The sequence below is a fragment of the Musca autumnalis genome, unplaced genomic scaffold, assembly GCF_047663935.1.
Source record: "Musca autumnalis isolate F117 unplaced genomic scaffold, ASM4766393v1 scaffold_5, whole genome shotgun sequence".
Taxonomy (NCBI): Eukaryota; Metazoa; Arthropoda; class Insecta; order Diptera; family Muscidae; genus Musca; species Musca autumnalis.
Window position 1 is genome coordinate 25,213,417 of NW_027412088.1, and position 144,179 is coordinate 25,357,595.

Here is a 144,179-nt window from a genome sequence, read left to right on the forward strand (position 1 = left end):
ATTGTTTATTTGAATATTATTCCTTTTCCGCATACGAAGTAGCGGGCATTTTGCTAGTCTTTCAATAAAATTGGTTAAAATTTGGCATCGATATTCCACAGTATTAGAAAACCTTCTTGCAAAAAAATTTAGGATTGGATCCCCATAGAACGGTACCGCCCGATTTTTCGAATTTTAAAAATTATATGTATATGTATGCACATTATTTATTCGAAATGACCGAAATGACACTTAATCTTTCCTGGAGGTAGGGCACCTCCAGAAATTTGTCGATATATGTATGTAGGTCCACACTTTGATCTTGTGCCCGTAGATCGGTACCGCCCAATATTCGCTATTTTTTAGGTTTCTAGCCGTAATATTTATTGATTTATTTTAATATGACAACTTTACACAAATCCAAGCCATCAGACCAAATATACTAGAATTAAATAATACAACTTATATGGCTCCTTAAGTCGCTGACCAGCAGCACTTGGGTTGCTGACAAAGAAACCTTGGCAATAGGCCGGTCTGTGGTAAGCTATGCGGCGTCAGCGTTGTATGAAAATGTTAGCGCTAAGCAGTGGAAGAATATTCAAATCTGTCAGAATGCCGCCCTGGAGACTGCAACAGGGTGCCTCCTCATGACACCAGTGGACCATCATCATGAGGAGACGAAGGTTTTACCGGTGCATCAGCACAACAGAATGTTGTCGATGTAGTACCTGCATGGGTGTTATCGCCGTGAACATCTATGCCACGATTTAAAAGACATGCTTCCCCCACCCAGTCACGCCAGGAGAGATCATCATGCTCCAGAGAGAGAGAGACCCAAAGGTATAAAAGAGATCCTCTAGACAAACGAGCCTATCAGGCAGGCTTGGATAGCATTCACATTGAGACGGTTGCGTATGCAGTACAAAGATACAATGAGAATGCCGTACTTGGTGCCACCTCATGACACCAGTGAGGAGACGGTGTTAGCGTCGTGAGCATCATTGCCACGATCAAGTGCAGGCTTCCCATATCCAGGTACGTCAGGAGAGATCTCCATGATCTGGAGAGAGAGACCATCAAAGGTATATGTGAGAACAGCTAGATCAACGACCGCAAATAGGCAGCCTTAAATAGCATTGACACTGATGCAGTCGTACTCAGAGACCACCTTCCTCCCATCGCAGCAGAAGAACGCCAGCTTCCACGCCAAACACGAGTGATTTTATCCCAGTTAAGACCAGGATGTTGCAGCCGCCTCTACTCGTATTGGGCCCGAATTGATGCCACGATACCCAACACATCCCCGGCATGTGGATTGGGAGCACACGGCACACTGCATTTGTTTAGCTGCCCAGCTAACCCCACTAACCTGTCTCCTGATCCTTTATGGACGCAAGCAGTCCAGTTTGCAGAATTTTTGAGTCAGGAACCAGAACCTCATAACTGAAATAACACTTAAACGATCATATGTATGTATATGCGTTGTTACAAGGTACATCCTCCGCAAAAGTTCAACATTTTGGCGCATTAATCCATTCTAAAGCCACTGGTCGGAACATTCTAGTCGTCGGAAATTTTAATATCGGGTAGTTGTGATGATCACGAGTACAACGTTGTGGAGGTTATTCTGAATTAAAACTCCCCGTGTGTTTTCTCACTTTTTCCTTTAAGTTGAAACGGCAAATAGAAAATACTCACGTAGATTTCTCATTCAGAATAACCACCTATCTGTTTGTGATAGGAAAGTCAATACTTGCTAAGATATGGGCTCCGAAATGTCCATTTAGGGAGACCCCTATCGCAATAAAATGTTAAGCTTGGTTTAGACTATACACTTAAACGATGATTAAGTGCATTATCTTGATTTATTTGACATACATATGTTGTATGCAATGATAGTTTAAACTACATATTAGTTGTCTTTGGATTGCCGAATGGGTTTTTATACCTTCAGCATTTATGCTAACGAGGGTATATACACTAGGGATATAACTTTTTGCACTTTTTTGCAAATATCAAAAATACCACCACATAGCCGTGTAGAGCATGAAAAACCATTATGAAATAAGGTGTAATTTTTTTTTGGCGAAAAAAGTTTCCGCACCAAATGCATTGAAGTTCAGCAATGCATTTTTTAATTTTATCTGTTATGACAACATATTTGCTTTTCATTAAAATTTTTATTTTTTTGTAATCTAATTTAAAATCATTATCAAACCGTTCTGGACCAATTTGTTCTCAAATCGCGCCATTTCGGAGCATATTAGGAATTTTGACACTATTGCAATTTTTGGTTTTTCTTTATAAACTCGTGAATTTTATGTTTATATATTTATTGTCCCTATCGGACAAGAGAATATGGTTTCATTTGCAACAAATTCGCGAAAGTTACAGACCGTTTTTAATGACTTTGCCTGTGAGAATTGTATTTATTTTTCTATAAATATTTACTCAAAGAAAGCAAATTTAAAATTTTAAGTAGAAAAAATATCAAAAGGGTTTTAGTAATCACAGCCGATGCGGAAATTTTTTTCACTGAACCGATCTTAGAAACGCGTTTTCATTATAAGGACAAAATTACCCACATGGTACTGGTGTTGTATTTTTGTAGAAAACAAATACGATTCTCACAGGCAAAGTCAACAAAAACAGCCTGTAACTTTCGCGAATTCGTTGCAAATGACCCCATATTCTCTTGTCCGATAGGTACAAAAAAATAAACATAAAATTAACGAGTGTATAAAGAAAAACCAAAAATTGCAAGAGTGTCAAAATTTCCTAATATGCTCCGAAATCGCGCGATTTGAGAACAAATTGGTCCAGAACGGTTTGATAATGATTTTAAATTAGATTACAAAAAAATAAAAATTTTAATGAAAAGCAAATATGTTGTCATAACAGATAAAATTAAAAAATGCATTGCTGAACTTCAATGCATTTGGTGCGGAAACTTTTTTCGCGATAGAGAAAAATTTACACCGTATTTCATAATAGTTTTCCATGCTCTACACGGCTATGTGGTGGTATTTTTTAGGTTATAGCCCTAATATACACTTTCATACGGGCAAAATGTGCCTCATCGAAATAATGGTTTTAGACCCCAAGTATGTTTGGACGAAATGTGTTTCAGACAATTTGGAATCGATTTAGCAATGCCCGTCCGTCCGTCTGTCTGGCTGGTGCGCACGATAACACTCGAACGGATGAATCGATATGGTCCAACATTTGGACCATAGATTGTCCAAACTTAGTTTAAGTTCGAAGATGGGCCATATAGGTCTACTCCTTCAGGTACCTCCTCGGAAAATTTTTGCGCACGATAACTCTTGAAGGGAGTAACCGATTTTGACCATACTTTGCACATCGTGAAATTTCTACCAGACATAGGTGAGGTTCCAATATGGACTCTCTCGATCCACTCCTTCGGGAACCTCCCACACAAAATTTCAAAAAGGTTCAGTTTAGGACCTGCTCTCCGATCGTTTTGATTTTTGTTGTAACAACTAACTAACGGTACAAGTTTCATCAGGGGCAAGTCCATACTTCCTGAGGAAATAGCCTTAAAGGTGTAAAAAAACCTAAGACGCCGGTGTAGTGGTTGGAGCGAAAGATAATTCTCGAACGGATCTGCCAATTCGCTCCAAAAGTAGGCCTTCGAAATATGTTGTTCAAACTTAGTTTAAGTTCGAAGAAAAGCCATCTTAGTCTACTCCTTCAGGTACCTCCGCCACAAAAGTTCAAAAATGTTCGGAAAAATTGTGCGCACAAGACTTCTTGAAGGGAGAGACCGATTTGGTCCATATTTTGCACATCCTAATTTGTGTACCAGATATAATATATCAGGTTCGAATATGGACTATATTTGTGCACTCCTTCGGGTAACTCCCACACAAAACTTCGGATAAGTTCACTTTAGGATCTGTTCTCGAATCACTTCAATTTTTGTTGAAGCAACTTGCATTCGCTGTCTCCATTACGAGGGTAAAACTTTTTTCAGGGGCAAATCCATACTTCTTGAGAAAACAGCCCAAAAGGTGTAAAACCCCTATGGCACCATGTATAGTCGCTGGAGAGCACTACTCGAAGATGGGCAACAACTTCCGGTACTTCCCTCCAATATTTAAAAATTTTCACTAAAATGGTATGCACGATATCTCTTGAACGGACAACCGTAGACGCCTTCATCTTTTCAATTCACATAGGCTGAGGGTATATCTCTGTCGGCAAAGTCGACTGATACTTTTTTACTTATTTATAGTACTGTTTATACCCTCCACCATAGAATGGGGGTATATTAAGTTTGTTTTTCCGCTTGTAACGCATTGAGGATAAAATTCCGAGTCGATATAGACATGTCCGTCTGTTGTAATCACTCTAGTGTCCACAATAATTGAGCTAGAGCGCTATATTTTTGCACCCGATTGTATTTTTTCCATAGGCAGTTCAAGTTAGAAGATGGGCTATATGGGCCCACGTTTTGGTATAGCCCGCAAATAACGGTACCTCCCGATTTTCGGTATTTTGGGGATTTTAGCTACATTTTTTTACCAAACAGCCGTAATAGATCCACGTTTTGGTACAGCCACCATATAACGATACCTCCCGAATTTTGGTATTTTGAGGATTTTAGCCACAATTTTTAACCGAACTACCCGTAATTTGACATTTGAGGTTCTCAGTGGTCACAAAATATCTCCACCAAAAACTGTCAACATCGATAGTTCCTCGTTTTGGTATAGCCCACATATAACAGTACCTCCCGGTTTTCGGTATTTTGAGGATTTAAGCTAACATTTTTAACCGAACTACCTGTAATTCCACAGATGACGTTACTAGTGATCAGAATGTTTCATGGTGAAGGGTATAATAATTAACACTTTTTACTTGTTTGTAGTCCAATTATTGTAGTCCATTATTTTTACATGAGCATGTCGCACTGAATTACTAATTATTCTATGACCACTGGAAGTTGAAAGCTATAAGATAAAAAAAATATTTTCTATTTTTAGAACACTTTATATTTTTATTTTATATCGCTCCTTAGAGTGAGCGTTGTGCCAAAGGAACTATATGGGCCAGTTCCAATGGCCCACATCATTTGTATGAACAAATTATTTAACTCTACAATAATCCATAGTCAAATAAAGTTAATCATGACATTTTATTTTATTCATTACATCTCATCCACCCTAATATCTATAAATTGATTAAAACACATTAAAATTGTTACTGTAAATCTGATAAGATGAAATATACTAAAAAAGTGCATAATATTTATTTTATTTAGACACTACTCTCCATATCTCCATACCAAGTAGCTGTGTAGCCCGTCGAGTATGAATTGTCTTATTTTTCCATAGAAAAGAATATGTCATCACAACAGACTGCTACTACTCTACTACCTTCGTTAGTTAGTCAACATCATTCCAAAACTATGTCTGTCCGACTGTCTGTTTGTACTATGAAACTCTATATGACACCTTTCCATTTCCTCTGATGGCGTTTGGAAGTGGGGAAACCAGCTCAACTGTGTAACTGGCTGGCGAAAAACAAAACAAACGCCGATCGTTGGGTTATTCAACCAAAAACTGAATGAATTTTTTATGTCAAATGAGTAGGAGTTTTGTTACCAGTCAGCCAGGTCGCCAATGACTGTGGAATATAGTTGTTCTAAGTAAATCGAATCATGTTTTTCTGTTTGTAGTAACAAAACGACAACAAAAACAAACAGAAAATGTATTACTTCATTTTTCAACACCTACGCATAAGCAGATTTGTTTTGTGAACAAAAAACAGAGAGCAATGACAAGTTAAAAGCCGTTTTTTTCAATTCCAATGCAAAAAGTGTTAACATTACTGCAGTAATGTTACGTTTACATCGATGTTATTTACATTTGCAATGTATAACATTTTAAGCAATACAACATCTCTTTAACGTAGATCGTCTATGAAGAGAAAATGTATAGAAGTTAGCTTTTTAAGGGAAATATGTATGTATGTATGTATGTATGCTTTTAAAATGTTAATTTGTTTATTTTAATTTTAAAAAATTTACAGATCTGGGGCTGGATTCTTGTTCCATGAAAATGTGAAAAGAAAAATATTTACTTTATAATTTTTTTCATTTGACAGTTTTTTCCTTTATAAAAGTTTTCATTCCACATTTTCATAGAAATAGAATTGATACCCTGGAGAGAGAGAGTTTTGAAGAAAATGCCCAAGTACCTACGATTTCTAGATCGATGCTATTGAGGATATACACACTAGAATTATGTCTTTTAACAACCTCATATCTCTGTATCATAGCGTGATGAGTTTCTACATAAGATTAAAAATTATCTTTATTATAAGGTGATTCGGTGAAAAAAACCCACGCACAAAATGATTTAAAAAATTTAAATTCACCGAATTATGGGCAATTTCTTGCAGTCACTGTAAGCAGATATATAAGAGAAAATAAACTTTAGAGCCACATGAGATAACGAAACTGCTTTGTTTTTTCAAAGATAATTAAAAAAAATCTAAATTTTTCAAAGTGGTTTGTGCATGACTTTTTTCAATATTTGAATGGAGTAAACGTTATTTTAATTATTAGTAGGACATTCATGCAACAGGAAATAATTATTGAGACATTTTTTTCTTTATTTCATAAATTTTTTCAATTTTTTTTTTTTTTTTTGAAATCGGTTTGTGTGTGAATTTTTTTCTATTTCAGTCGAATATACGTTATTTTACTGATAAATGGACAAAAAATTCATTCATCTGTGCTACAGGAAATCATTTTTGAGAAAAAATGTCAAAAAGTCATAACCCTAATATACACGTTGATACGATCCTTTCAGAAATTCTGAGAGGTTTGAATATTTTTTCCATCGTGTTGCACTTATATTCGCGGACCACACTGACCCTGCCTAACTTACCACAGACCAACTATAAGGGCACCCTTCCTTCCAGAAAGGGTCTATAGATGCACCCTTTCTTCCAGAAAGAGTCTATAGAAGCCTACTTTCATTCAGAAAGGGTCTATAGATGCACCCTTTTTTCCAGAGAGGGTCTATAGATGCAGCCTTTCTTTTAGAAAATGTATATAGAAGCACAATTTCTTTCAGAAAGTGTCTTTAGAAGCACCCTTTCGTTTCAGAAAGGATCTATAGAAGCACCCTTTCTTTGAGAAATGGTCTACTGAAGCTGCCTTTCTTTGAGAAATGGTCTATAGAAGCAGCATTTCTTTCAGATAGGTTCTACAGAAGTAGCCATTCTTTCAGAAAGGGTCTATAGAAGCAACCTTTCGTTCCAGAAAGGGTCTATAGAAGCACCCTTTGGTTTAAAAATTGTCTATAGAAACACCCTTTCTTTTAGAAAAGGTCTGTAGAAGCAGCCTTTCATTCAGAAAGGGCCTATAAAAGCACCTTTTCTTTCAGAAAGGTTCTATAGAAGCACCTTTTTGTTTCAGAAAAGGTCTATTGAAGCACCCTTTCGTTTTGGAAATTATCTATAGAAGCACCCCTTCGTTTTGGAAATTATCTATAGAAGCACCCTTTCTTTCAGAAAGGCTCTATAGAAGCACCCTTTCTATCAGAAAAGGTCTATAGAAGCATCTTTCTTTTAGAAAGGGTCTATATGAGCACCTTTATTTCAGATAGAGTCAACCGAAGCAGCATTTCTTTCAGATAGGTTCTAGAGAGGCAGCCTTTCTTTCAGAAAGTGTCTATAGAAGCACCCTTTCGTTTTGGAAATTATCTATAGAAGCACCCTTTCGTTTTGGAAATTATCTATAGAAGCACCCTTTTGTTTCAGAAAGGGTCTATAGAAGCACCTTTTCGTTTCAGAAATGGTCTATAGGAGCACCATTTCGTTTCAGAAAGGGTCTATAGAAGCACCCTTTTTGTTTCAGAAAGGGTCTTTAGAAGCACCCTTTCGTTTCAGAATGTGTCTTTAGAAGCACCCTTTCGTTTCAGAAAGGATCTATAGAAGCACCCTTTCTTTGAGAAATGGTCTACTGAAGCTGCCTTTCTTTGAGAAATGGTCTATAGAAGCTGCCTTTCTTTCAGAAAGGGTTATAAAAACACCATTTCCTTAAGAAAGCGTCTATAGAAGGACCCTTTCGTTTCAGTAATGGTCTGTAGAAGCACCCTTTCATTTCTGAAAGGATCTATAGAAGCACCCTTTCATTTCAGAAAGGATCTATAGAAGCACCCTTTCTTTGAGAAATGGTCTATAGAAGCAGCCTTTCTTTCAGAAAGGGTCTATAGAATTTACCTTTTTTCAGATAGGGTATATAGAAGCAGCATTTCTTTCAGAAAGGTTCTACAGAAGCAGCTTTTCTTTCAGAGAGGGTCTATAGAAGCACCCTTTCTTTCAGAAGAGGTCTATAGAAGCACCCTTTCATTCAGAAAAGGTCTATAGAAGCACCCTTTTTTAGAAAGGGTCTATAGAAGCACCCTTTTTTTAGAAAGGGTCCATAGAAACACCCTTTTTTTAGAAAGGGTCTATAGAAGCACCTTTTCTTTCAGAAAGGGTTATAGAAGCGTGGATTCACGCGTGGAAAAAGATTGTAAGATCGGTCAAATCGTAGTTCAGCTTTTCACAGATGACATCAGGGAAGGTACCTCACGCTAATATCGTGTCAATGCCATATTTTACGATCTCAGTGCAGTCTGGAGGGGGTGAAATACAGGAGAGATAGATGTTAAACAGTTCCGGAGATATCACCCAAACTTGGGGAACTCCCTATTTTACTAGGACTTATGGTTCCTGAATTTCACGTACGACTGGCGACCACACATATAATTGATTAGCCAACGTTTCAAACATGACCGGTGGGCAGTCTGCTCGATATCCTCTAACAGTGTAGAGTGCTTGACAGTATCAAAAGCTTTTAATAAGTCAAGCGCTACCATCACTGTTCTATCACACGGCTTTCTCTTGTTGAGTTCTCGACTAATATGTGTGGAGATGTCATGCACCGCTTTTGTCGTGCTATACTGCTTACGGAACCTATGCCGATTATCGACAACTGGATAGATATTTCTGAAGCTTCGGAGGACTAAAGCCTCAAGGGGTTTTTGCTATGGACGACAAAAGAGCATATGTCTGTACGATTCACCTTTTTCAGAATTTGCTATCGAAGTGGGTGCTTAGCAACAGGTTAAGGACCTTAGTGAGGTACTCGACTCCCGGCTCAACATTACCATGGATATTCCATAAGGATCCAACGCTTTGCATGATTTGCTCGACAAACTGTAGATTAAAATAACTTGCACAGCTCTTTGGATCAGTCAGCGTAACATCGCCAAACGTGACTGTGGTCATATCTTCCATCTTTCTAGGATTCGATAGTGACTTAATAGTTACCCACAATTCAATTATTCCCGTTCTTATTTTGCAACTCTTCAGATGATCTAACCACCTGTTCCGCTTATGCTCACCGACCAACCGAAAAACTTCCAGTGTCAGATCCCTGACTTTAGGGTCACTAGGGTTGGCACGACTAAGGTCATATCGCTCATTGGCGGAGAAGTTTGGTCTCGATTCGGGTATTCGAGTATTCGAGCAGGTATATGGCAAGCGTCTGCCGTAGTGATGACGTCTCGGAATGTCCTTTCTGCAACCCTAACATCTGAAGGGTTGGATATACATATCTCTGAAACGGTGATTAGTGAACTCTCTGAAACTAGACAAATTTTCTTTTCCATGATTGATGAAAATGCTTCATCCAGAAGTGATGAAATCGGGGGGTTTGCTGATGGAGACAATTATGGAGCTATGTTCTGACCCAAGAAAAACGACGGGTTGCCAGGTGACGTCATTTGTCAGACCAAGTGACACAATGGTTAAGTCTGACGAACTATGCACTTTCAGCTAATTCTGGTATAGGCGTCCTCATAGAACGTGCAAAACGTAGAGCTATCAATCTGCTCAGCCAGCACTATACTTCTCTGGCCGTTTCCGAGGACCGTATGCCACAACTCATGATGAACATTAAAGTAAAGACCAGACGGTTATGACCTTCCAAAAACGGCTTTAAACTTGGAGGTGGAGCAACTCCACCTCGGCATTTCCACACCAGACTACTACCCCCATACATTCCATGTACGGTTCAATGGGTTGAGGTCGATCTAATCTCGGAGTCCATTGCGATTAAATTGCAAAAAGCATGCATTAGTAGGTATTGGAAGAGCAACGGCTGGAGTTAAGTGCGGCTCCTGTTGAAGTGAATTCAAGGCAGTCGCGTATTCTGATGACGACGACTCATTGGGGGAGGTTTTCACAAGGCACACAGTGTACACATGTTTGAATTTGTAGCAAGGAGCGTGATAAGCTTTGCCGAACGAACCTTGAAGACACAAGAGTTAGGGAACACACTCTTGAAGGAAGCAGGCTAGTAGGTGAGGATAAGTGAAACAAGAGGCTAGATCACCTGATGTAATGCAACATTGGTACAGGTCTAAGTAAACTGTGGCCAACGGCTAAATTACTCTCGAATCCGGAAAAAAGGATGAATGGCTATTAAACGGCGTGACAGTCACTCATCAGAAGAGGTGAGTATGTTATTTTAACTGGAAATTTATAGAGCATCACGATAGTGATAGGGCGAAGAGTAAAGTGCTACGCCGTATAAGGGCTCTCTCAGCCGTGAACTTACCCCCACGATTTACGATAAACGATGATGCACACATCATCCGAAGGCGAAATCATCCAATGCATTAGGCTCACACGGAGTCTTAATGGTAATGCCTTAGAACCCGGAGCTGAATATTTCAAAAGTGTCCTCAATCTATCGTTATTCACTAATATTGTACTAGAAGCCTGGAAAGTTGGCAGGATGCTCCCACTACTGAAGAAAGACAAGGATGTCAGCAGAGGTGAAAAGTACGTATGATTCTAGAGGCATCGTGAGAAGATGTTTCCCAGTTATTCAAAATGAGCATGGATTCCGCACCACAACACCATTTCCCGCCATATCCACATATATCAGTAGAGGACCGTGCGATTGAACGGTTTTGGCGGTTCTTTACCTATCAAAGGCCTTTGGTACCGTCAACCATGCCAAACTGATCGAGGACTTAGAGTAGACGTCCCTCTATCCGTATTTGAAATGTTGTATAATCAACTATATGTGAAATAAGAAATCTATGGCCTGCAAAGTGAAACAGGGGTTAACCAAAGAACTGTTTATCCTAGATATGTCTAACTTTCTGAAATTCCACACCCTCCAGACGGTCATAAAGATTGAAATGTATGATGATGATTGTACGATCTTAACGCAGGGTCGCCATTGTCGATTACATATGTGATAGATTATAATCTACATAGCTGACTTAGTGCAGTTCTTCCATCTGAGGAATATATCCGCCGCTGATTTCACTGCCCCATTGTTCACCACCTGGACGGCTGAAATGAGGCTCCCCCTCAACATATAGGTCGATGGTATCCTGATTCCAAACAATAACTACACCAAGATATTTGTTTAAGTCACAGATATTTGCGACCAAATCAGAAGTAGGAACAAGGTTCTCAAGTCGCTGGTGGCAGCACTTGGGGTACTGACGATAAAACCTTGTTGACATATTATGAAGTAATAAAGTCCCTCTGTAAGAAGCTATGCAAATGTTAGCACTACGCACTGGAAGAAAGGTATGTTCGCAATTTTCGGTGGAGAAATTTTGTGACTACTGGGAACCTCAAATGTCAAATTATTGGTAGTTTGGTCAAAAAATGCACCTAAAATCCTCAAAATACCTAAAATCGGGAGGTACCGTCATATGGGCGCTATACCAAAACATAGACCTATATTGACAATTTTTGTTGGAGACATGACCACCTGAAAATTTCAAATGTCAAATTACAGGTAACTACCTTCGTCAAAAAATGTGGAAATTCGAGGTCCAACTATGTATCCATATGTATTTGCGTAAGATCATCTCATTGCCTGAGCAATGCTACCCTATGAGTGCAAATGACAAAAATGTTAATAATACGTTTTAATTTACCTGAAATTGTACAATTGTTGTTTAAGTAATTGGTCTATTGTTCTGGGATGTCGCCAGGCGGAACACAGGGGACTTCAAAGAGTGCATCCCGATTCATATTATCTCAATCTCCTATTTTTTTAACGCCGAGTCAGAATATTACGCTGACTAGTATTTCTGCCAACGTCGAAAATGTGATATTATCTGGCCTGTCCTGCCTTGTCATGCCTCCTGAGATAATGGCCCAAAAAGCGCCAAAAATGTGGTAGTACGTAAGATACCCTCGAAGGGAGAAACCGATTTGGTCCAAAAGTTGTATATCGTATTATTTCTAACAGGCTCGGATATTCACTACATCGGACTCGGATATTGACTACATTTCATTCAGTAATGTAACAAAAATACTACGAAGATTTTATGCGAGAAATGAGAAAGGGTCTATAGAAGAACACTTTCCTTTCAGAAAGGCTCTATAGATGGCCCTTTCTTTCAGATAGGGTCTACGGAAGCAGGATTTCTTTTATATAGGGTCTACAGAAGCAGCCTTCCTTTCAGATAGGGTCCATAGAATCAGCATTTCTTTCAGAAAGGGTCTTCAGAAGCAGTCTTTCTTTCAGAAAGGGTCTACAGAAGCAGCCTTTCTTTCAGATAGGGTCTATAGAAGTACCCTTTCCTTCAAAAGGGTCTATAGAAGCACCCTTTCTTATAGAAAGGGTCAATAGAAGTACCCTTTCCTTCAAAAGGGTCTATAGAAGCACCCTTTCTTATAGAAAGGGTCAATAGAAGCACCCTTTCTTTTAGAAAGGGTCAATAGAAGCACCCTTTCTTTTAGAAAGGGTCAATAGAAGCACCCTTTCTTTTAGAAAGGGTCAATAGAAGCACCCTTTCTTTTAGAAAGGGTCAATAGAAGCACCCTTTCTTTTAGAAAGGGTCAATAGAAGCACCCTTTCTTTTAGAAAGGGTCAATAGAAGCACCCTTTCTTTTAGAAAGGGTCAATAGAAGCACCCTTTCTTTTAGAAAGGGTCAATAGAAGCACCCCTTCTTTTAGAAAGGGTCAATAGAAGCACCCTTTCTTTTAGAAAGGGTCAATAGAAGCACCCTTTCTTTTAGAAAGGGTCAATAGAAGCACCCTTTCTTTTAGAAAGGGTCAATAGAAGCACCCTTTCTTTTAGAAAGGGTCAATAGAAGCACCCTTTCTTTTAGAAAGGGTCAATAGAAGCACCCTTTCTTTTAGAAAGGGTCAATAGAAGCACCCTTTCTTTTAGAAAGGGTCAATAGAAGCACCCTTTCTTTTAGAAAGGGTCAATAGAAGCACCCTTTCTTTTAGAAAGGGTCAATAGAAGCACCCTTTCTTTTAGAAAGGGTCAATAGAAGCACCCTTTCTTTTAGAAAGGGTCAATAGAAGCACCCTTTCTTTTAGAAAGGGTCAATAGAAGCACCCTTTCTTATAGAAAGGGTCAATAGAAGCACCCTTTCTTTTAGAAAGGGTCAATAGAAGCACCCTTTCTTTTACAAAGGGTCAATAGAAGCACCCTTTCTTTTAGAAAGGGTCAATAGAAGCACCCTTTCTTTTAGAAAGGGTCAATAGAAGCACCCTTTCTTTTAGAAAGGGTCAATAGAAGCACCCTTTCTTTTAGAAAGGGTCAATAGAAGCACCCTTTCTTTTAGAAAGGGTCAATAGAAGCACCCTTTCTTTTAGAAAGGGTCAATAGAAGCACCCTTTCTTTTAGAAAGGGTCAATAGAAGCACCCTTTCTTTTAGAAAGGGTCAATAGAAGCACCCTTTCTTTTAGAAAGGGTCAATAGAAGCACCCTTTCTTTTAGAAAGGGTCAATAGAAGCACCCTTTCTTTTAGAAAGGGTCAATAGAAGCACCCTTTCTTTTAGAAAGGGTCAATAGAAGCACCCTTTCTTTTAGAAAGGGTCAATAGAAGCACCCTTTCTTTTAGAAAGGGTCAATAGAAGCACCCTTTCTTTTAGAAAGGGTCAATAGAAGCACCCTTTCTTTTAGAAAGGGTCAATAGAAGCACCCTTTCTTTTAGAAAGGGTCAATAGAAGCACCCTTTCTTTTAGAAAGGGTCAATAGAAGCACCCTTTCTTTTAGAAAGGGTCAATAGAAGCACCCTTTCTTTTACAAAGGGTCTATAGAAGCACCCTTTCTTTTAGAAAGGGTCAATAGAAGCACCCTTTCTTTTAGAAAGGGTCAATAGAAGCACCCTTTCTTTTAGAAAGGGTCAATAGAAGCACCCTTTCTTTTAGAAAGGGTCAATAGAAGCACCCTTTCTTTTAGAAAGGGTCAATAGAAGCACCCTTTCTTTTAGAAAGGGTCAATAGAAGCACCCTTTCTTTTAGAAAGGGTCAATAGAAGCACCCTTTCTTTTAGAAAGGGTCAATAGAAGCACCCTTTCTTTTAGAAAGGGTCAATAGAAGCACCCTTTCTTTTAGAAAGGGTCAATAGAAGCACCCTTTCTTTTAGAAAGGGTCAATAGAAGCACCCTTTCTTTTAGAAAGGGTCAATAGAAGCACCCTTTCTTTTAGAAAGGGTCAATAGAAGCACCCTTTCTTTTAGAAAGGGTCAATAGAAGCACCCTTTCTTTTAGAAAGGGTCAATAGAAGCACCCTTTCTTTTAGAAAGGGTCAATAGAAGCACCCTTTCTTTTAGAAAGGGTCAATAGAAGCACCCTTTCTTTTAGAAAGGGTTAATAGAAGCACCCTTTCTTTTAGAAAGGGTCAATAGAAGCACCCTTTCTTTTAGAAAGGGTCAATAGAAGCACCCTTTCTTTTAGAAAGGGTCAATAGAAGCACCCTTTCTTTTAGAAAGGGTCAATAGAAGCACCCTTTCTTTTAGAAAGGGTCAATAGAAGCACCCTTTCTTTTAGAAAGGGTCAATAGAAGCACCCTTTCTTTTAGAAAGGGTCAATAGAAGCACCCTTTCTTTTAGAAAGGGTCAATAGAAGCACCCTTTCTTTTAGAAAGGGTCAATAGAAGCACCCTTTCTTTTAGAAAGGGTCAATAGAAGCACCCTTTCTTTTAGAAAGGGTCAATAGAAGCACCCTTTCTTTTAGAAAGGGTCAATAGAAGCACCCTTTCTTTTACAAAGGGTCTATAGAAGCACCCTTTCTTTTAGAAAGGGTCAATAGAAGCACCCTTTCTTTTAGAAAGGGTCAATAGAAGCACCCTTTCTTTTAGAAAGGGTCAATAGAAGCACCCTTTCTTTTAGAAAGGGTCAATAGAAGCACCCTTTCTTTTAGAAAGGGTCAATAGAAGCACCCTTTCTTTTAGAAAGGGTCAATAGAAGCACCCTTTCTTTTAGAAAGGGTCAATAGAAGCACCCTTTCTTTTAGAAAGGGTCAATAGAAGCACCCTTTCTTTTAGAAAGGGTCAATAGAAGCACCCTTTCTTTTAGAAAGGGTCAATAGAAGCACCCTTTCTTTTAGAAAGGGTCAATAGAAGCACCCTTTCTTTTAGAAAGGGTCAATAGAAGCACCCTTTCTTTTAGAAAGGGTCAATAGAAGCACCCTTTCTTTTAGAAAGGGTCAATAGAAGCACCCTTTCTTTTAGAAAGGGTCAATAGAAGCACCCTTTCTTTTAGAAAGGGTCAATAGAAGCACCCTTTCTTTTAGAAAGGGTCAATAGAAGCACCCTTTCTTTTAGAAAGGGTCAATAGAAGCACCCTTTCTTTTAGAAAGGGTCAATAGAAGCACCCTTTCTTTTAGAAAGGGTCAATAGAAGCACCCTTTCTTTTAGAAAGGGTCAATAGAAGCACCCTTTCTTTTAGAAAGGGTCAATAGAAGCACCCTTTCTTTTAGAAAGGGTCAATAGAAGCACCCTTTCTTTTAGAAAGGGTCAATAGAAGCACCCTTTCTTTTAGAAAGGGTCAATAGAAGCACCCTTTCTTTTAGAAAGGGTCAATAGAAGCACCCTTTCTTTTAGAAAGGGTCAATAGAAGCACCCTTTCTTTTAGAAAGGGTCAATAGAAGCACCCTTTCTTTTAGAAAGGGTCAATAGAAGCACCCTTTCTTTTAGAAAGGGTCAATAGAAGCACCCTTTCTTTTAGAAAGGGTCAATAGAAGCACCCTTTCTTTTAGAAAGGGTCAATAGAAGCACCCTTTCTTTTAGAAAGGGTCAATATTTATTTATTATTTATTTATTTATTTCATTTCATAAAGATATTTACATTTCATTATAATTCTAGGTCCCACGAAGCTGGAGTTAGCTTGTATGTGGGTGTGAGATCAATAATGTAGAAGCACCCTTTCTTTTAGAAAGGGTCAATAGAAGCACCCTTTCTTTTAGAAAGGGTCAATAGAAGCACCCTTTCTTTTAGAAAGGGTCAATAGAAGCACCCTTTCTTTTACAAAGGGTCTATAGACGCACCCTTTCTTTTAGAAAGGGTCAATAGAAGCACCCTTTCTTTTAGAAAGGGTCAATAGAAGCACCCTTTCTTTTAGAAAGGGTCAATAGAAGCACCCTTTCTTTTAGAAAGGGTCAATAGAAGCACCCTTTCTTTTAGAAAGGGTCAATAGAAGCACCCTTTCTTTTAGAAAGGGTCTATAGAAGCACCCTTTCTTTTAGAAAGGGTCAATAGAAGCACCCTTTCTTTTAGAAAGGGTCAATAGAAGCACCCTTTCTTTTAGAAAGGGTCAATAGAAGCACCCTTTCTTTTAGAAAGGGTCAATAGAAGCACCCTTTCTTTTAGAAAGGGTCTATAGAAGCACCCTTTCTTTTAGAAAGGGTCTATAGAAGCACCCTTTCTTTTAGAAAGGGTCTATAGAAGCACCCTTTCTTTTAGAAAGGGTCAATAAAAGCACCCTTTCTTTTAGAAAGGGTCAATAGAAGCACCCTTTCTTTTAGAAAGGGTCAATAGAAGCACCCTTTCTTTTAGAAAGGGTCAATAGAAGCACCCTTTCTTTTAGAAAGGGTCAATAGAAGCACCCTTTCTTTTAGAAAGGGTCAATAGAAGCACCCTTTCTTTTAGAAAGGGTCAATAGAAGCACCCTTTCTTTTAGAAAGGGTCTATAGAAGCACCCTTTCTTTTAGAAAGGGTCTATAGAAGCACCCTTTCTTTTAGAAAAGGTCTATAGAAGCACACTTTCTCTCAGAAAAGGTCTTTCGAAGCACCCTTTCTTTCAGAAGAGGTCTTTAGAAGCACCCTTTCGTTTCAGAAATGGTCTATAGAAGCACCCTTTTGTTTCAGAAATGGTCTATAGAAACACCCTTTCGTTTCAGGATGGATCTATAGAAGCACCCTCTCTTTTAGAAAGTGTTATAGAAGCACCCTTTCTTTCAGAAGTGGTCTATAGAAGCACCGTTTCTTTTAGAAGTGGTCTGTAGAAGCAGCCTTTCTCTTAGAAAGGGTCTGTAAAAGAACCATTTTGTTTCAGAAAGGGTCTATAGAAGCATTCTTTTGTTTCAGAAATGGTCTATAGAAGCACCCTTTCGTTTCAGGATGGGTCTATAGAAGCACCGTTTCTTTTAGAAGTGGTCTGTAGAAGCAGCCTTTCTTTCAGAAGTGGTCTATAGAAGCACCGTTTCTTTTAGAAGTGTTCTATAGAAGCGCCCTTTCTTTTCAGAATGGGTCTATAGAAGCACCCTTTCTTTTAGAAAGGGTCTGTAGAAGCACCCTTTCTCTCAGAAAAGGTCTTTCGAAGCACCCTTTCTTTCAGAAAAGGTCTTTAGAAGCACCCTTTCGTTTCAGAAAGGGTCTTTAGAAGCGCCCTTTCGTTTCAGAAAGGGTCTATAGAAGCACCCTTTCGTTTCAGGATGGATCTATAGAAGCACTCTTTTGTTTCAGAAATGGTCTATAGAAGCACCCTTTCGCTTCAGGATGGGTCTATAGAAGCACCGTTTCTTTTAGAAGTGGTCTATAGAAGCAGACTTTCTTTCAGAAAGGGTCTATAGAAGCAGCCTTTCTTTAGGAAAGGGTCTATAGAAGCAGCCTTTCTTTCAGAAAGGGTCTACAGAAGCAGCCATTCTTTCAGAAAGGGTCTACAGAAGCACCCTTTCGTTTCAGAAAGGGTCTATAGAGGCATCCTTTCGTTCCAGAAAGGGTCTATAGAAGCACCCTTTGGTTTAAGAATGTGTCTATAGAAACACTCTTTCTTTTAGAAAGTGTCTAAAGAAGCACGCTTTCTTTTAGAAAGGGTCTATAGAAGCACCATTTTTTTAGAAAGGGTCTATAGAAGCACCCTTTCTTCCAGAAAGCGTCTATAGAAGCTCCCTTTCTTCCAGAAATAGTCTATAGAAGAACTTTTTCTCTCAGTAAGGGTATATAGAAGCACGGTCTCTTTTAGAAAGGATCTATAGAAGCACACTTTCTTCCAGAAAGGATCTATAGATGTAGCCTTTCTTTTAGAAAAGGTCTATAGAAGCACAATTTCTTTCAGAAAGGGTCTATAAAAGCACACTTTTTCTCAGAACTTTGTGAAAGTTTATCCTTGCGTATGAGTGCTAAAGACAGAAATATTAATAATACGTCCTAACTATCTTAAATGTAGTTGTTATTTACAGAAAATTGTCTACTGTTCTATGCTGTGAAGAATACTGAAAGACTTTGGTATCTAGAGACCATAAATATCGAATATATGGTTCACCGGGCTAGCCTTTAAGGATCGTCTATGACATGTTTTTGAATAATTGTTGTGTTTTATTGCAATAGGTAAAGTTAAAAATTCCTCCCAATATTTCTGAATTTATTGGCGTTATTGACACTTTGGTCGGTTTTGAAGAAGCCAAATCTTTGGTTACAGATCACTTAATAAGAAGAGAAAAGGAATACTGTTATTTGTAAGAGAAATCAAGAGGAAAGATTTACTCTCTCTCATGTCTTTCTGCAGGTAAGCTTTTTTTGAGTGATCGTGTCTGTTGTTGAGAGACCCTCATCTTTGGCATCTCTCTTATCAATGTCGATGATGCTTTGGGGGCCAGTAGCAACAACAACATCAGACAACAGTGCGTTAGAAATTTTGCCATACAACATCTGAGTGTGTGTGTGCAAATGTGTTTGGCTTCGTGTATCTATGGAATGCGAATGCTGTCGGGGCTCTTTGCAAGTGTTTTCGGAGAAACGCAAAAGAGCAGAATAACATCTTGAAATTACAAAAGGAGATACCTAGTCTTCTGTGTTCGTGCATGTTCTCATTGTTGTTGGCTTTTTAGCTTAAATTGTTATTTTTTGCTATGCCAATATTTCTACACACCAGAAAGTTTGTTGTTTTATGAGCGCACAACGGGTAAGGCCAGCAGAGATGGTTTTGGGGCTTGGTGGTTTTGTGTGGTTGTGTGTAGCTCCCGATGATAGACACAAAAGTCGATGCTGCTGCTATGAATTTCTGGTTAAACAATTTTGTGGCCCAAGAGACAACGGTTAGTATTGATTTGACTTTTGGAGTGAAGTGTTCGCGAGGATCTCCTAGAAAATCTGAAACGGATTAACGTGAATTAACAAAAAACAAAAGAAAAAACGAATAAATTAAATAAAACGACAGTGTTGTTATTGGTGTACACTGAGAGCGGAGAGCTGTTTCCATCCAACGAAGAAATTCCGTGTTTATTGAGCAAAAAGAAAAAAGTATTAGAAAAAAAAGCACAAATAACAACAACAACAGCACAAGCACAGTAGCAAGCGATCTTTTACGAACACCTCAATAACGCATTTGGTTTAAAACAAAAAAGTATGTAAAATTTTTAACAAAAAACACAAAAAATGAAATGAAAAGAAAATAGAAAAATAAACAAAAGAAATTATATAAAAAATTCAAAATTCATATTTGTGTATAAAAAAATTAATGTGAAATATTGAAAACCTTGCCAAAAAAAGACCAGCGTCTACATTAGAAAATAGAAAAAAAAGAGAAAGACCACCGCCACCAACCATTTTGTTGATGTATTTCGCATTATGACAGGGTTCAAAGACGTTACAAGTTTTGATTTTTTGTTGTATGCCCCCCTCAACTGCCCATAGATGGAGAAGTAGTTGAAACCAAAAAAAAAAAAAGTTGAAAAAATATTGGCCTACAGAAACGTGTTTGCCATACAAAATTCAAGTACCAACGTACTCGGCGCTATTGGTAATGATCGTTAGATAGTTAACATTCATTACATTGTTTGTTTTTTGTTTTTGCAAAACAAATGGAGTACAGTCCAAGCAGGTTAAAGGCAATTTAGTAGAGTGAAAAATGAATAAAAAAATAATAAAAATATAAATATGTATATATCAATATAATATAAATAACAAATGTTTCACACTGATATAAAGGAAAAAATTGTATTGTCAAATTTCAAACAAAAAAAAAAATTAGAAAAAATAGTCATCATTCGAGTCCCACTAGCAAAAAGGACATACAATTTTTGTAGTTAATCCTAGTTTAATACAAAAAAAATTCAAGAAAATCGAAGCGCACAATCATTGATAAAAATTTGATTTTAAATATTAGATCGCGAAAGTTGCATTCATGCCCACTGTGCAAAATGCTTTCCTATTTTTTATTAGACAGCTGATAAAAAAGCAAATTGGATTAATATTAAAATATACTGACATGTTTTACCGAGGAGTAGCATCAACACAGCAAAAAATAATGAAAATCAAAACCAGTTTTTTTAAGAACTTTCCGATTTTAATCAGAAATCCCCATATAAAATATATTAATATATATTTAAATATTTAATATAGAATATATATAAATATAAAATATATGAGGATTTCTGAGTGAAATCGGACACATTTTCAAAATGAGGACTTTGATTTTCTTTATTTTTTGCTGTGGTGTTGCTGCTCATCAACAAAACATTTCAGTATATTTTCGATTTTTTTTCGACCAACGGCTCCAGAGATATCGCGCCTTGAAAAAGTCGAATTCTGTAAAAACTATATGCAAAGAAATACTCATTACTTCTTTAATATTGGTCCAATTTAAAAAATTTTTTTTTTTTGTATTTTTGTTGCTTTACCAGATATTTCAATAAAAATAGAAAAAAAAGTTTGCACAGTGGGCTTGGATGCAATTTTCCCGATTTAATATTAAAATCAATTTTTAACAATAATTGACGCCCTTCGATTTTCTTGAAAATTTTTTATATTAAACTACGATCGATTACAAAAATTTTAAGTCCTATTTGGTAGGGGGATTCAAATGATTACTATTTTTTCTTAATTTTTTTTTTAAATTTGTCAATTTTTCCTTTATTTTCACACTGGTATAAATTTGTTATTTTGCCAACAATTTACAAAATTACATTTTCAACATCTGTTTTGTTGTTTATAATTTTCGAATCCCACTACCAAATAGGACATACAATTTTGGCTTTTCTTTCCTTTACCGACCCACCTCAGAAAATTATGAAAAAATTACCACAGATAGTGTTTTTTATCCCGATTCCAACCATGTATTGCTTTTGTTGCGGAAATGTATACTTCCCATGATATGGGCCTCCAAAGTTCCACAAAGGCCCTAGTCTAACATTTTGGCAAACCACCGCAGAAAATTCTTAAAAAATTACCACAAATAGGGATGTTTATACTGATTTCAACGATGTATTATTTTGTTGAAGGGTATGTATACTTCCCGAGATATAGGCCTCCAAAAGTATTAAATTTAAAAGAAAATTTTGTCCCCGTTCCCGAGATTTGCACCTGGAGAAAGCCCTAAATCCCGGTTGAAGGCCAGCTATTTAGATAAAAATATTTAATTTAAAAGAAAATGTTGTTCCCGTTCCCGAGATTTGCACCTGTCCATAGCAGAAAGTCTTATTTAGAGAAAAATATGTAATTTAAATGAAAATTTTGTTCCCATTCCCGAGATTTGTACCTGTCCATAGGAGAAAGTCTTAAATCCCGGCCAAATGCCGGCTATTTAGGGAAAAATGTCTAATTTGCCAAAATTTTATACTAGGGCCATTGTGGAACTTTGGAGGCCCATAACTCGGGAAGTATACATTTCCGCAACAAAAGCAATACATGGTTGGAATCGGGATAAAAAGCACTGTCTGTGGTAATTTTTTCATAATTTTCTGCGGTGGGTCGGTAAAGGAAAGGAGTTCCAAAATTGTTGTAATTGATCGTAGTTTAATACAAAAAAAAAAAAAATTCAAGAAAATCGAAGGGGTCAATCGTTGTTAAAATTTGATTTTAAATATTAAATCGCGAAAAATTGCATCCAAGCCCACTGTGCAAATTTTTTTCTATTTTTTATTAAATAGCTGATAAGGCAACAAAACATACAAATAAGATTTTTTTCAAATTGGACCAATATAAAAGAAGTTATGAGTATTTCTTTGCATATAGTTTTTACAGAATTCGACTTTTTCAAGGCGCAAAATCTCTGGAGCCGTTGGTCGAAAAAAATCAGAAAATATGCTAAAATCACCACAGCAAAAAATAAAGGAAATCAAAAACCTCATTTTAAAAAAGTGTACGATTTCACTCAGAAATCCCCATATATAAAAAGGGAATTGAACAAAATAGGCTTAAATGTCGACTTTTCGGATCGGGTCGATATTTTTGTTGTAGGTTGTTCTGAGTACAACGCTATATAGTTTCCCGGGGAGAAGTCCTAAATTTTGCTGTTAACTTTCTGGGACTATTTTTTACTATGGATAAGGACAGCGTAATCCGATTCGATACGAGAGGTGCCCAAGACGACACTTGCTCCATACAATTTTTTTCTCTTCACCTCCCCTTAATTCCTTCAAATTTAATTATTCAACTTCAAAGGTGTTGATTGGCCTTTGGAGAATATTCCTCTGAAAACATTGTGAAATTTTCTGATATTAACTTTATGGCGAAGTAGTTCTTTTGACCCATGGGGAACGCATTTGACAAATTACAGCTAATTGTGTGAGAAAATGTAATTAAAAGTCTCAAATACCTATAATTTGGTGGTACAGATTTATTGAGGCTATACAAAACAAATGGACCAATGTTCACAAATGTTGGTGGAGAAGTTTTTTCACCACTGGGAACCCCAAATACCAAATTACAGCCAATTCATGGCGAAAATGTAGATTAAAATGTCAAAGTATCTAAAATCGGGCAGTAACGTTATATAGAGGTTATATCATATAAAGGATATATATGGGCCTGTGTCCAAAGTTTTTTGTGGAGATTTTTGTTGATTAATGGGTAACCTGAGTGTCAAATTACAGTCAATTTCGTCAGAAACTAAAAAATACGTTCAGCGTAATGTTGGCAATATGGAAAACCGGTAGGTACTGTTCGATGGAGGTTATACCAAAACGTGAATCTATAGCAACAGATGTCTCAGGGCAAGGAAGACCAAATTTCAGCCACTTCAGTGTGAAAATTAAGCTAAAACCTTCGAAATACCGTACATCGGGATGTACCGTTCTATGGGGGCTATATTAAAACGTGGACCTGTACAAATTTTGGGGACAAATTTTGTAGCCCCAAGAAATACTAAATACAAAAATCCAACCATTTCGTGGACCTGTAGGGACAAATTTGTAGTCCCAAAGAAGACTAAGTACCAAATTACAGTCATTTCGGCTTGATAATGGAGCTAAAAGAAGACAAAATATCAAATTTAAAATTTTTTCGGTCATTATCGAGGTAAATATGAAGAATAAATTAATAGCGTTGTAATTAAGACCAGCTGCAGTATAAACATAGATTCTTTATGAACGAAGTGCCACGAATATTGGGAAACTTCGTGGTTCATATCCCGGGATGCACATGCTTTCCCTAAAAAGTACTGTTGTTGTGATAATCACAAGGACTATTCGCTATTAAAATTTCAACACGAAACGAGAAGTGACGGTAAAAGTGGATAAGTTACATGAAGAACTGGGTCGACATAGTCCATCTTGGTAAATAATCCTTGAAAAACAATGAATAATTGTAAACAGGACTACATTGACTATCATCGATTAAAAAAAGTCAACATGATCCTAGAAGAAGGGTTGCATTACACTCGGTGAACAGCGGTCATTGTATTTATCCTGAAAAAAGACATGAAGAGGAAAAGAAAACGGGAAGGCGAAGGAGTGGCATAGAAAGAGGCGGTTCTCATTACTGAAGCGGTAAAAAACACTTCTCAAGCGGCCCTAAATGATGTCCCAAATATTAAAACCCCTGGATATGCAAGTTCCCTTTAATTCGTCCAGAGGCTCGAAGAAGTACATATGTACGAGTATGTGGCGATGCTTACATATAGTTAGCTAACTTAGGCTAAGTGACAGGAGAGGTAAAACCGACTACATTTCGCCGTCTTAAAACTTTAATAAAATTGACATAATCATTCCCGAATCATGAAAGTGGTTCAGAGACAGCTGCCACTTTCATTGATGGGGTCGAAGAGCTTCCGAGGAAGCATGGACTTGTCAACTAAAAACCTTATATCGTTGTAAACTGAACCACAAGAATTATCTTCGGTGAACATTTTGAATAGTCCTTAAACTGCACCTAATCAAAAATTTCGAAATTTTGTGCGTGAAGTATGAGCTTGTTGTTGTCTATCCAGAAATTCAGGAAGCTTGGTCAAAGTTTTGAATAAAAAAAATATTAATGTCATGAAGGGACAATGAAGACTTCTCTCCTATCCATGAGTGTACCCGATTTATATTAGCTCAATGATGTGGAAACTACTGTTTATCGCCGAGTCTTAACGGCATGTCTTAGGACACAGGGAAGTGTCTGAAATACTGAGGAAACATCGTCAAAATTATGCTGATGGGTATTTTTGCCACCATTTAAAATCGATGGAACCCTGGACTTACCCACGAAAACAATAATATCGTTGTAATCAGGATCACAAGGACTACCTTCGGTAAAAATTTCAAAAGGATCCTCCAATAGCCCTTAAAGTGCACTCAAGTGAACATTTTGAACTTTTGTGAGGAAAGGGTACCCCAAAGGAGTTGTTCGATAATTGTACGAAATTTTAGTATGTGCAAAGTTTTAACCAAATCATATACTCAATTTTAGCGGGAGCCGGCAGGGTTTTTAGAGCTTTTGGGTCATTATCTCAGGACGTATGAACATGTACAAGGGGCTGCGATGACAACCTACTGTAAATATTCAATAACCATTCGAGAGCTGGTCTTAAACTTCACTCTTGCCAAATTTTTTTTTTTATTTTTTTATGGGATGTGCCCACACCATATTTGACCTTAACCTATGTCTGAAATAAATTTTATGAAAACGTTTCACCAATCGATAACTTCCTTTCGAGAGTTATCGTGATCAACATATGATCTAAAATGACAAAACATTACGAGGCGCAAAGTTTGGTCCAAATCGTTCGACCCTTTCGAGAGTTCGGGTACCTCCCACACACAGTTTGAAAAGGGTGAAGTTTAAGGACTCATCTGGGATCGTTTTTAAATTTTTGGTAACATGTTGTGTATGCGGCCCTAGTTACGTTAGTTACTTAGATAGTGAACCAAAACCTCGAAAAAAAAAACAGAAAAACCCTGCCGGCACCAACTAAAATGGACAGTACCTAAGATAACCCTCGAAGGGAGAAACCGATTTGGTCTAAACGTTGCACATCGTATTATTTCTTCCAGACCTGGATTATGCCCGAATATTGACTACATCGGACCACTCTTTCGAGTACTTCCCACTCAAAATTTGGAAAGATTGTAGTTAAAGGACTAGGATCTTTTTATCAGAGTACGTAAAAATACTTTAAATAAAATTTCCAATCGTTTCGTTTCGTATTTTCCATAGGAACAATACAAAACGAAACATAACCCTCGTTGGCCGAGCTCGCTGTTTAGTTTTGTTTTGTTTATATTCGTGAGTGCGAACAAAACGAAAAGCGAAAAGTACTCAACTCCACAAGAGCAGATAGAAAACGGAATAGTACTAAACACATGTGAATAAATCAAAAACGTTTGGTGGTTGATAAAATTCACTGTGGTATGCTGATTGGTGGTTGATAAAATTCACTGTGGTATGCTGATGCTATCTTATAGGGTTGTTAAGCAATCACATGTGTGTGTGTGTCTGAGTGTGTCATTGACAATACGCACGGCAAACGTTTCCCAAAAATACTTCTTGTTTCGGTGGTGAATGAAACAACTCGGCAAAGCATAAACGAAGTTACATTTCCGCAATCGTACGGTTTCCATCTTTTTACATTGAAAAGTTTGTGTTTTTGTTTTGGTTGTGAGAATGAAACGATTCAGAGAAGCTGAATAGTTTGTGGCTTTGTGTGATTGGTACGGGAATCGTTTTGTTTCTTTCCGTTCATTGCTTTTTATACCCTCAGCCTTTAGGCTAAAGAGGGTATTTACACTTTGATACGACCAAAAATGTGCCTCATCGAAATAATGGTTTTAGACCCAAAGTATGTTTGTACGATATCCGTTTCAGACAATTTTGAGTAGATCTAGCAATGTCCGTCCGTCTGTCTGTCTGTCTGTCTGTCCGTCTGTCTGGCTGGTGCGCACGATAACTCTCGAACGGATCAATCGATTCGGTTCAAATTTTGGGTATCGAAATATTTTGTCCAGATTCGATTTAAGTTCGAAGATGGGCCATATAGGTCCACTCCTTCAGGTACCTCCCCCACAAATGTTCAAAAATTGTCGCGAAACTTGTGCGCACGATAACTCTCGAAGGGAGTAACCGATTTGATCCATACGTTGCTCGTCGTGAAATTTCTACCAGACTAAGATGAGGTTCCAATATGGACTCAATCGGTCCACTCCTTCGGGAACCTCCCACACAAAATTTCGGGAAAGTTCAGTTTAGGACCTAGTCTCGAATCGCTTTGATTTTTGTTTACGCAAGTTGTGTTCGCTGTCCTCTATACGACGCTCTAAGTTTCATTAGGGGCAAGTCCATACTTCCTGAGAAAATAGCCTGAAAGTTACAAAAAACCCTATGACACCGTGTGTAGTGGTTGGAGCGCAAGATAACTCTCGAACGGATCTGCCGATTCGGTCCAAAATTTGGCTTTCGTAATATTTTGTCCAAACTTAGTTCAAGTTCAAAGATGGATTATTTCGGTCCACTCCTTCCGGTACCTCCCCCACAAAAGTTCGAAAATGTTCGGAAAATTTGTGCAGGGAGTAACCGAAGGGAGTAACCGATTTGGTCCATACTTTGCACATTATGAAATTTCTACCAGACTTAGATGAGGTTCCAATATGGACTAAATCGGTAAACTACTTCGAGTACCTCCCACAAAAAATTTCGGAAAAGTTCAGTTTAGGACCTGCTCTCCTTGGTTTTTGTTGTAACATCTTGTATTCACTGTCCCCTATACGAAGGTACAAGTTCTCTCAGGTCAATACTTCCTGAAAAAATAGACTGAAAGTTGAAAAACAAACCCTATGACACAAAGTTTATGGGTGGAAGCGCAAGATAATTCTCGAACGGAAATGCCGATTTCAGCCAAAATTTGGCCTTCGTAATATTGTTTCTAAACATAGTTTAAGTTCGTAGATAAGCCATATCGGCCCACTCCGTCAGGTACCTACCCCACATAAGTTCAAAAATATTCGGAAAAATTGTGCGCACGATAACTCTTGATGGGAGTAACCGATTTGGTCCATACTTTACACATTCTCATAATATCTACCAGATATAGACCAGGTTCGAATATGGACTATATTTGTGCACTTCATCCCGTACCTCCCACACAAAATGTTGGATAAGTTCAATTTAAGACCTGCTATTGAATCACTTTGATTTTTGTTGAAGCAACTTACATTCGCTGTCTCAATTACGATGGTAAAAGTTGATTCAGGGGCAAGTCCATACTTCTTGAGAAAACAGCCCGAAGGGTGTAAAAACCCCCTATGGCACCCCCAAGGTCCATGTAGGTCCATTCCTTTAAGTACATTTTTCGCAAAATTTTTGAACTTTAATACTAATCAACATTTTTGTCGGTTCATACGACCAAAATTTTGAAACCCCCTAATACATAAGTTTTTCGTGAAAAAGTGTTTCAATTTGCACAGGCTGAGGGTATATCTCTGTCGGCAAAGCCGACTGATACTTTTTTACTTGTTTAATTTTGTCTTAACATCTTGGGTATGTGACCCTAGTTAAGATGGTACAATTTTTTTCGAGCGCAAGTCCACACTTTGTGAGAAATTGCTCAAAAACTGTTTGTTATTTACTTGTTTCCTTTACGTCCGAGGCTGAGGCTATATCTCTGTCGCTACAACTGACTGATAGTTTCTTACTTTTTGCATAGCTGGCTGTTACCACTGTTGGATGTTGATGTGGTCTGCTCTTTTGTGTGTAGTGTACAATTTTCTGTAGTCTTTTGGCAAGAGTAACCGTTATGATCCTAACATGGAACATGGTAATATTTCAAACTACAGTAGACCTTCTATATAAAAGCCTACTTTATTGAAGAAAAGTTTGCGTGCTCAAACGCGCCTACAAAATAATAGGGAATGTGAAAGGCTATGGTAGCCATAAATTCCAATTCAACGACTTTTTTCCGGAGATTTCGCTTTACTTTCAGAAGTGAATATAACAATTATGGGGAATCAACTGTTCCCACAACATTGTTTTGTACGACAAATATACATATGTACATATTTACCTACCCAGTGCTAGATTTGTAAATGAGCAACGAATGAACGAATGATAGACAGTTTTGCCCTAAATGAAAAGTAAATGTAGTGAAAATCAACAACAAATGACAAACTAGAAATAAAAAGTGATATGCAAAATACATACAAAGCGGCAAAAGAAAAAACCCAAAACACAAAACACAAAACCCAAAACCCCATTCAAAATCAGTGAAAGCTAACAAAGTGTTTGCGAAAACTAATAACAAACTTATTTTCTTCGAGTGTAATAGATCTTTCGAAAAAAAAGACGATCAATAAAAAATAATAAAAAATGTCTCAATATTACGTCACTCCCAAAGAGATTTAAAATTGAAAAATAAAAGAGACACAATGGAGAGAAACACATTTCTCGAGATACGGAGAAACCAACTGACCATTAATTTAAACTAATTTTTTTTATTTTCAACATTTGAGTGTAAAATTAGAAAAAAATATAAAATAAACAAAAAAAAAAAATACAACAAAAATAAAAAAAAAAATTAAAATTACACACAATGAAAAAGAAACCTAATTTGCGTAGCTAAATGAATCATTTTTCTATTCTAATGGCCAACAGCAATGAAATGAAAACAACAACAACAAGAAGAACAACAAAAAATCAAAAGTTTAACAAAACAACAACTGAACATAAATTAGAATACAAAAACTGAAAATCATTAGCAAGGAACCCAATGAAGAATATCATCACCGACGAATAAAAAGACAACTGAACGAATGAACAACTGGCGCGCGGTACGCCGCCATACGGGTACAAGTGGCAGTGAACTAATTTTAAATTTTACGTTTTTGGCAAAACTAAACAAAAAAAAAAACTAATAATTTTCCCATGTGAAACAAAAAAAAAAACTTTATGAATTTTAATAACACCCCAGAGAAGTATAAAAAATCATACATACATTTATAATTATTATATTTTTATTTTTGTTTTGCCACCACTTGAAAAAGAGACATAACTTTGGTGTCGTTTGTTTTTTTTTTTTTTTTTTTTATTCTGTTTGGCGGATTATTTGAAGTGAGTTTTTTTTAGCAAAATGTTTTTTTTTTGTTATAAAATTAGCCAAAAAAATCACGTCGACCAACAACTAAACAAGTTATAGCCGTGAAATAAAAAAAAAACGTTTTAAAAATCATTCAAAAAAGCAACACATATGTTATTTGGTGTTTTTTGTTTTAAACCCAGTCGGTTAGCTATGACATCATAATTCTTACAAATTAAAATTTCAGGTTTTTTTTTGTTTCTTTTTTACAGACAAAAGAAATTTTAGAATTTTTTACATTCATAGAAAGGTTTCTTCTTAAAAATGTTTGAATAATTGAAATATTTTTTATAAGTTGTAAATTGAAGGTTAATTGTAAAGAAATAAATACAAAAAAAATGAATAAGGACCATTATTACTTGTGTTCTTTTACTATCTGATGGATTTGAAAATGCAAAATATACCGATTTGGAGGCATTAAAAATACAAGTTTTACATTGAAAGTTAATCCCAAGAAGCTCGATCATCACTTTTAACTTTAAGTTAAACAGAACGCTATAAATCTGTTCGGTAAATCCAAACTATAACAAAATAATACTCATGAGGGTATGTTTTTTTTGTTTTTTTTTTTTTTAATACGGTCGAGTGTTTATTTAACAAACAACTCTATAGCGAATTGTTTTCAAAACTAAATTTCAAATTTATTTTCGCAAAATGTCTGTATTTATTCTGAACGTTTAGAATCGTCTTAACGTTTGAAGACGTTCCGAATAAATACGGACTTTTTATACCCTCCACCATAATAATTAAATTTGTCATACCATACCAAGATCCTATTAGACTGACTTAAAAAAATACTTTGGAACTCCTCAGCATTTAGGCTAACGTGGGCATATACACTTCTATTTGTGCCTCATCGAAATAATGGTTTTAGACCCCAAATTCTATAAGGAGTCAGCAATGTCCGTCCGTCTGTCTGGCTGGCTGGTGCCCACGATAACTCTCGAGCGGATCAATTGATTCGAACCACATTTTGCACTGAATAATATTTTGCCCAAATCTTAGTTTAAGTTTGAAGATTCACTCCTTCTGCTAACCCCCTGACCCCACAAAATTTAAAAACTTGTTTATAAAATGCTGTGAGCGTTAACTCCCAAAGGACCAATCGATTTGGTCCAAACTTTCAACGTCATATTATTCCTTCCAAATATAGATCGGGTACCTCCAACACAAAATTGGGAAAAAGTGAAGTTTAAGAGCTCATTTCGGATCGTTTTGAATATTTTTTTAACAGGTTGTCCTGGCGGCGCTCCTCTGCGGCGGTATATTTTTTTCGGGGGCTAATCCATACTTCATGAGCTAATGGCCCAAAATCCTTTACAAAAGCCAATCCCACGGCAGTGGGTTCTTTCGTACCGGATTGACCCGAAACCATAGTGTTTCGGCCAGTGGCTGTCAACCGAGCATCAAAACTGTGCTTCTAAGTAGGTTACATGCTGCTCCAACAACAACAACAAAAGCCTGCTACAACAACAACAACAACAAAAGCCTACCGGCAACAACAAAACTGGGTAGTACGTGAGATAACCCTCGAACTCCAAACGTTGTACATCATATTATTTCTTACAGACTCGAATTATGTCCACTTTCCACCTGAAATTTTCAACGTCTTCATATAGCCCCCATAGAACGGTAACTCCGCATTTTCGATATTTTAAAGGTTCTGGTCTCAACATTCCACAGAAATGCTTGAAATTTGGTATTTAGTCTTCGCTGGAGGTAAAAAAACTCTCCTCTATGAAATTTTTCGGTATTGAACTAGGTCATTATATAGATAGCACCCATAGAATTGTAACTCCCGATTTTTGGTATTTTGAAGTTTGTGGCCTCAATATCAAACCGAAATGGCATTTATTCTTCGTAGGGATAATAAAAAACACTCCGAAAGAGAATTATTGATATAGGTCAACCTTTTCATATAGCCCCCCATAAAACAGTAGCTCCCGATTTTCGGTATTTTGAAGGTTTTAGCGTCATTATCACACCGAAATGGCTGAAATTTGGCATTTAGTCTTCGAAAAGGGTTATAAAATAATCCGGAAGAAAACTATCAGAATAGGTCCACGTTTTCATATAGCCCTCATAAAAGGGTACTTCCTGATTTTCAGTATTTTGAAGAGTGCGGCCTCAATATCCAATCAAAATGGTTGAAATTTGGCATTTAGTTGGAGGTATTTAACTTTCCACCTGAAATTTGTCGTAATCCACGTTTTGTTTTTCTTCACTTTTGTATTTTCATAGTTAGCTGCTTTTTTCTAGGGGAGGGTTACTAGCCCGGCGCCCAAACACAAGTTTTTGACGTTCTTATAGGTGAACGCGCGGCACATTTTAGCTCACTTCCTTTCACGGGTATTAAAGGCAGGTATCCCAGGTGACACCATGGGGAGGTCAGTGTCCACATGAGATGAGAGGGGAACCAAGATAAATCCTGGACCTTGCCATGTTAAAGCCCGTCAGGGCCGTTCCTTGGTATCTTTCATCCCCTACGTCACCTACCTACTACGTTGCATCGCGATGCAACGATTGCGTTGGCTTGGCCATGAATGAGCGATGATGAAAGGCGTATAAGCACGTCCCACAGGCAGGCCAAGGCTTCGATGGAGCAAACAAGTGGAAGAAGAGATGACAAGGCGCGGTATTCCAAAAAGTGAAGCAACTAATAGAGAGAATTGGGGATCTTGTCTTAGTTCTGCTTATGGAACAAATATTCTGTAATGGGCCAGCTAAGTTTAAGTAAGGTCCACGTTTTGATATAGCCCCTATACAACGGTACCTCCCGATTTACGGTGTTTTTAAGGTTTTAGGCACATTATCTTCCAGAAATGGCTGAAATTTGGTATTTAGCCTTATTTGGGGTTAAAAAACTTTCCGACAGAAATTTATCAGTATAGGTCTCATACCTCCCGATTTTCGGCCACATAATATGACCGAGATTACTGAAATTAGGCAATTAAATTTTGTTTTTAGTCTTCGATGGGGGTATACATTTTTCCACTTGAAATTAGTCGTTATAGGACCACGTCTTCATAAAGGCCCCATAGAACGGTCCCTCCCGATTTTCGGTACATATTTTTTCACGTTTTTTTCCAACAGCTGGTTTTCAACTTCAGGATCGATTTACCGTTAGTCACTGTCGCTTTATTGGCAGATATATATATATATATATATATATATATATATATATATATATATATATATATATATATATTCTATACAATGGACTTTAAAAAGATTTCCACACATAAAGCGAACTTGTTCTTAAAGATATTATGGAAATTTCCATCTGTATGCAAAAAAGGGTTAAGGGTTACCCCTGCCTATCATTTTCAAAAAATCGAAAAAAATGTTAGCTTATTTTGAAGTACAGTTTCGAAATTAGATCGACCTTCTTTATTCCTTTAAGAGAAATGAAGCTGATCAAAAAGTCAAATTACATAAGCGGCTGATTTTCTTGCCCAGCTTCATTTCTGATAAAGGCCGATAAATATAGAAGGCCGATCCAATTTCAAACTTTACTTTTTTATTAAAAATACTGACCCAAAAGCTCTAAAAAATTTAACTAATTCAACCAAGCTAAGGCTTATTCCCTGGAGGAGTAGAATATCCTAACTAATGAAAATCATTTTACATTGATAATTTTTTGCGTGGAGATTTTCTACCCATTATTATTATTATTTATTGCTTTCGCTCCGGTTAGGAGGCGCATATTGCCGTACAAAATTCTTTAAATTTATTACGATATTTAGCAATTGCTTTTACTTGAGACCAGCTAAGGTTCTCGTTAACAGATTTTATTTCAGTATTTAAACTTCTACGCCAAGAGCCTCTGGGCCGTCCTCTACATCGGGCCCCTTGTGGGTTCTAGTCTAAGGCTTGTCGATTTACGCAGCGTGTGTCCTACCCAACTCCATTTTTTATGAGCAATTTCTTTTTCGATTGGGATTTGGTCCCTCTGGTGCATACTAGCCATGTTTCACATCCGTATAAAAGTATGGATTTCACGTTCGAGTTGAAGATACGAATTTTTGTCGAAATTGATAACTGTCGGGACCGCCATATTTTCCGCAGTTTAGCAAAGGCACCTTTAGCTTTAGCTAATCGGGCTTGGATGTCTGCCTGGGTGCCACCATCTGGTGGCTTCCAAGGTATGTAAAGTTGGCTACATCTTCAATTGGCTTGCCATCAAGATGGAAGTTGCCGGGGATCACATAATTTAACTTCATCGATTTTGTCTTATTAACATTGATCCGTAGTTGATATTTCTCTGCCTTGGTTTGCAAGTCATTTAGTTTGCTTTGCATATGACGTTCGGAAGAGGAGATCAATGCAATGTCGTCAGCGTTGAACATTGAAATTCAGTGTATTGTGCTTTTAATAAATGTACAATTTTGTTGGGTACACCTTTACGGAGAAGAGCTTCCCATATTTTTTTTTCGAAGTCGACGAAGACTAGATGTAGGGGCTGTTTGAATTCGTTCATTTGTTCAATAATTATACGGAGCGACGCAATATGGTCAACACATGAGTATTGTGATCTGAACCCGGCTTGTTGCTTGCGAAGTGTGGGTTCGATTTTATTCTACCAATTGAGGGTCCAAAATTCCAAATTAAATCCACTTCAGAAGGGAAATGTATCAAAACCCTTTTAAAGAGCTGACATGGTCTCGTCATCATTGTTCTTACCAAAACATGGTACAATATCTTCCGAATTAAGCCGTTGTATCCTCTGGCAATACCAAATTACAGCAATCTCGGTTTGAAAATTTGGAAAAAACACTAAATACATACAATTGGGCATTACCGGTTCATGTGACTCGACTTAGATCTGGATAAATATGATTTTTGCGAGCAAAATTCCAATTAACAACCAATGCGGTAGAAAAATGTGTCTGAAATCTTCACAAAAAGTTTAAATCCGATGATACCCTTATATGGGGGCTATACAAAAACCGAAAATCGGTAGTACTGTTCTATTGGGGCTGTATCAAAAAACATGGATCTGTACCGAGAAATTTCTGCAGGAAATTTTTGTGACTCCAAAGAAGACTAAATTCCAAATTTCAGTCATTTCTGTTGTATTATTGTGGCTTATTTTATATTTTTGTGTTATTTTATAGTTTCTATTGTTTTTTTATAAAAGATTCTAGAGATAGATAATCATAGTGATAATGAGTTAAAATATCATCATTAAAGAGGGTTTCTGATTTTTTTTTTTAAATAATACTTGAAAAAAATTCAGAAAGTGTAGAATATATTACATGACGAAATATTTGCTCAGTTTATACTAAAAATATATAATCAAATTGTTTTAACATTTTTTATAGTAAGAAAGAGCTCGATATCTATCACCTTCTTTAATTTCGTAAAGAAAGAAAAAAATCATGCAAAAAGGGTTAATACTGTTTCTAACTTTGTACATTGTAATATTTATTTCAAACTTAAATCATGTTCAAAGATGGACGATGGACGGGCAACTCCGTCGATTATCACCTCCACAAAACTTCAAATTTTTCGCTTAAGAGCAGTTTAAGGTTTTGAAATATTCACGAACGGTTGTCTTTGTGCTCCTGATAACAACGGCATAATGTTTTGTATGGGCCAGTCAATACTTATTGTCATAATGACCTGATAGCTTTAATATTGCAACTGATTTATATATTGGGTACATATATGTATGTACTTCTCCTAACAATTATACATAGTTAGGTAGCAGAAATACCTACTTCATCAGATTCCCTGTTATTTATGAAAAGTCTCGTGGTGTCGTGTGATGCAAGGCAATATCGCAAAAAGCTGCTTCTTAGCTGCATACTTTTATCTGCAATATCAACAACTAGATAGGTATTTACTTATATATTGATGTTGTTGTTGTGATTCTTGTTCTGATTCCTCATTTTGGATTACAGATAAGATAGTTACGTATAACAAACAACAACAATCGTGCAACATAACAGGTTTCAATTATTTAATAAATTCTGCAAAAAGTGAGATAATAATAAAAAAAAACATTAAAATTTCATAGGAAAAAACTATACTGTGTTTATACAATGAAATAATGTATTTCAAAATTGTTAACTTTAGTACAGGGTGTTGATCTTACAAAATTATCATAAATGTGGTGTTTATGGGATTTTTTTTTTGTTTGAGAAAACTACGGGATTGTCTCCTATTCTGACGACGAAAATGGAGACATACTGTAGTTGGAAGACACATCGTAGTAGTCCTGAACACGCCTACATCCATTACATCTCACCGATGTTGACATGACAGGACACCGTATGATTTTGTGTAATTCCCCTAAGGAAACGAATCCTCTCTGTGATTATAAATAGACGAATATTATATTATTTTATTTATTTGTTTTTTTTTTGTTTTGACTGATAATTTTTTTAGTATCGTGTTAACATTGTTCGCTTATTTTTCCATAAAAAGATTGAAATATTTTCTATTTTACTCTTTTGGAATGTCATCCATTTTTTACCGCAATAACACGTCGTAGATTGTTCAACTATCCACAGAGATAACACTTCAAGAAAACATAGTTTTAATTAAAAAAAAACTGTGAAAAAATAAATGACGATGCTTTCTTTGTGCGAAACAGCAGTAAAAAGCACAACATTAAACTTAGGTAAACGATAATGATAACATCTAACCGTAAGTGTAGACAAGCCCTTTAATAAACTAAAACGACCGTTAAGCTGTTTGGCCCCAAAATAAAACGAAAAAATTGGGTTATTATTAAACTGTAAAAAAATTAATTTATTTGTCAAAACAATGTTGTGGAGTACACACAAACTCGTATATAAATACATATGTGAGAAGAGATTTAACTGCTCAGTGTTTAGGTTTCCGTTTTAATTCTCTTTTGCAAAAATACTGTTAAAAAGTAAACATACAATAATTCCCATTAAAAAGTTGCAAATAATCAATTGATTTTTTTCAAACACTACTTGGCAGTATTGTGGGTACTTTGCGGGGTTTGACTTCCCAAGTTTCACATGAAAAAAAAATATGTAAAATTTCATGTGAATAAAATTTTGCTTATGTGTAATTAGGGAACAGATAATGAAATATGTCACACTTTCTCCGATTCTCACACAAAACAATTGAAAACAATGCGAATGTATATATGTATCTCCGGGCATTTTATTTGATTATTAAAACCTCTATCAATAATTCAACCTCTATCAATAAGGCTATAAAAATTAATAGATACAACAACTGGAACCAAAATGTATTTAAAAATATTCTGATCAGATAAAAATTATAAATGGTTTATTAATATTAAACCGCTTAAAGTTTTCTTAATTTAAATTCATTCCAAACCACAAAAGAAAAACAACGACACATATAAAAAACAACATTAAATGTTTTTAAATAGATAATAATAAATATTATTAATATAGTTACACATTGTTCTCTAAAGAATTTTTCTAAACCTGCAAAAATGCGTTGTTTTTATTTTCAATACCAAACAAAATTTCGCAAAGCTTTTAAAATTCCTCTTAAATAACATCACGACACAAAAAAAAAAATAGTTTCCGGCCATAGAATTAACATTTGCAAAAGTTGGAAAACGGGTTTAGAACATTTTATTGAATAAAATTTATTAACCACTCAATAGATAGATTCTGGTAGCCGTCTCAATCAGCTCTCCATGGCCAAGCATCTGTTTGTATGCGTTTTTTCTTACTTTTGTTATTGTTTTCATGGCACCCACGCTACCCACACTGCAAAATACATTAATTTTGATTTTATCATCACTTCGACATACATACATATATTTTTTTGCCATAAATATCCCTAAAATACAAACAACAACAATAGCAACAACTATAAAAACAAACATGTTTGCATTCGACCAGGCCATAGATGAGAGGCTAATTTAACGCCGCCATTCATTCAAAACTGTTACACTAGAATTTTGAATATCGCCTACATTGATTTCACAAAAAAAAAAAAAAAATATATAAAAATTGGAATATGATCATAAAAGAGAGATGTGGTGTATAGAATTTTGAGAATTGAAAAGGAAAATCAGAACAACAACAAAATTGAGAATATTCAAATAATTTAAATGATAGTGATTTTGCCAAATAATAAAAAGACCTTCACAATTGAGATACAACATAAATACTGAAGTCCACATTAGAAAGGGTTCATCTTCTCTTTGTTAGGGGATCCTCGGATTAATCTTTTCTCGTCTACTTAATAGTGGATGAACCTTGGTTTCACCTACTCTATAGCAGATGACCCCTAGGGTTCATATTTTCTATAAGATCAGATCAGATGATCGTTGAACTCATCTACTCTTTGGTAGATGACCATTTGGTTTATCTACCCTATGGCAGATAACCCCGGGTTCATCTAATCTATGGTAGATGGCCCTTGCGATCTATTGTAGATAAACCTTGGGCTCATCTACTATTATGTAGATGACCCTTGGGCTCATCTACAGTATTCTAGATGACCCTTGGGCTCATCTACAGTATTGTAGATGACCCTTGGGCTTATCTACTGTATTGTAGATGACCCTTGGGCTCATCTACAGTATTGTAAATGACCCTTGGGCTCATCTACGGTATTCTAGATGACACTTGGGCTCATCTACAGTATTGTAGATGACCCTGGGGCTCATATACGGTATTCTAGATGACAATTGGGCTCATATACAGTATTGTAGATGACCCTTGGGCTCATCTACGGTATTGTAGATGACCCTTGGGCTCATCTACAGTATTGTAGATGACCCTCGGGCTCATCTACAGTATTGTAGATGACCCTCGGGCTCATCTACTGTATTGTAGATAATCATTGGGCTCATCTACTCTACAGTAGATGACCCTTGGGCTCATCTACAGTATTGTAGATGACCCTTGCGCTCATCTTCAGTATTGTAGATGACCCTTTGGCTCATCTACGGTATTATAGATGGCCCTTGGGCTCATCTACAGTATTGTAGATGACCCTTGGGCTCATCTACAGTATTGTAGATGACCCTTGGGCACATCTACAGTATTGTAGATGACCCTTGGGCTCATCTACGGTATTCTAGATGACCCTTGGGCTAATATACAGTATTGTAGATGACACTTGGGCTCATCTACGGTATTCTAGATGACCCTTGGGCTCATCTACAGTATTGTAGATGACCCTTGGGCTCATCTACGGTATTCTAGATGACCCTTTGGCTCATCTACAGTATTGTAGATGACCCTTGGGCTCATCTACGGTATTGTAGATGACCCTTGGGCTCATCTACAGTATTGTAGATGACCCTTGGGCTCATCTACGGTATTCTAGATGACCCTTGGGCTCATCTACAGTATTGTAGATGACCCTTGGGCTCATCTACAGTATTCTAGATGATCCTTGGGCTCATCTACTGTATTCTAGATGACCCTTGGGCTCATCTACAGTATTGTAGATGACCCTTGGGCTCATCTACAGTATTGTAGATGACCCTTGGGCTCATCTACAGTATTGTAGATAGTCATTGGGCTCATCTACTCTACAGTAGATGACCCTTGGGCTCATCTACAATATTGTAGATGACCCTTGGGCTCATCTTCAGTATTGTAGATGACCCTTTGGCTCATCTTCAGTATTGTAGATGACCCTTTGGCTCATCTACGGTATTATAGATGACCCTTGGGCTCATCTACAGCATTGTAGATGACCCTTGGGCTCATCTACGGTATTGTAGATGACCCTTGGGCTCATCTACAGTATTGTAGATGACCCTCGGGCTCATCTACTGTATTGTAGATAATCATTGGGCTCATCTACTCTACAGTAGATGACCCTTGGGCTCATCTACAGTATTGTAGATGACCCTTGCGCTCATCTTCAGTATTGTAGATGACCCTTTGGCTCATCTACGGTATTATAGATGACCCTTGGGCTCATCTACAGTATTGTAGATGACCCTTGGGCTCATCTACTGTATTCTAGATGACCCTTGGGCACATCTACAGTATTGTAGATGACCCTTGGGCTCATCTACGGTATTCTAGATGACCCTTGGACTAATATACAGTATTGTAGATGACACTTGGGCTCATCTACGGTATTCTAGATGACCCTTGGGCTCATCTACAGTATTGTAGATGACCCTTGGGCTCATCTACGGTATTGTAGATGACCCTTGGGCTCATCTACAGTATTGTAGATGACCCTTGGGCTCATCTACGGTATTGTAGATGACCCTTGGGCTCATCTACAGTATTGTAGATGACCCTTGGGCTCATCTACGGTATTCTAGATGACCCTTGGGCTCATCTACAGTATTGTAGATGACCCTTGGGCTCATCTACAGTATTCTAGATGATCCTTGGGCTCATCTACTGTATTCTAGATGACCCTTGGGCTCATCTACAGTATTGTAGATGACCCTTGGGCTCATCTACAGTATTGTAGATGACCCTTGGGCTCATCTACAGTATTGTAGATAGTCATTGGGCTCATCTACTCTACAGTAGATGACCCTTGGGCTCATCTTCAGTATTGTAGATGACCCTTTGGCTCATCTACGGTATTATAGATGACCCTTGGGCTCATCTACAGTATTGTAGATGACCCTTGGGCTCATCTACTGTATTCTAGATGACCCTTGGGCACATCTACAGTATTGTAGATGACCCTTGGGCTCATCTACGGTATTCTAGATGACCCTTGGGCTAATATACAGTATTGTAGATGACACTTGGGCTCATCTACGGTATTCTAGATGACCCTTGGGCTCATCTACAGTATTGTAGATGACCCTTGGGCTCATCTACGGTATTCTAGATGACCCTTGGGCTCATCTACAGTATTGTAGATGACCCTTGGGCTCATCTACGGTATTGTAGATGACCCTTGGGCTCATCTACAGTATTGTAGATGACCCTTGGGCTCATCTACGGTATTCTAGATGACCCTTGGGCTCATCTACAGTATTGTAGATGACCCTTGGGCTCATCTTCAGTATTGTAGATGACCCTTTGGCTCATCTTCAGTATTGTAGATGACCCTTTGGCTCATCTACGGTATTATAGATGACCCTTGGGCTCATCTACAGCATTGTAGATGACCCTTGGGCTCATCTACGGTATTCTAGATGACCCTTGGGCTCATCTACAGTATTGTAGATGACCTTTGGGCTCATCTACGGTATTCTAGATGACCCTTGGGCTAATATACAGTATTGTAGATGACACTTGGGCTCATCTACGGTATTCTAGATGACCCTTGGGCTCATCTACAGTATTGTAGATGACCCTTGGGCTCATCTACAGTATTGTAGATGACCCTTGGGCTCATCTTCAGTATTGTAGATGACCCTTGGGCTCATCTACGGTCTTATAGATGACCCTTGGGCTCATCTACAGTATTGTAGATTACCCTTGGGCTCATCTACGGTATTCTAGATGACCCTTGGGCTCATCTACAGTATTGTAGATGACCCTTGGGCTCATCTACGGTATTCTAGATGACCCTTGGGATCATCTACAGTATTGTAGATGACCCTTTGGCTCATCTACGGTATTCTAGATGACCCTTAGGCTCATCTACAGTATTGTAGATGACCCTTGGGCTCATCTACGGTATTCTAGATGACCCTTGGGCTCATCTACAGTATTGTAGATGACCCTTGGGCTCATCTACAGTATTGTAGATGACCCTCGGGCTCATCTACTGTATTGTAGATGACCATTGGGCTCATCTACGGTATTCTAGATGACCCTTGGGCTCATCTACAGTATTGTAGATGACCCTTGGGCTCATCTTCAGTATTGTAGATGACCCTCGGGCTCATCTACTGTATTGTAGATAATCATTGGGCTCATCTTCAGTATTGTAGATGACCCTTGGGCTCATCTACGGTATTATAGATGACCCTTGGGCTCATCTACAGTATTGTAGATGACCCTTGGGCTCATCCACAGTATTGTAGGTGACCCTTGGGCTCATCTGCGGTATTCTAGATGACCCTTGGGCTCATCTACAGTATTGTAGATGACCCTTGGGCTCATCTACGGTATTCTAGATGACCCTTGGGCTCATCTACAGTATTGTAGATAACCCTTGGGCTCATCTACGGTATTCTAGATGACCCTTGGGCTCATCTACAGTATTGTAGATGACCCTCGGGCTCATCTATAGTATTGTAGATGATCATTGGGCTCGTCTTCTGTACAGTAGATGACCGTTGGGCCCATCTACTCTTCTATAGATGACCCTTGGGCTCATTTACTCTACAGTAGATGATTCTTGGGCTCATCTACTCTTCAGTAGATAACCCTAGGGCTCGTCTACTTTAAAGAAGATGAGCCCTTGGTTCATATCGTGGGCTCATCTACTCTGTCGTAGACGACCAATGAGTTCATCTACTCCATCGTAGGTGATACCCTTGCTTCGAGATACCCTTTCTAAAAGAAATTGTGTTCCTAGAGTAAGCTTGTAAATCAATTCTGGCAGCGAATTGAGTTAACTTTGAGCCAAACAAAAAAAAAATTTTTACAGTTGCGGGTTATAAATATTGACTTTGAACGAAAAATTGTAATTTTGACCCCTAGAGTTATCATCTATCTCACTCACTCTCTCCCTCTCTTTCACATTCTGTTCAACTTGTTCACATTGGTGACCGACCAACCAGCTACTCCATACCCACAAATCTGTAAATCTGTTTATAATTATAAACAATTATTTAGATTTCAGCGAAATTTGTTATGGTTTTGTTGTTGTTACCCATTCATTTATGCACGATATTCGTTTTGTTTTGCTTGCTAATTCTAATGTGGCTGTCGTCCGTATCCGAATGTTATTAATTTTGTTGTTGTTATTGCTTTATTTTGCTGTCTCAAATGGATATTCTGAAAATTCTCTAAATGCGTGAAAGTGTGTCTGTGTGTGTTTGTGATTTTAAACAGATTGTTTGTAGCGTGTGAGCTTTTGATCTTGGCTAGTAGTTTGGCTACTGGCGTTTTTTTCTGATGACGATGATGAGATCATTGCTGTTTGACTTTGGGAGGGAGGTATGCAAAAAGAAAAAGGAGAAGGAAGGAAAGACGATTCGCTTGGAACTGATGTACACAGTCGAACATGTTAAAGAGTGTTTGTGTGATGTGTCGATGTGTGCAAATAACGCAAGTTTTATAAACAATAATATAGAACACATTCAATGGAAATTATACGACCAACAAAGCCAAGAATCACAAGAACAACAAAACAACATGACCAAAAGACTCTGACAACAAACCAGAGCATAGCAATACCCAGTATTGATGGAAAGAATATGCCTGTAGCTCCAAGTATTTTTGCTGCTATTTCCTTTGCGAGCAAATTCCTGTTGTTTCAATATCCCAAAGAAACTACTTGGCTCTCCCACAACAATACGCTCACTTGCTGGACTGGATGAGAGAAACAGCAAACATTTGTTTACAGTAACATTTGCCAAACAATGATCGTCTGAGGCTAAACAAAAACCACAAAAACCAGTTGTCTGTTATTGTTTAGCCGATTAACGTCGTTGTTGTCAGTCAGTCATTGTTGCCGCCGCCGTCGCATTGTTGTCGAGTCGGGTCTCGTTGTCAATTTCAATCAAACATTACCGTTTGATGTCGTATCAATTACAAGTCGGCTGTTTTTGCGACGCGTCACAAACGAACTACGCTTCTTTGGCTTGTCTTCGTTGTCACCCTACCCAGTAAACATTCCTAGGCAGGCTTTGCACGTGAGTGGGGGCTAAATGCCAGACAGACACACACACACATGTACAACCGTGTGTGTGTAAAACTAATGAAGATCAAATTATTAGCCGATTAAGAAGATAACTTAATTAATTCTAGAAAAATATAATGATTTCATTTAACAAAAACAAAGAAGAAAAAACAAAACAAAAACAATCTTCGTGGACCACAGGAAATTTAAAGACGATAAATATCTTTGTTTTTAGTTTCAAAATTACCATAAAAGTGCATGTGGTGTGTGTTCAGTGGCAATCATGGTTAAAATGATGATGTGATTGATATACATTGTGTTGCTGGTGCTGTCTATTTCGTTTCGTGTCCAGAATTCTTGATCACGTCATACTTTTGTCGGTTTGAATTCCTCGGTTTCTGTGGTCATTTTAATAAAAATCAATAAAATAACTTTAGATTTGCACATCATTTGTTTAGCATTCTCACTAAATTCGTATGGAAGATGACAACAGCAGCAACAACAACAACAACAACAATGTTGTAGCAAATATTTTTGTTATTGAGCGTAGAAAAACGTAGCGACGAAGCAAAGTGAATACCACCACCTACTTTAAGAATGTTTTGACTTTGGGTTCAAAGTTTTTTGTTGTCATAATTGAATGTCACGTCTGTAGCAGCAAATAAATGAGCAGCATCTCATTCGTGACAATTATGAAAAATAAATCAGAATATAGAACTATTTTTAATATAGTTTATAAATACTGTATTTATTGGATTATATAAATATCTATTACAATTTCAAAATAGAGTTGAATACCTCTGATTTAGAAAATGAGTTTAAAATGCAATTAAGTGAAAGCCTAGAACTTTTATGAGGGAGATTATCGCAGGAGTTTACCAATATAGTCAATTTTAGAAATATATTTAATTTTTAGAGAAATCACTTCTTTCCATATTTATCGGGCTTACCTTCGGTAAAAATGTTAGAACAATCCTCGAACAGAACTTAAACTGCAGTCAAGTGCTTTTTAAATTTTCAACGTTTATGTAATCTGAATATTCCAAATGTCAATATGAAAAAAAGGTAAAAAGGTCCACTGTGTACTCTTAAGAACTGCACTGCGTATAAGTAGTGACAGCAATCATACGCTCTAGAGTTCCATACAATTGGCTATTTGAAAAGTTTTTTGTATTTTTAAAAACTATGACTGTTTAATTGTTTCTAGTACATAATTTTTTGAAATTTTTAAGGCCCTTTCTGAAAGAAAGGGTGCTTCTATAGACCAATTCTAAAAGAAAGGTTGCTTCTATAGACCCTTTCTTAAACAAAGGATGCTTCTATTGACTCTTTCTGAAACAAAGGATGCTTCCAAAGACCCTTTCTGAAAGAATGGCTGCTTCTGTAGACGTTTTGTGAAAGAAAGGGCGTGTCTTTAAGACATTTCTAAAAGAAAGTATGCTTCTAGAGACCCTTTCTTATAGAAAGGGTGCTTCTATTGATCCTTTCCGAAAGAAAGGGTGCCTAAGAACTGCACTGCGTATAAGTAGTGACAGCAATCATACGCTCTAGAGTTCCATACAATTGGATATTTGTAAAGCTATTGAAAATTTTAAACACATGGCTGTTTTATTGTTTCCAGTACATAATTTCTTGAAATCTTTAAGACCCTTTCTAAAAGAAAGGGTGCTTCTATAGACCAATTCTGAAAGAAAGGGTGCTTCTATAGACCCTTTCTGAAACAAAGGGTGCTTCTATTGACTCTTTCTGAAACAAAGGATGTTTCCAAACAGCCTCTCTGAAAGAAAGGGCGATTCCATAGACCCTTTCTGTATAAAAAGGTGTGTAAAAAAGGGTGTGTCTTTAAGGCATTTCTAAAAGAAAGTATGCTTCTAGAGACCCTTTCTTATAGAAAGGGTGCTTCTATTGATCCTTTCGGAAAGAAAGGATGCTTAAGAACTGCACTGCATATAAGTAATGACAGCAGTCATACTCTTAAGAACTGCACTGCGTATAAGTAGTGACAGCAGTCATACGCTCTAGAGTTCCATACAATTGGATATTTGGAAAGTTATTGGAATTTTTAAACACATGGCTGTTTTATTGTTTCCAGTACATAATTTCTTGAAATCTTTAAGACCCTTTCTGAAAGATAGGGTGCTTCTATAGACCAATTCTGCTTATATAGACCCTTTCCGAAAGAAAGGGTGCTTTTATAGACCCTTTCCGAAAGAAAGGGTGCTTCTATAGACCCTTTCCAAAAGAACGGCTGCTTCTATAGACCCTTTCCGAAAGAAAGGGTGCTTCTATAGACCCTTTCCGAAAGAAAGGGTGCTTCTATAGACCCTTTCCGCAAGAAAGGGTGCTTCTATAGACCCTTTCCGAAAGAAAGGGTGCTTCTATAAACCCTTTCCGAAAGAAAGGGTGCTTCTATAGACCCTTTCCGAAAGAAGGGTTGCTTCTATAGACCCTTTGCGAAAGAAGGGTTGCTTCTATAGACCCTTTCCGAAAGAAAGTCTGCTTCTATTGATCTTTTCCGAAAGAAAGGGTGCTTCTATATACCCTTTCCGAAAGAAAGGGTGCTTCTATAGACCCTTTCCGATAGAAAGGGTGCTTCTATAGACCCTTTCCGAAAGAAAGGGTGCTTCTATAGACCCTTTCCGAAAGAAAGGGTGCTTCTATAGACCCTTTCCGAAAGAAAGGGTGCTTCTATAGACCCTTTCCGAAAGAAAGGGTGCTTCTATAGACCCTTTCCGAAAGAAAGGGTGCTTCTATAGACCCTTTCCGAAAGAAAGGGTGCTTCTATAGACCTTTCCGAAAGAAAGGGTGCTTCTATAGACCCTTTCCGAAAGAAAGGGTGCTTCTATAGACCCTTTCCGAAAGAAAGGGTGCTTCTATAGACCCTTTCCGAAAGAAAGGGTGCTTCTATAGACCCTTTCCGAAAGAAAGGGTGCTTCTATAGACCCTTTCCGAAAGAAAGGGTGCTCCTATAGACCCTTTCCGAAAGAAAGGGTGCTTCTATAGACCCTTTCCGAAAGAAAGGGTGCTCCTATAGACCCTTTCCGAAAGAAAGGGTGCTTCTATAGACCCTTTCCGAAAGAAAGGGTGCTTCTATGGACCCTTTCCGAAAGAAAGGGTGCTTCTGTAGACCCTTTCCGAAAGAAAGGGTACTTCTATAGACCCTTTCCGAAAGAAAGGGTGCTTCTATGGACCCTTTCCGAAAGAAAGGGTGCTTCTGTAGACCCTTTCCGAAAGAAAGGGTACTTCTATAGACCCTTTCCGAAAGAAAGGGTGCTTCTATAGACCCTTTCCGAAAGAAAGGGTGCTTCTGTAGACCCTTTCCGAAAGAAAGGGTGCTTCTATAGACCCTTTCCGAAAGAAAGGGTGCTTCTATGGACCCTTTCCGAAAGAAAGGGTGCTTCTATAGTCCCTTTCAGAAAGAAAGGGTGCTTCTATTGATTCTTTCCGAAAGGAAGGGTGCTTCTATTGACCCTTTCCGAAAGAAAGGGTGCTTCTATTGATCTTTTCCGAAAGAAAGGGTGCTTCTATTGATCCTTTCCGAAAGAAAGGGTGCTTCTATCGACCCTTTCCGAAAGAAAGGGTTCTTCTATAGACCCTTTCCGAAAGAAAGTGTGCTTCTATAGACCCTTTCCGAAAGAAAGGGTGCTTCTATAGACCCTTTCCGAAAGAAAGGGTGCTTATATAGACCCTTTCCGAAAGAAATGGTGCTTCTATAGACCCTTCCGAAAGAAAGGGTGCTTCTATAGACCATTTCCGAAAGAAAGGGTGCTTCTATAGACCATTTCCGAAAGAAAGGGTGCTTCTATAGACCATTTCCGAAAGAAGGGGTGCTTCTATAGACCATTTCCGAAAGAAAGGGTGCTTCTATAGACCCTTTCCGAAAGAAAGGGTGCTTCTATAGACCCTTTCCGAAAGAAAGGGTGCTTCTATAGACCCTTTCCAAAAGAAAGGGTGCTTCTTCCGAAAGAAAGGGTGTTTCTATAGACCCTTTCCGAAACAAAGGGTGTTATTCTATAGACCCTTTCCTAAAGAAAAGGTGCTTCTATAGACCCTTTCCGAAAGAAACGGTGCTTCTATAGTCCCTTTCCGAAAGAAAGGGTGCTTCTAGATACCCTTTCCGAAAGAAAGGGTGCTTCTATAGACCCTTTCCGAAAGAAAGGGTGCTTCTATAGACCCTTTCCGAAAGGAAGGGTGCTTCTATAGACCCTTTCCGAAAGAAAGGGTGCTTCTATAGGCCCTTTCCGAAAGAAAGGGTGCTTCTATAGGCCCTTTCCGAAAGAAAGGGTGCTTCTATAGACCCTTTTGCGTTTTAATTTTACCGATTTTTGTCGATAACTCAAAAAATATGTTAGAGAATCTTCGTAAGAAAACCTTTTGGGCCTTCTATTAGAAGACCTTTAAGGTCATTTATAAAAAGATATTTCAGATCTTCTATAAGAAGGCGTTTCAGGCCTTCTATAAAAAGACCTTTCAGGTATTCTATAAAAGACTCTTCAGGCCTTCTTTAAGAAAACTCTTCAGGTCTTCTATAAGGAGACCATACAGATATTCTATAAGAAAGCCTTTCAGGCCTTCTATAAGACCTTTCTGGCACACTATAAAACCTTTCAGGCGTTCTGTAAGATGGCCATCAGGTTTTCTGTATGAAGACCTTTACGGCCTTCTATAAGGAAACCTTTCAGGGCTTCTATAAACAGAGCTTTTAGGGTTTCTTTAAAGAGACGTTTTATGGCTTATGTGAGAAGGCCCTTCCTGCCTTCTGTTAGAATACCTTTCAAGTCTTCTATAAGAAAACATTTAAGGCCTTTCATAGGAGGGCTTATATAAGAATACTCTTCAGGCCTTCCATAAGAAGATCTTTCATGCGTTTTAAAAGAAAAACGTTAAAGCCTTTTACTAGAAGAACTTTCATGCGTTCTATAACACACTTCTAGAAGCATATAATACCCCTAAGAAGACCTTTCCGGTCTGTTATAGAAAGATCATACACGCCTTCTATAAGAAATTCTTTCGGCCTATTATGGGCCTTCTATAACAATACGTTTCAGGCCTTCTTAAAGAAGTCCTTTCAGATCTTCAATAATACTGTGTACACAAATTTTGGGGCAGAGATAATTCCGTTTGGAGATGAAAGCCCTTGGTGAGTATATTAAGAATCCCAAAGGACAGATCCGCCGTGAGTCGAACTTCCGAGTTGTGTCGTGATGAAGTTTCTGCTGAAGAAAACGCGACAAAATCGATTAGTTGTCACTGAGAGCCGTACATAAAATTTTATGAGCAACATATTCTCAGAACATTTTGAAGCTGAAAAACGTCATCTTGTGGTACTTTTATAGCGGCTCTTAAAATAAAGGACGAAAAGGACATTGAAGCAAGCGAGTTAGAAGGGCGAAATGCTCTACGAAAATAATCCTCATTCGATTAGACAGAAGACATGTCATCTCAAAAAGAAGCTGAAGCAACAGCGAACAAAGATATAACGCTAATTCCTGATGGCTTACAGGGTCTCTAGCAAAAACTTCATCACGCCATAACACGGAAGTTCGACTCACGGCGCATCTTTCCTTCGGGGTTCTTAATATACTCACCAAGGCCTTTCTTCCCCAAGAGGAATTTTCCGTTCCCCAGACTTTCACTTCCATTTTGTTTCACAGTGTTATAATTCTTATTAGGCCTTCTAGAAGCATTATTATAAGGCCCTTCATAAGAATAAATGTGAGCTTTCCAGAAGATGACCTTCTATAAGAAGTCTTTTAAGGTCTTTTATAAGAAGATCCTTAAGACCTGCTTTAAAAACAAAATTCTTGCAGAAAATTTCACTTATTGAATTTCTTTATTCGGATAAGTTGTCATGCATATTGAAGGCGTATGAGTACTGACATCACCAATACGGTCTGTAGGCAATAAGAATATTCTCATCAAAATAAAACGCATTTCATAAATATTGTTTTTTTAAATAAATTCGCCATTGAAATCTTCATTTATTTCATTTCAAATGATCTTGGGAGAAACGGAAATAAAAACAATGTCATAATATTTACATACATACAAACACATGTTTATTATTGAAAATAATAAATGTCAAGAATTGTGCAGTGAAACTGTAATGCAATGTTTGGCCTCAGTGTTTACACTAATTATGACAATTTATATTTACTAAATATGCACTGCTCCAAACATATGACAAGTGTTTAAATACATGCATGGTTTTTTGCGCATTTACCAAAGGCGATTATAAAACAATTTCAAAAGTACTTATGTATGTTCCAAACCAATTCCACATAATAATATTAATATTTTGTAGAACACTTCCAATATTTTGTTAATCTGACAACATCATTAATCACTGCTGGAAATTGTGTGTGTTTAGCGTATAACAGAAGTGACTAACCGCCTTTAACCTCCAAATTGTCAAGGGCAGCCGATTATAACTTGTTTTGTTTATTTCCCAATAGTCCTTGTAAAGTAAAGTTCAGCCCCCCTGCCTGGGCCGTATAAGGAATGATCTCCAATGTAAATTTTATTACAACTTATTCATGATTTCCGTATTTATTCCAAAAAGATTCACCACCAAAATATTCATCACAACAAAACAATGACCTTCATGTCAAAATAATTTTTGTTGTTGTTATTGTTGTTTACTCCCACTATATACAGTTGAATTTGTTGCTTTTTGCCATAAATTATTTCCCTGAGCGATGTGAAGGTATCACTAACTAAATATACAGGTGAAATCATCTCTTCGTTTTTTATCTTCTTCCACCAAAAAAGAAAAAAAAAACTAAAACAAACAAAAAAAGTAAACATTCAAAAGAATACCTGGTCCATTATTTGTAATGCATTCGGTGGTGGCGTCGGCGTTGTTTGGCGCACTTGGATTGTCTGTATCTACGTTGTTGTTATTTTCTTGTTTAATTTTTTTGCTTATTTAATTTTTGTTGTATTTTTAGAATAATTTCATTTGAATCATTTGAATGTGTGATGAAATGCTGCAGCAGCACCATCATCGTCAACGGGATTTTGTATCACAACAGTGGTTAAAAGAAAAAAAAAAAAAGAATAAATCGGCTAAATACCTTTAGACCATGCAGATACAAAACCTACATAAAATGTATAATCCTGAATATTTTACAAGAATACTGCTTAGGTGGGGGGTTTTGAACTTTCGTATCATTATGGACCAAAATATGAAATAGAGATCACAAAAAAACCACCTGTAGTATACATCAGCACTTAACTAACTTTAAACTCGAAGGTATATTAAGGAGAGGCCCTTAAAACAAAGCCCATATCTCGGAAAGTATTGGGTTCCCCTTTTACTTTGGTAAACGTGATCACAAGGACTACCCTAAAAATTCTACCAGAAGTGGGCTAATCTAAGCACAAAAGTTTTGAACTCTTGTTGTTGTTGTAAAAATTCCCCGTGAGTTTTGTCTTTCCGCCGTTTCATCTTAGAGGAGAGTAAGAAAACTCACGGAGAATTTACGTTCGGAATAACTCCCGATTTGTGTTTATGTTCATGTTCCTGCTTCATGTGGATCTGGATCAATCTCCAATGTGACTACTATTTATGAATGTGACTACTTCGATGGGTTTTAACCACAAAGGTACTAGAGCTAGCTGAAAAGGTTTGGCAGGGCAGTTGAAAAGATGTAGTGTGTCGTGCGGGCCTAAACGGCACGATGGGCAGATGTTTTACACGGTGTCATCAATCCTTCAGTTGCCATAGATGGGGAACGTAGCCCGAGGATCACCATGGCTTCTTTAAATACATCCCAAGAGTTGCCAGCTAGGGACTTGAGGACTCTTTTTCCTACATCTCAGCTTTTACAGATAGATGTGGCATACCGGCATGCACTGTAATCTTGGGGTAGGGTAGTTAGTTAGTGGTGGACATTCAGCTCAATACTCTTCTCCACTGTCCATATGGTCAATAGGTTGGCCGTAGATTTAGTAGCGGATATTGGCATATTCCCCGTGCCAAAAAAGGTAATAAGATGGATAAAATAGGAGTTCAGCATTTCACAAATGATATTAGGCAATGCATCTCAATAGCGTCCAGAGGAGGTGGAATACCGGAAATGTATATATTAAACAGTTCCGCAGATATCACCACACCTCGGGGAACACCTTGTTTCACCCTATGGGACTTCCACTTCTTGTTCCTGAATTCCATGTACGAGTTTTTCTATAACAATGCCAAGGAGGGTCTTCTATAAGAAGACCCATGAGGACTTCTATAAGAAATCCTATGAGGTCTTTTATAACAAGACCTAGAAAGTTTTCTATAATAAAGTCTTCTATAAGAAGTCCTATGAGGTCTTCTATAAAAAGACCTAGGAAGGCCTTCTATAAGGAGACCTATAAGGTCTTTTATAACAAGACCATGGAAGGTCTTCTATTGGAAGGTCTTCTATAAGAAGACCTATGACGTCTTCTAAAAGACCTAGAAAGGTCTTCTATAACAAGGTCTCCTACAAGAAGCCCTATGAGGTCTTCTATAAGAAGACTTATGAGGTCTTTTATAAGAGGACCTATGAGGTCTTCAATAAGAAAACCTATGAGGTCTTCTATAAGAGGACCTAAGAGGTCTTCTATAAGAAAACCTATGAGGTCTTCTATAAGAAGACCTATTAGGTCTTCTATAAGAACACCTATGAGATCTTCTATATGAAGACTTATGAGGACTTCTATAAGAAGACCTATGAGGTCTTCTATAAGAAGACCTATGAGGTCTTCTATAAGAAGACCTATGAGGTCTTCTATAAGAAGACCTATGAGGTCTTCTATAAGAAGACCTATGAGGTCTTCTATAAGAAGACCTATGAGGTCTTCTATAAGAAGACCTATGAGGTCTTCTATAAGAAGACCTATGAGATCTTCTATATGAAGACTTCTATAAGAAGACCTATGAGGTCTTCTATAAGAAGACCTATGAGGTATTCTATAAGAAGACCAAAGAGGTCTTCTATAAGAAGACCAATGAGGTCTTCTATAAGAAGACCTATTAGGTCTTCTATAAGAACACCTATGAGATCTTCTATATGAAGACTTATGAGGACTTCTATAAGAAGACCTATGAGGTCTTCTATAAGAAGACCTATGAGGTCTTCTATAAGAAGACCTATGAGGTCTTCTATAAGAAGACCTATGAGGTCTTCTATAAGAAGACCTATGAGGTCTTCTATAAGAAGACCTATGAGATCTTCTATATGAAGACTTCTATAAGAAGACCTATGAGGTCTTTTATAAGAAGACCTATGAGGTCTTCTATAAGAAGACCTATGAGGTCTTCTATAAGAAGAACTCTGAGAGCTTCTATAAGAAGACCTATGAGGTCTTCTATAAGAAGACCTATGAGGTCTTCTATAAGAGGACCTAAGAGGTCTTCTATAAGAAGACCTATGAGGTCTTCTATAAGAAGACCTATGAGGTCTTCTATAAGAAGACCTATGAGGTCTTCTATAAGAGGACCTAAGAGGTCTTCTATAAGAAGACCTATGAGGTCTTCTATAAGAAGACCTCTGAGGTCTTCTATAAGAAGACCTATGAGGTCTTCTATAAGAAGACCTATGGGGTCTTCTATAAGAAGACCTATAAGGTCTTCTATAAGAAGACCTATAAGGTCTTCTATAAGAAGACCTATGAGGTCTTCTATAAGAAGACCTATGAGGTCTTCTATAAGAGGACCTAAGAGGTCTTCTATAAGAAGACCTATGAGGTCTTCTATAAGAAGACCTATGAGGTCTTCTATAAGAAGACCTATGAGGTCTTCTATAAGAAGACCTATGAGGTCTTCTATAAGAAGACCTATGAGGTCTTCTATAAGAAGACCTATGAGGTCTTCTATAAGAAGACCTATGAGGTCTTCTATAAGAAGACCTATGAGGTCTTCTATAAGAGGACCTATGAGGTCTTCTATAAGAAGACCTATGAGGTCTTCTATAAGAAGACCTATGAGATCTTCTATATGAAGACTTATGAGGACTTCTATTAGAAGACCTATGAGGTCATCTATAAGAAGACCTATGAGGTCTTCTATAAGAAGACCTATGAGGTCTTCTATAAGAAGACCTATGAGGTCTTCTATAAGAAGACCTATGAGGGCTTCTATAAGAAGACCTATAAAGTCTTCTATAAGAAGACCTATGAGTTCTTCTATAAGAAGACCTATGAGGTCTTCTATAATAAGACCTATGAGGACTTCTATAAGAAGACCTATGAGATCTTCTATAAGAAGACCTATGAGATCTTCTATATGAAGACTTATGAAGACTTCTATAAAAAGACCTATGAGGTTTTCTATAAGAAGAACTATGAGATCTTCTATAAGAAGACCTATGAGATCTTCTATAAGAAGACCTATGAGATTTTCTATAAGAAGACCTATGAGGTCTTTTATAAGAAGACCTATGAGGTCTTCTACAAGAAGACCTATGAGGTCTTCTATAAGATGACCTATGAGGTCTTCTATAAGAAGACCTATGAGGTCTTCTATAAGAAAACCTATGAGGTCTTCTATAAGAAAACCTATGAGGTCTTCTATAAGAAGACCTATAAGGTCTTCTCTAAGAATACCTATGAGGTCTTCTATAAAAAGACCTATGAAATCTTCTATATGAAGACTTATGAGGACTTCTATAAGAAGACCTATGAGGTCTTCTATAAGAAGACCTATGAGGTCTTCTATAAGAAGACCTATGAGGTCTTCTATAAGAATACTTATGAGGTCTTCTATAAGAAGACCTATGAGATCTTCTATATGAAGACTTATGAGGACTTCTATAAGAAGACCTATGAGGTCTTCTATAAAGAGACCTATGAAGTCTTTTATATGAAGACCTATGAGGTCTTCTATAAGAAGACCTATGAGGTCTTCTATAAAGAGACCTATGAGGTCTTTTATATGAAGACCTATGAGGTCGTCTATAAGAAGACCTATGAGGTCTTCTATAAAGAGACCTATGAGGTCTTCTATAAGAAGACCTATGAGGTCTTCTATAAGAAGACCTATGAGGTCTTCTATGAAGAGACCTATGAGGTCTTCTATAAGAAGACCTATGAGGTCTTCTACAGGAAGACCTATGAGGTCTTCCATAAGAAAACCTATGATGTCTTCAATAGGAAAAAATGTGAGGTATTTTATAAGAAGACCTATGAGGTCTTCTATAAGAAGGCGTATGATGTCTTCTATAAGAAGACCTATGAGGTCTTCTATAAGAAGACCAATAAGGTCTTCTATAAGAAGACCTATGAGGTCTTCTATAAGAAGACCTATGAAGTCTTCTATAAGAGGACCTACGATATCTTCTATAAGAAGACCTATGAGTTCTTCTATAGAAAGATCTATGAGGTCTTCTATAGGACGACCTATGAGATCTTCTATAAGAAGACCTATGAGGTCTTCTATAAGAAGACCTATGAGGTCTTCTATAAGAAGACCTATGAGGTCTTCTATAAGAAGACCTATGAGGTCTTCTATAAGAAGACCTATGAGGTCTTCTATAAGAAGACCTATGAGGTCTTCTATAAGAAGACCTATGAGGTCTTCTATAAGAAGACCTATGAGGTCTTCTATAAGAAGACCTATGAGGTCTTCTATAAGAAGACCTATGAGGTCTTCTAAAGAGATATCTTTATTCCTTTCTATGAAAATCCCGTTTAAGCCTTTTATAAAAACTCTTTAAAGTCTTCTACAAAAAATATTTAACGCCTTCCAAATGAAAGCCTTTTAAGATAAACTTTTTTAAGCTTTCTATAATAAGCTCTTTAAGTTCAACTAAAAATGCCATTTAGAGTTTTTCTTAGGAATTCTTTAAGAACACCGTAAAGACCTTTCAAGCCTTCTTTTAGAACCCCAGCAAGTTCTTCTGTAAAATTTCCTTAAAGACCTTCTGTAAGAAGTCCATATCTTTTATTTTACCTCTGTAACCACTGTACCTCCCACCTTCGCCAAAAAATATGTACAAAAACACGCGCCAATTGACCTAGAATGGCACCTTCTTTTGCAAAACCATATGTTTGCCTTTATTGTGTATGTACATATGTGCAGATAGATGGCTACGGATGATGTGATCATCGGACTCAATTCTGTTGTTGTTTTTATTTTTGTGTTTTCAATACAGTAAAAAAAATATTTTTAAATTAACAAAATGAAAAAAAATCGAATAAAATACACAAGAATCGTTCGCAGTGTGATCGCTACACATTTCAATTTTTATCTGACAAGTGCGATTAAGCTTTTTAATTTATAAAGACAAAACAAAAAACGTTTCCAAAGACGACAGCACATCGTAATGTAATGATCCAAACATTCAACCTAATTCAGGGGCAACTACGGTCATCAGTCCATTTGTTATAATGGAATGGAGGTTTTCCTGGCTGAACGTGTGTATGGCGGTGCCTTATGTGGCGGCGCCCGATTTATATGTTCAGTTGGCCATTATTGTAAAAAAACGGCAAACTTCTGCGACACACATTCGTACATTCGGTATTACATTATTACCCTGCCATATTAATGAATCAAGTGTTCCAATGAATGAATTGAATTGTTGTTTTATGTGCAGTAGGAGGGGTGGGGGTATGATCGTCGGCTGTGTAAATGGCAATGGGATTTTTGCTGTACTACCAAATAATGGCTGGTTGTGTATTCTGTAACATTTTGTTGTTTATTATTAATCGTAACACGAATACGTAAATCATATAAAAAAAATTAAAACATATTGTCTGCAAAAGTAACGTCTTCATGGTGTTTTTGATGGGAGGGGGTAGGGAGATGGGGTTTATTTTGATTTATTGGATTATAATGCATTTTATTGGCGATTTTTTAAGTTAAGTGAGTCATATTGGGGACAACAATTACGTATACTTACGGCAGTTGTTGTCAATTTGGAGTCGGTTTAGCCATGCCCGTCCGTCTGTCTGGCTGGCTGAGGCGCACGATAACACTCGAAAGGATCAACCGATTCAAACCAAATTTTGGGTATCGTATTATTTTGTCCAAACATAGTTTAAGGTCGAAGATGTGCCTCCCCCACAAAAGTTCAAAATGTGTCTGTAAAATGGTGTGAACGATAACTCGAAGGGAGCAATCGATTTGGTCCAAACTTTGGAAATCGTATTATTCCTTCGAGATATAGATCGTGTTCGAATATGGACTTTTTCGGTCCACTCCTTCGGGTAACTCTTACACAAAATTTGGGTAACATGAAGTTTAAGAGCTTCTCTCGGATCATTTGGATTTTTTCAGCAGGTCCTTGCGGATCACTTTACGACGGTACACATTTTTTTTTTTTGGCGCAAGTCCATACTTCCTGAGATATTGGCCTAAAAGATCCAAGAAACCTGGACGGCAGGAACTAAAATGCAAAATCCGCAGGATTACTCTCCCAGGTAGATTCTGATTGGTCCAAACGTTGCACATCGTATTATTTCATCCCGTCCTTCGGGTACCTCCCACACAAAAGTACACTTTAATAGCTCGTCTCTGATCACTTTGATTTGTTTGCAAAACGTTCTTTCGAAAAAAGCCTGCAGGCACCTACAAAGTTGGGTAGTACGTTAGATAACCCTCGAAGTTAGAAACCGATATTGTCCAAACGTTGTACATCGTATTATTTCATACAGCCTCGAATTATGTCCGACTATTGACAATATAGGACCACGCTTTCGGGTACATCCAACACAAAGTTTGGAAAGAGTACAGATTAAGGACTTGTCTGGTCGTTTTTAAACTTTTGATAATATGCTCTGTATGCTATTGATTCTTTTCATTAGTTCCGAGCTGAGTGTATATCCGGGTAGGCACTAACTGATACTTTCTTACTACTTTTCATCTATTTTCATTTGGCGTACTCTATGTTCTCTATTTTGGATTTGTTTTACAAATACAGGTAATCCAATGAAATAAAAATAACCTAGGCAGAAACACGTGTTCTTGTGTCACTAGACGACCTCCAAAATGCCTTCTGTTGTCTATAGAAGACATCCATAGGCCTTCTGTTGTCCATATACGACCTCTAGAGGTTTTTCTGTTGTCTTTAGAAGATCTCTAGAGGTTTTCTGATATCATTAGAATACCTCCAAAGGTCTTCAGTTGCCTATAGAAGACCTCCAAATGTCTTCTGTTGTCTTTAGAAGACCTTAAACGGTCTTCTGTTGTCCATAACAGGCCCCCAAAGGTCTTCTGTTGTTTATAGAAGACCTCCAAAGGTCTTCAGTTGCTTATAGATGACCTCCAAATGTGTTCTGTTGTCTTTGGAATACCTCCAAAGGTCTTCAGTTGCCTATAGAAGACCTCCAAATGTCTTCTGTTGTCTTTAAAAGACCTTAAACGGTCTTCTGTTGTCCATAACAGGCCTCCAAAGGTCTTCTGTTGTCTATAGAAGACCTCCAAATAGAAGACCTCCATAGGAGGTTTCTATAGAATAGAAGACCTCCGTAGGAGGCTTCTATGGAATAGAAGACCTCCGTGGGAGGCTTCTATAGAGTAGAAGACCTCCGTAGGAAGCTTCTATAGAATATAAGACCTCCGTAGGAGGCTTCAATGGAATAGAAGACCTCCGTAGGAGGCTTCTATAGAATAGAAGACCTCCGTAGGAGGCTTCTATGGAATAGAAGACCTCCGTAGGAGGCTTCTATAGAATAGAAGACCTCCGTAGGAGGCTTCTATAGAATAGAAGACCTCCGTGGGATGCTTCTATAGAATTGAAGACCTTCACAGGAGGCTTCTATGGAATAGAAGACCTCCGTAGGAGGCTTCTATAGAATAGAAGACCTCCGTAGGAGGCTTCTATGGAATAGAAGACCTCCGTAGGAGGCTTCTATAGAATAGAAGACCTCCGTAGGAGGCTTCTATAGAATAGAAGACCTTCGCAGGAGGCTTCTATAGAATAGAAGAGCTCCGCAGGAGGCTTCTATAGAATAGAAGACCTCCACAGAATGCTTCTATAGAATAGAAGACCTCCGTTGGAGGCTTCTATAGAATAGAAGACCTCCGTAGGAGGCCTCAATAGAATAGAAGACCTCCGTAGGAGGCTTCTATAGAATGGAAGACCTCCGTGGGAGGCTTCTATGGAATAGAAGACCTCCGTTGGAGGCTTCTATAGAATAGAAGACCTCTGTAGGAGGCCTCTATAGAATAGAAGACCTCCGTAGGAGGCTTCTATAGAATGGAAGACCTCCGTGGGAGGCTTCTATGGAATAGAAGACCTCCGTTGGAGGCTTCTATAGAATAGAAGACCTCCGTAGGATGCTTCTATAGAATAGAAGACCTCTGTAGGATGCTTCTATAGAATAGAAGACCTTCATAGGATGCTTCTATAGAATAGAAGACCTCCTTAGGAGGCTTCAATAGAATAGAAGACCTCCGTAGGAGGCTTCTATAGAATAGAAGACCTCCCTAGGAGGCTTCTATAGAATAGAAGACCTCCCTAGGAGGCTTCTATAGAATAGAAGACCTCCCTAGGAGGCTTCTATAGAATAGAAGACCTCCTTAGGAGGCTTCTATAGAATAGAAGACCTCCGTAGGAGGCTTCTATAGAATAGAAGACCTCAGGAGAAGGCTTCTATAGAATAGAAGACCTCCCTAGGAGGCTTCTATAGAATAGAAGACCTCAGGAGAAGGCTTCTATAGAATAGAAGACCTCCCTAGGAGGCTTCTATAGAATAGAAGACCTCCCTAGGAGGCTTCTATAGAATAGAAGACCTCAGGAGAAGGCTTCTATAGTATAGAAGACCTCCGTAGGAGGCTTCTATAGCATAGAAGACCTCCGTAGGAGGCTTCTATAGCATAGAAGACCTCCGTAGGAGGCTTCTATAGAATAGAAGACCTCCGTGGGAGGCTTCTATAGAATAGAAGACCTCCGTGGGAGGCTTCTATAGAATAGAAGACCTCCGTGGGAGGCTTCTATAGAATAGAAGACCTCAGTGGGAGGCTTCTATAGAATAGAAGACCTCCGTAGGAGGCTTCTATAGAATATAAGACCTCCGTAGGAGGCTTCTATAGAATAGAAGACCTCCGTAGGAAGCTTTTTTAGATTAGAAGAGCTATAGAAGCATAAACGGAACAGGTGGTTAAATCATCTGAAGAGTTGACACATTGGAGCCGGAATAAGTGAATTGGGGGCAGCGGTTAAGTCACTCTCGAACCCTGGAAGGAAGGAACATAGGACCTCAGTCACGGTTGGGTGACTGATTCGATGAGGTGCGCATGTTATTTCAATCGACAGTTTGTCGAGCACACCGTCATCAGGAACGCAAATCCAAAATGTTGGGTCCCGATGGAATCTCCATGGTAATGCTGAAACAGCTGCATATGCCGGGAGTCTATTATTTCACTAAAGTTCTCAGCCTGTCCCTAGTCACCCTCATCGTTCCGGAAGTCTGGAATATGGGCAGGGCGGTCCCGCTACTGAAGTCAAGCAAGGATACCAGCAAAGGTGAATCGTACAAACCGATTTCGCTTTTGTCACCCGTAGCAAAGACCCCTGAGGCTTTAGTCCATCCCAACATCAGAAATAGCTATCCAGTTGTCGATAATCGGTTGGGTTCCATAAGCAGCACAGCACGACAACATATTAGTCGAGGGCGAAACCAGAGCAAGCCGTGTGATAGAAAAGTGATGGTGGCGCTCGACTTATCAAAAGCCTCTGATACTGTCAAGCACTTCAAGCTGTTTGAGATCATCGAGAAGACGACCCTCCGAACAAGCTTGAAACGTTGGATAATAAATTATATGTGTGGATGCCAGCCGCATTAGAAGTCCAAGCCCTACAGTTTGAAACAGGGAGTTCCCCAAGATGGGGTGATATCTTCGAAAATGTTTAATCTCTACCTCTTCTGTATTCCGCCACTTACAGACGGCAATGCGATCGTAACGTATGCGGATGATTGTACGATCTTGGTGTTAGGTACCTTCCTTGATGTCATTTGTGAAAGGCTGAACTGTTGACTGATCTTTCGACTTTTTTCCACGCGAGGAATATGCAAAAATATCCACCACTAAATCTACGGCCACTTTGTTCACCACATGGACGGCAGAGGTGAGAACTGAGTTGAATGTCATGGTCGTTGGTAGCAGAATTCCGACCACGAACAACTTCGCAATTCTAGGAGCTACATTCGACTGCATGTTCATGTCGTTCGGGCAAGCCACAACTATCTGCGACAAGCTGATATGTAGGAAGAAGGTCCTTAAGTTCTTGGCCGCAGCGCTTGAGGTGCAGATAGGAAAACCTTTTTCACCACGTATAACGCGATAGGTCGGTCTGTGGTAAGCTATGCGGCACCAGTATGATCCCGGAATATAAGTGCAACGCGATAGAACAATATTCAAACCTGTCAGAATGCCACCCTGAGAACAGGCCGCTTCCCAATATCTTCAGTGGACCATATACTTGTACATGAGGAGACAAAGATTCTTCCAGTACAGCAACATCATGGCATGCTTTCTTTGCAGTACTTGCTCAAGTGTCACCGTGAGACCCATCCTAATCACCCTATGGTGCCATAGGGGGTTTTTACACCTTTCGGGCTGTTTTCTCAAGAAATATGGACTTGCTCCTGAAAAAACTTTTACCGTCGTAATTGAGGCAGCGAATGCAAGTTGCTTCAACAAAAACCAAAGTGGTTTGAGAAGGGTCTTAAAGTGAACTTATCCTAAATTTTGTGTGATAGCTACCCGAAGGTGTTGACAAATGTAGTCAATATTCGAACCTGATCTATATCTGGTAGATATATTAGGATGTGTAAAGTATGAACCAAATCGGTCACTCCCTTCAAGAGTTATCGCGCGAACAATTTTTCAAACAGTTTTGAACTTTTGTGAGGGATGTACCTGAAGGAGTGGACCGATATGGTTTATCTTCGAACTTAAACTATGTTTGGACAAAATATTACGAAGGCTATATTTTGGATCAGTTCGAAAGTTATCTTGCGCTCCAACCGCCACACACGGTGTCACAGCGTTTTTTTAGGCTATTTTCTCAGGAAGTGTGGACTTGCCCCTGATGAAACTTGTACCGTCGTATGGGGGGCAGTGAATACAAGTTGTTGCAATAAAATTCAAAGCAATTCGACAGCAGCTCCTACTGAACTTTTCCGAAATTTTGTGTGCTAGTTCCCTGAAGGAGAGGACCGATTGAGTCCATACTGGAACCTCATCTAAGTCTGGTAGACATTTCATATGGACCAAATCGGTTACTCCTTTCAAGAGTTATCGTGCGCACACATTTTCCGAACATTTTTGAACGTTTGTGGGGGAGGCACCGGAAAGAGTAGACCGATATAACCCATCTTCGAACTTAAACTAAGTTTGGAAAAAATATTACGAAAGCCAAATTTTGAACAAAATCGGTTCGAGAGTTATCGTGCGCACCAGCCAGCCAGACAGACGGACGGACATGGCTAAATCAACTCCAAATTATCTGAAACACATTTCGTCCAAACATACTTGGGGTCTAAAACCATAATTTCGATGAGGCACATTTTGCCCGTATGAAAGTGTATATACCCTCGTTAGCATAAATGCTGAGGGTATAAAAAAATTGGCGGTAAGAAGCAAAAAAAAATCTCCTCCTCACCCCAAAAAGTATAAAAAATTTTGAATTGAGTGTAGTTTAAGGGCTGTGCGAGGATTGTTTTGAAATTCTCACTGAAAGTAGTCCTTGTGGCGCTGATTACAGTAATGTAATTTTTTTCGTGAGCAAGTCCATACTCCCAGAAATAATGATCCATAAGCTCGGAAAATCGTTTGCTGGCACCAACTAAAATGGCAGATGAGCACGCACAATAACATGCGAATTGAGTACCGGATTTGACCGAAACTTTGGAAATTGTAATATTTCTTTCAAACGTTTCCAAAATGTGTACGTCGGACCAATGGAAGAGATTAAACCTATTCACCTCTCAAAAACTTCAAAAAATGTTTGATTAAATTAATTTTAAGGACTGGTTGAGACTCGTTTTAAAATGTTCACTGAAAGAAGTCCTTGTGGTACTAATTACCATGATGTCATTTTGTTCGTGGGCAAGTCCGTTCTTCCGGAGATTATGACCCCAAAGTTTAAAAAAGTCGCTTGCCAGCGTCAACTAAATTTACAGGTGGGTAAGATAACTTACGAATTGATAACCCGATTTGGCCGAAACTTTGAAATCGTACATTATAGATTCCTAGACAAGACACTAAGGTGACTTGATATAGAAAAAAAGACTTCAAAAAATACTTCATATCTACAAATTTATAAAAATGGTTGTATAAATAGAAGTTATAAAACTCAGCCTTTGTCTTCTAGCCATTTACATTCAAAATATGCCTGATGAGCTGGCTTAAACCAGCAGCGAAACCATCGTAGCATAGTGGTTGGGTGTGTGATACTTCGCTAGAATTCATTTTTCAATACAAATTCCTTAGGCCATGATAGCTCGATTAATTCAATTAATTAATTAAAAAAAGTACATTACTTTCTTTCAAACTTACATCATCTCCCAAGAGGTCTATATAGGACAACTTCTTCCGGTACCTCCTTCACAAAAGTTGTAAATTTTTTATATGCGTAGTTTAGGACTGCTTGAGGATCGTTTTGAAATTTTCATTCTTAAATACAATGATATTTTTTATTTTGTGGCAAGTTCATATTTTCTAAGATATTAATACAAAAGCTCAAAAATTACTTATCGGCATCAACTAAAATGACAGAGGGGCACGATAACTTACTAGTTGAACATTCATACAGACCCAAACTTTACAAATCGTAATATTTCGTTCAAACGTACATCATCTATTGGGACTATATTGGACAACTCCTTCGAGTTCTTTCCTCACAAAAGTTCCCAATTTTCACTTTACACTTCACAGAAGTTAGACCTTTTGGTTCAGATTACATCATATTCCCAGAGGTCTATATTGGACAACTCCTTTGGGTACCTTCCCACAAAGTACCAAACTTTCGTCTAAGCGCTGTTCGAGCTGTTCGAAGATAGCTTTGAAATTTTCAACAAACAGCGGACGTCACTTCAGAATTTATGTGTTAGTGTGTTTTTCACTATAGCAACTGCAACATATCCCGAGCGTTTTTTTTTTTTCTTGTCGAAATAGAGAGGAACTCCTGGCCATGGATCTGTTCCGTTTGCCAAATTTCATTCACCACATGTAAGAGATGTTGGGAGTGGGTACACTTGCTCTGGATTTAGCCGACACCTAAACCTACGTCGATAGGAGTTATGTTGCTGCCTGATGCGCCAGAACATCTCCCAGAGTGTCTCCAACTACGTCGATCTGTTCCGATTGTCAAATCCTTAAACTGAAAACACATCCAACGTTTGAGTAAAGTGTTGTGTTGGGCGTTGAGAAAAAAAACAACAACAACAGGGCGACGCCGACACCAAAGTTCAGCGTTGATATGTTTGCCGGCATATATTTGAAATGAATTTGAATTTTTCGGCAACATGCCGAACAGTGTAAAAACGGCCAAAACGACACAAAACGTTGGATGTGTTTTCTGCTTCATTCACCACATGTCAACATCGATCAGAAGCATTTCCGAGACTGCTTCGGTCTTAATCGCCTTCATGTCTACTGCAATAAGAGTTACGTTGCTGCTTGTTGCGCAAAAACATCTCCCAGAGTGTCGACAAAAACAGCATTTTTACCCCAGAAATTCATTATTCCTGCAATTCAATTGCAACGGTATGCCCAAAAAGTGAGCGAAATTGTAGACTTTATGAGTCGGAGGATGCAGGAAACAAGGCTAACCTTCACCTGTAGCTTGCAACGTTTTTGCCAAAAGATCGTACAAGAAGCGGACGAGGAATTGCCTTCCCTATACACCAGTGTGTCCAGTACAAATATATTAATCTTGAGCTTGACTGGACTGGACTTCCGAGGAGAGGTGCTTATTTGCCTGATATTAGTTCGATTTTGCCCATCATGAGCTTTGGCATACAGGGCTGGCCGAGCATCCTAAGATTGTCTTCGTTAAAAAACCACTCGACTTCATAACCTTTGACCGCCGTACTTTTCTGAATAAGGGTGAACAAGGGTTCAGAAAATTTACAATTCATCACTGTAAAGAGCTGACAAAATTTCCTCATTTCCTTTTCTCCTGTCGCCAGTAGCGAATATTTTAGAGGCGCTTCTCCTCGAATGATGAGAAGCTGTTTCCCAGTGTCCCAAAATCAGCAAGGGTTCCGCAAACTGAATAACACAGAACAGAAAAAAATCCGGTGATAAAAATATTATCATATTGACGAAATTCGATAAAATTATTTGATCACAAAGTAAAAATACAACTGATAAAATGTTTCACATATTGACTAAAATATTTATCGATTTTTTATATTGAACAGATAAAATATTTCACATATTGACAATGTGGAATATTTTGATAAATATTTTTGTCAATATGTGAAATATTTTATCAGTTCGATATAAAAAAAATCGATAAATATTTTAGTTAATATGTGAAATATTTTATCAGTTGTATTTTTACATTGTGATCAAATAATTTTATCGAGTTTCGTCAAAATGACAATTTTTTTATCTCCGAAAAATCGATAATTTGTTTTCTGAGTACCGTAGGCTTTCTATACCAAGCTGTTTGAGAATGTAGAAAAGACTTCCCTCCAGCCGTGTTTGAGACGTTGGATAATCAACGATATGTGTGGACCGGAGTCGTTTGGAGAATTCAGAAGTGCGTAGAGTGAAACAGTGAATTCCCTTATCACTACCTTTCTGACAACATATGTGATGCGACTTAGTACAGTACTTCCATATGAGGAATATAATCTCCTGCCACTCTGGACGGCTGTCCTGATTCTATTCACTAACTACCCCAACATATTGGATGTAAAGTCCATTCAACAGCAAGTTTAAATCGTCCGTCGTAGTTCAACGAGCTTATTACATAGCTTTTTCTTGTGAGCAAATCCATATTTTTTCAAATAATGGCCCGAAAACTATAAAAATAACTAGAGTGACCAACTAAAATGGTTGTTGGGCACGATAACCATGGGCACCTAATAATTCACTCAACATGAAATCAAGTTCGAAGGTGGATTATGTCGAAGAATTCGAGTACCTCCCACACAAAAGTTTACGATTCATATTAGCTCAATGATACGGGACCTACATTTTACAGCAGAGTGTGAACGGCGTGTTAAGACACCACTGTACAGAAGTTTTAGGTGGCTGAAATACTGAGGAAATGACATCTACATTACGCTGAGGGGTATTTTTGCCACCGTTGAAAATGTGATGCTGTCCGGCCTGGAAATTGGAGAATTTAAAAACTTTTTTCCTGCAATAATTTTCAATTCCTGAATTTCTTTGAGCAACATAATACCCTGTTGTCGGTTAAACGATGATCTCATTTGTAAAACTCGAAACCCGTTTTTATGTATCCTTGACTTTGAAAGCAACATAAACATAAAAACATCTCCAACAACATAAAGTGTCAAAACATGCGGCTGAGTGGCAGTAATTTCCTGCCACAACAACTTTTCATTATCCCCCCCGTTGATCCTTTTTAAAATTCCAAACAAATGTCGGTCGTCGTATCAACTCTCAACGATCTTCGAGGTCAAATGCAACGAAACGAAAACGAAAATATTCATAAGATACAAAAAAAGTGAAAATGTAAACAATGACTAATTTTGGCAATGAAATTTTAAATCAAATTTTGTTGTTGTTGTTGTGGTTGCTGTTATATTGGTCTCGTTACGGATTTATTTCGCAAAACAAGTTGGATTCCTTGAAACACAACAACAACAACAAAAAACGAACGAAACAAAACAGACATATCTGACATACTGCAATATAATCATCAGGCAGTGATCTCACATACAAAACAGGGTTGCCGGGTTGGCACAAACACGTTTTCGTATAGAAGCAATTTAAAATATCATATTTGTTCATTACATAATATAAAAAATGGGAAATTATAATAGAGAAGCTAACAATTTGTGGGTAATTAGCCCAAAAAAAATGGGTAATTTTTGGGCAAAGACCCATTTTTGGTTATGTATTTAAGTATTAATTTTTTTTGGACATTTGTGGTCTGTTCCAATACTTCAAGAATCTACTAACTTTTACAATTGTTTTCGATAACATAAAGGCAGGTTCTGGAACAGAGCATTGGCGAACTTTTTTTGCTGGACAATTTTTCTTATAGTTTTGGTACAATGGCTAGCACATCCGTCTTGGACACTTATTATCTCGATTCCATACCCATGCCAGACAACATCACATTTTAAATGGTGACAAAAATACCTCTGAGTATCTCAGACAATTTAAAATAAATAAAAAGTAGATCCCATATCATTGAGCTGGAATGAACTGGGATGCACTAATTTATATGATGACGTGAACCTAAAAATATAATAATGTTTCTGACTCCTAAGAATATTTACGGAATTCTGGAATTCCATAATACTTTTATTATTCTACCATTAAAAATTCCTATAAACCGACCAAAAAAAATTTTTTGGTCGAAAATATTGGGCATTTTTCGACCAATTTTTTTTAATTAACAATCATTTGGTCTGTTCCAGTACTGAAAGAATCTACTAATTTAAAAGTTTTTTTTTTTTTGATAACTTAAAGAAAAAATGTATCGTATTAATAATTAGTGGCTTCTTGCAGACTCTGTTTTCCTATCGACCGACCAAAAAAAAATCCTAACCAAAAACATCCCTTCCAATCGACCAAAAAATATAAATTTTTTTTACCAAAAATCGTTCTACTTCGGCAGTCATGAGTATGGGATACATTCACACACATAAATGGTGGGACTTGCTGGCTGGTTGGCTCGCGGCTGGCTGACAGGCTAATTGTTTGACCGCCAAAACGACTGTTGCCCTGTTTTTATTTTTTTAAATATTTATAACTGAAAATCGATGCTATCAAATGACTTCATCTCAATTCTTTGAATGTCCATTTTTTTAACAAATTAATTTATTTTTATTTCCATAACAAATCTTTGTAATTTCAATATTTTTAATGTTTTTCTTTTTGTTGTCTCTTCTCTTTTTTTTGCAGGAACCACACGCATTTGTTTTAAGAAGAATTTAAAATAATGCAGTACAACCGTTCGGAAAATTATTCCTCTTCTTTAAGAGATTCACCACCAAAATGGACCAGTGGCAAGGTTGTTTAAATTTTGCCTTCATTTTGAATTTTTGAAATTTTGTTTTTTTTTTAATTATTTTTCAGGATCATAAGACAGGTTATTCTTATAAAACCTCTGCAGCATATCAGTATTCCACTGGTGGCTCTGCCAGTGGCTCTTATCAGGATAAGCCAGTCGATAAAAATATCGATCAATTAGATGCTCTGTTGGAAGATTTGAAAAATGAAAGAGAAATAACCAGAGATAGAGGTAAGAGAAAATGTTTAAATTTTTTGATTAATAATGAACAAATACCCGGTACATGGTGGAAAGATTTCCGGTTCAAATGAAAACAAATTTGGCCAAGATCTTCTGGGTTCGATACCCAGGTGAGAGTATTGTCTCAATTAGTATGTAGGAAATACCGTTTAGAAATGATAAATGGGAATGATCCCTTGTCTCTTCGGGGATGTTTGTGGGAAAATAAGTAAATATAGTACAGAAGACGCAGATGGCCTTATCGAGAGCAAAATACCCTCAGTCTATGAACATACAAAAAAGCAATACAATACTTGGCTCTGGGTCTTTTTCTCTAGGAATATGGCTCCTTCGATGGGTTGTAGCCACAGAGCTACTGGAGATAGTTGAGTAGGTTTGACGGGGCGGTTGAAAATGTTCAGGGTGTCGTGCGGGCCTGTGTTGCATGCTGAGCAGATGTTTTGCACGTTGTCATCGATCTTTGCCCTATAGGAACTCAGACGGCTGCACCATCCCGAGCGTAGTTGAGCAAAAACTAATCTTGTTTGTCGAGGCAGTTGGCGCTCCTCAGCTGCGATAGATGAGGGATGTTCTCCGTGGACCGCATTCACACGATAGTTGCTTATGGCATCTGTGACTGCATCTGTGAGAATGCTATTTAAACCTGCTTAATTGGCTTGCTGATCTGCGCGTTATCCTCTCTTTCCCCATCAACCCGATCAAGTACTGCAACGAAAGCATGCAATGTTTCGCTGTACTGGTTCACTAAAGACATGAGAAGGCACCCTATTGTAGATCTAAGGCCGGCATTCTGACTGGTTTGAATATTTTTCCGTCGATTTGTACTTATATTTGCAAACCAGACTGGCGCTTCTGAAACAAGAGGTGCTTCTATAGACCCTTTCTGAAACAAGGGGTGCTTCTATGGACCCTTTCTGAAGCAAGGGGTGCTTCTATGGACCCTTTCTGAAGCAAGGGGTGCTTCTATAGGCCCTTTCTGAAACAAGGGATGCTTCTATAGACCCTTTCTGAAACAAGGGATGCTTCTATAGACCCTTTCTGAAACAAGGGGTGCTTCTATAGACCCTTTCTGAAACAAGGGGTGCTTCTATAGACCCTTTCTGAAACAAGGGGTGCTTCTATAGACCCTTTCTGAAACAAGGGGTGCTTCTATAGACCCTTTCTGAAACAAGGGGTGCTTCTATAGACCCTTTCTGAAACAAGGGGTGCTTCTATAGACCCTTTCTGAAACAAGGGGTGCTTCTATAGACCCTTTCTGAAACAAGGGGTGCTTCTATAGACCCTTTCTGAAACAAGGGGTGCTTCTATAGACCCTTTCTGAAACAAGGGGTGCTTCTATAGACCCTTTCTGAAACAAGGGGTGATTCTATAGACCCTTTCTGAAACAAGGGGTGCTTCTATAGACCCTTTCTGAAACGAGGGGTGCTTCTATATACCATTTCTGAAACAAGGGGTGCTTCTATAGACCCTTTCTGAAACAAGGGGTGCTTCTATAGACCCTTTCTGAAACAAGGGGTGCTTCTATAGACCCTTTCTGAAGCAAGGGGTGCTTCTATAGAACCTTTCTGAAACAAGGGGTGCTTCTATAGACCCTTTCTGAAACAAGGGGTACTTCTATAGACCCTTTCTGAAACAAGGGGTGCTTCTATAGACCCTTTCTGAAACAAGGGGTGCTTCTATAGAGCCTTTTTGAAACAAGGGGTGCTTCTATACACCCTTTCTGAAAGAAAAGGTGCTTCTATATACCCTTTCTGAAACAAGGGGTGCTTCTATAGACCCTTTCTGAAACAAGGGGTTATTCTATATACCCTTTCTGAAACAAGGGGTGCTTCTTTACACCCTTTTTGAAACAAGGGGTGCTTCTATAGACTCTTTCTGAAACAAGGGGTACTTCTTTAGACCCTTTCTGAAACAAGGGGTGCTTCTATAGACCCTTTCTGAAACAAGGGCTGCTTCTATAGACCCTTTCTGAAACAAGGGCTGCTTCTATAGACCCTTTCTGAAACAAGGGCTGCTTCTATAGACCCTTTCTGAAACAAGGGCTGCTTCTATAGACCCTTTCTGAAACAAGGGCTGCTTCTATAGACCCTTTCTGAAACAAGGGCTGCTTCTATAGACCCTTTCTGAAACAAGGGCTGCTTCTATAGACCCTTTCTGAAACAAGGGCTGCTTCTATAGACCCTTTCTGAAACAAGGGGTGCTTCTATAGACCCTTTCTGAAACAAGGGATGCTTCTATAGACTTCTGAAAGAAAGGGGTTTTCACTTGAAACCTTGGACCTCTCTTTCTAGATCATTAAGATCCCTCCTGACAGGACCGGACATTGTTCATACATCTCAGCTAGTCGCAGATAGCTGTGAAGGTGCCCCTAGTATTTTGGGGTTATTTGTGGTCGAAATTCTGCTGCCATCGACCATGACGTTCAAATCAGTGCTCATCTCTGCCGTCCATGTGGTGAACAGAGTGGCTTTAGATTTAATGGCGGATATTTGCAAATTCCTCGCGTGGAAAAAGGTGGTACGATCAGTCAAATAGGAGTTCAGCCTTTCGCAAATGACATCAGGGAAGGTACCTGACGCCAAGATTGGGCAATCACCCGCATACATTACGATCTCAATGTCATCTGGAGGGGACACAATACAGGAGAGATAGAGGCTAAAAAGTTCCTGTTTCCCTCCATGGGGCTTAGACTTATTGTTCCTGAATTCCACGTACGACTAGCGTCTACACATATAATTTATTATCCAACGATGCAAACGTAGCCGGAAGGTAGTCTGCTCTATGTGCTCAAACAGCGTGAAGTTCTTGACATTATCAGAGGCATTTAATAAGTCGAGCGCCACCATCACTGTTCTATTACACGGCTTGTTCTGGTTGAGTTCCCGACTAATATGGCGGGCAACGCTGTTGTCGTGCTGTGCTACTTACGAAACCCATGCTTGTGATCGACAACTGGATACCTATTTCTGACGCTGGGGAGGACTAACCCCTCAGGGGTCTTTGCTACGGACGAAAAAAAGCGAAATCGGTCTGTCCACTTTTCTTGACATCCTTATCTGACTTCAGTAGCGAGACCACTCTGTCCATTTTCCAGACTTCGGTAACGATGTGGTTGGCTAGCGACAGGTTGAGAACTTTAGTGAGATACACGCCTTCTGGCACATTCATCTTTTTCAGCTTTACCATGGAGATTCCATCGCTTTGGATAATTTAGCGTTCCTGATGACATTCGTAACATCATCCATTGTAAATTGTGGTGGTTTATCCACGACAGGAAGATATATAATACGACGTACTACTCTTCTCTTCGCCATGGCACTCGCGTGGTGCATGACAAACTGTCGATTGAAATAACTTGTGCACCTCGTCGGATCAGTCAGTTTAACATCGCCGAACGTGACTGAGGTCCTATCTTCCTTATTTCCAGGTTTCGAAAGTGACTTTACGGTTCCGCTAATGCTCGGCGACCAACCTGTTAACTTCCAGTGTCAGCTCCTTGACAGTACAAAACCTAAAGCTATCTTTCAGCTCAGCCAGCGATATACCCCTCTGGTCGTTTCCGAGGCCCGAATGCCTCAACACGTGATGAGCATTAAAGTTTCCCAAGACCAGACGGTTATGACCTTCCAAAAGCGGGTTAATGATGGGCCTATAACACCGTCCGACAGCCAAAATTACATATGATCCGGACTATATACGTCTGAAACTATAGGAAAAATGGGGTAAAATGGCCCTTACGATTTTTCATTTTCTTTTGCTCTTGGGGAACTGCGGGGGAGTAGCGTATTCTGCTGACGAGAACGACGAAGGACTGGGGAATTGGGTTCACATAGTCCCCATCGTAGTCCCTCGTATGTACAAGCCCAGAACAGCCCCTGAGATGTACCCACTCCCGACTTCTATTGTATCTCACAGATGTTTGAGTGTGGTGGATACGAATGTGACAAACTGAACACAAATAAATTGGTCCTAGGGTTTCCTAAGTCCAGGTACGGACCGGAAGAATCCGGAGCAGGCATTCCGGAATATGCTGTTCCAAACATAGAAAAACGATACAACTACAAACATATATGCACTGAGGTGGGAGCCGTTGACCGGAACACGGGAGTTGTGTTGCTCCGGTTCAATCCTGTGTCGAAAAACCCTCCTGCGTGTGATGGGCAGGACAACAGGATGTGGTGTAACATGCTGCGTTTGTTGTTGGGGAGACCGCTGGAGTGTCTCGTATTCCGACGACGAATTTGGAGACACGTTGGTAAATGTTCTGGAGCAAAAAGCAGAAACATAACTCCTATCGCAGTAGTTCTGGAGGCGTCTAAGACTAAATTAGCCATTTGCTACATCCATTACATCTCACCGATGTTGACATGTGATGGATGAGGATCTGATAAACGACACAGGGTTCTTCTCTAACCCGAAATGGACTAAAAGAGCTCGGAGCAGGCATTCCGAGATACATTTCCGCTCCCTCTTCTATCAACAAAACCCCCTTTAGGAAGTCTTCTATCAACAGTAGAACCCTTTAGGAGGTTCTCCATTGTCACTTTTCGGCAAACGTATTCTACCCATGGCTACATAATCTTCCCTTTCCGATTTTTTATTATCCAATATTTATTCTTTCGTTTTTCTTTTCTCTTTTCTTTTCAGATCATTCTATGAACTATAGAACCATGTAAGTTTATAATTGGTCCCTTTCAACATCTTATTGGAATCTAAACATATTTTCCTTTCATTTTCCATTAGTGAGCGGTCTACCAATGAGGATCCCTTAACCGGTACTGTTACCAAGACCACAAAAGTCATAAAAACTGTGAAAAATGTGGGCGGTGGTGGTTTGGATGATAGCGAATTGTATCCCACATCAGATTACAGTACCCTGAGATCGAATGGTACATTGGTGCGCAATGATTATCAGACACTGGAAAAGCCCTATGTACCCACAAGTAAGTAGAATTATCACAAAAAAACCCCTCTTCACATCTTACTTATCTCCCATTCCTCTCTGTCTCTCTCTCTCTCTTTAGGCAATCTCTCACCCGGTGGCGGATTCTATGAAACCAAACATCAAACCAAAATCTACGAAAGCAACCGTTCATTGAATAAACCCGAATTTGTGCCAGTTGCCAATTCCACGGCCGTCTCCAATACCAACACCAATGTCACCCTTCTTCAAGAGGATTTGAAAAATCTCACCGTTAGTGAAGATATCCTACCCGTACCCGGTACTAAGGTCACAACCACCGTACGCACTTATACCTATGAGATACCAGCTAATGCTCCAATACCAGCTACCTCGAATACGCTGAGTCGTAAAATTCAATACAATACCGTGCAAACGAATGAAACTAATAATTTGGTCCAACCACATCCTGTCCACACCATACCCCAGACTGTGGTCTACAATACGGAAAGTTATTCAACATTGAACAAGGATAAGAAGCCGATTGCCACCAATGTCAATTATGAGGTGCGGGAACATTATGAAACGAATACATTGAGAAACAACACATTGCCGCTGCAGCCAAGAAATCATCAACCGGTATCACCGTCAATACCCCCACCAAGTGGTGGTGAACCAGGACCCGTTGGTAGCAGCACCGTTGTTTATAACATCCACAATACAACAACCACAACGAACACCGAAAGACCCGGAGGACCATATCCACCACATAGTCCCAACAATCAGGGACCTCACAGTCCCGCCCATGGACCCGTAGGTCCCCATCATGGACCAGGCGTACCACCTCATGGACCCACAACACATCACTATATTTACAAGGAATCTACCAATACCATCAACACCATCCAAGGTGGTCCACCACATGATCAACCCCACCATCCACATCACAGCCCTAATAGACCCGTTGGTGGTTATCCACCCAATGGTAATGCTGGTTATCCACCAACTAATGGTGGTCCTGGTTATCCACCTGCCAATGGTCATCCACCAAGCTCGAACATAACTTATAATTATTCATCAACTACCAACACAACTAATACACGAGGTGGTCCCAATTATGGTTCACCATCGACAACGTTGCCACCAGCACCCTTCCCTGTGGAAGGTGTTGAATATCCTTTGACTAATGGTAATCCACCACAACGTGTTGAGGAGCTAATGCAATCTCTGGGAAATGTAAGTAATAATTGATAAAGAAGAAGAAAAAGGAAAGGAAAGTTAGCCTTGGCCATAGCTTAGAAATCTCAGATTAGGTTTGAGAAATAAGAAAAATAAATAAAAAAAAATGATATAAGAACACCTCCCCAAGGGTTCTTCTATAGATAGAAAGCCTCTCTATAGATAGATGACTTCCCGAAGGGCTCTTCTATAGATAGATGCAATTTTAAAGGGGTCTTCTACAAACAGAAAACTTCCTAAGAAGTCTTCTATAGATAGATGACTTCATAAAGGGTTCTTCTTTACATAGAAGACCTTCCAAAAGGGGTCCCCTATATACAGAAGACCTCCTAAAGGATCTCCTATGAGTGCAAGACCTCTTAACGGATTCTTCTATAAACAAACGACTTCCTAAAGGGGTGTTTTACAGACAAAAGACTTCCTCACGAGGTATTTTATAGATAGAAGGCCTCTGGAGATCTTCTAAAGCAGTCTTCTATATATAAAGGAGTCTTGTGTATCCCTCTAAAGGTATATTTCATAGATAGAAGATTCCCTTAAGCGATCTTTTCCAACAAGGACCTTTAATAAATAAAAGAAGGTCTTCCAAGGGCTATTTTTAGATAGAAGACTTCCTAATAGGGGAATCTTATAGCAACAGGGTTCTTCTATAGATAGAAGACCTTCTAAAGTGGATCTCTAAAAGGGGTCTTCTGTAGATACAAGGCCTTCTAAAGGGGTCTTATGTAGATATAAGTCCTTCTAAAGGGGCCTTCTGTAGAAAGTAGCCTCCTAAAAGGGTCTCCTGTGGATAGACGACCTTCTAAAGGGGTATTCTTTAGATAAAAGCCCTTCTAACGGGGTCTTCAGGGGATAGAAGAGCTCTTAAGTTGTCTTCTGTAGATTAAAGACCTCCTAAAGTAAACTATTGTAGATAGAAGACCTCCTAAAATACCCATCTGTAGATAGGATACCTTCTAAAGAGGTCTTCTCAAGACATAGGACCTCTTAACTGGGTCTTCTGTAGATAGAAACCCTTCTAACAGGGTCTTCTGTACACAGAAGACATCCTAAAAGGTCTTCTGTAGAGAAGAGACCTCCCAAAGGGGTCTTCTATAGATAAGAGACCTCCCAAATGGGTCTTTTGTAGATAGAAGGCCTCATAAAGTGGTCTTCTATAGACTAAAGATCTCCTAAAGTAAACTTTTGTAGATAGAAGAACACCTAAAGTTGTCTCCTGTAAATAAAAGAACTCCCAAAGGACCTTCTGTAGATAAAAGCCTCCTAAAGGGGTATTCTCTAGAGATAGATAGAAGACCTCCTAAAGCGATCTTCTGTAGATAAGACCCCTATAGGAGTCTTCTGTGAATAGAAGACCCCCTAAAGACGTCTTCTGTAGTTAAGAGACCTCCCAAATGGGTCTTCTGTAGAAGAAAACCTCCTAAAGGGGTCTTCTGGTGAAACAAGACTCTCTAAAGTTGTCTTCTGTACAAAGAAGACCCTCTAAAGTGGGCTTCTGTAGAAAGAAGATTCTCTAAAGTTGTCTTCTGAAGAAAGAAGACTCTCCAAAGTGGTCTTCTGTAGAAAGAATACTCTCTACAGTGGTCTTCTGTTGATAAGGGACCTCCCAAAGGAATCTTCTATAGAAAAGAGACCTCCTAAAGTGGTATTCTGTTGATAGAAGACCTCCTCTTTTGTAGATTTAAAACCTAGTAACTGGGTCTTCTCTAGATAGAAGACCTCACAAGGGTTCTTTGATACATAGGAGACCCCTTAAAGTAGTCTTACGTAGATAGAAGACCTCCTAAAGTGGTCTTCTGTAGATAGAAGGCCTTATAAAGGGGTCTTCCGTAGAAATAAGACTCTCTAAAGGGGTCTTCTATAATAAGGAGACCTCCTGAAGTGGTATTCTGTAGATAGAAGACCTCGTAAAGTGGTCTTCTGTAGATAGAAAACCTAGTAACCGAGTCTTCTGTAGATAGAAGACCTCACAAGGACTCTGTGGTACATAGGAGACCCCTTAAAGGGGTCTTACGTAGATAGAAGACCTCCTAAAGGGGTCTTACGTAGATAGAAGACCTCCTAAAGGGATCTTCTATAGATAGAAGACCTCCTAACGGGGTCTTCTATAGATAGAATACTTCCTGAAGGGGTCTTCTTTTTATAGAAGACCTCCTAAAGGGGCCTTCTTTAAATAGAAGACCTTCTAAAGGGGTCTTCTATTGACAGAAGACCTCCAAGAAGGGTGTTCGATAGATAGATATCCCGAAGGGGTCTTCTGTAAAAAATAAGACCTCCTGAAGTGGTCTTCTGTAGATAGATTACCTCTAAAATGGATCTTCTGCAGATAGAGAACCTTATAAGAGGTAGTTTTTAGATAGAAGACCTCCTAAAGAGTATTCTTTAGACAGAAAACCTACTAAGGAGGTCTTCTATAGAGAGAAGACCTCCAAACGAGGACTTCTGTAGATAGAAGACCTTCTAAATGGGTCTCCTATGCATGGAAGACTTCCCAAATAGGTTTTATTTTAGATAGAAGACCTCCTAAAGTGGTCTTCTCTAAAACAAGAAGACCTTCTAAAGTGGTCTTCTCTAAAACAAGAAGACCTTCTAAAGGGGTCTTCTCTAAAACAAGAAGACCTTCTAAAGGGGTCTTCTGTAGATAGATTACCTCTAAAAAGGGTATTTTGTAGATGGAAGACCTTCTAAGGAGGTCTTCTATAGCTGGAAGACCTCCTTAAGGGGTCTTCTATGGGTAGAAGACCTCCTGATGGTGTCTTTTATAAATAATGGACCTTCTAAATGAGTCTTCCATAGAAGACCCCTTCAAAGAGTCTTCTTTCTACGGAAGAAGACCTCCTAAAGAGAAGGAAGAAGACCTCCTAAAGTGGTCTTCTGTAGATAGAAGGCCTTATAAAGGGGTCTTCCGTAGAAAGTAGACTCTCTAAAGGGGTCTTCTCACAAGGAATCTGTGGTACATAGGAGACCTCTTAAAGGGGTCTTACGTAGATAGAAGACCTCCTAAGGGGATCTTCTATAGATAGAAGACCTCCTAACGGGGTCTTCTATAGATAGAATACTTCCTGAAGGGGTCTTCTTTTTATAGAAGACCTTCTAAAGGGGCCTTCTTTAAATAGACGACCTTCTAAAGGGGTCTTCTATTGACAGAAGACCTCCAAGAAGGGTGTTCGATAGATAGATATCCCGAAGGGGTCTTCTGTAAAAAATAAGACCTCCTGAAGTGGTCTTCTGTAGATAGATTACCTCTAAAATGGATCTTCTGCAGATAGAGAACCTTATAAGAGGTAGTTTTTAGATAGAAGACCTCCTAAAGAGTATTCTTTAGACAGAAAACCTACTAAGGAGGTCTTCTATAGAGAGAAGACCTCCAAACGGGGACTTCTGACCTCCTAAAGTGGTCTTCTGTAGATAGAAGGCCTTATGAAGGGGTCTTCCGTAGAAAGTAGACTCTCTAAAGGGGTCTTCTCACAAGGACTCTGTGGTACATAGGAGACCTCTTAAAGGGGTCTTACGTAGATAGAAGACCTCCTAAAGGGATCTTCTATAGATAGAAGACCTCCTAACGGGGTCTTCTATAGATAGAATACTTCCTGAAGGGGTCTTCTTTTTATAGAAGACCTTCTAAAGGGGCCTTCTTTAAATAGACGACCTTCTAAAGGGGTCTTCTATTGACAGAAGACCTCCAAGAAGGGTGTTCGATAGATAGATATCCTGAAGGGGTCTTCTGTAAAAAATAAGACCTCCTGAAGTGGTCTTCTGTAGATAGATTACCTCTAAAATGGATCTTCTGCAGATAGAGAACCTTATAAGAGGTAGTTTTTAGATAGAAGACCTCCTAAAGAGTATTCTTTAGACAGAAAACCTACTAAGGAGGTCTTCTATAGAGAGAAGACCTCCAAATGGGGACTTCTGTAGATAGAAGACCTTCTAAATGGGTCTCCTATGCATGGAAAACTTCCCAAAAGCGTTTTATTTTAGATAGAAGACCTCCTAAAGACCTTCTAAAGGGGTCTTCTGTAGATAGAAGACCTCCTGATGGTGTCTTTTATAAATAATGGACCTTCTAAATGAGTCTTCCATAGATACAAGACATCCTGTTTTCTATAGATAGAAGACCTCCGTAAGGGGTATTTTGTAGATAGAAGACCTCCTAAAGGGCTCTTCTATAGATAGGAAACGTCTTAGAGATGTCTTCTTCAGATATAAGACCTCCTTAAAGGGCGCCTATACTAGAGTTGTGCCAACGGAACTATATGGAACGATATAGTTCACTTCGCAGTTCCAATGGCCCACATTTTTTCTTTGAGCAAACTGCGTATACTTAACATCACACGTTATATTTCATAATGTTACTCATACGTTTTTTAAAAGGTCTTGCATGTATAGACTAGAGTTGGGTAATCTAGTTCCTAGTTCCTTGTACTAGAACTAGGAACTAGATTACCCAACTCTAGTCTATAGATGCAAGACCTTTTAAAGGGGTATTTTGTATAAAAACAAAAAACCTCCAAAGGGGGGTCTTCTGTAGATAGAAGACCTGCTAAATGTGTTTTCTTTATACAGAAGACCCCTAAAAGGGTCTTCTATAGTCATAAAACCTCCCACAGGTGTCTTCTGTAGAAAGAAGACTTCCTTAAGGTGTCTTCTGTAGGTAAAAAACTTCTTAGAGATGTCTTCATCAGATAAAATATCTTCTTTAGGAGCATCTATACATATAATACCTTCTAAATGGGTATTTTGTATACACAGAAGACCTCCTAGAGGTGTATAAACTTTTTACATCCCGATAATATTAATTTGTTCACTTGTTTTTTCAGACTGATGCTGTTGATAGACCCGATTTGAATACACCACGTAAACGTGAAATTGAAACTGCCGTTGCCACACCAAATCAACAACAAATACCATCGGTGAATAGAGCTGGCCGTGAGATTTACTATCCACCAGGACATGAAATGATGCTGACCAAACGTTCGGAAATGCATGCTTCAGGATCACAAGCTGGCGTAAGTTAAACAAACCCAGCAAAATACGCATTTAAAACCCCCTACTAACCCATTATTTTAACAAGGGCATGTCGCACGAAATAAGTAGTTACTTTTTGGCCACTTAAATAAGTAGTGAACTGAGCAGTCAAGGCTTTTAGTAACTAGTTATTTAACTACTTATTTAAGTGGTCAAAAAAATAATAACTACTTAATTCGCGCGAGATGCACTTGTTAAAATAATGGTTTAGTAGTGGGTTTTGTAATGAGTATTTTTGCTGGGATAAAATTCAAATTGTTTGTAATGTAAACATTTTAAAATTTTTGTTTTTCAGGGTCGTTGGGCCAAAGGTTCCGGAATGTATGAATATGAATCTGGTTCTAGATCGAAGACCACAACAAAATCTGGTGGTGCCATGGTACCCGTTTGCTTGCCCCTCTGCTGTGCTATGCCTTGCTCAATAATGTAATACTGTGTTTGTGTGCGTGTGTCCGGATGTGTCTTTCACGGAGGAGAATGTGCTCTCAACGAAACAGTTGGACTTTTTTTCTTCGTTTTGAAATACAAGTGTTTTTTATTAATTTTTCTGTTCAGATAAGACAATTTTTGTTGCCTCAAAAACTTGTCTTATTTATTATTTTTTTATAAAAGCCCAGTGATTTTATTTTTTTGTAAATAATAATAATTGTTATGTCTTGCTCATTTTTATGCTAAAAGCTTCCCCCCTATATGAATAATATTCAATAAAACGGGGTTTTATTACTTTTGGCGTGGTGGCTAGGGATCTACGGTATTTCGGCAGCTGGTGATAGACATATTAAAAATATATTTATATTTTTAGTAGGGGAAAATTTTGGAAGTCTAAAAAGTAGCTACCAAAAACAAGTATCAATAACAGCAAACCTGCCGTTCAACCACAGCCACTACGCCAATTGTAATAACTCCGCCTATGTTTTTAGTCTTTATTAACCCTTCAATTATTTGTTGTTGTATAAGCGTAAACTATAAAAATACTATATTAAAAATAATATTATATATCAATAATGTCTTGCTCAAATGAAAGAAAGAATGAAAAACCATTTGCTACAAAAAAAAAAATTGCGACTAACATTAAAAACTGATTTTTTAATAACGTTTCAAAAAAATAATAATATTTTTATATACACATAAGTGTGGTTAAACGAGTATAGATTTTTATAAACAAAACTAAAATGCAACAAAAACAAATGATTTATGTATGAAACGAAGTTTTATTATTTTTATTTTTTTCTAAGAATTTTTATTTTTGCTGTATCGAATATTAAGTATAAGTTTATATTAATATTATTAATAATAATAATTAATAAACATTAAAAACAAAAACCTAATTACCAGTGTATGAAATTAATGCAAAAATTAAAATAAATGTAACAACACATTTAAAAAATACCATATATATAAAAATAATAAAAAAGAAAAAATAAAATCTTAGGCGCTAAAAGCGTTTCTAACAAACCGAATCGGGGTGTAGTATTTTTATTGCAAAAGAAAGAAAGAATTTTCGCAGGTGACAAAAGATGTTTTGGAAATTCCCAACATAAATTTTTAGCATGATTATTCCACAGACAGACCCAATGAACCTAGAAGACCTCTTAAATGGGTCTTCTATATATAGAAGACATCCTAAAGGGGGTCCTCCATAGATAGAAGACATTCTAAAGGGGTCTTCAATAGATAGAAGACCTCCTAAAGGTGACTTCTATAGATTGAAGTCCTCCTAAAGGGATCTTCTACAGATAAAAGACCTCCTAAAGGGGGTCTTCTATAAATAGAATTCCTCCTAAAGGGGTCTTCTATAAATAGAAGACCTGCTAAAAGGGTCTTCTATAAATAGAAGACCTCCTAAAGGGGTCTTCTATAAATAGAAGACCTCCTAAAGGGGTCTTCTATACAAAGAAGACCTCCTAAAGGGGTCTTCTATACATAGAAGACATCCTAAAGGTGTCTTCTATAGATATAAGACCTCCTAAAGGTGACTTCTATAGAAAGAAGACCTCCTAAAGGTGTCTTATATTGATAGAAGACCTCCTAGAGGGGTATTCTATAGAAAGAAGACCTCCTAAAGGGGTCTTCTATAAATAGAAGGCCTCCTAAAGGGGACCTCTATAGAAAGAAGACCTCCTAAAGGGGTCTTCTTTAGATAGACCTCACAAAGTGGTATTTTATAGATAGAATCCTCCTAAAGGGGTCTTCTATAGATAGAAGACCTCCTAAAGGGGTATTCTATAGAAAGAAGACCTCCTAAAGGGGTATTCTATAGAAAGAAGACCTTCCAAAGTCTTCTATAGATAGAAGACCTCCTAAAGGGGTCTTCTGCAGATAGAAGACCTCCCAAAGTCTTCTATAGATAGAAGACCTCCTAAAGGGGTCTTCTATAGGAAGAAGACTTCCTAAAGGGGCCTGCTTTAGATAGAAGACCTCCAAAAGGGGCCTTCTTTTGATAGAAGGCCTCCTAAAGGGGTCTTCTACAGATAGAAGACCTCCTAAAGGGGTCTTCTGTAGATAGAAGACCTCCTAAAGGGGTCTTCCATAGATAGAAGACCTCCTAAAGGGGTATTCTATAAACCCCCTAACGGGGTCTGCTATAGATAGAAGACCTCCTATAGGGGTCTTCTATAGAAAGAAGACCTCCTATAGGGGTCTTCTGTAGAAAGAAGACCTCCTAAACGGGTCTTCTACAGATAGAATACATCCTAAAGGGGTCTTCTATAGAAGGATGACCTTCTAAAAGGGTCTTCTTAAGATAGAAGACCTCCTAACGGGGTCTTCTATACATAGAAGACCTCCAAAAGGAGTCTTCTATAGATAGAAGACCTCCTAAAGGGGTCTTCTATAGAAAGATGACCTCCTAAAGGGGTCTTCTTTAGATAGAAGACCTCCTAAATGGGTCTTCTATAGAAAAAAGACCTCCTAAACGGGTTTTCTGTAGATAGAAGACCTCCTAACGGGGTCATCTATACATAAAAGACCCCTAAAGGGGCCTTCTATAGATAGAAGACCTCCTAAAGGGGTCTTCTATAGATAGAAGACTTACTAAAGGGGTCTTCTATAGATAGAAGACATCCTAAAGGGGTCTTCTATAGAAAGAAGACCTCCTAAGGGGGTTTCTTTAGATAGAAGACCCCATAAAGTGGTATTCTATATTTAGAAGACCTCCTAAAGTGGTCTTCTATAGATAGAAGACCTTCTAAAGGGGACTCCTAAAGAAGGCTTCTGTATAAAGAAGACCTCGTAAAGGGGTCTTCTATAGATAGAAGACCTCCTAAAAGGGTCTTCTATAGATAGAAGACCTCCTAAAGGAGTACTCCATAGAACGAAGACCTCCTAAAGGGGTCTTCTATAGATAGAAGACCTCCTAAATGGGTCTTCTATAGATAGAAGCCCTAATAAAGGTGTCTTCTATAGATAGAAGACCTCCTAAAGGGGTCTTCTATAGAAAGAAGACCTCCTAAGGGGGTTTCTTTAGATAGAAGACCCCATAAAGTGGTATTCTATATTTAGAAGACCTCCTAAAGTGGTCTTCTATAGATAGAAGACCTTCTAAAGGGGACTCCTAAAGAAGGCTTCTGTATAAAGAAGACCTCGTAAAGGGGTCTTCTAAAGATAGAAGACCTCCTAAAAGGGTCTTCTATAGATAGAAGACCTCCTAAAGGAGTACTCCATAGAACGAAGACCTCCTAAAGGGGTCTTCTATAGATAGAAGACCTCCTAAATGGGTCTTCTATAGATAGAAGCCCTAATAAAGGTGTCTTCTATAGATAGAAGACCTCTTAAAGGGGTCTCCATAACATAGAAGACCTCTTAAAGGGGTCTTCTATGGAGACAGAAAACCTCCCAATGTCTTCTATAGATAGAATACTTCCTCCTAAAAGGGTCTTCTATAGCAAGAAGGCCTCCTAAAGGGGTCTTCTATAGATAGAAGACCTCCCAAAAGCGTCTTCTATAGATAGAATACTTCCAGAAGGGGTCTTATATAGATAGAAGACCATCTAAAGGGGTCTTCTATAGATAGAAGAACTCCTAAAGGGGTCTTCTATAAATAGAAGAACTCCTAAAGGTGTCTTCTATAGAAAGAAGACCTCCTAAATGGGTCTTCTATGGATAGAAGGCCTCTTGAAGGGGTCTTCTATAGATAGAAGACCTCCTAAAGGGGTCTTCTATAGAAAGAAGACCTCCTAAAGGGGTCTTCTATAGAAAGAAGACCTCCTAAAGGGGTCTTCAATAGATAGAAGGCCTCCTAAAGGGGTCTTCAAAAGATAGAAGAACTCCTTAAGGGATCTTCTATAGAAAGAAGACCTCCTAAAGTGGTTTTCTATACATAGAAGACCTCCTAAAGGGGTCTTCTATAGATAGAAGACATCATAAAGGGGTCTTCTTTAGATAGAAGACCTCCTAAAGGGGGCTTCTATAGAAAGAACACCTCCTAAATGGGTCTTTTATAGATAGAATATCTCCTAACGGGGTCTTTTACAGAAGACATCATAAAGGGGTCTTCTTTAGATAGAAGACCTCCTAAAGGGGTCTTCTATAGAAAGAACACCTCCTAAATGGGTTATTATAGATAGAATACCTCCTAACGGGAAATTCTGTACATAGAAAACTTCCTAAAGGTGTCTTCTAAAGATAGAAGACCTCCTAAAGGTGTCTTTAATAGATAAAAGACCTCCTAAAGGGGTCTTCTATAGGTAGAAGACCTTCTAAAGTGGTCTTCTATAGATAGAAGACCTCCGAAAGGTGTCTTCTATAGATAGAAGACCTCCTAAAGGGATCCCCTATAGATATAATATATCCTAAAGGGACTTCTAAAGGTAGAAGACCTTCTTAAGTGGTCTTCTATACATAGAATGCCCCCTAAAGGTGTCTTCTATAGATAGAATACCTCCTAAAGGGATCTCCTATAGAAAGAAGACCTCCTTTATGGGTCTTCTATACATAAAAGACCTCCTAAAGGGGTATTCTTACATAGAAGACATCCAAAAGAAGTCTTCTATACATAGAAAACCTCCTAAAGTAGTCTTCTATACATAGAAGACCTACTAAAGTGGTCTTCTATAGATAGAAGACCTCCGAAAGGTGTCTTCTATAGATAGAAGACCTCCTAAAGGGGTCTTCTATAGAAAGAGGACCTCCTAACGGGATCTTCTATAGAAAGAAGACCTCTTAAAGGGGTCTTCTATAGAAAGAAGACCTCCTATATGGGTCTTCTATAGATAGAAGACCTCCTAAATGGGTCTTCTATAGATAGAAGACCTCGTAAAAAGGGGTCTTCTAGAGGTAGAAGACCTCCTAAAGGGGTCTTCTATAGATAGAAGACCTCTTAAAGGCGTCTTCTGTACATAGAATACCTCCAAAAGGGGTCTTCTATAGATAGAATACCTCCTAAAGAGGTCTTCTATACATAGAAGAACTCCTTAAGAGGTCTTCTATACATAAAAGACCTCCTATATGGGTCTTCTATACACAGAAGGCCTCCTAAATGGGTCTTCTTACATAGAAGACCTCCAAAAGAAGTATTATATACATAGACGACCTCCTAAAGAAGAACTCCTTAAGAGGTCTTCTATACATAAAAGACCTCCTATATGGGTCTTCTGTACATAGAAAACCTCCTAAGTGGGTCTTCTATACATAGAAGACCTCCTAAAGGAGTCTTCTATAGATAAAAGAGCTCCTAGAGGCGTCTTCTACACAAATAAGGCCTCCCAAAATGTTTTTCTATAGATAGAAGTCCTCCTAAAGTGTTCTTCTATAAATAGAAGGTATCCTATAGATAGATCTCCTTAGGTTTGACACGCAGATAAGTAGGTGCAGAGTGTCGTTCGGGCCTGTGCCACATTCTGGGCATATGTTTTGCGCGGTGTCATTGATCCGTGTCTTATAGGAATTTAGAAGGCTACACCATCACGAGAGTAGTTGAGTCAAAACTATTCTGGTTTGCCGTGACAGCTTACGCTCCTCAGTAATAGACAGGAGATGTACTCCGAGGACCACATTTACACAATAGTTGTTTATGGTATCTGAGGCTGCATCTGTGTAAATGCTATATAAACCTGCTTGATAGGCTTCTTGATCTAGGGGTTCTCTCTTGTAACGTTGGACCTCTCATTCTGGATGATGAAGATCCCTCCTGACATGCCAAGGTCGTAGGGTCCTCCATATGTTGATTAGGATGGAAGGACCCGATCAAGTACTGCAACGAAAGCATGCAATTTTGTTGCTGTACTGGAAGAATCTTTGTCTCGTCATGCAGACGGTCCACACGGAGACATGGGAGCAGGCTTTTGCTGTTCTCAGGGCGGCATTTTGACAAGTTTGACTATCTTTCCATCACTTCCTAAAGTGGCTTCCCTCAGATATAAAAACTCCTATATATGCAATGGTATGCACACCCGCCTTGCACGCAGAAGGTCTTGGGTTCGATTCCCCGGCCAGGCAACATCAAAAATTTAAACGGTGACAAAATACCCCTCAGTAATGTTGGCGACATTTCCTGAGTATTTCAGCCATGTAAAACTTCTCTATAAAGTGGTGTCGGAAGGCACGCCGTTCGGACTCGGCGATAAACAGTAGGTCCCATATCATTGAGCTAATATGAATCGGGGTGCACTCATTGATATGAGAGAAGTCTCCCCTGTCCCGTCTGGGATGTTTGTGGAACAATTATTATTATATATACAAAGAAAGGGTGACTGACTTCTATAGATTAAAGACCTGCGAAAGGAAATTTTTTGATCATATAAAATAGTATATATCCGTATAACACTGTATAGCTATATAGCCATAATACGATATTATATAGCATCCTATGAGAATAAAACATCAAACGTGTTTATTTTCAATTTTGTAGATTTATTGAAAAAAAGAAAAATTCCTTTTTTTGGTTGGAAATAAATGTATGTACATTTTGTTTTAAATATTTTCATTTTCTTTTAGTTTTTTACTTTAAGTATATATTGATGAAATTTCCTAATAAAGTTTGATCTTGTTTATTCAAATATAATTTTGTTTTGTAATAATTTACAAATAGAGTTGTTTTTGTTATACGAATTTGGTATATAATAATTTAAGATTTGTTTTTTTGTTGTTGTTCTATAACAATAATATTGTATCACAAACAATTTAAGTATATTCCAATTGATTTATGTTTTTCTTCTATATATATGTATGTATATAGTATATACGATGTTTATATATAAGTATTTGACTTCAGTTTTTTCTGTTAAAGTTAAAGCAATATTTGTTTTTCTTTTTGTGTTGTTGTTTGATTTGGTGTATATAAAAAATGTGTCAATGTTTTGTGTTGTTGTTGTTACCGATTCGTTTTCATACAATTTTTTTATAATACAAATTTTATGTTTGTATATAATAATAAAATATGTATTACGATTTAAAAAATATGTGTTAAAAATATTTTGCAACAATAGAGACGACATAATGAATTAAAAGTATATTTTTTGTTTTTGCTGTTGTTGTAATCATAAAATCATACTACCATTTATCCAGAAAACCCACATCATTGTCATCATGTATGTATGTATGTAAAACATGTTTGAGGGCCTTGAGGAAAAGGAACAAAGTTTGCATTTAAAATGTAAAATGTTTGAGGTATAATTAATAAAACAAAGCTGAGATTATTTTTTTTTTTTAGATCTTGGATAATAATGGAAGTTCTTGAATTGAGATTCGTTATTGTTGGAAATGAGTTTCAATTTCATAACTGCTTAAATTCTAGACAAACTAAAACAGTGAGGCAAAAGTAATGGTCGGTGTTCATAAAAATGGAAGGAGACGTTTAGAATATAGAATAGAATACATTGAAAGAAAAAATAGTTACATACATATATAATATTGAAAAAATATTTAATAAAACTATGATGGAGAAAAATAAATTTTGAACCTTTCAAAGGCTGCTAAAAAATAATGGAATGCCAATTTTATAACATAACTACGAAACATACATGTGTTTGTATATAAGCACGTGATATGTAAGTATGTAGATTCGAAAATAATTAGTTTAGTAATAAGCCCAGTAATTTATTTTAAAACATTTTTATACATTATAAACGTTGGATGGAATGGAAAGAAAATTTAAATAAGAGAAAACAAGTAAAAACCAGTAAGGAAAGGATCAAAGTCGGGCGGGGCCGACTATATGATACCCTACACCACTGTGAATATGTAAAATATAAATCGGAACTATATCCAGATCTTAACCGATTTTGATATAATTTGGCACATTTATTTCCAGACCGAATTCAGTCACACATTCCAAATATCATTGAAATCGGACTTATATATCGTGTTTGGAGCAGAAAATACACGAAATCGGCCGAAAATATATATGGGTGCTATATCCAAATCTGAACCAATTTCGATATAATTTGGCACATTTTTTCTAGACTGAATTCAGTCACACATTCCAAATTTCATCGAAATCGGAAATATATAGCGTGTTTGGTACAGAAAATACGTGAAATCGGCCGAAAATATATGTATATGGGAGCTATATCCAAATCTGAACCGATTTCTATATAATTTGGCACATTTATTTCTAGACCGAATTCAGTCACACATTCCAAATTTCATCGAAATCGGACATATATAACGTGTGCGGTACAGGAAATACGTGAAATCGGCCGAAAATATATATGGGAGCTATATCCAAATCTGAACCGATTTCGATATAATTTGGCACATTTATTTCTAGACGGAATTCGGTCACACATTCCAAATTTTATCGAAATCGGAAATATATAACGTGTTTGGTACAGAAAATACGTGAAATCGGCCGAAAATATATATGGGAGCTATATCCAAATCTGAACCGATTTCGATATAATTCGGCTCATTTATTTCTAGACCGAATTCAGTTACACATTCCAAATTTCATCAAAATCGGACGTGTATAGCGTGTTTGGTGCAGCAAATACGTGAAATCGGGCGAAAATATATATGGGAGCTATATCCAAATCTGAACCGATTTCAATATAATTTGGCATATTTATTTCTAGACCGAATTCAGTTACACATTCCAAATTTCATCAAAATCGGACGTATATAGCGTGTTTGGTGCAGCAAATACGTGAAATCGGGCGAACATATATATGGGAGCTATATCCAAATCCGGACGGATTTCAATATAATTTTGCACACTTATTTGTAGACAAAATTCAGTCACACATTCAAAATTTCATCAAAATCGGACGTATATAGCGTGCTTGGTGCAGCAAATACGTGAAATCGGGCGAAAATATATATGGGAGCTATATCCAAATCTGAACCGATTTTCACCAAAAGCAATAGCGTTCTTCCTATGGCTTAAAAAATTATAGTCCCCAATTTTCAGCTGAATCGGACAAAAAATGCGACCTGTATGTTGCGAACAAAAATACATGGACAGACGGACGGACACGCATAAATCGACTCAGAAAGTGATTATATGTATATCCCCAAAAGGAACTGTGGGTCTATTTCGTTTCCTTTTGTATGTTATATACAAATGCACAAAGACATAATACCCCTTACCACTGTGTGGTGTAGGGTATAAAAACTGTTGCCTTTGCTGACAAAGATATACCCTCAGCCTTTGTGAATTGAGGCATTTATATATGGACAGATCGAATACCGGCTACACAACCGAAATCCATTTACTAAAAAAATATGTCTTTAGGGCGTTTTGAACAGATCTTGAACTGCACTTAAGTGAAAAATGTGAACCTTTGTGATGGAGGTGTTTTCCGAACTTTATGCAAACTTGTTTTAGGTTTGAGAAAACATGTATGAAAGTATCAGTACCCTCAGCCTCGGACCTAAAAAAGAAGTAACAATACTTCCGAAGTCTATAGGGGTTTTTGGGTCAATTTCTAAGGAAGTGTGGACTTGCCCCCCGAAAAAAATAAACCGTCGTAACTAGGACCACATGCATAACATGTTGCCAAAAATTTAAAAACAATCCCAGACGAGTCCCTCAACTGCACTCTTTCCAAACTTTGTGTTGGGGGATACCCGTGTGTTGGGAAAATTCTACGTGAGCTTTTTTTTCAGTTTCTCCGTTAAGTTGAAACGATGGGGAATTTATGTTCAGAATAACCTCCCAATATTCGGACATAATCTGAATCTGTAAGAAATAATACGATTTACATCGTTTATTACTACTTTCCAAACCACACCCCTTTTTTCTTTATTTCTTCTCTTTCTCTTTTCTCTTCTCTTGTCTTTTCAGGTAATTCTGAACTCTCTTTTTTCCTTATGGATGATCACAATGGACCGAAAGGTCTCCGAGTAGCGTAGTCAATATATATATATATATATATATATATATATATATATATATATATATATATATATATATATATATATATACATATATATATATTGACTACACATCCCCAAACCTAACCTACATCGTTTGGACCAAATCGGTTTCTCCCTTTGGGGGTTACCTTACGTAGCACCCACTTTAATTGTTGCCGTCCGGCCTTTTATTGGAACTTTTGGACCATTATCTCAGGAAGTATTGACTTGCTACCGAAAATAATTGCGTCGTTGTAACAGGGCCCTCAAGAAGAACTTGTTGCAAACAATTTCAAAGCAATCCGAATCGTGTTTCTAAACTGTACTTTTTTTTCCAAAGTTTATGTGGGAGGTACACGAACGAGTATCGATTTAGTCCATATTCAAACCTTCTATGCCTGGAAGTAATATTACCATATACAAAGTTATGACCAATTCCGTTACTCCCTTCGAAAGTTATCGGCGCACATTTTTTGCGAAAATTTGTAGGGGGGGAGGTACCGGAAGGTGTGGACCGATATGGCCTATCTTCGAACTTAAACTAAGTTTGGACAAAATATTACGATACCCATAATTTGAACCAAATCGTTTGATCCGCTCCAGAGCTACCAGCCAGCCGTAAAGGAGGATAGAGAGACGGGCGAAAATGGCTACATCAACTCCAAATTGTCTGAAACGGATTTCGTCCAAACATACTTGGGGTCCAAAACCATTATTTCGATGAGGCACAATTTGGGTCGTATCAAAGTGCATATACCATCTTTAGACTAAAGACTGAGGGTATAAAAAAAGAAATCGAAGATCCTTCGAGTGATACCGGGAGTTCCCTAAGACGGTGTGATGCCTCCGGGACTGTTTAACCACTAGCTTTCTGAAATTCCACACAGAGATCGTAATGTATGCGGATGATTGTACGCTCTTGGCCTCGGCTCGTATTCGTCGATAACATATGTGATAGGTTAAATGTCTAAATAGCTGACTTAGTGCAGTTCGTCCATTTGATGAGTATGAAAATGTTCACCCCTAAATCCACTGACACACTGTTCAACACAGGGACGGCTTAAATGAGACTCCCCCGAACATATTGGTCGATGGTATCCTGATTCCAACCAGCTAGTAACGTACGACAGCAAGCCACAGTTATCAGAAGATGAACAAGGTTCTCAAGTTCCAAGATAGCGGGTTTTTTTGTACCGGATTGACCCGAAACCAAAAGCGTTTCGGCCAGCGGCTGACAACCCAACATCAAACCTATGCACCTACTACAACAATAACAACAACAACTTGGGATGCTGGCAAAGAAACCTTGTTGACCTTTTATAAAGCAATATGTCGATCTGTGGTAAGTTATGCGGCGCCAGGGTTGTATGCAAATGTTAACGCTACACAGAGGAAGAATATTCAAACCTGCCCGAATGCCGGGGACTGAAACAGGGTGCCTCCTTATGACACTAGTGTGGACCATCTACAATAGGAGAGGAAGATTTTACCGGTACATCACCACAACAAGATGTTGGGGGTTATCATGAATGAAATTTACCCGTGAGTATTGTCTTTCCGCCGTTGCAACTTAAGGGAGAAAGTTCACGGGGAATTGCCGTTCATGATAACCCCCGTTGTCGATGTAGTACCTGATTGGGCGTTGCCGTTACTGTTGTTGTAGCAGCATATGTTTGATGCTGGGTTGGCAGCCGCTGACACGATGGTTTTGGGGTCAATCCGGTACGAAAGAACCCGCTGCCGTGGTATTGCCGTTGTGAGTATCACTGTCACGATCTAGTGGACAGGCTTCCCCCTCCCATAGATTTTCATGATCTGAAAAGAGAATTCCGTAGGTACAAGCGAGAACCTCTAGATCAACGGGCATATCAGGCAGACTTGCCTTCATCGGGCAGCCTTCACACTGATGAAGTTGCGCAGACAGTGCAAATGTGTGAATGCCGTATATGGAGATCCATCCGATCCATCGCAGCAGAAGAACGAAAGCTGTCAAGGCAAACACGAGTGGTTTTATAGCAATTAAGATCCGAGCGATGCAGCCGCCTTAATTCACATTGAGGCCGAATGGTTGACACGATTCCCAATACAAGTCCTGTGTGTGGATTGGTGGACCGCAAGACACTCTGCATTTGTTTAATTGCCCAGCTAAACCCACTCATCTGCCTCCTGATTCTTTATGGACACAGCCAGTACAGGTTGCAGAATTTTTGCATCTGGATACAGAGGAATCAGAACCAGAAAACTGAAAAGATATACGAATGAAAAAAAAAATTGCTTTGTTACGAAAGCAACAACATAGACTTTTCGTACCCACCAGCCATTTTAGTTAGCCAACATGGGATGTTTTAGTTCTTTCGGGCCATTGTGTCGGGAAAGCATGGACTTGCCCACGAAAAGGCTTATATCATTGCTATCACGACGACAAGGACTAACATCGGTAATAAAAACCAATAGGGAAAGGATCAAAGTCGGACGGGGCCGACTATATGATATCCTACACCACTGTGAATAGGTAAAATATATATGGGAGCTAAATCCAAATGTGAACAGATTACGATATAATTTGGCACATATATTTCTAGACCAAACGCCGTCACACATTCCAAATTTCATCAGAATTAGACATACATAGCGTCTTTGGTGCATAAAATACCTTAAATCGGACGAAAATATATATGGGAGCTATATGCAAATCTGAACCGATTTTGATATAATTTGGCACACTTATTCCTAGACTAAATTCCGTCACACATTCTAAATTTCATTGAGATCGGACATATATAACGTCTTTCGTGCACCAAATACTAAAAATCGGCCGAAAATTTATATGGGAGCTATATCCAAATATGAACCGATTTTGATATAATTTGGCACACTTATTTCTAGACTAAATTCCGTCACACATTCCAAATTTCATTGAGATCGAATATATATAACGTCTTTCGTGAACCAAATACCAAAAGTCGGCCGAACATTTATATGGGAGCTATATCCAAATATGAACCGATTTTGATATAATTTGGCACACTTATTTCTAGACTAAATTCCGTCACACATTCCAAATTTCATTGAGATCGGACATATATAACGTCTTTCGTGCACCAAATACTAAAAATCGGACGAAAATTTATATGGGAGCTATATCCAAATCTGAACCGATTTTGATATTATTTGGCACATTTATCTATAGACCTAATTCCGTAACACATTCCAAATTTCGTTGAGATCGGACATATATAACGTCTTTCGTGCACCAAATACCTAAAATCGGTCGAAAATTTATATGGGAGCTATATCCAAATATGAACCGATTTTGATATAATTTGGTACACTTATTTCAACACCAAATTCCGTCACACATTCCAAATTTCATTGAGATCGGACATATTATCAGGAAAAATGTCTAAAATTGTCTTTTTTATTTCAAAAAAATCCCAAAAAAATTTTGATACTACATCAATAATTTTTGGTACATAGATTAAGAAAAAAATCAGCATTCCAAATCTGTTTTCGTTACTAACTTTGATCGTTGCGCGCAAAAGATATGACTGTTTTAATTATGATAATTAGAAAAAATTCTAAAAAAATCGCGGCTTAATATTGTTAGCTGTTATATCCTATTATCGTGAACTGAATTCGTAACCTTTTCGATGATGCAAAAAAATAATCGCAACGTCTCAATGGATTCGCGAAAATTCAAATTTGTTAAATAATTTTACGTATTTACAAACATATTTTTGAAACAATGGCGCTCATACTTACGAAAAATATATAAAAAAATTATAACAGCATCCAGACATTTTGAGGAGTCAAATGAAACCTAAGTTGTGAAGGTTGGAGCTATAGTATTCTAGTTATTTGCAAAAATACGAAGAAAATATTACGAAAAAATTAAAATCATATTATTCTAATTCTATTTTTTTTATGGTTTACTAGGAAAAGTTGGAGAAAAAATGTTTGAGTTCTTCGGCATTTTCGTCAAAATTTCTCGCAATAATGATGATATTTCGTTGTAACAAATTTTTCGCTTATAGTTTTCCTATTGGATAATATTATTAGAACCTTATATTAAATCACAAGGAATTCCATTGGTGGCATAACGTTAAAATAATGTTATATTGAATATTACAACATTTGAGATGCATATAAACCGCGCAATTATGAAAATGACATGATGCGCATCCGATTTTCCAGCACAGCGAATCAATCCCTCTTATTTGATGTACAGTTTGTCAAATTCTATTTGGCGACCACGATGTAGCATCTGCTGCATATTAGGGTGCAAAACACAGTAAAATGGTCATAATTTCCGCGAAGTTCATTTACATTTTATGCGCATCCGATTTCAATAATCACCATTAAAAAATACATCATTCTATGCCGTTTCAATGCGATCCATCAAGAACCGTGGATGTAGCATCGCACTCAATTTTTAGAAGAAATCTATTATATCTCTGGATTTACCAGAGTTTTTAAATATCTGTTTTCGCGCAGTTTAAACACGCGTATCGATCTATTTATTTGAGTAGAACTGACGCATCCAAAACGCGTTTTATTATGCGATATTTTCAAAATATTTTTTTGCAAATTTTCGAAATTTGAGGGGTATCATATCCGCCGATCTTGTGGGTGGATTTTTACGCGTCGTGGCTTGTTAGATTCAGAACGCAAAAAAACTAAATTTACGCGGGTTTCCACGGAAATCGATTGACGTTTGTAAATTTTAAACCAAAAAAAATAGGTTTTTGAGAAAAATTTACGCACAAAAATTTCGTGTTTGGGCGCAGATTACCGTGATCCTGTGAGGGCTACACCCTCATGTTATACATTAAAAAATGCGAAATCGCGAGTATTATAATCAAATAATAAGCTTTTAGGGAAATCCAGCTGCGCGTCCCGATTAGAGCAAAAATTCAAAAAACCCCATTTTTCTGGTTTCAAAATGTCAGCATCCGTTTGAGGTAGATACAGTGGATATATTAAAAAATCATACATTAGAAACTTCAACTCTGAAGTGTACTCTTTAACTTCTCCTTTGAGCATTAAGCTCTACATTGTGTTGTAAAACCACTAATTGGAAAATAACATAATGAAACTCGTTTTTTTCAACGATTTTTTTCCGATTTTTTTACATTAGTACGACCACAGCTTCCGCTCAAATTATTGTTTTAAGAAACCCCTCGGTGAATCGGGCTAAAACAGTTTATTTTACCGAAATGCGGTCAAGAGTTATGGTATAGTAAAACTGATCGCGAGTTACAATACCCCATACCTCAGTTTCAACATAAGTTAATTTTCTACAAAAAGCTTGATATATGGGAGCTATATCCAAATCTGAACCGATTTTCACCAAAAGCAATAGCGTTCTTCCGAGGGCTAAAAAAATGAGCTTCCCCAATTTTCAGTCAAATCGAACAATAAATGCGACCTGTACGTTGCGAACGGACGGACGGACGTACGGACATTCATAAATCGACTCAGAAAGTGATTCTATGCATATCCCTAGAAGGAACTATGGGTCTATCTCTTTTTCTTAGGCATGTTACATACAAATGCACTAACACATAATACCCTTACCACAGGGTGGTGTAGGGTATAAATAGAAGGGATACCCGAGGAGCTCATAAGTTAAATTTTGAACTTTTGTAGAGAAGGAGACACCCGAAGGAGTGGACCGATATAGACCATCTTCGAACTTGATGTAAGTTCCGACAAATTTAACGAGTGCAGAGTTTGGACCAATTCCGTTACTTCTTCGACACTTATCATGCCCACTAAACATTTCTATGAGGTGATCATAGGGTTTTTTTTCAGACCTTTCAGTAGTGCGATTCTCTAACACATTTTTTGAGTTACCTACAAAAATCGGTAAAATTAAAACGCAAAATTATGAATGAAGAGTTCAAACAATAGATGACAACACTCTTGCTATCGGTAGAACTTTACGACTGGCTTTTATTCGTCGCTAACTTATCGAAAGTCATCGGTAATTACCGAAATTATAAGCATTTTAATTTTACCGACAATTGTCGGTAACACAAAAAATGAGTTAGAGAATCGCACTACTGGTCATTTTCTTTCGAAGTATGGACAGGCTTTCAAAAAAAAATTTTCGGTGTATTCCGTAAAAATTTCAAAACGATCCTCGAACAGACCCTTAAGCGCACTTAATCTAAAATTTTTAATTTTTGTGTGGAAGGTACACGAAGGAGTGGACTGGTATAGACCATCTTCGAAATTCATGTAAGTTAGGCATAAATATTACAATGTGCAAAATTAGAACCAAACGGTAATTTCGAGAGTTTTTATGCGTACCAGCCATTTTATTTAGTGCCGAAATGAGATTTTAGAGCATTCGGCACATCATGGGCTTGCCCGCGAAAACAATTATATCATTGTCGTAAGGAACACAAGGACTAAATTCGATAAACATTTCAAAACTATCTTCGAACAGCCCATAAACTGCACTTAATGAAAATTTGTTCAGCTTTTGTGGGGAGTTATTTGATATGAACCTTCTTGGGATCTGCCGTACGTTTGGAAGAAATATTAAAAGTAAAATTTCGGGCAAATTGGATACTCACTTCGTAAGTTCTCGTGCTCACTAGTCATTATAAGTTGGGGCCGAAAGGGGGTTTTCTCCAGATTTTGGGCAATTATCTCAGGAAGTATGGACTTGCCCGCGAAAACAATTATATCGTTGTAATCAGGACCACAAGAACTACATTCGGTGAAAATTTCAAAACAATTCTCGAACAGGCCTTAAACTGCATTTAAGTGGAAAAATTTGAACTTTTTTTGGGAAATGTACTTGGAGGTGTGAATTGCTATAGACGTTCTTGCAGCTTGATGTAGGAGGTTTGGAAGATATTTTACGTTGTCCAAAGGTCCCACCAAATGGTATACTCAATTTGTATATTTTTGGTGCCGGTAGGTTTTTTTTGGGTTTTCTTCAGATTTTGCGCAATTATCTCAGGAAGTATGGACTTGCCCGAGAAAACAATTATATCGTTGTAATCAGGACCACAAGAACTACATTCGGTGAAAATTTCAAAACAATTCTCGAACAGGCCTTAAACTGCATTTAAGTGAAAAAGTTTGAACTTTTTTGGGGAAATGTACTTGGAGGTGTGAATTGCTATAGACGTTCTTGGGGCTTGATGTAGGAGGTTCGGAAGACATTTTACGATGTCCAAAGGTCCCACCAAATCAGATACTCAATTTGTATATTTTTGGTGCCGGTAGGTTTTTTTTGGGTTTTCTTCAGATTTTGCGCAATTATCTCAGGAAGTATGGACTTGCCCGAGAAAACAATTATATCGTTGTAATCAGGAACACAAGAACTATATGCGGTGAAAATTTCAAAACAATTGTCGAACAGGCCTTAAACTGCATTTCAGTGAAAATGTTTGAACTTTTTTGGGAAATGTACTTGGAGGTGTGAATTGCTATAGACGTTCTTGGAGCTTGATTTTGGGTGGTTTGGAAGACATTTTACGATGTCCAAAGGTCCCGCCAAATCGTTTACTCAATTCGTATATTTTTGGTGCCGGTAGTGTTTTTTTTTTTTTTTGGGTTTTCTTAAGATTTTGCGCAATTATCTCAGGAAGTATGGACTTGCCCGAGAAAACAATTATATCGTTGTAATCAGGACCACAAGAACTATATTCGATGAAAATTTCAAAACAATTCTCGAACAGGCCTTAAACTGCATTTAAGTGAACAAATTTATACTTTTTGGGAAATGTAATTGGAGGTGTGAATTGCAATAGACGTTCTTGGAACTTGATGTAGGAGGTTTGGAAGACATTTTACGGTGTCCAAAGGTCCCGCCAAATCGGATACTCAATTCGTATTTTTGGTATTTTGTGCCATTATCTCAGGCAGTACGGCCGAAAAAATGGTACCGTCGAAAAAATTAAAATGAACCAAACCTTGTCCGTCATTCTTGCTAGAAAACTTGAAATTGTGTGTGGAAGGTACCCGAAGAAGTGTCCCGGTAGTGTCCATACTCAAACTTGATCTATGTCTGGAAGAAATATTATGATGTTCAAAGTATGAAACATATCGGTTTATTTTATGAGAGTCCAAAGTATGGACCAAATCGGTAAGTCCCTTCGAGAGTTATCAAGCGCACAAGCCAGCCAGACAGGATGGACAGGGCTAAATCGACTGGAAATGTCTGCAATGGCTTTCTTCCAAACCATCAATTCTATGAGGCACATTTTTGATTGTATTAAAGTCAAAGCTGAGGGTATAATACACTGATATAATATATAGATTGGATGGAATGGAGAATCAGCTTAAAAAATATGAAACAAGATTAAGAAATATACAATTTTCGATATAAAAAACATAAAATTATTTCAAAAGATTGTGATTCTAAGAGGCAAACTTGAAATTAAATTTCAGTTACAAAAAAAAATATTTACAAAAACATTTATAACAATATAATAAAACAAATATAACAAAAAAAAATTGTTTAGAACAATAACAATTTAAAGTACATTCACTAAAAATTAAACTACTAAATCTGCCATTACCTTTGCCCCAACAAAAATCTTTTCATTTCGAGATTCGTTTTAAGTGATAAAAATAAATTTTGTAAAATATGTTGATTAATAAATATTAGTATTGATAATAAAATATGTTTTCTTTTTTTTGTTCAGCTAATATCAAATCCATAAAAAGGAAGCAACAAGTTATTTGTTTCCATATTGAAATGGTTGGACGAAACAAGTCTAAGACGAATGAGAGAATGGAAGTAAGTACATTAACGTGTTTACTAAACTAAGTCTCTAAAAAAGCTCAAAACAAAAAAATAAATAAAAATTCAATTATTAACAAAACAAATAATGGCATTAACAAATTTTTCTACATAATTTTGAACGCTAATTATTTCATTTTGATCTACTACTTATTGTGTCTTCGTTCCACTCCAATTTCTCATATTTTTCTTTTTTTTTTAATTTATATATCGCTATGTATAGATATATATTTTGTTATATATCACTAGTTTAAATATTTTTTTGTCTATGTTTTCTTGGTTTGTATCGTTTTCTGTTTTTCCATTCTAAGTTAAAAAGTTGAATAAAAAAAGTTTTTTTATATGAAAGAGTAAGAAGATAAAGAGAAGAAGAACAAGAACAAGAATTTTTAAAGAATGTGTTATAGGAAGGGGGAAAAATTAATGTTTGGTTTTTCTTTGTTAGTTGTAATAGTAATAGCTGTTGTTGTTGTATATATGAATGTAAATATGGATTGTTTGTATAAATATATACGCTTTTTTATGCATATCCGTCTGTCTGTCTGTATGTTTCTTCTGGTCTAAATATGAGAAAGTAGATCGCATTGCATTTAAAAAATAAAATAAAATTTAACTTTTTTGTTCCGAGATCTTTAGTTCAGCATAATACCAACTAAATGTTGGATACGATTTGTAACTGTAAATTTCGTATTTTATGGAATTCAAGCCATCGTTACCAATTTTATTGATGCCATTTACCAAATTCTCATAGCGTTTGGGATTGGCTTTTTCTTTTTGATGTTTCAACATTGTATAGCGTGCAATATTGATGGGATAACGTGCTATAAAAAGATTAGCATTTCGTAATCTGTAAAGAAATTGGAAAATGAAAATAGATATTAGAAAAAGCAAATAAGGAAAGAGAAATAAAATATTTTAATTTATTAAAGATGACCTAAACAAGAATTTTTGGAGAAACACAGTGTAAAATCTTGAAAAAAAAAAACATCGGACCCACAGACGTGAATATTTTAAACGTGGATTTTTTACAGAATTTTAACCACAAACAAACGTGGATTTATTAATTATTATTTCAACAAACAAACTTTGATTTTTTAAAGATTTTTTTCCAACAATTAAACTTGGATTTTTTAAAAGAATTTTTTCAACAAACAAACGTGGATTTTTGAAAATAATTTAAAACAAACGTGGATTTTTTAAAAAAAAAATTTCTACAAACAAACGTGGATTTTTTAAAATAATTTTTTCTACAAACAAACGTGGATTTTTTAAAAAAAAATTTCTACAAACAAACGTGGATTTTTTAAAATAATTTTTTCTACAAACGTGGATTTTTTAAAAGAATTTTTTCTACAAACAATCGTGGATTTTTTAAAAGAATTTTTTCCACAAACAAACGTGGATTTTTTAAAAGAATTTTTTCCACAAACAAACGGGGATTTTTTAAAAGAATTTTTTCCACAAACAACAACAAACGTGGATTTTTTAAAAGAATTTTTTCCACAAACAACAACAAACGTGGATTTTTTAAAAGAAATTATTCCACAAACAACAACAAACGTGGATTTTTTAAAAGAAATTTTTCAACAAACAAACGTGGATTTTTTAAAAGAATTTTTTCAACAAACAAACGTGGATTTTTTAAAAAAATTTTTTCAACAAACAAACGTGGATTTTTTAAAAGAATTTTTTCAACAAACAAACGTGGATTTTTTAAAAGAATTTTTTCAACAAACAAACGTGGATTTTTTAAAAGAATTTTTTCAACAAACAAACGTGGATTTTTTAAAAGAATTTTTCCAATTTTTTTTTTCAACAAACGTGGATTTTTTAAAAGAATTTTTTCAACAAACGTGGATTTTTTAAAAGAATTTTTTTCAACAAACGTGGATTTTTTAAAAGAATTTTTTCAACAAACGTGGATTTTTTAAAAGAATTTTTTCAACAAACGTGGATTTTTTAAAAGAATTTTTTCAACAAACGTGGATTTTTTAAAAGAATTTTTTCAACAAACGTGGATTTTTTAAAAGAATTTTTTCAACAAACGTGGATTTTTTAAAAGAATTTTTTCAACAAACGTGGATTTTTTAAAAGATTTTTTTCAACAAACGTGGATTTTTTAAAAGATTTTTTTCAACAAACAAACGTGGATTTTTTAAAAGAATTTTTTCAACAAACAAACCTGGATTTTTTAAAAGAATTTTTTCAACAAACGTGGATTTTTTAAAAGAATTTTTTCAACAAACAAACGTGGATTTTTTAAAAGAATTTTTTCAACAAACAAACGTGGATTTTTTAAAAGAATTTTTTCAACAAACAAACGTGGATTTTTTAAAAGAATTTTTTCAACAAACAAACGTGGATTTTTTAAAAGAATTTTTCCAACTACCAAACGTGGATTTTTTAAAGAATTTTTCCAACAACCAAACGTGGATTTTTTAAAAGAATTTTTTCCACAAACAAACGTGGATTTTTTAAAGAATTTTTTCCACAAACAAACGTGGATTTTTTAAAGAATTTTTCCAACAACCAAACGTGGATTTTTTAAGAGAATTTTTTCCACAAACAAACGTGGATTTTTTAAAAGAATTTTTTCAACAAACGTGGATTTTTTAAAAGAATTTTTTCAACAAACGTGGATTTTTTAAAAGAATTTTTTCAAACAAACGTGGATTTTTTAAAAGAATTTTTTCAACAAACGTGGATTTTTTAAAAGAATTTTTTCAAACAAACGTGGATTTTTTAAAAGAATTTTTTCAACAAACGTGGATTTTTTAAAAGAATTTTTTCAACAAACGTGGATTTTTTAAACAAACGTGGATTTTTTAAAAGAATTTTTTCAACAAACGTGGATTTTTTAAAAGAATTTTTTCAACAAACGTGGATTTTTTAAAAGAATTTTTTCAACAAACGTGGATTTTTTAAACAAACGTGGATTTTTTAAAAGAATTTTTTCAACAAACGTGGATTTTTTAAACAAACGTGGATTTTTTAAAAGAATTTTTTCAACAAACGTGGATTTTTTAAACAAACGTGGATTTTTTAAAAGAATTTTTTCAACAAACGTGGATTTTTTAAAAGAATTTTTTCAACAAACGTGGATTTTTTAAAAGAATTTTTTCAACAAACGTGGATTTTTTAAAATAATTTTTTCAACAAACGTGGATTTTTTAAAAGAATTTTTTCAACAAACGTGGATTTTTTAAAAGAATTTTTTCAACAAACGTGGATTTTTTAAAAGAATTTTTTCAACAAACGTGGATTTTTTAAAAGAATTTTTTCAACAAACGTGGATTTTTTAAAAGAATTTTTTCAACAAACGTGGATTTTTTAAAAGAATTTTTTCAACAAACGTGGATTTTTTAAAAGAATTTTTTCAACAAACGTGGATTTTTTAAAAGAATTTTTTCAACAAACGTGGATTTTTTAAAAGAATTTTTTCAACAAACGTGGATTTTTTAAAAGAATCTTTTCAACAAACGTGGATTTTTTAAAAGAATTTTTTCAACAAACGTGGATTTTTTAAAAGAATTTTTTCAACAAACGTGGATTTTTTAAAAGAATTTTTTCAACAAACGTGGATTTTTTAAAAGAATTTTTTCAACAAACGTGGATTTTTTAAAAGAATTTTTTCAACAAACGTGGATTTTTTAAAAGAATTTTTTCAACAAACGTGGATTTTTTAACAACAAACGTGGATTTTTTAAAAGAATTTTTTCAACAAACGTGGATTTTTTAACAACTAACGTGGATTTTTTAAAAGAATTTTTTCAACAAACGTGGATTTTTTAACAACTAACGTGGATTTTTTAAAAGAATTTTTTCAACAAACGTGGATTTTTTAAAAGAATTTTTTCAACAAACGTGGATTTTTTAAAAGAATTTTTTCAACAAACGTGGATTTTTTAAAAGAATTTTTTCAACAAACGTGGATTTTTTAAAAGAATTTTTTCAACAAACGTGGATTTTTTAAAAGAATTTTTTCAACAAACGTGGATTTTTTAAAAGAATTTTTTCAACAAACGTGGATTTTTTAAAAGAATTTTTTCAACAAACGTGGATTTTTTAAAAGAATTTTTTCAACAAACGTGGATTTTTTAAAAGAATTTTTTCAACAAACGTGGATTTTTTAAAAGAATTTTTTCAACAAACGTGGATTTTTTAAAAGAATTTTTTCAACAAACGTGGATTTTTTAAAAGAATTTTTTCAACAAACGTGGATTTTTTAAAAGAATTTTTTCAACAGACGTGGATTTTTTAAAAGAATTTTTTCAACAAACGTGGATTTTTTAAAAGAATTTTTTCAACAAACGTGGATTTTTTAAAAGAATTTTTTCAACAAACGTGGATTTTTTAAAAGATTTTTTTCAACAAACGTGGATTTTTTAAAAGAATTTTTTCAACAAACGTGGATTTTTTAAAAGAATTTTTTCAAGAAACGTGGATTTTTTAAAAGAATTTTTTCAACAACCAAACGTGGATTTTTTAAAAGAATTTTTTGACCAACCAAACGTGGATTTTTTAAAAGAATTTTTTGACCAACCAAACGTGGATTTTTTAAGGATATTTTCCACCAACCAAATGTGAATTTTCTGTTTAAAGAATTGTTGGATTTTTGTAATTAATATGGTGAGACGGGTTATATGCCTTCATTGAAATCTATTCCTAACTCTAGATATCTTAAGACGAATCACATAAATTTGGAAGAAAGTTATACTCTCCTTACTTAAGTTTTCTAAACTATATATGTATCTGTACGCATAAATATTTAATAAACATTTAACTCACCTGTTTGACATGTCATCATCTTCACCGCCCCAACCAAAATATGAATTTGAAAATCCATTGACGGTTAAAAAATGTTCTCGGGTCATTGCTGAGACACCACCAAATATTGTACGATAAGGCAACCTAGAAAACAAGTAATAACGGTCATAATGACTAAATATACCTCGCGTTCAAATCCCATCTATACTCACTTATAATTAAATTTATCTATGGCCACTGACATATGACGCGGTTGACGTGGACAATTATATAAATTTCGATTATCCAACGGTAATAGATCAACATCATGGAATATAAAACAATCCCATTTATATAATTTCATGGCCTCCAAAAAGCCAATATTCATAAGGGCGGCTCTATTAAAGGCCTTGCCATTTGTTTGTTCAATAATGAATATACGATAGGCTATACGCTGTTGCATTAGAAATTTATGTATGTTGCGCAGGAAGATCGATAGATGGGCATATCTATCACGAAAAGGCACCACAATTGCAACATGGTGCCGAGCTATACAGTCTTTTGGTTTGAAAGCACCACCGGGTTCTAATAGAGGACCCAATTGGTCATTGATAACATCCAGAGATTCTAAAGTTATATTAGGTACAAAAGGACTACCTAAAATGAAGGATAAAAGAACAATTACAAATAATGAACAAAGTGTGTTGCTTGTTGCACTTACTTTCTTCAATAATGGGGTCTTGACAAATTGGCAGAGGTGACACGCTGGAGGCTTCCTTGCTATTATTGACTTGATTTAAGCTATTATTGCTGTGCAGCTCCAGTTGTTGTTGTTGGAGATTGGAAGAATTAGCAAATGGTGAGACATTGGTGGTTAAAGTCGCTGGTAATGCTAGGGAATTGTTATTATTGTTTGTGTTATTATTGTTGTTGCTGCTGCTGCTACTTGCATTGCCTGTGGAGCTAAGTACTGTTCCATTATAGCGATAGACTTTGCGTAAACTAGAATTAAATAACAATACAAAAACAAATCACATGATATGATTCATACAAAGCATCCGCATCCCGTTTTCCGTGTTATGCTTCTTGTTGCGTGTCTTCTTACACAATCCCCCTGGCCTTACCTTAAACGACTAAATGATGAAGAGACATCCGATTTGTCAGCAAAATAATCAATTAATAAATTTAATGCCAATAGCATACAAACGCACGCAAATAAATAACGTAACAGTGTTATTTTTTTACTGGTCATGCCTTCCAAACAGCGGCGAAGAAGGCCACAGATTGAACGATGCTGCAATTAATTTTCTCTGCCTTAACTTAGCCGTGTAATTCACAAACACTTGTCAAGTCTATAAAAGAGGAGTTCATACACTTCGTTATTGACCACTGGAGCTGCACACAAATAATTGGAAACCATCGAAAAGGCTCCATAACTATTTTTCCCCAAGAACGAAGCAACCTATTTATCTCTCAAGTGCAGAGAGTTTTTCCTTTCAAACAATAGGTTTGTTCGCGTGGTGTTGCAGTTAAAATTGATGTATTAGGTTTTGAGGGTGGTGGGAGGTAAACTAGTTTTTGCAAAATGTAAACAAACGATGTTGAAAAGTGAGAAACAATTATGAATGAGGTAAAGATAAATTAATGTAATAAAAATAAAGTGAAAAATGCCGGACGACATTTTCGCTTTTGTCTTATTTTGCAGTGGTTAATATTTGTTAAAAATATTAATGTTACATATCTCTCTAATTTTACGTTTATTTTTTTCAGAATGATTCCGTTTACGAACATACCTAATACGAACTGACAGCTGACATCTATCGAATTTCAGATCTCTGAAAAATTTTGTTATCGACAGTATTTCACAATAATTATCGATTATTTATGACATCGAATGGTTGTAACGGCTTTGCATAAAAAAATAAATACAAATAAATATTCTTTATATGCTGCGCTTATTTCTGAATTAATCCTGGCCTTTTGTATCCAGAGGATCGCCAACATTACCCTTAACCTAGGGTGTCGCTTCAAAGTTCAAAAAAAAGAATAAATATTCTGTTCTTGTTGTGGCAGGTTTAGTATGTCCAAAAATACTTAAAAAAATCCACGTTTGGTTGGTACAAAAATTCTTTAAAAAATTCTTTGGAAAAATTCTTTAAAAAATCCACGTTTGGTTCTTGGAAAAATTCTTTAAAAAATCAACGTTGGTTGTTGGAAAATTTTTAAAAAATCCACTTTTGGCTGTTGGAAAATTTCTTAAAAAAACCACGTTTGGTTGTTGGAAAAATTCTTTAAAAACTTCACGTTTGGTTGTTGGAATAATTCTTTAAAAAATTCGCATTTGGTTGGTCCATTTTTTTTTAAAATCCACGTTGAGTTTATCAACATTTTTTTAACACCCATGTCTGTTTGTTGGAAAAATTCTTTAAAAAATCCTCGTTTGGTTGGTCCAACAATTCATTAAAAAAACCATGTTTGGCTGGTCCAAAAATTCTTTAAAAAATAAACGTTTGTTTGGTCCAAAAATTCTTTAAAAAATAAACGTTTGTTTGGTCCAAAAATTCTTTAAAAAATACATGTTTGCTTGGTTTAAAAATTCTTTAAAAAAACCACGTTTGGTTGGTCCAAAAATTCTTTAAAAAATCCACGTCTGGTTGGTCCTACAATTCCTTAAAAAAATCCACGTCTGGTTGGTCCAAAAATTCTTTAAAAAATCCACGTTCGGTTTGTCCAAAAATTCTTTAAAAAATCCACGTTCGGTTTGTCCAATAATTCTTTAAAAAATCCACGTTCGGTTTGTCCAAAAATTCTTTAAAAAATCCACGTTCGGTTTGTCCAAAAATTCTTTAAAAAATCCACGTTCGGTTTGTCCAAAAATTCTATAAAAAATCCACGTTCGGTTTGTCCAAAAATTCTTTAAAAAATTCACCCTTTTTTTGTCCAAAACTTCTTTAAAATATCCACTTTTTTTTGTCAAAAAATTCTTTAAAAAAATCCACGTTTGTTAATCCAAAATTCTTTAAAAATCCATGTTTGGTTGATCTAAAAATTCTTTAAAAGTCCACGATTGGTTGCGCCAAAAATTCTTTAAAAAATCCACATTTGATTGGTATCTCAAATTTTCAAGACGAAGGCGAATTCTTTTCTTCCATAAAAAAAGAAAACTCAATATATTATAGCTCTGGTTTTTGTATGCACTTTTTTAAAAAAAAAGCTTAGTTTTTATTTAATGCATTTTTTAGCTCAACGTCATTTTTTGTGAATTAAAAAAATTAATGATTTTAAATTACAATAACATCAAACCTAGCCATATTTAAATAATATTCTATTCCGCTCTAATGAAAATTTACTTGCAAATTCTAAAATTACAAATAGTGGGTAGCAAACAAAATAGTTGTTAGATGGAACTATGTGGATAAACTAAAAAATAACAACAACAATTGATGGAAACAATTTTACGGTTATCGTGGCAGTCTAACAGCCTCAATATCTTTAATTACAATCGATTTATTGACATTATTGTGCTTGTAATCAATGCGTAAGAATTTTGTTTCACCAATACAGGGATCATAAAAACCGGGCAGGTCACTCTGCAAAAAAAGAAGAAAACGATAAAGCACAATGAATTATTATAAAACTTCACTTGACCACTACCTTTGATGAATTGTACAATTCCAATGAGCCATCCTTAACCAAACATTGAACAGGAACTGTAACATCAATCGAGGCATCCTTTATAAACTCATTTTGATTATTTTCCTCTGTTTGGCCATAGGTGGCCTTCACAATTATCAAACCATTGCGTTCCATTTCTTCCTGTACAATACGCTCATAGGTATGTTGCATTAAGTCCAGTGCCGCCATGGCCTCTTGTCGTTTCAAATTCATGCGCTGTTCATTGGTACGTTTTGTTTTTTCAATTTCAATATTTTTACGTTCGGCTTGCATTGGTTCTATTATGGATTTCTTGACGAAAAACCAAACAATAATTGGTGTAACAGTGGCATAGAATACCGCAGCTGGTACAATTTCCTCACTTAGATGTATTGGGAACACATAGGTTTGTTGGGAGCGAATAACTCTGCAATCAAAATAAATGTAATAAATAATCGTGAGATGACAATGTCGTACTTACTTAAATTTCAATATTACACCCGTTGGCACACCAATTGACACCGCCGCCAACACTGAACTATATTTGGAAATTTTCTTCTCAGCTCCATATTCTGCCATAAAACCAAATGTACCCACTTTAGCCACTGCCTTTAGCTTCAGTTCATTCTCCAACATTTTATGGGTATAGGCAATGCTAAAGTAGATATGTGGCGATCCAATTACAAATGACGTTGACCACGCATAACGTTCGGTGTTGCGATCAATTTGCGTGCTCATTGAAGCTTGTCCACCAGCATTTAAAGTTAATGAGCCCAATGTATGTTTGTCCAATTGTACTCCCAATGTGGTAAATAAACCGGGTATAACACCATTGTCCCGGAAGTTGGTAGATGCCCCAGCATTCAATGTTACCAGTGAGGATAGAGTACGTCCACCTTTAACGCCCAGCAATAAACCATTTCCAGCTCCCACATCCAATTCCAGCCAACCTTTATTCAAAAGACGCCGACCACACACCACAAAACCACCAGAACCATTGCCATTTGCTGACATTAGATTACCACTTAACGTCAAAGTGTCTCTCCTCGTAAGCGGAGCTTCTATGGATTGGGCTATACTCATGGAAGACACTTCAATATGGGGAAAATCACTTTCGTCATAGGGTGAAAATATTTCCGTGGCATTGATATTAATCGTCACATTGCCACGAGGATTGGTGTTTTGTAGCAGTTTTCGTGCCTCTGCTGCCTCGGCAAGTCTCTCATATTCTTCTCGAATTTCCGCTGGTGTTTTCTGTCGTTGCACCAATTCCCAACCGTCTGTGCGCAAACCTTTCTCACCCACCGAATCGTATATGGCTCTTTTATGTGGATCGGATAGCACTTCATAGGCCTTTTTTGTTCGATTAAACATTAACTCGGCTTTTTGTTTATTTTCCGGTTCGGTATGTTTGTCAGGATGATATAGACGTGATAGCTTACGATAGGCATTGTTGATTTGCTCAGCAGAGGCCTATATTGGCGGCAGAGGATTCAAGTAATAAAACAATAATAAGACACGCAACAAAAAGGGAAAAATAATAAAAGAGGCCAAAGATGATGAAACCATATCAACCATTATTGAAATTCTTTACTCACCTCCTTGGGGACATTTAAATAGCTGTAGTAGTTCTCCTCCAGCTCGTTGTCGGAATCTATTTCATCGGACATTGTGACAGCCTATCTGTGGAATCACTCTTAACTTTAATTTTGCAAAAATAAAAATGTTTCATTCATTTATGAGAGTTTTATAACCTCACACATAATAGAGGTGTCAAATTGGCGATAACATGTGTCAAAGTATCATTTTGTGTTATCGATAGTTTATTTACATCAGAATTTTTGTGTTATCAAAACAATCGAGATTAGAGAGTAGAGTGGCGTGTCGTCATTTCAAATTGTTGGTGCATGTAATGAAGGTAACTTGCATCGGTCCAGCTGATTGAACATAACGTGATTTTTTTTAATTGTGAGAGAAACATGCAGAAGAAATACTATGTTTACATTTACGAAATCCTCTCGATTTCATCTGTCAATTCCTTTGTGAATACGTCAAATGAAAACTCACCTGCATGGTACAAGTAAGTAAGTAAGTAAGTTTTTTTTATTTGAGTCTTCTTCTTTTTCGGTAGTACACTTAAATACAATCTGAATGATTAACAATGAATAGGAATGTTAGAACTATTGTTGTCTTATTCTAACTCACAATGAAATGTGTATGCTACATGCGAACAATGAGATCAAAACAAAAATCTAGAAAAATGATGAGAGTGAAAATAAGGTTTGCTCCCGACCTTATGTATGACGAACAGAGCTTAATTGTCTGAAGATAATAAATAAATGAAATAACAACAACAAAAATTAAAACTAGTTAACAAAACGAGACTGAAAGCTACATAACAAACAGTGCTCTTGTAATGGATAAATACGTCTAGTGAAATGATAAAATATCACAGGGGAGTTATGTTAATCAAACGAACGCTCAACAATAAGAGCTGCAGGATAACCGACATATTGGTAAGTATATGTTTTGCTTATAAATAAATTGTAAAATGAATTGTTAATATTATAATAATATATTTATCCTCTATGGGATCCAGGTACAGTACTAAGGTAGAATCGTGGCAATGAGTATTCGACTGTGTCATCAGATGGTTCGTTGAGGATTCCCAATGTCGACAAATATATTGATTCTGACCATGGTATGTTTCTCTCTAGATCGTGGATTGAGCTTATAAGGTAGTTTTCATGGGTAGCTAAGTTTTCCACAAACTTCCTTTGGTGTTGTTGGACGTACTTACAGAATGGAACAATGTTTGAAGTGTTGTATATGTAAGTATTGGAAAATTTTTTGTTTTCAGCTTGGTAGTGTTTATTGATACATTTCCTTATGACCTTTCTTTCCAGTATTTCCAACTCGTTGGCGACTATTGGCGAAATAGCAAACCAGATTGGAAATGCATAAGTTAGAATGGGTCTTACTGCCACTTTATAAAGGAGAAGCTTGGTATCAACCGGTAAGTAGTTGCTATTGAAAAGGTTTGCGAATCTCCCTAATACTCCTTTTACCTTTTGCATGACGGAACGAGCGTGGCCATTAAATTTTAAGAGGCTGTTGAAATTGACACCAAGATATTTTAAGGATGTTTTGAAGGGTATCTCTACACCTTCCAGAGACAAATACAACTGTTTGCTTTCTGGTACCACATATCTCGGGCACTTTCCAGACGCATTGCGAATACAAATCGCTACTGATTTGGCGGCGTTGATTTTGATACCCCATGCTTTATAATAATCATTGATGATATGGAGATGATTTGAGGCAAAGCTTAACGCAGTTGAAGGTGATGAATTGTGCGCATATATTAAGCAGTCGTCTGCATACAGAATGGCTTGAGAGTGCTCATGAGTATGAGGGAAATCATGGAGAAACAAATTAAACAAATATGGCGCCAGTATACTTCCTTGGGGAACACCACGAGTCACAAGGCCCAAGGGCGATTCTGTATTCTTGATTTGGACCAAAAACTGTCGAGATGTGAAGAAACTTCTCAAGATTTTTATTATGAAAGGATCCGTTCCCAGCTGTACCAGTTTATATAAAATGCCGATGTGAGAAACGGAATCAAAGGCTTTTTGGATGTCTAATGAAATGGCGACTGTAGATGATTGACTTCTTAGCTGAGTTATTATGTCATTGTGAAACTTAAGAAGTGCATGCTGCGTGGAGTGGCCAACTTTGAAGCCAAATTGGTAACTTGGTATTGGGTCAATAATGAATCCTTGATCTAGTTTTTGTTTCAGCACCACTTCGAATAGTTTTCCAATATTCGAAAGAAGAGATATGGGACGGAAGTCATCAACGTTACAACTGGACGTTTTCTTCTTGATGGGGATGATTTAGGCGACTTTCCATTGAGTAGGGAAGTATCCGTTGTTTATGCAATTGTTGAAAATGCAAGTAAGTAGATTAATTGTGGAATCCGGAAATTTCTTAATAATGAAATTTGAAAATCCGTCCGGACCACTCGATTTCTTTGAATTGGTGTTGATAATAATGCTTCTTATATTTTCAGATGTAGTGAAGTGGAAAGTATCCGGATTTTGTAGAGCATTGAAGTTATCGGCGAAGGTATAAATATGAGGGGGAATTGAATTGACACAAGATAACACCCTGGAATTACAATCATCAATAGCATGTAGTGATGTCGAGCCTTCAAATACCGATGAATAAAAATCTTTAAAATGAACAGCTATTTCGGCGCTGTTTGTGATTGTGTTGGTACCATGGTTTAACTGGTGACAGAAAGCAGACTTATTTTTCCCCGTTAATCGGGATATTTCCTTAAAAGCAGTCGGTCCTGGCTTTATTTTTTGTAATCTTTCATTGAAAATCTGGGCAGTTTCTATGTTGACAAGTTCTTTGATTATTACTTTCAACAATTGTATTTGGCTGGAAAGAATGGAATATTCACGACTTGTCCTGTTACCCGAACGATGAAAGATTCTTTTAAGATTCCGTTGCCATTGGTGCTTAATTTTAAGAAAATTCTTGATTTTGTCTGAATAAGGGAGATTGCCATCCTTTATCTCAATTTTTTGGGAATGCCTATCGTGTATATTGGAAAACCGACTGCTGAATTCGTTGATTACGTCGTCGATTTCATCATTCTCCAGATTCCTGTTTATCGGCGGCATTAGTTGATGTGAAACAGCATCTATGTCTCGACGAAAGTTTTGCCAATTGGTGTTTTTGAAGGATGTAAAAAATTGAGGCGAATTCAGAGCAATATTTGTAAAATCAACTCTAAGATCAAGCTTAATGGGAAAGTGATCCGAGAAAGTAGGCTTGGTAGATATAAAATAATTAGAGGCACGTCTGTTGATCAAATGCGAACTGATTAAAAAATGGTCCAAATAAGAGGAACCATTTGGGTAAGAGGGGCTGGAATCCGATAGTCTGGTTACTTCCATAGAATTTTCGGTAAGCCAGGACCGCAAAACCTTTCCATTGGAGTTCTCATAAACATCACCCCAAGTTGGACTTTTTGAATTAAGATCACCTCCCATAATGAAACTGTCGAAATTGGTGGTTAATTGAATTAATCTATTCAAATCGGACTCAAGTCTCTGTACAGGAAAACTACATGGGATATATACTGATCCCAGTAAGTATTTTTTTGGTGCGTTGTTATGAGACATTTCAATACTTATGAATGTAGTATTTATGCCCAGGTCTGATACAGGTATTCTCTTATATTGAATAGAGTTCTTGATGAATAAAGCAACCCCAATGGGCGAGTTATCGTAGACAAAAGAATATCCACTAACTTTAACCCGCATGTTGGTTCTTAGATGACATTCCTGAACGAAAGCAATATCGATGTTATTTTGATGCAATATGTTCTTTAGTTCTAGTTGCCGACTTCTATCCACTAGAGAACGCACATTGAAAGTTAAAAATTTAAGAGACCTATGGTCCATAATTAGATTTTACTTTTTTCATAAGCGACAAAAATTGTTTTTTCGCTTCATTCTTAGGCATGTTTTTATATTCCTTTAAGAAAATTTGAACTTCTTGTTCCAAAGTGAGCTCTTCTGGTTCCAGAAAAATATTTGCAAGTTTAAGAAAATCTTGAATTATTTGAGGTTTTTGTTTGCTTTCCTGACGAATTGTTGGACAGGCTCTGAATAAACTGGAGAAAGCTTTTCCAGGTGATGCCAAGGACATGTTTATTGCCCTTGAAACGTTATTTTGAGCCTCTAGCTTATCTTCCATTGCTTGGGCCATCTTCTTTTTCCTTGCAAGAAGATATTTTTTGTATGAGGGACATCCCCTCCAATTGGCCGGGTGACCGGGTTTACCGCAATTAACACAATGCGGATCAGAAGTATCTTCTTTCTTTCTTTGACATTCCCCTGGGGGGTGTTGAACATCACATTTGACACAATTGAAAGCAAAGTTACAATTTCGAGAAATGTGTCCCCAACGCTGACACCTGTGACATTGAATTTCACCCGACTTCTTTTTGGGTTTCTCCCAGGTTATTCCCTGAAGCTGAAGTTCGTCAATGTGCGAAACATCGCCAATTTTCTTGCCCGGAAGCAAGGTTACTAGAAAAAGGCTAGTTTCCCAATTTCTCTTTAAAGATGATGGAGTTCTGAATTTTTTGACATCTTCCACCGTATTTGGTACAAGAACGTCCAGCTCTTGCTTTATGTCTTCTTCGTTATAGTAAGAATAAAGGCCTCGAATAATCACTGACACCTTTTTGTGCTCTTTTGGAGTGAAAGAGTAGGATTGTATATTTTTAGCCTTCAATATGGCCATCATTGAAGCGTGTACATTTGGATCAGCAAAGTATAATTTGCTTTTTGTTTTGTTGATGTTTTTGATTCTAAGACCAGACTCTGGAATTGCTTCTTTTAAAGACTCCACTAGAGTTTTAATGTTGACATTAAAGACGAAGATGGGAGGACACCATGATCTTTTTGTTTTGGGATTATTTTCTTTCGGTTTGGACGAATTTGAATTGCTGACAGGAGTAGGAACTCCGATGTCAATGTCTGCCAGTGCACCTAAAATACCAAATTTGTTCTGATCTTGGGGGTTATAACTTGCTAACCTCTGAGCAAGATCAGAAACATCCAAGTTGACTGGGGATGTTGCGCCATCTAAGCGTTGTCGTTTGCGCTCATTTTGTTTGATGGGATTTGTTTGTGTTATTTGTTTATTTGCTAGCGTTGGTAATGAGATGTTGGATGTTGTTGCAATAACTTCCGTGACATCATGATCCATGTCATAAGGAGTAGGGTCGGGATCCACCATTGCAAAATATTGCAAATGGGATGCCCGGAAAATTAGTTTTTATTAAAAAAACCACGAAATTAAAAATTATTTTTTTGTTTGGAGAAACAATACGTGTTATCGGTTTAAAGGTTGCCACTCTTTTCCCTGCATGGTACAAATACACAGGTAGCCGCATCGGCAATTGTTGGCAACATAAGATGTCAAAATTTGACATCAATTCAATGCAGTTGACACATTATGTTACCATCAGCTGGCATGATAATGCTACCTGTGTTATTGTACCATGCTCACCTGAAATCGATTGGATTTCATTTGACGTTTGAGCAATGGAATTGACAGTTGAAATCGAGTGGATTTCGTAAATGTAAACATAGTAAAAGGATAGGTAAAAGCTTGGTCTGTTCCAGAATTGATATATGGTCTGTTGCGGTAGATTCTTACTAATTCTTACCATTTTTTTTTTTCGATTACATACATGGTAGAACAAATATAAGGTAAAGTTAATACTACAACAAATACAACTCGAACAACAACCACAAAGGAATTTGTTTTTGTTTTGTAACGTTACTGCCAGTTGTATTTGTAAACAAAACAAGGAAATGTATATAAATTATTGGAATTTAAAAAACTAATAATTTTTCACATTTGGTTCAATATTTTGGAAAACATGAATGAAAATTCGTTACATTTTCAATTTTTATGTTCCCACATCATTCCACTAAATGCACAAATTCTCGCAGAAAGTAGAATTCTTGCAGAAAAGTTTGGGGTCGCTGGAAATTCATAGAAAAACGAGAAGCTGTTTCAATGTTTTGTTTTAGAAATCAAAGAAGCACATGTTTATTAGGGCTTTATTTTTTTAAATTTTAACAAAATACCTCACATATTAACAAACGTTGTATCGCCTCTACAAGCGGGGATTTACTGCGCTGCTTATCGTTCGAACTTGGAGGAGGTTACATATCATTGATATGAAGAAGTCTTTCTGGGAATGTTTTTTTCCCGAATGATATATTTTTTTCTCAAAAAATATATGTCCCTAATGTACATCGAAATAGAAATAAATGTATAAAATGTCATATGAAATTTGACACTAACGTTACAACCCAGTTCAGTCAGCTGTGTATTGCTGCTACCTTTTCTTATTCTACCATGGATTACATAGAGGAAAATTGTTATCGTAGAAAAAATTAGCAGCTTCTGGAACAGAGCAAATGCATGTGTCGTCTCCAAAGTAGTTGACACCAGTCTATAATGCCATGTTCATACCAGCATTTGAATCACGTTGTTCGCTCTCATAATTATGTACACGTTCATGCAACATGCTACACAATTCATAGCAACATGATTCATATTTTCATACTTTTTATTTACTGAATTTAAAGAAAGTTTCAGCCAAAAGACGAGTAAAATTAATTAATAAAAACTGAAAAAATAGTTGTCCTTTTTTTAGATATCTATTTAATATTAAATAATATCATTTCTCACAATTTTGGTGTTTTCAGCAAATTTTTTAATTTTTCTATTTTCAAAATTATCGAGAGAGAGACCTGCCAAAATAACATTTTGGTATACAGACTTTCTGGCAGGCATTTGATTTTTGTTTCTAAATTTGTACGCGAGTTTAAAACGATGGACAAGAAATGGAGCTGTAGTAAAAGCTGTTCTACACGGTATGTTTTTTACATATTTGTGCATAGCAACTGTCACTTTTTACAAATCTGAATTTTGTACACATGGTGTGAACCATACAGAATTTCAATGGATGAATGTGTTATGTGCATACATATGTATATTTTTCGAATAGAACGCGCTCTATTCTCGTCTGTACCACCAAAGGTAAACAGCTGTTTTGTTTGTACGCGGAATAAATAAAGAAAACAACAGAAAACGAATGAAAAATAAAATTTTGCCGTGCAGAAGGAATCACATATGGGCGAAAAAAAGTGACAGTTGCTATGCATGAATATGTAAAAAACATACCGTGTAGAAACCCCATAAAAGAAAAGAGAAAATTTGCTATGATTTGAATGTATACTAGTCGTTACACCGTTTACTTTTCATTCACGTTTTGCAGTTTTTCTAAAAATATTTGGGTTTTTAATAAATATTTAAATTTTATATATTTTCTGTCATATGGTCTGTTCCAGAACTGCAAGAATCTACTAATTCTTACTTGCTTTGTTCCAGAACCTGCAAGAAGCTACTATTTTTTACTACGATAGCATTTTTCCCTTTATGTTATCGGAAAAAATAGTAAAAATTAGTAGATTTTTGCAGTTCTGGAACAGACCAACTATTTTTTTCGATAACATAAAGGAAAAAATGTTATCGTAGTAAAAAATAGTAGCTTCTTGCACGTTCTGGAACAGAGCAATAGTTAATTTATTTCGATAAATTCTCTCATTTGTTAGAGATGGGACATCTGATAGTAATTTAAGCTCTGTTCCTTTAAGGGCTGTTTACACCATCTATCAATGTCATATGAGCTGTCATTTCTTTCACCCATTCGACATTCTCTATGTTTGTCAAAATTGACGTTATCCATACAACTTTCAATTTGTGCGTTCATACCTACAAGTGTTATTTTCGTATGACATAACCTATAAATATAAAAACAGTTGTTTTTGTCATTGTTTACATTTATTGTTGAGTTGCAAATTTGCGCAAATTTTAATTTTGGTTAAAGGAAAATGAATATCTAGCATGGTTGTTGTGGTAGAATAGGTTTTTGGGGTTATAGAGGCATTTATGTTTTTGCCACAAAGCAATCATTTCCAAGACTGCATCTTTCGACCAATCGATCTGAAAATTACATTATAAACACTCTTTGTTTACTTTTCTAAATATTTAAATATACACAACTTTCCATTTTCTTTTTTAAAAGATTTTGTTTTTCTTTTTTTTTTGAGAATGCCAGAAAACAGCTGATAAATTTATGTTTACATACAAGAATGCCGTATCAAATAGAGCGCTCCCTAAATGAAAAATTTACATATGAGTTGCCAAATCATTTTGATAGATGAAAATTTTCATAGTGGTCACACTATGTGTACAACATTCACAGGTAGAAAAATTGACATCTCACACGACATTGATAGATGGTGTAAACAACCCTTTACTTTTTTAATGGTAAGGGTGGTAAAAGAAAAAAAAAGTGTCAAAATTGCTCTCTCATGAACATTTTTACCAGAAAAGTAAAGGAAGGGAAAAATTGTAGATCTGGTAGCAATGTCAAAAAGAAACATAAAAAATCAATTTTCGTCTTTTATTTTACAGTTTTTAATGAAGTTTTGTCAGCGTTCGACTTTTTCTTCTGTTTTTCGTCCATTTTTTTCTTCATTTTGGAAGTCGAAAAATCAGTTCTGCCATTTTTTTTCAGCAGAAATTTGCCTGGTAGCCTGTGGTAGAAGAGAAACATATGCCTTTCTCTTCTACCACAGGCTACCAGGCCTCTCTCCTATCTCACGCTCTTAAAAATTGCTACCAGTTTTACCACCTTTTGGGGTTAAGGAACGCTTTGCAGGTTAAAAGTGGTAAAAATGTTAACCTAAGGTAAGTAAAGGATCACAGCTTTAAATTGAACAATGTACAAAAATCGTTGTTCGTTCTCAAAATGTTGTATGGGAAATGAAGTAATTAAAATTTGGGGTCGAACAACGAATAGAACAAGGCATAAGATATCCAGATATTCCTACTAGGCGTCTGTCTACACATATGCTTTGTTCCAGAACCTGCAAGAAGCTACTATTTGTTACCACGATAACATTTTTTTTATGTTATCGGAAAAAATAGTAAAAATTAGTAGATGCTTGCAGTACTGGAACAGACCAATAATTTTATTTACACATATGGTCTGTTCCAGAACTTGCAAGAAGCTACTATTTTTTAAGCTGGGTACACATTGTCAGTTTTGAATGACAGCTTAGTTGTTGCTTGCTAGTGTGGCCGTTCATTTTTGTCATTCATCATACAACCACAAAATGTTTTGTGGTTGCTGGACGGTTTGACAGTTATCGATAATTGCGAAATATCGACATTCAAAACTGACAATGTGTACTGCACTTTAGTTCGACAACATTTTTTCCTTTATGTTATCGAAAAAAATAGTAAAAATTAGTAGATTTTTGCAGTTCGGGAACAGACCAAAAATTAATGACTTATAATCAAAGGTAATGCCTCTTTTAACTGGTAAGAGATAGGCAGGGTAATGCTTACCCTGCGTTTACAAATGACAGGACAGTTGACTTCATGTATTGGTTGTCAAAATCCCAAAACTTGCCTGTGTGACGTAGGCTTCCATACAACTGCGGAAACAGTTGTAAAATTATGAATGAAAATTCCGTTTACATATTTTGTTTTGTACATATTCCTTTGTTTTCAACACATCTGAATTATCATCTCACTTTTTTTCACAAAAATATCAAAAATTTGTCAAACCGGCTGTCTGTGAAAAAGTAATGGACAGCTGGGAGACAAACGACAAATGTATGTATGTGTTAGTAAATCAGAGTTGTATTTGAAGACAAACTGTCTGGTGTAAACGCCTAGTTAAACTCAACTTGCTTCCAAACGTCAATGTGTTGTCTGTAGCCCACTGTTCAATTTATTAAATTCGATTACCTCCCTTATTATCGATTTACTTATCGATTTTGTATTCTCGAAAAATCTGTCACCCTGTGACGTTTTTTGACATCTGACAGCTCTCTCTTGTTGGAACTTGATTACTTTTTCTTGAATTACCTATCGAAAAAAAACGTGTGTGCTCCGCGAAGCAACCTATTCCGAGATTATTTCACAGCAAAGAAGAAATATTCTTTTGTACAAAAAAAGTGAAAAAGTTTGTGTTTATTAATTGAAATTAATTAAATAACTAACAAAAGAACACAAAATGTTGCGCGCTACAAAATTCTTACCACGTTTGATTGGACAAAAACAGGCCAGTTTGGTTGCCGGAAAATATTCTAGCATTTTCGAAAATGTAAGTGCAAATATCAGATGAAAAAAACTATGGGCATTTCACAATATAAGAATTTGCCTTTTATATAATGACATAAATTTCGTAGTTAAAAATTGAAATCGACGAATTTAATTTATGATTTGTATTATATTTATTTAATTACAGCAATCCACAGCATTGAACAATGGAATTGCCGCTCAGTTGCGTCACAAGTAAGTGTAGTCTTCTAAGAAAAAAAAATCATTACACTTTCCACATACTGGTCCGGCCCGCATATTTTGTTAAATGAAGATGATGGCTCTTCTAAATGGAATGACTTATGTAACTATCTTGGGAAGTGTTAACAAAGACTATTCCCTTTGACCCACCATTTACCGGGGGGTCATGTGAGATTTAGCCCTGATATTTATTAATTACAGTAGAGTTTCAATGGAAACATGTAAAGTTGCGTCATACGACGTCATTATTTGAGGCCCTGTGAGGTTCTTCTTCTTTCTTATCATATGTCTGTATATGGCTGTCAATACATTTTCTATTTCACAACTATTTATTTTAATTTCTTTTAGTAATTTTCTTTAGTAATTTTGCAAAAAGCATAAATCTTTCTTTCGGAACATGTGTATGAATGAAGTGAGAGATTATATAAGACAAACAGCTGAGTACAATTTCCCAGTGGGAAAATGGAAGCAATGGTAAACGAGGAGGTAATGCATAAACACTATGATTTATTGATTCCAGAATACATTATTGTTAACACGGTGCATGTCCTAGGAAAATAATGCATTCCTTTTGTTTGCCTCAGTAATACATAATATAATGCATTCAATATAATTCATTTTTGGACACTATTTCCAGAATACATAATATAATTGATTATTTATTTAATTTATTCCCCCATAATAGATTAAAAATATGTATTTTTAAAAATATATATTTTAATTCAATTTTTTATTATTTTATATTTTATTATTTTTTTATTAGTAATAAACATAGTTTTATAAATATATGCACGTATTCCCAGAATACAAAAACAAAATCGAGTGTATTTCAACTGTCAATTCCTTTGCGTATACGTCAAATGAAAACTCATCCGAAATCCATTGGCTTTCATTTGACGTTTGAGCAATGGAATTGACAATTGAAATCGAGAGGATTTCTTAAATGTAAACCAACTATGAAACTGTCTTAATTTAGTCAGATGGAATGCCTTTTTAATATCTTTTTGAATTCTTTATCGTCATATCCTTCGCACGTTGACACTTCTGTAATAAATAATTTATATTAATATTTATGTTATAAAAGTATTTTATTTGCAAATGTTGAACAATTTTACTTACTTGTTTTCATTTGATGTATGCACTTGCACAACGTTTTTTTTTATTTGATATTAAACGCCTCCAACGTCGCTTTAAATACATTTAAAAAACGTACATCTTCACCGTCACACGAATGAAACAAAACTAAACAAATTTACAAACTTAAACAATGACGCGACATGAAGTCGTCCGAAAATAACGGGACACAGAATCAGGAAAAAAACAAACTATGAAACTACACATTCCATCATATACAGATTCTGGAATATAGACGGTAATCAATTTGTAAATTTCGTCAAAAGAAATTACCATTTCGCTTCAATTGGGATGAATAATATAATGCATCCTATAACAACAGTGTTATAATTAATTTTTGCTCAAATTGCATTCTTTTCTCGATTATTTTTGACAAATTCTATAATGTAAATCATATAATGCTATAAGTTATTTATTCTCAATGTAATGTATTCTCCATTTTCCCACTGGGTTACTTTGTGTTCACTTTAACTCTCTCGTTGTACACACACACCTAAACATAATAAATGCCGAATGAAAAATATGTGTACTTGACATCAGTCCAGCCAGCCAGCCAAACATCCAACATTACCATTCTCTTCACATGGCCTGATAACAATTTTCAAAATGTGTGAATTAGCAGCTGGAAATGATGTATTCTTTGGCAAACGTCATTGTAAATGTAAACATACTCCTTCTACTGGAGATAAGCATAGAAAGTGACCTTTAGACATGTAGTTTTATGTTTATTTCTAGGTGAATGTTTTCAAAACATGTCGACATATGATAATTATGGGTTTTTAGAGAGAAAATTGTCCCTTGTCAAGTCCTGTTAAGAAATTCCACCCGAATCGTTTTGAAAATTTCACCACATGTAGGGGGTTATCATGAACGGCAATTCCCCGTGAACTTTCTCCCTTAAGTTGCAACGGCGGAAAGACAAAACTTACGGGGAAATTTCATTCATGATAACTCCCATAGTTCATAGTGTCCCGATCACAACCATGTACATTTACTGAGCTAGGTCTTCAATATTCGAATTATTAATGTGTCTAAACACTGTTCCCATGAACCTATTAAAATGGAAAAGGGGAGACACAAAGAGTGCTTCCCAAACATAATTTTACTACGGATATTGTGCAACAGCACTTCTGTGATGGTTGGGTATAGAGTCATCGAAATTCCAAAAGCCATTTCCTGGAAATAAAAAAAAATCGACGATAATTGTCTCTTTGGTGGCTCCTAAAAATCGTTAAAGAATCCAAGCCTATTGTCCTCTTTAGTGGCTCCTAAAAATCTTTAAAAATCCACGTTTATTGTCCTCTTTGGTGTCTCCTAAAAATCTTTTAAGAATCCACGCTTATTGTCCTCTTTGGTGGCTACAAAAAGTCTTTAAAAAATACACACTTATTGTCCTTCTTGGTGGCTCCAAAAATCTTTAAAAAATACACGTTTACTGCCCTCTTTGGTGTCTCCTAAAAATCTTTTAAAAATACACGATTATTGCCCACTTTGGTGGCTCCTAAAAATTATTTAAAAAACCACGCTTATTGTCCTCTGTGGTGTCTCCTAAAAATCTTTGAAAAAATCCACGATTTACGTCCTCTTTTGTGACTCCTAAAAAATCATTAAAAAATCCGTTTATTGTTTGCTTTTTGTGTTTCCTAAAAATCTTTACAAAAATCAACGCTTATTGTCTTCTTTTGTGTCTCCTAAAATCTTTCAAAAGTACAAGCCTTTTTCCTCCATGGCGGCCCTTAAAAATCTTAAAAAAATCTACGCGTATCGTCCTTTCTGGTGGCTCCTAAAAATCTTTAAAAAAAATCCAAGCTTATTGCCTCTTTGGTGTCTCCTACAAATCTTTAAAGAATCCACGATTATTGTCTTTTTCGGTGTGTCCTAAAAATCCTTAAAAAAATCTTATTGTCCTCTTTAGTGGCTCCTGAAAATCTTAAAAAATCCACATGTATCGTCCTCTTTGGTTGCTCCTAAAAATCTTTAAAAAAATCTACGCTTATTGTCCTTCTAAAAATCTTTTAAAAATCCCAATCAGACATTCTTTTACTTTTCATCTAAACAAATTTTGCCTCCATCAAACCAAACCCCAATTTTATAAATCCCGAACTATTTTCATAATTATAATTTCCATCTCTTCCTCCCTCTCCACTTTCTCCTCTAGATCTGGTGAAGTCAAAGGAGCCGTTATTGGTATTGATTTGGGCACAACCAACTCCTGTGTTGCCGTTATGGAAGGTAAACAAGCTAAAGTAATTGAAAATGCCGAAGGTGCCCGTACCACACCATCTCATGTTGCCTTCACCAAGGATGGTGAACGTTTGGTTGGTATGCCAGCCAAGCGTCAAGCTGTTACCAATGCCCAAAACACCTTCTATGCCACCAAACGTTTGATTGGTCGTCGTTTTGATGATCCTGAAATTAAGAAAGATTTAAAGAATTTGTCCTACAAAGTTGTCAAGGCCTCCAACGGTGATGCCTGGGTACAATCTACCGATGGCAAAGTGTACTCACCCTCACAAATTGGTGCTTTCGTTTTGATGAAAATGAAGGAGACTGCTGAAGCCTATTTGAATACCCCCGTCAAGAATGCTGTTGTCACTGTACCCGCCTATTTCAACGATTCGCAACGTCAGGCCACCAAGGATGCTGGTCAAATTGCTGGTCTTAATGTGTTGCGTGTCATCAACGAACCCACTGCTGCTGCCTTGGCCTATGGCATGGACAAGACCGATGATAAGATGTAAGTTTGAAAGCTCGTCAAATATTTGAGATAATTTATTCATTGTTTAAATTTTCTATTTTAGTATTGCCGTCTACGATTTGGGTGGTGGTACTTTCGATATTTCCATTTTGGAAATCCAAAAGGGTGTCTTTGAAGTCAAGTCCACCAATGGTGACACCATGTTGGGTGGTGAAGATTTTGACAATGCCATTGTCAACTTCTTGGTCTCTGAATTCAAGAAGAGCAGCGGCATTGACATTACCAAGGATTCCATTGCCATGCAACGTTTGAAGGAAGCCGCCGAAAAGGCCAAGTGCGAATTGTCTTCCTCTCAACAAACAGACATTAACTTGCCCTACTTGACCATGGATGCCACTGGACCCCAACACATGAACTTGAAAATGACTCGCTCCCAATTGGAAGTTTTGGTCGGTGATCTTATCAAGCGCACCATTCAACCATGCCAAAAGGCTTTGTCCGATGCTGAAGTCAGCAAGTCCGACATTGGTGAAGTTTTGTTGGTCGGTGGCATGACTCGTATGCCAAAGGTACAACAAACTGTTCAAGAATTGTTCGGCCGTCAACCATCCCGCTCTGTGAATCCCGATGAAGCCGTTGCTGTAGGTGCTGCCGTTCAAGGTGGTGTCTTGGCTGGTGATGTTACTGATGTCTTGCTTTTGGATGTCACTCCCTTGTCTTTGGGTATTGAAACCTTGGGTGGTGTATTCACCCGTTTGATCAACCGCAACACCACCATCCCCACCAAGAAATCCCAAGTTTTCTCCACCGCTGCTGATGGTCAAACTCAAGTAGAAATTAAGGTACATCAAGGTGAACGTGAAATGGCTGCTGATAACAAGAAATTGGGTTCCTTCACATTGGTTGGTATTCCACCAGCTCCCCGTGGTGTGCCACAAATTGAGGTTGTCTTCGATATTGATGCCAACGGTATTGTACATGTCTCCGCCAAGGATAAGGGTACCGGCAAGGAACAACAAATTGTCATCCAATCCAGCGGTGGTCTCAGCAAGGATGAAATCGAAAACATGGTTAAGAAAGCCGAAGAAATGGCTGCTGAAGATAAGAAGAAACGTGAAATGGTTGAATTGGTCAATCAAGGTGAAAGCATTGTCCACGATACTGAAACCAAGATGGAAGAATTCAAGAGCCAGTTGCCTGCTGAAGAGGTAAGGAAGAAAATTTCAAAATGAACACACACAACTTTGAACTAATATTTATATTTATTTCTTTCCGTAGTGCGAAAAATTGAAGAAGGAAATTACTGAATTACGTGAATTGTTGGCCAACAAGGAAACCGCCGATCTTGAAGAAGTCCGTAAGGCCACCAGCAACTTGCAACAATCTTCCTTGAAACTCTTCGAAATGGCCTACAAAAAGGTAAAAAAAACTTAACTTTTATATCTCTTAAAACGAAAATATTGATTTTCATTTATTTCTTCAACAGATGGCTTCTGAACGCGAAAGCCAAAGTGGCAGCAGCTCATCGGAAGAATCAACCGGCGATGAAAAGAAGACCGAGGGCAAGAACTAAGTCTGACAACTTAGTTAAATGTCTTTTAATTTTATCTTAATTTTATATACGCATATTTAGTGTTATTATTTTTTGGACAATAAGTTATTTTCCTCACTACTCTAGGGCATACATTTGTTTTGTTTCTATTTAGCTGAGAAGAAGAAGAAGATAAAAAAAAATTAGCATCCATTTCTAGTCAATCCTCTGGGACAGCATAAAGTTTTTATTGTTTATTATGTTTGTCCACATCTTGTTGTTTACATCTCAAGATGTTGCGATCTGATTGAAGATGGAAGCAGCACCCTCTGCTTTTTTGCAGGGGGTGGTATACGCGTAATACGTTTCATACGTCATACCCTTTATAGATTTTACCTTAGTTCTAGTGTTTAGCGTAGGCCAAGAGCGTATTGCGCTTTAAATCCAATCCCCCTGTGTATATTTGAACAAATATGAAATGAATCACTTAACCGCACTAAACTAGAGTAGTAGACCTAAGACCGACCTCAACACCTCACTATTCCTTCCTTTACTCATACATCATTATTAGACACACTACTCTTTCAATAGATCAAAAGAACCATTAACCACCCAGTGTCCCTCTTTTTTTCTCCTCAATAATTTGTTCAGACTGTTAAGAATCAATTAAACGTTTGAAGAAGAAAACGATCGACTTTTTTGTACACAAATAATATTTCCATGAATTTGTATCAACTTTGTAACAGTTTATTTTTTCTAAATAGGTTATTGTTTCATCATATCTTGTTTTTTTTTGATAGCGCTAACAAACGACTACTATTCCTGTTGATAGAATGCCATTTACCAATTATTTCGGTAAGGTATTCAAGTTTTGAGTTTTTAATGTAAAAAAAAAAGAAAAGATGGATACTAAAACTAAAAGCAAGAAGAATAAACCAAAACATTTATTATAAATAATTACATTTAGTTTATTTACTACATACAAAAAACAAAAGAAAAACAAATAAAAACACAAACAACAAAACATAAATATATTGGAGTACTAATTTTTAATTAGTTTTTAAAGGGGATTTTTTTAAAGATTTTTAATTCAGCAAGGTTTGATTTGAAAGGATTTCGGGGACAGACAATAAACTTCGATTTTTTATGGGCAATAAAGGTGGAAGGCTTTTTTGGGACAACCAATGACAGTAAAAGTGGATTTTTTCAAGAGGATGGATTTTTAATTTAAATTCTTTTTAGAGACAACCAAATAAATTGTACAAATTGTTAAGTAAACGAACACACATTACGACAGTCCGATCTTTAACATTAACTCCCCTTGAGTTTTCTCACTTTCTGCCATAAGTTGAAGGAACAGAAAGACAAAACTCACGGAGAGTTTACATTCAAAATCGCCCTGAATAAATTAGGATTTTTAAAAGATTTTCGTGATGACCCAAAGAAGGCCAATCAATAACCGTGGACAATAAAAGTGGATTTGTTTAAAGGTTTTAGGTTGGTCTAAAGAGGACAGTAAACATGGTTATCTAAGACTTTTTGGGAACAACAAATGAGGACAATTAACGTGGATTTTAGATTTTAAAGGTTTTCGGAGAAAACCAAGGATTCATGAGGGCAACCAATTAAGACAATAAATGTGGATTTTCTTAAAGGTTTTTATTGTGATCTAAAGGGTAATAAACATGGATTTTCAGAGGCTTCTTGGGGACTACCAATGAGGACAATAAACAATGATATTTTAAAGATTTTTAGGGTGGTCAATACAGGCCTATAATTATTGATATTAAAGGCTTTTGGGGGACAACATATGATGCTTGCTATCTGCTGGTAGAATACTCGAAAACAGACCAAATTTCCCAGACAGGGAGACGGGACTAGCAAGTGAGCGTGATGAGTTCGTCGTATGAACCCTGAAGTACATTGTGGGCTATGGTTGAATTACTCTCGAATCCGGGAAACAAGGATGATAGAACGGCTGTTACTTTCAAAGGCGTGACAGTGACATATTCGAAGAGGTGCGCGTATTAGTTTAACCGACAGTTTCCATAGCCACCGAGAGTGATAGGACGAAGAAGAGCATGTTACGCCGTATAAGAGCCCTCCCAGTCGAGGAGAGTGATGTTGGAGAAGTCATCCGAAACCCGAAGTCATCCAATCATTGGACCCACATGGTATATCAATGGTAATGCTTAAGCAACTGGATGGACCTGGAGTATTAGCCACCCATATTGTATCAAAAGTACCAGGGCAGTTCAGGTGGTACTACTACTCCACCCTCATTATGAGAAACAGTTTCCAAGTTATCCAACATAAGAATGGATTTGGAAAATGCTTAGTACCACAACAGCATCATATTCACTAGAGTTGGGTAATCTAGTTCCTAGGTCCTTGTACTAGTTCCAAAACGTATGAAATGTAACGTGCGTTATTAAGTATACGTAGTTTGTTCAAAGAAAAAATGTGGGTCATTAGAATTGCGAAGTGAACGAGATAGTTCCATATACATAGTTCCTTTGGCACAACTCTAATATTCACACATGACAGTCATGGTAGAACAAGAAAAGGTAGCAGCAATACCCATCTGACTGAACTGAGCTGTAATGTTACTGTCAAATTCCATACGACATTTTGTATATTTATTTCTATGTTCGATGTATATTAGGGATATACATATATTTTTTGAAGAACAAATTTATTCATCAGAAAAAAACTATTTCCCATAAAGACTCCTTCATATCATTGACATGTAACCTCCTCCAGGTCCGAACGACATGCCACACACTAAAACACCGCTTATAGAGGCGGTACAATATTTGTTAATATGTGTGGTATTTTGTTAAACTTGAAAAGAATAAAGCCCTAATAAACATGTGATTTTTTGTTTTCAAAAGCAACAGCTTCTTTTTTTCAATGAATTACCAGCGACCCCAAACATGTTTGCAAGAATTCTACCTTCTGCGAGAAATTATGCATTTAGTGGAATGATATGGAAACATTCAAAATGAAAATCTAACGAGTTTTCATTCATGTTTTTCAAAATATTCAATCAAATGTGAAAAATTATTAGTTTTTTAAATTCCAATAATTTATAGACATTTCCTGATTTTGTTTACATATACGTTGACACTAACGTTACCCAGATAGCATTTAGAAGACTGTTTTGTCAAAAATCACATTGAGGAGTCTTTTTAGAGTCCTTTTGGAGATCAAAAATTGATTAAGTCGCTTGTGTGATCAGAAAGGGACTCGAAAGTGACTCCCTGTAATGATTAAAAAGAGTTCAATTTAAAATACAAAAACAAATGTGTAGCAATCACAAATAAATCATTGAGGTGTTTAAAATGTGACAATTTTTTGTTATTTATTGTCACATTTTGATCATCTGGATGTTGCGGGACGGGTATTAGACCGAGACAATTCAATTATTAAAAAAAATCCATCACCCTAAAGTGGTTACACTGTGTGGGAAATGGATTAGCTTTCTTGGCATTGAGGCGGAAGCGTGTTTCAGGAGCGACCCTTCGCTGCATCAGTCCAGGAAGGCGGCACAGAAGACAAACACAGACCAATGCATCTAAAATCCACCAAAAAACACAGATGAACTAAATTAATTCTGGTCAGAATATGTTTGTTTTGGTTTTCTTCACAAAAACAGCACTATTGTGAATGATCAAGCTGGTTGTATGCAAACACACATACAAATGCTTGGTTAAAACCAATGGGGACAAACCTTAAGGATGGATGGCCTAGCAGCAATCAGCTCATGTCGGGATGGGCATAATTATAAAAAAAATGCATCTTTTCCAGCTTATGTTTGTACGGGAAAAAAATAAATAAAATTTTCTTGTAGTTTGTTTATTTTTGCGGCCGGCAATATGGAGGCCACCTACACACACGCACATATTCCAACCGATAAAAAAAAAAAAAATGTTGAACAACGTAGAGATGGAATTGTGACGAAAGCCAGGTTTGCCTAATACCCCATGAAAACCTCCAGTTCTTGGTTTGATGAGGATGTGGGCAATTTTTAGTTGAGTTTCTTTCCGATTGTTGATCAAAATTTGTTTTGTTATGTAGGGAGACGAAAGTTCAATAAATGTATGTGGTGGTTGGCTGCACAAATGTTTTGATGTCAGCTGTCAACTTGAGTTTGCAGACCAGCTGTCAAATTCAACCGTACTAAACAGTACAGGGTAGCCCAAATAATTATAACTGCCAGCGCTGAATGCAAACGGTTGGTGTCATGGCGTTTGGCGTATGTTTAGAAAATGGGGGATTTTGAATTCATACGTTTGAAAGAAAGAGAAAAACGGTTGAAACTGATAATTTATTGGAAGAATGTCTGTTTGGGAAAATGCACCTATAAAAGGTAAAAATGAAGAGTAATCATCCATATTTAAAGTGGAATTTTCTGAGTGCGGACGTAAATGTTGTGCTATTGTTGGCTATAAAACGGTAGAAAATAAAAACTTGAGTGAATAATAAAAAGACTTTGAAGGTTTAACACTTGTGACAACCAAAATTCATGCCGTAGACTACAATCAAGAAAGTGAGTGTCATTTTTTTTTAAAAAAGAAGACAAATTAAAGAGCAAAAAGCTTAAGGAAATTTTATTTTGTTCATAGGTAGTCCATGAATCACAGTGTGTGCCTGTGTCATACGCATAATCAGATCTCAAGTGATTTATCAAGCATTGCCGTTTATAATACTACTAACATCAAGGTAGGAAAACGTATTGTTTCCCCTGAAATTATCAACAAAAGTTGCAAAATCAAAGAATTTAAATTTCATGCGACAATTTACGCTCCGCAACTCCATACGCTGGCAGTCTGTGGCGATACAAATTACGTAACACCCTGTTGCATACATCTCTGCGTGCTGAGTGCTAAAAGACAGCTGCTTAAGTATTGTAGCAGTGTCCCGAACCCAGTTTTGACCAGCTATCAGCTGTTTGAATAAAACTGCAGTAATTGCAATAATAGTCTGCACATCATATAGTCGTATGTCAGTTGGCCACTCAAAGTGGAATACGAGAAATAAAACTGATATAATCAGTGCGAGCGCTGCATGTGAAGCAGACTTTTAGGCTCAAATTTGCGGAATTCGCCCAGAAAACTTTAAATTCATATCTTTTAGTTAAGTATATGTATTATTATTAGTATATGTAGTTTATTTTTATGTTTATTTGTTTCTCTTAAATTTTGACCATTTATTTAATTTAATTTTTTTTTATTAGTATTTAATTTTGTTATATCTATTTCTTTTTTGGTTCTTGAAAATATTGTGAGGGACGTTACAAGCGTAATAGATAGGGGTTTTTCTATAATTGTTTAGAGACTTTGAATGTCTCAGATATTACGATCACCACTTAATTGAGCTCGATTAGGTAGGGACAGTAAGATTACAAGAAATATTAGGGAAATTTCCCGAAACCACCCCAATTCCGTACGATTGTAGGTTCCAAATTTCGAGTAAAGAAAGTAAAGATTTTTGATATTAATTTTTTTTGTTTCACGACAAGTCGTTATCATGTTTTATTGACTGTTAGGATTAAGAATAATCTATTAATTATAGACTTATGTTTTATATAATAAAAATGTTTGATTTTTGAGTATTGATAAGAAAATGAATATGGAATAGTGTTGTTATTTTAGGGAGGGAAGGGGCTGCATGAGGGAGGTGTATGGGTAGAGGGAGCTAATGGGGTCCATAACAAAATGAGGTCGGAATCTATATGGACCACGGATGGGTGGGTCGAGTGTGGATCGGGGCCACCGATCGATCCTATTCTCCAAGAGTGTTCTCCGTAAGTGTTTAGTGTATTGTCATGTGTTTGTTCTTGTGGTAATGTATCAAAATATGATGTTAGGCCCTGGGTTTTAGTTGGATGGGTTAAGAATCGCCCTGAGAGGTTACCGAGGAGCTACCGGAAGATCCAAATTAGCACCCGTATGGGGTCCTAACAGAAATGGCGCCCAATTCAAACGTACCTCCTAGGTCTAAGTAGATTGTAATAGGAGTAAGAGAAAGCGTAAGTGCAGAAAAGCGAGGCACTTAGAAATAGCCCAAAATAGAATAAATAGACCAAAAGATCTAGTCCAAAGCTAATCTTGTCTAGTCTATATTGCAGCCAGGTCTATCGATATAGGCTCTGTATAAATGTGCAATATTAGATATAGGTATATTAGTTTTAGGATAGACTTCCTTTAAGGGTCATGTGCAATCTCTAGTTGTCTTTTTTGTAACTATGAATGTTTGTATCGACCTGTGCTTTGTTAAGAGTAGATTTTGTTTTGTCTTGTAGGGTACCCTGATATAGGATAGTTGTATGGAAAAAGTGATAGCCGTTGCGGGAACCACTATGACCGTAAGACAGAGTGTCATTTACCAGAAACTCATGAAAGCTTGTTTTTTTTTAAAGTATAGGAAAATATTGCCATGGGATTACTATCCAAAAAGGGGTATTTCGTTTAGTATATGTATATGTTGACTAGGGCATTTTTGGAGAATAAGTTACACTCATTGAAAAAAAGTATGTACAATAAAAATCGGTGTTGCAAATACCAATTCAAAAATTCATCACAGAGCCAAATGCTAGTGAGTTTTAATACAACAAGCTAATGATGATTTTTGTTAAAGTGAATAATGATTGTTGGTATTGCAACATGATCAATAACTCCTAACATACAACCCCCTCTGAAAAAAACAGCCTATACTCCCTTATTAAATGAAAAAAATTAATTACATTAAATTTGAAAATAATATATTTAGATAGCTAAGGGATAGAAAAAAGTGAATGCAGATATAAAAAGAACCTTAAGTGTTTCTATATACATGACATTTACAGAAATAGTCTATATCACAAGATTGACAGAATATAATAGTTTTAAAGGTTTTTAATCAAGTTTTCAAAATAGCGATTTTAGCACAACCAGTACAGTAAGCACTTGTTAAGTTGACTATAGGTGAAAATAGATTCTCGCAGACAGAACATTCTTCCAATCTTAGTTATTAACTGCTAGGAAAGTATAACTAGGGACGGTTTTAAGGGGCATGCTAACGCGATCGGCCAGCAAAAGAAATTTGCCACCAACTTTCGGTACAAATAACGAACATCATAACCTTGCACCTAAAAAGAAAAAAATGGCAGAAAACCAAATTAATACTGTAAACTTAGATGGGACAATCAGGGACTTATCTGCTACGATAATTCAGCGGTCAGGACAGGATAATGTGAACACGCAACCTCCACCACAGGCGCATGTGGGAGCGGATAATGGGGCTGAGAGGTTCTCAACTCCAGACCAATCACGACAACCAACTGACAAATACCTAGAAACAAAGATGAAAAAGATCATTAGCAATGAGATAAGCGACATGAAAAGGACATTAGATACCTTAGTTAAAACCGTTCAAAGTATGAGTATGAATAATAAGGAAACAGCTTCCATGCCCAGTACTTCACGGGCTAATGAAAACATCCCTCCACCGCAGTTGCCAGAGGTGTCGAATGGGGCCTCTCATTCTAGTGTTCCACCATCGGGAACATCTTCTTCCAATGGAAATTGCTATCCACCATTGTTCCATAACGACATGATCAGGATTAGGGTGGACAAATTTGGCATTAACTTTGACGGGAATTCGCAGAAGCTCACTGTTGAAGAATTCATATTTAGGTTGGAAAGTCTGCAAGCTCAGTATGGGATCCCCTGGGACGAAATTCTGAGGGATTTCCGGATTTTAATATCGGGGCCCGTGCTAGAGTGGTTCTGGCAGACGCAAAAGATGCGCACATTCACTTCGTGGATACAATTAAAAGACGCATTATTGGTCCAATATCGAAATACCAAATCGTCATTCGAAGCTATGCGTGATTTGGTAGAGCGCAAACAGCTGCCAAACGAAACCATCGATGCATATTTTCATGTCATGGGTCAGTTAAGATCGCGTTTAGTTCATCCTATAACAGACCTAGATATGGTAAATATGATAAAAGTTAATGTCAAAGAAAATATTAAGATGATTGTTTACCCCATGCAAATAGCCACTGTTGAGAGGTTGAGGGAGGAATGTAAAGGAGCCGAAAAGAACTTCCCAAAACGCGATTCCAGGCCGATTCAGCCTCAGCAACGTATGGGAAGGCAAGTAAACGAGGTAGTTTTCGACGAATACGACTATGAAGAGCCAAATTCCCCAGAGACAGTTGTGGAAAAAGTTTCAGCAGTGCGTCTAAACCAGCAGCAGAATCGAGTAATTGTGTGTTGGAATTGCCGAATGACAGGACATATGTTTGTAGAATGCCCATCCACAGAACGGAAACTCTTTTGTTATAGGTGTGGTAGGCCGAGGACCACAACTCCTCATTGCCCAAATTGTCAGTCGGGAAACTCCAAGAGGGGCGTGGAGACGACGGGGGAGACACGTCCGAGAGAGGACCCCGAGAATACAGCCCAATAAAAATAAAGCCACGACAAATCCTGGAAGAAATAAAAGAAAAAGATATAGGAAATAAGGACAAAGTAGTATATCCAGGTCAGAGACATTATTTATCACTAGAAGATCGAAAAAAGAACTACGAAGAAACAAGGGCCAGAATTTTTGGGGAATCTTCAACTGAACCCCATGTCCCGAAGCGAATATTAAAAATTCGACACAAGACCACTGAAAAACGAAAGATGAAACGATTAATGGCAGAATCAATTACTCGAGCTGAGTCAAATAAAAATGATCCCAGAATGTATGTGGAAATCGGAATAAAAGGAAGAATTTTAAAAGGGTTACTGGACAGTGGGGCTTCGGTCAGCTTATTGGGAAAAGATTGTCGAGAATTGGTTGAAGATTTGGGTATGGATATTAAACCTGTTTTCCATAACGTCACGACAGCAAGTGGTCGTAGTTTTAGAGTTCTGGGAAAGATAGAATGTGAGGTAGATTTCAATCAAAAACGACGATATATGACCATCTATTTATGTCCAGATCTGGAGCAAATGTTGTATCTAGGAATAGATTTTTGGCAAGAGTTTGACCTAGTCCCAGAGGTATTGAAAATTAGCGAATTGGATATAGAAAAAGTGACTGAAGAATTCACAACTTCTAGCACTGAACATCGGCTTAAACCACATAACCTCACAGAAGACCAAAAAGCAAAACTTAATGACGTCATAAAGGAATTTGATACGTTTGAAGAGAAAGGTTTAGGAAGAACCAAGCTCGAAAAACATACCATTAAGTTGATAGAGGGGGCAGAGCCGGTGAAGGATAGACATTATCCTATGTCGCCTGCTGTCCAAGCAATTACTTACGAAGAGGTTGATAAGATGCTCCAACTTAAGGTTATAGAGGAAAGCGAGAGTCCCTGGAGCAACCGAACCACCGTGGTGAGGAAGCCCGGGAAGAATCGTTTCTGCCTCGATGCTAGGAAGTTGAATCGATTAACGGAGAAGGATGCTTATCCTCTCCAGAACATCGACGGAATACTCAGTAGGATTGATGAAACGGTTTTTATCAGTAGTGTCGACTTGAAATTTGCCTTCTGGCAAATCGAGTTAGACGAAGACAGCAAGAAGTACACGGCCTTTACTGTACCGGGACGACCTTTGTACCAGTTTCGCGTAATGCCCTTTGGCTTATGCAATGCTGCGCAAAGATTGTGCCGGCTAATGGACAAGGTCGTCCCCAGCAGATTGAAGGAAAACGTCTTCGTCTATCTCGATGACCTTTTGGTCATTTCAAGCGACTTTGAACAGCATTTGGAACTGTTAAAGGAAGTTGCACAGTGCCTCAAAAGTGCCAATTTAACCATTGGACTTAAAAAGTCACAATTCTGCTTCCAAGAGCTTAAGTACCTAGGGTTTATTATTGGGGGAGGAATGTTGAAGACAGACCCCGAAAAGGTGCAAGCCATAAAGCAGATAGCGGTACCCAGAAACCCTAGAGAAGTTCGCAGTTTCTTGGGAACGGCGGGATGGTACCGTCGGTTCATCCGAGATTTTGCGACCATCTCTGCCCCACTGACGGACATGTTGAAAAAGAACAAAAAGTTCACTATGAGCAAAGAAGCCATTACAGCCTTTGGCAATTTGAAAAGAGCACTAATAAGTGCCCCTGTGCTTAGACATGCAGATTTTAAGAAGAGGTTCTACATTCAGTGTGATGCCTCGGAATACGGTATCGGGGCCGTACTGTTCCAGCTGAGTGACCACGGAGACGAGCACCCGATCGCTTTTTACTCCCAGAAGTTAAACTCAAGTCAAAAAAATTACAGTGTAACCGAAAAGGAGTGTCTAGCGGCTGTTATGGCAGTGAAGAAGTTCCGACCTTATGTCGAATTAATGGACTTTACTGTCATAACAGACCATGCTAGCCTCCAATGGTTAATGAACTTGAAAGACTTGAGCGGTCGTCTCGCCCGTTGGTCACTTCAGTTACAGCATTACCGCTTCGAGATAGAGCACAGGAAGGGAAAAGACAATGTAGTGGCAGATACATTGTCGAGGCTCCCAATGATTGAGGAGCTTGAGATGGACCAAGTCCTCGACTTTGATATGAGCGAGTTCCAAAAAGATGGTTATGAAGAATTAAAAAAGACAATACTAGATAATAGAGATAGGTTGCCAGACCTTAAGGTGGAAGAAGGATTGGTATATAAAAGGATGTTACCGAATACTGACCAGGAACTGGGAGAATATGAATGGAGATTGTGGATTCCGGAAGCCTTAACCCATGGACTTATAGAAAAGGCACACGACCCTCCCATTTCTGCCCACTGTGGTATCGCAAAGACACTTGGTCGCCTAAGAGAAAAATTTTATTGGCCCCATATGACGTCACAGGTTCGTCAATATGTGGGAAAATGTACGACTTGTAAAGAGACCAAAAACGCGAACTATAATACTCAAACCACCATCGGAAACGAAGTTAAAACCGAACGACCTTTCCAAAAGCTTTATATTGATTTTTTGGGGAAATACCCACGTTCGAAAAGTGGCAACGCTTATATTTTCATAGTAGTAGACCACTTTTCGAAGTTCGTATTCCTGAAATCCATGAAAGAAGCGACTGCCAGTAACGTGGTCAAGTTTTTGGTGGAAGAGGTATTTAGAAAGTTCGGTGTGCCAGAAACTATCCATAGTGATAATGGGGCACAATTTATCTCCAAACAATTTAAAGATCTGATAACGGCATACCAAATAAAACATCTACAAACGGCCCCATACTCACCCCAATCGAACGCCTCAGAACGGGTTAATCAATCCGTTCTGGCGGCGATTCGAGCATACATGGAGAAAGATCATAGGGATTGGGATCTCTACTTAACGGAGATCGAATGTGCGCTGCGAACGGCCGTACATTCGGCAACCGGGGTAACACCTTTTTTTGCCTTATTCGGGTATCACATGTTCCTGAAAGGAACTGACTATAATTTGGCCAAGAAATTAAAATCTTTAACTGACCACGAGATCCTTAATTTAGATAAAAACGATCGTTTGCAGTTAATTCGTGAAAAGATTAGGCAAAATATGCATAATGCCTATGAAGCAAGTGCGAAAAGGTATAACCAGAGGGTCAAGGTAACAAGGTTCATGCCTGGGCAGGAAGTTTTTCGCCGAAACTATGTATTAAGCGACTTCCAAAAGAACATTAACGCGAAATTTGCGCGAAAATTCACGAAATGTAGAATATCGAAAACGATTGGCAATAACATGTATGAGCTTGAGGACCTTCAAGGTCGGCCGTTAGGTATAGCTCATGCCAAGGACCTCAAGAGGTGATAACCAACTGTGATAGGCTGTTTTATGGCAAACGAAAACGACTGTGATATTAGTATTAGTAACTATGTGCAATATAGGATAGGTAATTATTTGATTTAATTATACAAGTAATTATTTTTGGTGCATGTCCTATATGTCATAGTTCTAAGAAAATAAGCAAAGGAACTTACCAGCAGATCCTGGGAACAATACGAACCCAAAGCAGTCGAAGCAATAAAACTCGGGCCGTCAAATCACAAGGTTGAATCCACTAGGGGGTCTGGAAAATAACATATACCCAAAGTAAATGATCACATAATTTGTCAAAATTACACTATACTTCCCTAAAATATGTTTTTATGCCCGGCCAATGAGACCTCAGGGTGTGGGAGTTCCCCACGTTGGGACGCATGCATAATTAGAATCACGATTTGTTCATAGTTCTGCCTTTTTGAGGCGATTACCAATCCCTATCAGAGACGAACAAACCCTCCGCACACCGGTTCTTCCTGCGCAGGCTCGTAATAGCCGGAGTTTTGTTGCGGGACGGGTATTAGACCGAGACAATTCAATTATTAAAAAAAATCCATCACCCTAAAGTGGTTACACTGTGTGGGAAATGGATTAGCTTTCTTGGCATTGAGGCGGAAGCGTGTTTCAGGAGCGACCCTTCGCTGCATCAGTCCAGGAAGGCGGCACAGAAGACAAACACAGACCAATGCATCTAAAATCCACCAAAAAACACAGATGAACTAAATTAATTCTGGTCAGAATATGTTTGTTTTGGTTTTCTTCACAAAAACAGCACTATTGTGAATGATCAAGCTGGTTGTATGCAAACACACATACAAATGCTTGGTTAAAACCAATGGGGACAAACCTTAAGGATGGATGGCCTAGCAGCAATCAGCTCATGTCGGGATGGGCATAATTATAAAAAAAATGCATCTTTTCCAGCTTATGTTTGTACGGGAAAAAAATAAATAAAATTTTCTTGTAGTTTGTTTATTTTTGCGGCCGGCAATATGGAGGCCACCTACACACACGCACATATTCCAACCGATAAAAAAAAAAAAAATGTTGAACAACGTAGAGATGGAATTGTGACGAAAGCCAGGTTTGCCTAATACCCCATGAAAACCTCCAGTTCTTGGTTTGATGAGGATGTGGGCAATTTTTAGTTGAGTTTCTTTCCGATTGTTGATCAAAATTTGTTTTGTTATGTAGGGAGACGAAAGTTCAATAAATGTATGTGGTGGTTGGCTGCACAAATGTTTTGATGTCAGCTGTCAACTTGAGTTTGCAGACCAGCTGTCAAATTCAACCGTACTAAACAGTACAGGGTAGCCCAAATAATTATAACTGCCAGCGCTGAATGCAAACGGTTGGTGTCATGGCGTTTGGCGTATGTTTAGAAAATGGGGGATTTTGAATTCATACGTTTGAAAGAAAGAGAAAAACGGTTGAAACTGATAATTTATTGGAAGAATGTCTGTTTGGGAAAATGCACCTATAAAAGGTAAAAATGAAGAGTAATCATCCATATTTAAAGTGGAATTTTCTGAGTGCGGACGTAAATGTTGTGCTATTGTTGGCTATAAAACGGTAGAAAATAAAAACTTGAGTGAATAATAAAAAGACTTTGAAGGTTTAACACTTGTGACAACCAAAATTCATGCCGTAGACTACAATCAAGAAAGTGAGTGTCATTTTTTTTTAAAAAAGAAGACAAATTAAAGAGCAAAAAGCTTAAGGAAATTTTATTTTGTTCATAGGTAGTCCATGAATCACAGTGTGTGCCTGTGTCATACGCATAATCAGATCTCAAGTGATTTATCAAGCATTGCCGTTTATAATACTACTAACATCAAGGTAGGAAAACGTATTGTTTCCCCTGAAATTATCAACAAAAGTTGCAAAATCAAAGAATTTAAATTTCATGCGACAATTTACGCTCCGCAACTCCATACGCTGGCAGTCTGTGGCGATACAAATTACGTAACACCCTGTTGCATACATCTCTGCGTGCTGAGTGCTAAAAGACAGCTGCTTAAGTATTGTAGCAGTGTCCCGAACCCAGTTTTGACCAGCTATCAGCTGTTTGAATAAAACTGCAGTAATTGCAATAATAGTCTGCACATCATATAGTCGTATGTCAGTTGGCCACTCAAAGTGGAATACGAGAAATAAAACTGATATAATCAGTGCGAGCGCTGCATGTGAAGCAGACTTTTAGGCTCAAATTTGCGGAATTCGCCCAGAAAACTTTAAATTCATATCTTTTAGTTAAGTATATGTATTATTATTAGTATATGTAGTTTATTTTTATGTTTATTTGTTTCTCTTAAATTTTGACCATTTATTTAATTTAATTTTTTTTTATTAGTATTTAATTTTGTTATATCTATTTCTTTTTTGGTTCTTGAAAATATTGTGAGGGACGTTACAAGCGTAATAGATAGGGGTTTTTCTATAATTGTTTAGAGACTTTGAATGTCTCAGATATTACGATCACCACTTAATTGAGCTCGATTAGGTAGGGACAGTAAGATTACAAGAAATATTAGGGAAATTTCCCGAAACCACCCCAATTCCGTACGATTGTAGGTTCCAAATTTCGAGTAAAGAAAGTAAAGATTTTTGATATTAATTTTTTTTGTTTCACGACAAGTCGTTATCATGTTTTATTGACTGTTAGGATTAAGAATAATCTATTAATTATAGACTTATGTTTTATATAATAAAAATGTTTGATTTTTGAGTATTGATAAGAAAATGAATATGGAATAGTGTTGTTATTTTAGGGAGGGAAGGGGCTGCATGAGGGAGGTGTATGGGTAGAGGGAGCTAATGGGGTCCATAACAAAATGAGGTCGGAATCTATATGGACCACGGATGGGTGGGTCGAGTGTGGATCGGGGCCACCGATCGATCCTATTCTCCAAGAGTGTTCTCCGTAAGTGTTTAGTGTATTGTCATGTGTTTGTTCTTGTGGTAATGTATCAAAATATGATGTTAGGCCCTGGGTTTTAGTTGGATGGGTTAAGAATCGCCCTGAGAGGTTACCGAGGAGCTACCGGAAGATCCAAATTAGCACCCGTATGGGGTCCTAACATGGAAGATTGAAAAATGCTTAATCAAAAAAGGGTCATACAGGTGTTTGAAAAGTGATTATAATTATGTATACTCTGATCATATTTTAAACAGTTAGGTGATTAAAAACTGATTGCTTTGTTTTATTTTTATTTGGTTGTAAATAAAAAAATAAAATTCTCATATACACTTTCTACAAAATTTTGATATAAATGTAACGTATAATATTAAAGGTACAGAAAAACACAACACAACAGGTTTTGCCAAGTGAAATGAAGAAGCAGTATACTAACCACCAAGCAACATATAGGATAATTAAAAGACATAACAAAGCAGAAAAGACTATAAAACATAGGAAAGAAACAAAGAAGAATAAAAAGACATTTTTTTAAATTTATTTCGTCTAACAAAAAGACTCATAAATGATTATAAATATGACTCTAAAAAGACTCGAAAAAGGGTCCGAAATTAATCAACAAAACACCAATAAATGATTGAAATACGACTCGAAAAAGACTCATTTGTGATTTGTTTAGAAGAGTCGCCTGAGGTTATGTTTTCCTACCGACAAAGGAGTCATTTATGATCAGAAAATGAGCTCATATTCTAGCTTTTTAATCGTGCAGTCGGATCAAAAAAGACTCGAATTTGATTAAAATTTTCAAAAAATGCTGACTGGGTAACAAACAAAAACAAATTTCTATGTGGTTGTTGTTGAGTTGTATTTGTTGTAGTATTAACTTTACCTGGTTTGTTCTACCATGCATGACAGTCAAAGACTGAACCAGAACAGGCCGTGCGACCAAACAGCTAAGCTGAAAACACCTTTTCCCAATTGCAGAATTTTTTATTTCCATCCATGTCCAAAGCGAGAATAATGCATAATTAAGTGATCTTAGTAGTTTTAAACGTTTTAAAATATTTATTTTAAAAGAATTTCACTTTTTCAAATTATTTACCGTGCGGAAAACTCCGAAGGATTTACCCCCTGTTTTTGTAACTAATTTTTGTTCGTTCGTCTATATTCGTAATAATTTAAGCATCCATAGCTTTTTTCGTAGACAAGTTCTCTATATAGTTAAGAATTCCGCATTTAAAAATCAGCGGTCTACATTTGCGCTAAGGCGAGTAAATCGATCTACAAATTTGACAATTCGTGTGAAAACAATTAAAAAATTTACAAAAACTGGGGGTTATTCATGATTGCCCTGATTCTTTTATCAGAAATGACTCTCAACTTTACTGAAACGTTGGATGTATTTTCGGCTTAAGGTCTGTTCGAGGATCATTTGAAAAATTTCACTCATCTTTGTCATAAAATTTCCCTTGAAATCATTTCTTTCGATTAACGATAATGAGTTATCGATGACTGAGGTAATTAAAATTATCACCAATTCAAGTGGAAATTGCATGGCACAGTAAATTCCGCCATGGGAATTTGGTTGCAAAACATGATCGAGCTCAAGTTCTATTTAATTTAATCATGATCGAGGTCAAGGCATATTGATAGTGTTTATATTATTGTGCCATAATCGAGCTACATATAAGTTACCTTTTGAAAGAAAATGTCAGTGCTGAAGAAGAAATATGTATGTAAATACAATAGATATAAAAAAACTCGTGCGCGCTGTATACAACTTTCGGATTGCAAAATCTTACTTCATCCAAAATCATCTATAGATCAAAATTCAATGGTAAGCCCAGCCCGGTATGTTTGCAAGCATATTAAATTGGAATTTCCTAATATTTACCCTCTATTCTCTATTGCAGGAAAATACATTTGAGGCAATTGAACAAATTGAATAATCTTCCAGCTAACGGAAAAATCTGAAAATTTTATTACAGGTATGTATGTCTTTTTGTCCTGATTACAAAAATATAAAGTTTTTGGAGAAAGTTTTTCCCCACTGATCACAAATATATGTATATAAGACTTAAGTGGAGTACACACGATCAGTTTTGACTGACAGCTTTGCTCAAAAAATCGCTTGCTTCATAGTGTGGCCGCTCATTTTTGTCAGTCATCAGGCAACCACAAAATATTTTTGAGAAGGGAACGGCCACACTGGCAAGCAAGCGATTATTTGAGCAAAACTGACTGTCAAAAGTGATCGTGTGTACCCCGATTTATTTAGGAATTCCAAACTTTCCAGGATCAGGTTATAATATGGACTATATATGTCAACTCGTTTGGGTACCTCTCACACAAAATCTCGGAAAAGTGCGGTTTAAGACCTCCTATCGAATCGTTTTGAGTTTTCTTGCAACAGGTTGCACTCAAGGCTCCTAAGCTGTAAAAATCAGAGGTCCGTATACTCGCTCGAATTCGCTCGAATTCCACTCGCGAGTGAAACTCTTCTCGAATTTGAGCAAGTTGTGGGGGGGGGGGAGGGGGGCAACTTGCCCCTTCCACACTACCAAAAAAACTTTCCCCATCCCCCCACGTCAACCAAAAACCTTGCACACAAAAAAAAATACAACCTCCCCCCAAATTGTAAATCGGAGCTTAGGTAAAACCCCCTATAACCAGCAAATGTACTGGCTATTGCACACGACAACTCTGGAACCGAATACTGCGTTGGTCCACACTTTGCATATCGTAATATTTCTTCGAATATTAGATAAAATTCGAAGGTGGTGCTTATACATCTTGATTTAGCCATGTCCGTCTGTCTGGCTGACTGTAGTGCACGATAAATCTCGAACGGAACAACCGATTCGGTGCAAAATTTGGCTTTCGAGTATACGATTTGATCCATACATTGCACAAATGTGGTTCCAATATGGCCTCAATCGGTCCACTTCATCGGGTACATCACACACAAAATTTTGGAAAAGTTCAGTTTAGTACCGGCTTTCGAATCGCTTTTATTTTTGTTTTAACAACTTGTATTCACTGCTCCCCATACGACGGTACAAGTTTCATCAGGAGCGAGTCTACACTTCCTTAGAAAATAGCCTGAAAGGTGCAAAAAAACCTTATGGCACCGTGTGTAGTGATTGGCTTGCAAGATAACTCTCGACCGGATTAATCGATTTGGTCCAAAATTTGGCCTTCGTAATATTTTGTCCCAATATAGTTTAATTTCGAATGTAAGACATATCGGTCCACTCCTTCAGGTACTTCGCCGACAAAAGTTCAAAAATGTTCGGAAAAATTGTGAGCACGATAAATGGTGTAACCGATTTGGTACATACTTTACACATCCTAAAATATCTACCAGATATATATCAGGTTAGAATATGGACTATATTTGTCCACTCCTTCGGGTATCTCCCACACAAAGTTTCCGATAAGTTCACTTTAAGACCTGCTCTCGAATCACTTTGATTTTTATTGCAGCAACTTGCATTCGCTGCTTCAATTACGACGGCAAAACTTTTTTCAGGGGCAAGTCCATACTTCTTGAGAAAACAGTCCGAAAGGACTGGCTGGAAAGCACGATAACTAATCAACCGATTTGGTTCAAATTTTGAATTAAGAAAATGTCACTAAAATGGAATGCACTTGAACGGGGCAACCAATTTGGTCCAAACTTTGGAACTCCTAATATTTTGTACGATTTTAGTTTTACTTCTAAAATGACCCATATCGGTCCTCTCATTAGGATACCTTCCCCACAAAAGTTCAACGTTTGTGTGCAATTTAGGGTCTGTTCGAAGATGCTATGGAAATGTATACCGATGCTGTTCGTTGTGGTCCTGTTTTCCGTGGACAAGTCCATGCTTCCTGGCATATTGGCCCAACAGTTATACGATGACCCACTGAAATGATTAGTGGGCGCGATATCTATCGAAAATATTTGACTCCCAAAATGATCCATTCCTTTAAATACCTCCACAAATGCTAAAAATACCCTAAATATATTCTATCTGGGCTGCGGGTTTATGTCTGTCGGCAAAGCCGACTGACCCTTTTGTACTTTTTTATTATTATTATTATTTATATAACGATATGGATGATTTGCATTGAACACTTCTACATTAAAGATCTTTAGATTGTTACCCGAAAATCACACTCATGTATTACACCCTTCGAACACAGTTGGGTCCGTTTAGGGGCACCTCTCGGATAGGTCCGAAGTTTTTATCATAGGTAGCCCTTGGGACCCTGATTCCAACGATATATAATTCTCCTGGGGGAAGTCCATATTTCCCGAGATATGGGTCTTGACATTTCGGAAATTTCGTACTTTAACAACACCTATAGGTTGTTTATGGGCACCTCTTGGATCGGGCTGAAATGTTTACTATTGGTAGCCCTTGGGACCCTGAACACAACGATATATAATTTTCCGGGGGGAAGTCCATACTTCCTGAGATATGGGTCTTGACATTTCGGAAATTTCGTACTTCTAACACATTTATGTTGTTTATGGGCACTTCTGGGATCGGGCTGAAACTTTTACAGTCGATAGCCCTTGGCACACTGAACACAACGATATATAGCTTTCCGTGGGGAAGTCCGTACTTCCCGAGATATGGGTATTGACTTTGTTACTTTTATCACCATTATTTTTAAAAACTATGCAATATGGAACTCGTTTTAAAGCTCACGAAGAGTACTTTCCAATGTCCCCAATAATTAATAATGGTAATTAGATTTTCTAATAATAATTTATTAAGTTACTATCGGGCTACACGATCAAAACTCTATTTTAAATTGAAAGTGTTCTTAAGCAGGCGGCCTTCGGCCGGGAATTTAAGACTTTCTCTTATGGACAGGGACAAAAGTGGGCTACGCGATCAAAACTCTCTTTTAAATTGAAGGTGTTCTTAAGTAGTCGGCCTTCGGCCGTGGATTTAAGACTTTCTCCTATAGACAAGGTCAAAAGTGGGCTACGCGATCAAAACTCTCTTTTAAATTGAAAGTGTTCTTAAGTAGCCGGGGATTTAAGATTTTCTCCTATGGACAGGGACAAAAGTTGGCTACGCGATCAAAACTCTCATTTAAATTGAAAGTGTTCTTAAGTAGCCGGCCTTCGGCCGGGGATTAAAACTTTCTCCTATGGACAATGACAAAAGTGGGCTACGCAAACGAAACTTTCTTGTAAATTTAAAGTTTCCTAAGTAGTCGGCTTTGAACAGGAATTTAATACATTCTTCTATAAACAGGTTTAAAAATAGGTCGTGCATAAAAGTACTCTCCATAAGCTTTAAAACGATGCCCATATTGCCCACGTTAGAATTGTAAAATGTCAAGACCCATATCTCGGGAAGTATGAACTACCCCCCGGAAAATTATATATCGTTGTATTCAGGATACCAAGGGCTATCTACTGTAAAAACTTCAGCCCGATCCGAGAGGTGCCCCTAAACGACATCTAAGCCAAGACTTCTGCATTAAGGGCTAGTTATTTCTTAGGAGATCTCTATCTGAAAATCCGGTACTTCGGCACAATTCATCACCAAAAATCAAAGTATTTTAAATGGAGATAATTCCGTTAAATGTTATTATTATTATTATTATTATTATTAGCATTTATTTATTATTTTATAAGTTAGGAAGCCTGCTTGTATTGTTACCGAGAATGACGACTACAGCAATAGGTAGTCTGGTAAATTTTCCAGAAGAATTGCAAGGAAACCCCTTCCTAGGAAAAACCCGCAAACAATCAGCTGACTTGCCAAAACAGAACAATTTGTCGGCCATTAAAGGAACCAAAGCAAGAAAGAATTTTGTATTTTATTAAAACTAAAAAAGAAAATGACCCAAAAAGGAATTTT

The 144,179-nt window shown here is 37.0% G+C and overlaps 4 protein-coding genes and 1 long non-coding RNA gene across 8 annotated transcripts; 2 read left to right on the plus strand and 3 right to left on the minus strand.

The window, feature by feature from the left end:
• Positions 1-19,155: 19,155 nt before the first annotated feature.
• LOC141386428 (uncharacterized) lies at positions 19,156-79,901 on the plus strand. 4 transcript variants are annotated; one of them, XM_073954890.1, is made up of 9 exons: positions 19,319-19,623; positions 29,064-29,383; positions 67,283-67,391; positions 67,457-67,622; positions 72,279-72,303; positions 72,375-72,574; positions 72,656-73,767; positions 78,588-78,776; positions 79,091-79,901. In XM_073954890.1, exons 3-9 carry the CDS (start codon positions 67,320-67,322, stop codon positions 79,223-79,225), a joined length of 1,899 nt encoding a protein of 632 aa, XP_073810991.1. In that variant the 5' UTR covers positions 19,319-19,623; positions 29,064-29,383; positions 67,283-67,319; the 3' UTR covers positions 79,226-79,901. The 4 variants fall into 4 exon arrangements, with proteins under 4 accessions (XP_073810992.1, XP_073810989.1, XP_073810991.1 ...); XM_073954891.1 differs by lacking the exons at positions 19,319-19,623; positions 29,064-29,383 and adding an exon at positions 19,156-19,315; XM_073954888.1 differs by lacking the exon at positions 29,064-29,383 and having other exon boundaries at positions 19,249-19,623.
• A 16,921-nt stretch (positions 79,902-96,822) lies between these two features.
• Positions 96,823-104,406, minus strand: beta4GalNAcTA (beta1,4-N-acetylgalactosaminyltransferase A). The gene is made up of 5 exons (XM_073954893.1): positions 103,726-104,406; positions 103,323-103,603; positions 102,835-103,258; positions 102,644-102,766; positions 96,823-98,702 (listed from the first exon to the last, which is right to left on the minus strand). The coding sequence occupies exons 1-5, from the start codon at positions 103,851-103,853 to the stop codon at positions 98,465-98,467; spliced, it is 1,194 nt and encodes a 397-aa protein (XP_073810994.1). The 5' UTR covers positions 103,854-104,406; the 3' UTR covers positions 96,823-98,464.
• A 1,375-nt stretch (positions 104,407-105,781) lies between these two features.
• LOC141386430 (dnaJ homolog subfamily C member 11) lies at positions 105,782-110,343 on the minus strand. Its single transcript, XM_073954892.1, has 4 exons — positions 107,854-110,343; positions 106,737-107,728; positions 106,256-106,682; positions 105,782-106,191 (listed from the first exon to the last, which is right to left on the minus strand). The coding sequence occupies exons 1-4, from the start codon at positions 107,923-107,925 to the stop codon at positions 106,063-106,065; spliced, it is 1,620 nt and encodes a 539-aa protein (XP_073810993.1). The 5' UTR covers positions 107,926-110,343; the 3' UTR covers positions 105,782-106,062.
• Positions 110,344-117,721: 7,378 nt separating this feature from the next.
• Positions 117,722-124,636, plus strand: Hsc70-5 (Heat shock protein 70 cognate 5). The gene is made up of 6 exons (XM_073954894.1): positions 117,722-118,046; positions 118,191-118,237; positions 121,536-122,114; positions 122,179-123,283; positions 123,354-123,494; positions 123,562-124,636. The coding sequence occupies exons 1-6, from the start codon at positions 117,957-117,959 to the stop codon at positions 123,646-123,648; spliced, it is 2,049 nt and encodes a 682-aa protein (XP_073810995.1). The 5' UTR covers positions 117,722-117,956; the 3' UTR covers positions 123,649-124,636.
• On the minus strand, positions 124,550-127,537 carry LOC141386433 (uncharacterized). Its single transcript, XR_012408376.1, has 2 exons — positions 127,340-127,537; positions 124,550-127,183 (listed from the first exon to the last, which is right to left on the minus strand). It is a non-coding gene; the product is annotated as an uncharacterized lncRNA (long non-coding RNA).
• Positions 127,538-144,179: the final 16,642 nt, after the last annotated feature.

Bases quoted from the DNA above. Each gene is read 5' to 3' on its own strand.
- LOC141386428 (XM_073954891.1), top strand. From the start codon at position 67,320: ATGCAGTACAACCGTTCGGAAAATTATTCCTCTTCTTTAAGAGATTCA. The intron at 67,623-72,278 runs GTAAGAGAAAAT...TTTTCTTTTCAG, and splicing joins AGAAATAACCAGAGATAGAG to ATCATTCTATGAACTATAGA. The intron at 72,575-72,655 runs GTAAGTAGAATT...CTCTCTCTTTAG, and splicing joins AAAGCCCTATGTACCCACAA to GCAATCTCTCACCCGGTGGC.
- LOC141386430 (XM_073954892.1), bottom strand. From the start codon at position 107,925: ATGTCCGATGAAATAGATTCCGACAACGAGCTGGAGGAGAACTACTAC. The intron at 107,729-107,853 runs GTGAGTAAAGAA...CCGCCAATATAG, and splicing joins ATTTAAATGTCCCCAAGGAG to GCCTCTGCTGAGCAAATCAA. The intron at 106,683-106,736 runs GTAAGTACGACA...TTTTGATTGCAG, and splicing joins GGTGTAATATTGAAATTTAA to AGTTATTCGCTCCCAACAAA.
- Hsc70-5 (XM_073954894.1), top strand. From the start codon at position 117,957: ATGTTGCGCGCTACAAAATTCTTACCACGTTTGATTGGACAAAAACAG. The intron at 123,284-123,353 runs GTAAGGAAGAAA...TTCTTTCCGTAG, and splicing joins GCCAGTTGCCTGCTGAAGAG to TGCGAAAAATTGAAGAAGGA. The intron at 123,495-123,561 runs GTAAAAAAAACT...TTTCTTCAACAG, and splicing joins TCGAAATGGCCTACAAAAAG to ATGGCTTCTGAACGCGAAAG.
- beta4GalNAcTA (XM_073954893.1), bottom strand. From the start codon at position 103,853: ATGACCAGTAAAAAAATAACACTGTTACGTTATTTATTTGCGTGCGTT. The intron at 103,259-103,322 runs GTAAGTGCAACA...CCTTCATTTTAG, and splicing joins AGACCCCATTATTGAAGAAA to GTAGTCCTTTTGTACCTAAT. The intron at 98,703-102,643 runs GTGAGTTAAATG...ATTTCTTTACAG, and splicing joins GATGATGACATGTCAAACAG to ATTACGAAATGCTAATCTTT.